General features: G+C 40.1%; 1 long non-coding RNA gene across 1 annotated transcript; it reads left to right on the forward strand.

Moving 5' to 3' along the window:
* The first annotated feature begins 7,294 nt into the window (after positions 1–7,294).
* LOC141994427 (uncharacterized) lies at positions 7,295–82,584 on the forward strand. Its single transcript, XR_012641128.1, has 3 exons — positions 7,295–7,464; positions 80,509–80,694; positions 80,831–82,584. It is a non-coding gene; the product is annotated as an uncharacterized LOC141994427 (long non-coding RNA).
* The last annotated feature ends 61,595 nt before the right edge of the window (positions 82,585–144,179 follow it).

Raw genomic sequence — 144,179 nt, forward strand, 5'->3', positions numbered from 1 at the left:
AACATGACCTTAAATGTTGTCCACATTGTAAAGATTAATAGCTAAAAAAAGGTAACTCTGAAGTATATTTTGGGGGTCAGATTATACCACAGCTGTCTACTTTGAGGTTCTTGCATTTTCCTGTGAGGCATGTGGCACTGGCCCGTTGGAAACAGAATACTAGATTAAGTAGACCGTTGGTCTAATCCAGTATGGAAATTCCTAGGCTCATTTTCCATTATCCTCAAGCGAAAGAGAAGATTCCCAACTTTATGCTTTGGAATCTTTCATCCAATTAGGAGAACTGAAAGGAAAAAAAATGAAATGGGTAAACTTATTTATTCCTTTGATGGATGGTCAGAGAACCTAGAATGAAAACTCCCTAGAAGATCCCATATGTGGTACTTCACTGCCCTGGCACAGCTGGATTATTCTTTACTGTTGTATCCAGGTTCTAAATGTGCAAACTGATAGGGCTTCCACTACTCCTGTAGGAAAATTATTCCATATGATAACAGATCCTACTATCCATAACTTTTCCTGATGACCAGTTTAAGGGCAAAACTGGCTTTGAGCATTTGCACATTAAGGATCAGATGGTAACGAGATACAATAACAGTCACTCAGAAAAGCATTACGCCCCACACAGGCACAATGCCTCCAAGAGTCCACAATGAGTGTACCAGTCCATCTCAGCTTGCTAGAAGTGGAAGGACCAAACCTGCATTGCAGTTTCACGCAAATACAGGTAAGTAAAATGGTTTCTCTCCACCAGCTCATTTAGCCAGGTGGAATGCTGCCCACTCCTCCACGGTTGAATGTATCTGATCAGAAAGTAGCAATCATGTACCAGGACTTTAGGGAAGGCATTATTTTTCCATTTTGCTCCAATAAAGCATGCTTAAATAACTCTTCCATATCTTGGAAACCCTGGTGCCTCTTCCATACTTGCGGTCCTATTCTGATCACCACTGAAGTAGTCAGGGCTGAAAAAGGATCCTCAAATCATATTTTTTTCCATTCATCTATCTGTTAAGGGTAGAGGGAAACAGGGCAAAGTGAGCAGAACCATAGTGCCAGATCCTGTAGTGTAAATCAATATAGTTCCATTTATTTCATGGGTATATGCCAGTTAACATGAGCTTAGGCTGTAGCCCATACATCTCAGCCAGGACCCGATTTACACCTGAAATAAATTACAATTTACTCCTCACCGTCTCTACTCCTAGAAGTGGTTTTTTGATGGAAATATGGTGAGCTTAATTCAACTTAAAAAAAATTCACATCACCATCCAAAAAACTAACACTCTAATGACTTTGCTCCAAGGAACTCAAAGCATTTTACAGACATTATTAATTAAGCTTCACATTGACCCAGCCCGGTAGATATAATTCCCATTTTACAAATGGGAAAACTCAGGCACCAAAATGGGAAGTGATTTATCTAAGATCACACAGTGAGTCAGTGATAGGGGCGGGATATTGAAATAGCTGCTTTCCATCTGATCATTAAACAACATCAAAGAAACTTCTAAACTGCCACCTTTCTGAGGTCTGCCTATCCTTAATTTTGTACATTTAAAATTTTATCTCAGATACACAGGATAACTATTGAGCCCAGGTTTACTCTAGTACAGTGCCTAATTGGTAAAGGCGGTCGTGCTGGGGGAATCAAGCAAAACAAAATGGTGTCTTCTACACAGCATGGCCTCATATACACTATAGGGGTGAGGTCATCTCTTGCATTTAAGCATAGAAGTGCATGCCTTACTAAATACCCCTGACAGGTACCTGGTCTGAGACGCTGCAAAAATTAAAACCTGCCCTGGTATAGCTCTTTATACTTTTCAGCACACTTGGGTTTTTGGTTAATTGAAAAACATTTGTATTAAACTACAAAGTTCACAGAATTCTTGGGTATATTTATTCTTGCTTTTTTTTAAAAAAAAAAGGCCCAGAGTAACACAGTTATGTTTATGGAAAGACATGTAAATCTATACTAATTATTATGCTGGAAAGACTATATAAATGGTCTTTGGCAAAAGAGAAGCCAACTCCACAATACTCCCCATAACAAAGACTAATTTTAAGCATAGCATATCATTAACTGCTGGCTCCTGAAAGTATATTACAATTTTCAAAATACACCATTTTCTTCTCACAGTGTAGACATAACAAATGGCGTCCAATTTATTTTAGACGACATTCTTGCACACAAAGTTGGTGACATAATTAAGAAATGTATTCAACCTATTACTAATTTAACACAGCTCATCAATGTTTTCATCAGAAAGCTGTTTATGGCCCACAGTGTCACAACTGAATTTACGCATTGTAAGTACAAATATATTTTATTCATAGAAATTTCTTGCAATTTAAATTATGAAATAAGTATTTATTTGGAATTCATTATTTTTTGTTTGATATCTATCATTTATTCATATTCAACTGATTAAGCCAGCTGTAAAGCTTTAGCGAACATTACACAAGACAAAATATAGATTTGTAGAGCTCTGTATTTCCCCTACAGTTTCTAATTTCAAATCTGCTGAAGATTCTATTAAGTTCTCTTACATGACCACTGAGTTTTATGATGTTGTGGCATGGGGGAATCATAGAAATATGCATCTGCTACATTTTCCAGAGCCAGCCTATATCTCTGGTCTAAAGGATAATATTGAGAACGTACCATAGCAGTAGCCCATTAAAGCTTTTAAACTGTGCTAAATAACAGTTCTACTTCACCACCCTCTTTTTTTGTCCCAGGAAAATTAAACTACGTTTTTGATTAGGGTTTATTTTTGCCAATAATTCAATGCTTGCTCACCATATAAATCTCAACACAAATGTTTCAGTGAAAAAAGGGTGTTATGTTTTATAAAATACCCAATAAACCTTCCTCTAAATTTTCTCACTAGGGAAGTGAAAACGTTAAAAGCTCTCTTGGGAGTGAGTTCTCTATACTCTGGTTTTTGGTCAGAGTTTCCTGAATCTCACTAGCAGAACAGAACAAATTAAAAACAGGTATATTGATATAGACAGACAAAAGACAATACCACTGCAGATACTGTTGTCTCCTTGGTCGTCACACCTCAGAAGCAAACACCAGACTTAACCTTCCCAATGCAACCTTCTCCATGTTAGAGACACACCTGGAGCCTGCTAGGTTCTTGATGTACAATGCCATTAGGGTCTATAGCTGAATATTTAAATATTTGATCCTCACCCTCTAAATCTACTGGTGTACTCAATGAACGTTGTTCTTTCCCAAAGAAGGGTTACAAACTATTAAATTTTTTGGAATGGGGGTTATGTATTTATCTCATGTAGGTCAAAAGAGAGGACTGTAGAGATGAGACTGCCCAAAGTTGCAGCCTTATTCAAGGTGACCACTTGTCATAAATATAAAGGGAAGGGTAAACCCCTTTAAAATCCCTCCTGGCCAGAGGAAAAATCCTCTCACCTGTAAAGGGTTAAGAAGCTAAAGGTAACCTCGCTGGCACCTGACCAAAATGACCAATGAGGAGACAAGATACTTTCAAAAGCTGGGAGGAGGGAGAGAAACAAAGGGTCTGTGTCTGTCTATATGCTGCTTTTGCCGGGGATAGACCAGGAATGGAGTCTTAGAACTTTAGTAAGTAATCTAGCGAGGTATGTGTTAGATTATGATTTCTTTAAATGGCTGAGAAAAGAACTGTGCTGAATAGAATGACAATTTCTGTCTGTGTGTCTTTTTTGTAACTTAAGGTTTTGCCTAGAGGGATTCTCTCTGTTTTGAATCTAATTACCCTGTAAGATATCTACCATCCTGATTTTACAGAGGTGATTTCTTTACTTCTATTTACTTCTATTTCTATTAAAAGTCTTCTTGTAAGAAAACTGAATGCTTTTTCATTGTTCTCAGATCCAAGGGTTTGGGTCTGTGGTCACCTATGCAAATTGGTGAGGATTTATACCAAACCTTTCCCAGGAAGTGGGGTGCAAGGGTTGGGAGGATTTTGGGGGGAAAGATGCTTCCAAACAACGTTTTCTCAGGAACCCAGATAAAGTTTGGTGGTGGCAGTGGAAGTCCAAGGGCAAAGGGTAAAATAGCTTGTACCTTGAGGAATTTTTAACCTAAGCTGGTAAAAGTAAGCTTAGGAGGTTTTCATGCAGGTCCCCACATCTGTACCCTAGAGTTCAGAGTGGGGGAGGAACCTTGACACTACTATACTTCCACAAGCACAGGATAGTCCTTTTAGCAGTATCTGATCAACATGTAAGGCCTTTAAGAGAAATAATGAGATGGTTTGGGTTACAATAGTACACTGATCCTCAACTCTAGGTCTCTGTATCATGAAGCTTTCAGCATGAAACCAACATTCGGCCTTGGGCTGCTTCGGGCATTGGTTTCCTTTGTTTCATATAAAATTAACCCTCGCATCCATCTTGTAAAGACTACTCTGAATACGAGAAATCTGATAGCATTCTGGCATGTTTCTCACACTGACTTTTCTCTGAAATTGAAAGGGATCATATTATAAGCATTCTTGAAGTCAGGTGCCGTTTCATCAATATACACATTTGTAAGTCAATTTTTATTGCTGTAACATTTGGGGAAACTAACATCAGACTATGGGCTAAATTCAGACATGGTAAATGCAGGCACAAACTCTCAATGAGCTCAATTCAGGTTTCACTTCCACTAAAACAGGAGTCATCCACTGAAGTCAGTGAGGTTATACTAGTGAAATAAGTGAAATCAGAATCATAAACTTTAGTAGGAACTGGGCCTATTTATGCCAGGGATAAATCAGCTTCTTTTATTTCATTTGCTTCGAACATCTGATTCAATCTTTTCATAAACTTTTCAGATAATCTATTTTCCTATGTACTGTCATTTTCACGTGTGAACAATATCACAAAATATTTCATTTTTTTTCTTTTCAGTTGCATTGTACAAACTCTTCGAGACTCTAAACTTGGATTATTTCTTTCTATGGAAATAGCAATCAGTCACTGACTTTTGAACTCACAGGTTTTGCAAATCTATTTGCACTTCGCTTTCTGAACTTCCATCTGCATGGGCAGTAACTACATGCCACCATTTCTCTATCTTCCTCCTGTTTTTAATTTAAATTTGTCATCACAACCACATGGACACTTTTTTTTATTTCAAGTCTCCCAGGCTCATCGCTATTTTGTTGTGTGATGTTATTTAGGCCAAAGGATATAGAAACACAGAAGGTAAACTGTTTATGGCTGCCATTTATTTTAATATGGCCACTGCAATTCCACAAGCAGTGAGAAGCCCCAATGCCAGCATACCAAAATACAACAGTGCTAGTGTTCGCTTTCAGGACTAGGCATATAGTATTATTCATAACACTCACCTCAGAAGTTGATCCAATAAAAGATATTACCTTACCTACCTCGTCTACCTCTGACATGAGTCAGTCATACCCCAAAACAATTTACAGTGGGGACAGAGATCAGAAATGCTAGTAGAGGCTGATAGAATGATCGTCTCTTAAAGATCCTGCTAGTTTTGATTAAAATTGTTCAATGGGATGCACATATGAAAGAGTGACCTGTTTTCTTACCCTTTAATGATGGCACTGGATTCTGAAACGAACCACAGCAGGTAGGAAGATCCTGAATGGATTTCAAAAGCTAGCATAATCACCACATCATGCATGAATACCAAATCACATTTTTTGTAAATGCAATACAGCTACCTCCTCCTCAACTTTGTTTGCTATTTCTGCCTGAAATAATCCCTATCAGAAATTTAATGTATTTGCACCAAGGCCCACACTCATCTGAAGGAAGTATTGCCTGTTCAGAAACAACAATTACTCCAACATTCATTATTTTTTCATCTGACTGCTATGAACTACACATACTTTTCTCTCCTAAAATGCCAGTAAGGAGACCACCTATAGATTTCTCCAGAAATCTATGTTAGACTGAGGTAGCAAAACAGCAAGCACTGGGATCATCGTTGCTCTGACAGTTAGAAGTGGTAAAAAGCTCATTTCCACTGGCTTAAAAATGTAGCATCTAACAAACAGTGCTACTGGCATTGCTCTTTAGTTTGCTTGCACTACTTCCTCACGAGTTACTTCTAGCTTGGGAGAGACTGGCTTTGTGGTGGGAACCAGAATAGCCAGATAGACATAAGAAGGCCTGATTTTTATTTACAGTAAGGCCTTTTACATGACTCTGCCAAGGTAAAGACAACAATTGTAAATGTAATGTACACCCATTTTTAGGACCCCTTTTCACCAGAAAAGTCGAGTTAAATGGGCTTTAGTGTACATGAAAATAAGTCCCAATGAAGTTGTAGGACAAATGATGTCCTAATGTGCTAAAACAAGACACAAATGTTATGCGCTCCAAGTCCAGAGCTACTAACTAAAACGTCATACCAACCTGAGGGCTATTCGGCTATTGCTAGCTGAATTGGTAGTTTCTGCCTAGTTCCTAGCCGTCCACATCACAAAAGACACCAACACAGTCAGCCCTAATTGCCACCCTTGGTGTATGTGTGTAAATAAGACAAGTTACAATAAGCATATACCCAGACACTGTGTCACTGATTTCTCTTCCACTAGAAAGCTGACCTGCAAGTCCCAGGAACATGGGGTTTTGCAGGTCAGCAGAACAGGAACAGAGCACTTTATAAAAAATCTCCCTCGATGTATTTCACGATAATAAGATTTAGCAGATGATTTCAAAGCATCACATAATTAGACCTACTTAATGGGGCAGATTTGGAAATGATATAAAATAGTAGTGTACTGCTGAAGTTAGTAAACCGAGTGTGTTTAACTTGCACTGTGAAAGGGGCTGAAAGGCAAGATTATAGCAGGAAAGGCAATCAACAGGGAGGTGTAAGATTAAGTATCCATGTAGAAAAACCACAGTGTGTTTGGTATAAGCACCTCCACCTTTGCTGTTTTTCCTGCTACAACTTCACTCTTCTGCCCTTCTAATTGTGTGAGCTAAATTCACTTACATTCACAGTCACTTGCACCAGCTTTTCAACATGGAACTTACACCATCCTTTCAATCATCTCAGATTCTGGTTCCTGTGATGCACACGTACACAGGATTTACAATGAGAACCCGAGACGAAATGTGCCACAAATGAGCCCTGGAACCTTATAATGCAAATAACCTCATTATCTTTCTTTTTATGTTGTGTACATCACCTATAAATACAGCAACTTAAAGAGTTTAATGTACTCATTTATCCTCCATTTCATGCAACCAATATTTCCACTTCTCTCTATGGTATATAACGCCACACTATTCAAAATGTAGTAGAGTTTCAATCTGCTACAACTGATCTAAATTCCAAAAGCTCTTTTTTTTTTAAGGCATATGCATCATTAAGTCAGCACAAATTTTTTTGCATTGCATTTTTAACAGGATACTCAAACTGTTCACAGTGAAACATTCTTAATTACCAGCATGAATCCACACTGCTATCACTGCACTGTAAGTATGTGACATCTAATTTTATTTAATTCTTTCACATATTCTCTATGAAAAGGTAGCTGAATGTGAGCAATTACAGGCTAAGAAAGGGTGATGAGCCAGTGGTAGCATAATAGGTAATCAAAGAAAGTGATTTTAATGGTAGGGGACTGAGTTTCTGTGTGTGTAAGACAAAATTCTGCTGTTCAAACAATCAACTGGTTTAGGTTTCTACATGTGTCCTACTACAGTATTTTATAAATAAATCCTCAAAAGCTCAAATAGTCTTTGAGCTTTTATCTTAACCTGTTTTTTAGTTTTTATCCAGAACTCTAAGGCCACCTAGTCTCCGTTCTTCTTGGTTGATTTCTTTCTCCACTAATATTCAGCAGCTATTGTTTTATTGCAATATATTTACGAGAAAGGGGCCATTTTTAAGGTGCCAAGAGCTTCAAGCTTTGTTTGTTTATTGCTCCTCTGTGCACTAGTTACATGTCTCTTGGATTCAGCTGCCAATGTAAGGGATTAAGGGGCTAAGTGAGTCTGACTGGGGCAGGAATCTTTCAAATATGTTCCTCTAGTTCAGCTCTTTCATGGGCAATTTTTATTTAAACAAACAAACAAAAAATCCCTTGATCCCACAACAGTGACAAAACAATTACACATCTGAGGCACAATTCAGTGTCTATTTACACCTCTGAAAAAATATATAGTGGCTGATTTTTGTTTTTTAAAATGTGGCCAAATTGCTAAAATAAACTGAGTATGAAAACAAGTGGTTAGTTAGGATTAGCACAAATATGTACTGATCTGCCAAGCATGCCATAAGCATTCAAAAATCCCTCCTAACTAAGCCCTGGTCTACACTAGGACTTTAGGTTGAATTTAGCGGCGTTAAATCGATGTAAACCTGCACCCGTCCACACGATGAAGCCCTTTATTTCGAATTAAAGGGCTCTTAAAATCGATTTCCTTACTCCACCCCTGAAAAGTGGATTAGCGCTTAAATCGGCCTTGCCGGGTCGAATTTGGGGTACTGTGGACACAATTCGACGGTATTGGCCTCCGGGAGCTATCCCAGAGTGCTCCATTGTGACCGCTCTGGACAGCACTCTCATCTCAGATGCACGATTGTTTGCCGTTGCTCTGACGCAGGGAGGGGTGACTGACGACATGGCTTACAGGGTTGGCTTACAGGGAGTTAAAATCAACAAAGGGGGTGCTTTACATCAAGGACCATTTCAAGCAGGACTTCACGGAGGGTTCCAATAAGAAATGGTGCACCTAAGTTATTGTTCTTATTGGAACAAGGAGGTTAGTCTGGCCTCTGATTGATACATGGCTAGATTTACCTCGCTGCACCTTCTCTGTGAGTGACTGCAGTGTGACCTAGAGGAATGAGTCCCCTAGACGGGGGGTGGGGGGGGGTTTGTAAATGAGTACAAAACAAATCTGGTCTACTTCTTGTTTTGATACACTCCATCTATCTTTTACATCTTTGGCTGGCAGCAGACGGTGCAGAAGGACTGCATGCTATCCACATCTCATGGCTGCTCGGCAGAAGATGGTAAAATAGGACCGCTAGCCATCCTCATCTCTTGCCTGCCCGGCAGAAGATGATGCAATAGGACTGCTAGCAATCCGTATCACCTGCCTGCTCACCATAAAATGGTTCAATAGGACTGACTGCAGGACTAAAGAGAATGACCTGATCAAGTCAATCCAAATTTAGTCCCTGCACCTATGTCTGCCCAAGCACTCCTGATCGACCTCACACAGGCAACCAGGAGCACCTCGGACATGACGATGACGGCTACCAGTCCTATTGCACCATCTGCTGCCACAAGGCAATGGGTTGCTGCTGCTGTGTAGCAATGCAGTACCACGTCTGCCAGCACCCAGGAGACATACGGTGACAGTGAGCTGAGCGGGCTCCATGCTTGCCGTGGTATGGCGTCTGCACAGGTAACTCAGGAAAAAAGGCGCGAAATGATTGTCTGCCCTTGCTTTCATGGAGGGAGGGAGGGAACGGGGGCCTGATGATATGTACCCAGAACCACCTGTGACAATGTTTTAGCCCCATCAGGCATTGGGATCTCAACCCAGAATTCCAATGGGCAGCGGAGACTGCGGGAACTGTGGGATAGCTACCCACAGTGCAACGCTCCGGAAGTCGACTCTAACCTCGGTACTGTGGAAGCACTCCTCCGAGTTAATGCACTTAATGCACTTACAGCATTTTCTGTGGGGACACACACATTCCAATATATAAAACCGATTTCTAAAAAACCGACTTCTATAAATTCGACCTAATTTCGTAGTGTAGACATACCCTGAAATAACTTTCTTACAGTTATATCAGAGAAATCCATTTGATTGTCTGCTGTTCTCTTTGCCTTGGAGTACCCAGAGGCTCTGCTTGGCTCCTATCTTCAATATGTCTGTGCTGCCTATGGTCTTTCAATCACTAGTAACATGGATATCATTGTTTAAACAGATCATAACCAGATTTACATTTCTAACTCCACAGGAGGGGTGAATTTTCAATGCTGATCAAAATAAGGATTGAATAGTGCTGGCAGCTTGCTTAAGTGCTAACATCCCCATGCAGCTCTGTCAATGCAACTCATTCCTGGCCAGTCACAGTCCCGCTATTCCATTCCTGGGTGGCGTGTACACAAAAAGGGATATAGCCATTTCTTGCCATAGGAGTTGTACACCTTTTCCTTTGTGAAGCCCTGGCAGGCTGAACTTGATATTTTCTGACAGTCCCATTGGTATGTTTTAAAAAAATTTCTTTGATTTTGCTTGTTAGATTTAATTTAGTACCATGAAGGTTTTTTGTTTTTTTTTAAATTGTGCACACCTCTTCACTTCTTGCTTTTCAATAGTTTAAGCCATAGTTTCAGCCTCACCAAAGACAGCATATGAAGGAAATCTATTAAGGAAGCCTTTGTCATGAGATTTCAGAACCACAGTGCTCAGATACCATAGTAATTAAACACGGTATACAAACTTTAGACAAACAGATACATGGATAGTTGTTTCAATAAGCATCAATATTTAATTACTCTAAAAAGGCAACTGAATTTGAGGTTCTTTCACTACTTTTGATCTCCTGCACTAGACACTTCTTATCTATAAAAGATATATGAAATGAACATAAGAACATAGGAATGGCCATACTGGGTCAGACCAAAGGTCCATCCAGACCAGTATCCTGTCTACTGACAGTGGTCAATGCCAGGTGCCCCAGAGGGAGCGAACCTAATAGGTAATGATCAAGTGATCTCTCTCCTGCCATCCATTTCCATCCTCTGACAAACTGAGGCTAGGGACACCATTTCTTAGCCATTAATTGACTTAACCTCCCATGAATTTATCCAGATCTCTTTTAAACCCTGTTATAGTCCTAGCCTTCACAACCTCCTCAGGCAAGGAGTTCCACAGGTTGACTGTGCGCTGTCTGAAGAAGAACTTCCTTTTATTTGTTTTAAACCTGCTACCCATTATTTCATTTGGTGGCCCCTGGTTCTTATATTATGGGAACAAGTAAATAACTTTTCCTTATTCACTTTCTCCACATCACTCACAATTTTATATACCTCTATCATATCCCCCCTTAGTCTCCTCTTTTCCAAGCTGAAAAGTCCTAGCCTCTAATGTCTCCTCATATGGGACCCATTCCAAACCCCTAATCATTTTAGTTGCCCTCTCTGAACCTTTTCTAATGCCAGTATATCCTTTTTGAGATGACGAGACCACATCTGTACGCAGTATTCAAGATGTGGGCGGACCATGGATTTATATAAGGGCAATAAGTTATTCTCAGTCTTATTTTCTATCCCTTTTTTAATGATTCCTAACAGCCCGTTTGGTTTTTGGACTGTCACTGCACACTGCGTGGACATCTTCAGAGAACTATCCACGATGACTCCAAGATCTCTTTCCTGATTAGTTGTAGCTAAAATTAGCCCCCCCCCCATCATATTCGATGTATAGTGGGGGTTATTTTTTCCAATGTGCATTACTTTACATTTATCCACATTACATTTCATTTGCCATTTTGTTGCCCAATCACTTAGTTTTGTGGGATCTTTTTGAAGTGCTTCACAGTCTGCTTTGGTCTTAACTATCTTGAGCAGTTTTGTATCATCTGCAAACTTTGCCACCTCTCTGTTTACCCCTTTCTCCAGATCATTTATGAATAAGTTGAATAGGATTGGTCCTCAGACTGACCCTTGGGGAACACCACTAGTTACCCCTCTCCATTCTGAAAATTTACCATTTATTCCTATCCATTGTTCCCTGTCCTTTAACTAGTTCTCAATTCATGAAAGGATCTTCCCTCTTATCCCATGACAACTTAATTTACGAAAGAGCCTTTGGTGAGGGACCTTGTCAAAGGCTTTCTGGAAATCTAAGTACACTCTGTCCACTGGATCCCCCTTGTCCACATGTTTGTTGACCCCTTCAAAGAACTCTAATAGATTAGTAAGACATGATCTCTCTTTACAAACACCATGTTGACTTTTGCCCAACAATTTCTGTTCTTCTTCTATGTGTCTGACAATTTTATTCTTCACCATTGTTTCAACTCATTTGCCCGATATGGATGTTAAACTTACTGGTCTGTAATTGCCGGGATCACCTCTAGAACCCTTTTTAAATATTGGTGTTACATTAGCTATCTTCCAGTCATTGGGTACAGAAGCTGATTTAAAGGACCGGTTACAAACCATAGTCAATAGTTCCGCAATTTCACATTTGAGTTTTCAGAATTCTTGGGTGAATGCCATCTGGTCCCGGTGACTTGTTACTGTTAAATTTATCAATTAATTCCAAAACCTCCTCTAGTGACACTTCAATCTGTGATAATTCCTCAGATCCGTCACCAACAAAACACGGCTCAGGTTTGGGAATCTCCCTAACATCCTCAGCCGTGAAGACTGAAGCAAAGAATTCATTTAGTTTCTCCGCAATGACTTTATCGTCTTTAAGTTCTCCCTTTGTATCTCGATCATCCAGGGGCCCCACTGATTGTTTAGCAGGCTTCCAGCTTCCAATGTACTTAAAAACATTTTGTTATTACCTTTTGAGTTTTTGGCTAGCTGTTCTTCAAACTCCTTTTTGGCTTTTCTTATTACATTTTTACATTTAATTTGGCAGTGTTTATGCTCCTTTCTATTTACCTCACTAGAATCTGACTTCCACTTTTTAAAAGATGCCTTTTTATCTCTCACTGTTTCTTTTACATGGTTGTTAAGCCATGGTGGCTCTTTTTTAGTTCTTTTACTGTGTTTTTTAATTTGGGGTATACATTTAAGTTGAGCCTCTATTATGGTGTCTTTGAAAAGACAGCTTGCAGGGATTTCACTCTAGTCACTGTACCTTTTAATTTCTGTTTAACTAACCTCCTCATTTTGCATAGTTCCCCTTTCTGAAATTAAACGCCAGAGTGTTGGACTGTTGAAAGGTGTTCTTCCCACCACAGGAATGTTAAATGTTATTATATTATGGTCACTATTTCCAAGCGGTCCTGTTATAGTTACCTCTTGGACCAGATCCTGCTCTGCTTCTGGATTAACAACTGCTAAACTGATTGATTACAAAAAGTAGTTGTCCATGGGGAATCATCAAATGCGGTGGACACGTCTAGAATGGTTCTGCAGGGATCAGTACTAGGGTTGATGCTCTTCGACATTTTCATCAATGGTCCAGAAGCAAATAGGAAGTCACAGTGCTGATAAAATTTGCATGTGACACAAAGATTGGTAGATAATGAGGAGGACAGGGCAGTCACAGAGTGATCTGGATCACTTATTAAGCAGCCCCATTCAACCAAATTATGTTTTAATACAGCCAAATGCAAAGTTACACATATAGGAACAAGGAATGTAGGCCATAATTACAGACTAGGGGGAATTGTACCCTGGAAAGCAGGGATTCTGAAAAGGATTTAGGGGTCAAAGTGGACACGTAACTCAAAGAGCTCCCAGTGCATGGTGGGTGAAAAGGTTCAAATGTGATCCTTGGATATACAAACCAGGAAGTAATGAGTAAGAGGATTTTATAAAGCACTGGGGGGGGGGGGGGACCAGTACTAGAATACTGCGTTTTTAAAAAAAGATATTGAAAAATAGGGGAAGGTACAGAAAAGTCACAAAATGATTCAAGCAGTGGAGAAAATGCCTTACAGTGAGAGACTTAAAGAGCTCAACTTGTTTATCTTATCAGAAAGAAGGCAGAGAAGTGACTTGATTACAGTGTACAAGTACTTGGGGGTGAGGGGAAGAGGGTTATTAGGTACTAAAGGGCTCTTTTGTCTAGCAGGGAAAGACACAGAAAGAACCAATGGCTGGAAGCTAAAGCCAGACAAATTCAAATTAGAAATCCAGCACAGATGTTTGACAGCGAGTGTGATTAACCCCTTGGAATTACCAGGGGATGTAGTGGATTCTCATGTCTTCAGATTGAGACTGGATGTCTTTCTGGTAAAGATGCTGTAGCCAACCACAAGTTATTGCAGCTAGTACAGGGCTACTACTTGAAATTTAATGGCCTGTGATATACAGGAGGTCAGATGATCCAATTGTCCTGCCTGGCCTTAAGCTCTAGGAATCTAAACCTCCTTTATGCTGGACCTGTTGTTTGCTGGAGCTATAGAGCACAAAGAAATTACTATTTTCTGATAAATTATTTATCTTTTTCAGTTTTAACACTGTCCTTATGGTTTTCCTGATTTATTTTTTAAATTATTCACAATAAAAGCTCTTGGTTGTAGCTACTATGTGATTAATGTGCTGTTGGTGGTCAACAGTCTTACTTTGAGATGAGTTGGTTCATTTTCATGGGACACACAGATCTCATGTTCAGAGAGCTCTTTGAATCAGATTTTCAGTTTGAGCACATATGAGGACAAAATTCCCTTTTCCCACTCTCCAATATTTGATGAAAATTCACCATCTTCATAAACACTCCTTCCACTAAAATTGTTCACTGCAATATTCAAGGAAAACATGATAATAGTAATATCCAGCTATCACAAAGTGGTTTTCATCAGTAGACCTCAAAGCACTTTACAAAGTAAGTCAGTATCATTACCCCCATTTTAGAGATGGGAAAACTGAGGCACAGAAGCAAAGTGACTTGCCCAATTCATCCAGCAAGCTACTAGCAGAGGCAAGAATAGAACCCAGGTTTTCTGAGTCCTAGTCCAGTTCTCTATCCAGAAGAGCATGAACACAACTGAGGCAAGTTTATTTAAAAAAATTCCAACCAATATTTATGGAAATGCCTTTGCAGGGTTCATCCAGCTCACGTTCAGTAGCTGATGTTTCATTTCAACCAATTATTTCATCCTTTGAACTAAGTGAAGTTATTTTCATTTTGCACATTGTATGAATGATCTAAGAGGGTGGTAAGAGATACTTAACATTAACTACTTAGGCCTGGTCTACACTTAAAATGTATGCTGGCATAACTATATCAGTCAGGAGTGTGAAAAAAAATCTCACCCTCTAGCAACATAGCTATGCCAACAAAGCACCTAGAGCAGATGCACCTATGTCGACGGAACAGGACACTTCACAGCTAACATTGTTCAGGGAGATGGTGTTCTTACTCCTCTTTCTGCTTCTACACTCAGGGGATATGCCAGCATAGCAGTGCTGTTATATGCTCTGCAGTGTAAATATAGCCTTAGTAGGAGATGGTCCTATGGAGTTCTAATTATATTATATTATTGTGGATTCCTTTTTATGCCAAGAGCCACATAACAGGAAGCATAAACTCTCACACACATATAAAAGAGGCCTAAAATGTATTTGTTAGGTTTTTTTTTTTTATTAGTGACTGTCCATTATCTAAATTCTGCCCTCATTTTACACACATGCAGCTCCTGTTGGCTTTAATCAAAGTTGCCTTTGTATTAACTGAATTTAAAGCTCACAACCTGTTCCCACCTGAGATAAGTAGAAGCTTTATCATTAACTTTCACCAGAAAAGAATCAGGACCAAAATTTTGCCATTTAGGCAGACATTTTCCAGTTACACACACTTGGTCCCTTATTAAATCTGATAAGTTTAAATTAATAGCTCCTACAAGTTAATTTCAATGCATCTTTTAAAACTGCCTATGCCAACGTAAACACAATACAAAATAATTATACATCACAAAAATATTTACTAATTTGCTTCCCCCATGGAGAGAGAAAAAACGTCTCTATGCACTGTACATTGATTTTAAAAATTGAAATTGCAAGTGAACTCTTCAGCATAGTGTCAGTATGATACATTGAGGCACATGTGTGGGTGTCAAATAATTACAGACAATTTAGTGACTGCATTCCTTTAGGTTTCTAAGGCCTAATGTATTTGCTTGAATACCTCTTTTCTAGGTCATTAATAGTAAGTTGTCAAAAGAATACACTAAAAATCTCTTTACTGCTGAATAATGTTATGGAGGAGTTATTCTACCTCACTATTCAGGGTCATTTGCTCAAAACCAGTATTATACCTCACCTTTTTCCAGAAGTAGTATGATAAGGGCTAGATTCATTAAGAAAAAACACTAGAGTATTGTTTGAATGTTATGTGTAGCCATTTAGCTCATGTAATCATTTAACTGGGTTATTGTTGTGGTTAATTCACGTCTTTTTCATACGTAATCAATGTGTGATGAATAGATTGAAATTGTAGGTATAAATATAGATAAATCATAGGATTATAGGAGTATCAGATTGACAATTATTTAGGAGTACTGAGTGTATATTAGGGATATAAAGAAAAAAGGCTGTAATTTAAGGCCTACAGGCTAAGGACTGCAAGATTTCAGCTTAGGCACACTAAGCCTAAGGTTTAAGGAGACTTGACATGAATGGATGACCCCATGCCAGGAAGGTTACTGGATTACTGTAAAGGATGTTCCAATATGTGATATTCCAGAAAACTAGACCTCAAAGTACCTGATTGTAACATCATGGAAAGTTCTGCTTTGACCACAGGTCACCATGGAAGCATGTTTAAGTAAATTTTAATGAGAATAAGGAGAATTAAGAACAACCTGTGAAAAGTGGGGCACCCCCCAGATTTATGAGGTGTGGAAATACAGACAAGGAAAAGAAGATTGGAAACCTCATGCATATGCATAAAGAATTAGGTGTGGTGAGAACAACAAGATAAAAGGGGCTCCAGGTACGAAGATGTTGGGAAGACCCCCAGCAAAGATGTTGTCATAAATATAAAGGGAAGGGTAATCACCTTTAAAATCCCTCCTGGCCATATTAAAAATCCTTTCACCTGTAAAGGGTTAAGAAGCTAAAGGTAACCTCGCTGGCACCTGACCAAAATGACCAATGAGGAGACAAGATACTTTCAAAAGCTGGGAGGAGGGAGAAAAACAAAGGGTCTGTGTCTGTCTGTGTGATGCTTTTGCCGGGGACAGAACAGGAATGGAGACTTAGAACTTAGTAAGTAATCTAGCGAGGTATGTGTTAGATTATGATTTCTTTAAATGGCTGAGAAAATAGCTGTGCTGAATAGAATGAATATTCCTGTCTGTGTGTCTTTTTTGTAACTTAAGGTTTTGCCTAGAGGAATTCTCTATGTTTTGAATCTAATTACCCTGTAAGGTATTTACCATCCTGATTTTACAGAGGTGATTCTTTTTTTAATTCTATTGAAAGTCTTCTTGTAAGGAAACTGAATGCTTTTTCATTGTTCTAAGATCCAAGGGTTTGGGTCTGTGGTCACCTATGCAAATTGGTGAGGATTTTTACCAAACCTTCCCCAGGAAGTGGGGTGCAAGGGTTGGGAGGATTTTGGGGGGAAAGATGCTTCCAAACAACGTTTTCTCAGGAACCCAGATAAAGTTTGGTGGTGGCAGTGGAAGTCCAAGGGCAAAGGGTAAAATAGCTTGTACCTTGAGGAATTTTTAACCTAAGCTGGTAAAAGTAAGCTTAGGAAGTTTTCATGCAGGTCCCCACATCTGTACCCCATCTGTTCAGAGTGGGGAAGGAACCTTGACAGACGTCTTTGAGAAGACCCTAACAGGAACCTCCTTATATCAATCACCACCTGTTGAGAGACCCACCAGTCTCTATATCATCTTTGGGTATGAGAGTATGAATACAGCATTAATTAGTGCATGGGCTCTCTTAGGTTTTATACATTTGCTGGTGTTTGTAACCTTAATCATCTGCTTAGTAAAAACATATAATACAGACAAGATTTCCTACTTGTGACTCTGTGTGTGTGTGTGTGTGTGTGTGTGTGTGTGTGTGTGTGGTCACTGCCTTTATTCTTCATGTTCCTAGAGACTCCAAATCTAAGGATGATTTTCACTCTATTGATCTTAAAACCATGGAACTATCAACCAATTCAATTTAAAATAAAGGCTACAGATCACAGGTCTCATATTAGTGTATTAGCTACCTAACTACACTCAATGCATAGAGTGGTCCTGTTCTCTCCCCTCTACGTACACACAATCACATGAGCCTCTTATTACCTATGCTGATAGATTTGGGGATTATCTAACTACAAATATTGGGGCACATTATGTTGTGTTATTCTTCCCAACTATACTGTCTAAAGGACAAATCTTCTCGGTCTGTGTAAAGCACAAAGAAATTGGCTTTCCAAAGAGAGTTCCATAGGCATCTTCTGGAGGAATCAATCAACTCCATGAATGCTATTTTAAGCTTTGGTAACAGTATCCACAACTGCCAAGCCTCCCCTGTGTAAAATTCAGAACAACTATTAATGTGTTTAAGGTGAAAAATATTAGTTCCTCTGTGTGGGTGTGTATGTCAGACAGCTGTACAACAGTCCATAGTGTGCAAGTAAACAAAGTCTTGCTTTTACCATACTTCAGACTCGTTGATGTCACAAAAGAAAGATATTATCTGAAGATAGGACTATCTTCAGATAATGTATTTGTTAGCTCCATTAAAATTCATCTTGTCCCCTTTACTCTTCCCCATAAGTAAATCTAATTAAATGTATATCTTAAACTAACAGCTGTTTTTCTCTACTCTAGTATTATTATTACCATTAATATCTAAGAGAAAAGAGTCTGTCATAGCACTAGGTGAATAGCTTTTCCAGCCAAAACTCTATACCAACCCCCTTCCCCACCCCCGAGTTTTGGGGGATAGATTCACAAGGGGAGTTAGGCCCCATTCACAAACTCAAGAAGGTGGTGGCAGTGTTGCCATTGCTCCCTTATGGCCAGTAGCCCGGTGGTTAGGGCTCTCACCTGGGATATGAAACACCCAAATTCAAATCCCTGCTCCAGAGGAGGACCGGAGATAGAGAAGGACTCTATAGCCTGCTGGTTAGGGCACATGTGGGGAGAGGGAAACACTCTGGCATTTCATTCCACCTGAAACAAATTGTTTAACTTTTCAATTTGCTAAACATTCTGAAATATTTTGAGTTTGGGGTTCACCAGAAACCATTCTTTTCCCCAGTGATGTGGAAAATCAGTCGTTTACACTGCTCTAGTCTCTCAGTGTTTTGACTCTGTGTGTTCTGCATATTAGTACGTCAAAGGTCAGGTGAAAAGATTCTGGCATTCACTTAAGTTCACTATTTGCTCTGCCTCAATACAATTATATCCATCATGAGGTGTCTGTGTGTAACTCCAACAGACCCCGCTTATCGGCAAGTGGAATCAAACCTGGGACCTCTGGAGCTTAGTGCATGAGCCTCTACCATAGAATCACAGAATATCAGGGTTGGAAGGGACCTCAGGAAGTCATCTTGTTCAACCCCCTGCCCAAAGCAGGACCAATCCCCAACTAAATCATCCCAGCCAGGGCTTTGTCAAGCCTGACCTTAAAAACCTCAAAAGGAAGAAGATTCCACCACCTCCCTGGGTAACCCATTCCAGTGCTTCACCACCCTCCTAGTGAAAAAGTTTTTCCTAATATCCAACCTAAACCTCCCCCACTGCAACTTGAGACCATTACTCCTTGTTCTGTCATCTGCTACCACTGAGAACAGTCTAGATCCATCCTCTCTGGAATCCCCTTTCAGGTAGTTGAAAGCAGCTATCAAATCCCCCCTCATTCTTCTCTTCTGCAGACAAAATAATCCCAGTTCCCTCAGCCTCTCCTCATAAGTCATGTGTTCCAGACCCCTAATCCTTTTTTGTTGCCCTCCGCTGGATGCTTTCCAATTTTTCCACATCCTTCTTGTACTGTGGGGCCCAAAACTGGACACAGTACTCCAGAGGAGGCCTCACCAATGCCAAATAGAGGGGAACGATCACGTCCCTCGATCTGCTGGCAATGCCCCTACTTATAAAGCCCAAAATGCCACTAGCCTTCTTGGCAACAAGGGCACACTGTTGACTCATATCCAGCTTCTCATCCACTGTAACCCTCAGGTCCTTTTCTTCAGAACTGCTGCCTAGCCATTCGGTCCCTAGTCTGTAGCAGTGCATGGGATTCTTCCGTCCTAAGTGCAAGACTCTCAACTTGTCCTTGTTGAACCTCATCAGATTTCTTTTGGCCCAATCCTCTCATTTGTCTAGGTCCCTCTATATCCTATCCCTACCCTCCAGCATATCTACCACGCCTCCCAGTTTAGTGTCATCTGCAAACTTGCTGAGGGTGCAGTCCACGCCATCCTCCAGATCATTCATGAAAATACTGAACAAAACCGGCCCCAGGACTGACCCCGGGGCACTCCGCTTGATACCGGCTGCCAACTAGATGTGGAGCCATTGATCACTACCCGCTGAGCCCGACGATTTAGCCAGCTTTCTATCCACCTTATAGTCCATTCATCCAGCCCATACTTCTTTAACTTGCTGGCAAGAATACTGTGGGAGACCGTAACAAAAGCTTTGCTAAAGTCAAGGAATAACACATTCACTGCTTTCCCCTCATCCACAGAGCCAGTTATCTCGTCATGGAAGGCAATTAGATTAGTCAGGCATGACTTGCCCTTGGTGAATCCATGCTGACTGTTCCTGATCACTTTCCTCTCCTCTAAGTGCCTTCAGAATTGATTCCTTGAGGACCTGCTCCATGATTTTTCCAGGGACTGAGGTGAGGCTGACTGGCCTGTAGTTCCCCACATCCTCCTTCTTCCCTTTTTTAAAGATGGACACTACATTAGCCTTTTTCCAGTCATCTGGGACCTCCCCGATCACCATGAGTTTTCAAAGATAATGGCTAATGGCTCTGCAATCACATCCACCAACTCTTTTAGCACTCTCGGATGCAGCGCATCCGGCCCCATGGACTTGTGCTCATCCCGCTTTTCTAAATAGTCCCGAACCACTTCTTTTTCCACAGAAAACCTCCTCCTCATGCTGTGCTGCCCAGTGCAGTAGTCTGTGAGCTGACCTTGTTCTGGCTGTTAGCTAAGGTTTTAGAGCAAACTCATTAATCTCTCTCTCTCTCTAAGTTGTCTCAGTGCCACTAGATGGGACAGAAAACCACATGCAGGAGGTGTGCAGGTTACATGTCCAGCTATCAATTTCTGAAGTTCAAGCTACTCGGTCCTTCCTGTTTTGGGCAGGGTCAAAGAAATCTTTAGCAAAATTAAATCATGGATTCTAAAGCTGATTAAAATTGGTTATGCAAACCAAAACTAGCACCTTTTACAAAGCCCTAGTAACGGTAAAACACTGTGTCTCACCTGGGGGGTGGGGTGGGGGGTGAAGGGACTACCCAGTAATTTTCAAAAAACAAATCTATTACAGAACAGTTTTAGGGGGAAATAGCCAAAATATAGATACACAATGGTCAAGAACAATCTGGAAGGCAGTAACACTGGAAGTGATGTACTGGTGGTACTTGTCAGAAAACTGGACATGAAAGTTTGCTATATGGTCATGATGCAAATTAAGGCCAGTGGAATCTCGGGCAACACATGCAGAGAAGACAAGTCATGGAGTAGAGATGAGAGATTGTGCCTCTCTGTACAACTCCTGAAATAATGTGTTCATTTGTTTCACAACTTGGTACCGGGAAGAGAGACTTATCTGGAAGGATTTCTGAGAACTGCAGTAAAAATGATTCAGAGAGAAGGACATATTTCTTTTTTTATCCAAAGAGAATAGAGGAGTAAAATTTGACCAGTTTGACACAGTGCTGTCTAACAGCAGGGCCGGCTCCAGGCACCAACTTTCAAAGTAGGTGCTTGGCACAGCAATTAGAATGGGGCAGCAGTCCATGTCCCGCGGCAGCAATTCGGCGACAGCTCTGCCACTTTTCCAGCCACGGTGGCTTTTGGGCAGCAGCTCTGCCACTGTTGTGGCGGCGGCAATTTGGCAGCGAGTGCTTGGGGAGGCAAAATTGCTAGAGCTGACCCTGTCTAACAGAGGACATGATAAACACACACAAGTATTTGAAAGGTGCATACACAAACTGTGCAATTTGGAGTGAAATAGGGGAATGTATTTAGAAACCAGAACCAGTCATTTGACAATAACATATGCATTGAATAATGGCTAAAATTGTTGAACATATTGTTCACCAAAAATATATTCCTCGAACCATAACACAAATCTCATCTAGTAGATGTTTTTTTTCTGCATCATGTGGAACTATCTAGATTTGATACCTGTTTGGCTGGCAGGGCCTCTTTCCCCTCAGTCAGCGTTCAGTCTTCACAAGAACAAGCCTTCATTGGTAGAGAAGTAAAGTAGATACTCTAATAGGAATTTTCCATCTCTAATGTAGTAAGGAAACCAGATTCTCCAAATGAAAGAACAAGACACCTGTCCCTGTTGGTGGCGGCAGGAGGGATGATTTCTGTCACATGATCAGTATCTGGGCAGCAACAGCACTAAGTTACTGGGTCAGAAGAGGTGGCATTTTGAGGAAAGGATGATGTTTTGCTGAGCCTTCTTCACCTTGTGCATGCTGACTGGACTTGCAGCAGTTGCATATGATACACATACCCCTTGTGTACAAATATCTAATTTGAGAGCTACAAGTTCTCAACCTGCCTCCTCTTCTATGAGATGTTGCTATAGTTATTACCCTACTGGGTAGTGAAATGGAGTAATTCACGTAGCAATTCCTTTCTTCCACAATACTGTACAGTAGGCTTGAGTTCACTAAATGTGTTGGGGGGGGGGGCGAAACCAGTCTTTCACACAAGTGTCTTCTCTGAACAATGTTTTGTCACAACACTTACATGAAAAGTATTTTGAGTTAGGGACAGAAACCCTTAGCAATAAGTAGATTTCTATTCATTAATAGTGAAAATCAAAAATACTTCCCTTTCCCCGCACTCCAAAAAGTTTGGTTCTGCATTTGTTTGGAATTAGACTATCCAATGGACTATAGGATATATTCATGCACTTATGGTTTATTATTATTTATATAGCATGTACGTCAAAAGCATGTAAAGACACCACACTTCACAGAGTGTGCAATGTAGGTTAAATTGAGGCCAAGAGATTAACTTTGTCGCAGGGGGTGTTGGAGGTTTGTTTTCCATCAGAGGGGGGACCTCTTTCCAATCCTCCTACAGCAGGGAGCTCAGTGATTGTCCCACTTCCTGCTCCAGAAGCATGTCCATTCCCTGAGCTGAAAAATGGTTCCCCAAAATAATGGGAATGAAGTGAAAGTCTATTTATGTATATTGTAAGGTTAAAGGTGTCGTGACATTACCCAGCGTACAATCGGGACCAATGAACAGCTATCCCCTCTGTTCTCCAATCTGGGGGACCTTTTACACTGCTTTGGTGTGAGAGCTACCACTCCTGGTCTGCTTTTACACAGCCTACAGCATGTAAGTTACTCCCAGTTATATTGTATGACTGCTATAGCCTGCCACTCTTGAATTACTGCCCAGCTCTCTCCTGGACAATACAAGCTCATATGAAGTCCATCATTTTATCAACAGAAAATGATATGCACAAATCCTGTTACCCCAAATGAAGTTTCTCAAACACTTCAATCCAAACACTGATTTAGAAAAAATAATAAAACAAGTTTATTAACTACAAAAGATAGATTTTAAATGATTACAAGTAATTAGGCATAAAAGTCAGAATTGGTTACAAGAAAATAAAAGTAATATGCAACTAATGCCTAACTTAACAAGCTAAGTTAATTCAAAGCAAAGGTCCTCTCAGCACATTTCAGCAGTCCTACTGGCTGAATTTCATTCAGTCAGGATCCCTCCCCCAGTCCAAAGCTAATATATTTTCCCCCTTTGTCCTTCCCCTTGACCACTGCTCATGTTAATCTTTTGAAATCAATTTAGCCTACGTTGAGCACACTGTGAAGCATGGTATCTTTACATGCTTTTGATGTACGATGCTATATAAATAATAATGAACCATAAGTACATGAATATATCATATAGTACATTGGATACCCTAATTCCAAACAAATGGAGAACCAAACTTTTTGGAGTGAGGGGAAAGGGAAGTGTGTGTGTGTGTGTGTGTGTGTGAGGCAGAGATTTTCACTGTTCATGAATAGAAATCTACTTATTGCTGAGGATTTCTGTTCCTAACTCAAAATATTTTTCATGTAAGTGTTGTGACAAAACATTGCTCAGAGAAGACGGTTGTGTGAAAGACTCCTCCCCACACACACACACTTAGTGAACTCAAGCGTACTGTATAGGTTTACAGAATTGTGGAAGAAAGGAATTGCTACATGAATTACTCCATTTCACTACCTAGTAGAGTAATAACCATAGCAACATCTCACAGAAGAGGAGGCAGGTTGAGAACTGGTAGCTCTCAAATTAGATATTTGTATACACCAGTTTGAGGAGAAAAGCATTTTATTTCATTAAATGTTTAATTTCAGAAGAAAAAAGAGTGAAATATAATATGCCTATTGTAGAATAGGAACTTAAAATAGAAATGTATAATCTCACATAAATTATACAATGTAAAAGGCAAATACTGAATCTTTTTTATAAAACCTTGTAAAATAATTAACAAAATTTAAGATAGCTCTTTTCGGGTCATTACTCATAGTGTAGTTATTAATCAAACTTATCAAAAGATAAAATGACCACGTAACATTCAACTTGGACAATCCTCCATTATATAAGCAGTCCTTTCTATGATTCTTCATTTAACATATATGAGTTTTCTAATTTAGTTGCCAACACAATCCATTTCACTTATTTCCTGCCTCTTGACTTGGAGTTCAGCTGTGCCCAGTGAGGAGCATTTGGTAAATCATTTAACAGTCATTGCAAATTCTAAACAGTGATGAGTGAATTGCGAAAGTTTGATGGTAAAGGCCAGGCTGGGTTTGGATAAGTACCCAAAAGTCTATCAAAGTTTGAGTTTCTTTACTAAAAATAAAAAACACACTAAAAAAAAATCTCATGAGAAAGCCCTTTTGAGGTATTTCAGCCTTTCCAGCCCACTTTTGGCTGCAAAAGCAAGGCTGCAGAAATTAGATAGGGAGCCAAAGTGACAGGTTTGGATCCTGATCTGAACATTCCCAAAGTTCAGGGATGTCCAGACATAGGGTTTTGGGTTTGATACATTATAGAGACTGTACCAGCCACTAAGGCCTTGAATCCTGCAAAACCTTACAGGGATAACTTTCCACATTGGAGTAGTTCCTATTCTCAGATGTGTAAATAGTTACAGGATTGGGACCAAAGTTTGAATCCACAACCAATTCCATAAGGTTAAAAGTTACTTGAAAGCATGGTTTTCACTTAGGTCTGACTCAAATGAAAATAAAAACATAAGATCGCGTGATTTTTTCAGAACCTAAAGAAAAGGTTTGGTTCAAGTTAGATTCTAGACATGGGATTCTAGACAAAGTTCAGCTTATGTGCAAGAAGACAGAAGGTCCCATTTTCCCAAGTTCAATTAATTCCAAATGTAAATTAAAGTAAAGTTGGAATAAGTTAATTCAAAGTTAAATGAAGAGACAGGAAATACAGTTATGAAATGAGTTCCAAATATACAAACTTCTCATAAGTAAAAAAAAAAAAAAGTGACACTAAGTTTAACAAAAGGATGAAAAAAAATTATTTTCCTCAATTCCTACTGAAAGTGATCTCAGTCATTCAGTGCAAGATGTCTTAAAAAAAAACATTTAAATTCAGGTGGTTTCAACTAGTTTGGGTTATCGTTCAGCAGTGAGTTGCTGGTAGACAGCAAGATTCAGTATCAAAGTATAAGGAGATATCCACATTCTTCTGAACATATTTGATTAACCTTTCCATCCAGATTTCCACTCCACCCTCGCTGAAAAAAACTTTTTTGTATAAAAGGGATTTTATGAGCAATCTTTGGCACCCTAACTCTGTTCAGTTAATTATCCCTTTTGATACATCTTCATGTAATGAGGTAGAGTATTCCTATTTTTTCACATATTAAGAACATAAGAACGACCATACTGGCTCAGACCAAAAGGTCCATCTAGCCCACTATCCTGTCTTCCGACAGCAGCCAATGCCATGTGCTTCAGAGGGAATGAACAGAACAGGTAATCATCAAGTGATCCATCTCCGGTGGCCCATTTCCAGCTTCTGGCAACCAGACGCATGGGTTACAAGAGGGTACCACATTAGTGTTCTATCCTGCTCCACTGAAGGCTATAGCAAATTCCCATTGAGTTCATGGGGAGCAGGATCAGAACCTTATAGACAATCATTGTTCCTCCTGTCTGCAGCTTCCTTCAGAAAGTCATAGCCACCCAGCACAGGCCTTTCCGTAAAGCTGAGTATGTGACATCCACTCAAGCAAAATACCACCCTACAGGGATGAAAGAGATTCTCCCCCACCTACCAGCCCCAGTTCAGCAGAATAACACTTATAAAGTTAAGTTGTTTAAGCACAATGTGTAAACCTTTGTAGCAGTGACAACATAAATCTCCATCCCATGGGCCTGGCTAAATAGAACTATGAAATACAGCTGAAATGTCCCCAAAACATGCTAAAAATCCTTTTCTATTCATTTTAATAACTGTAATCTTTGTCATCGTTTATTAGTAGGGGTAGGTGACGTGGTTTACACAAAATATTATAGCTTCATGAAAGGTATCCAAATGAATGAATGAAATCACTTTAAAAAAAATCTAACGAACAGAGGAGTACTCAAACAGCAGTGCCTGTTTCCTTACAGCAGGCTACAGGCCACACACTTTTCTTTTCATTTTCCAGCCTCTGTCAAAGCACACCCACCTGCAACACAGCCAGTGGGAGAGGGGATGAGAAGACCCATTGTAATATGAACTGCTTCAAGTCCTCACTACTAACATGTGAGCACTTTACGTGTTCAAAAATGTTCAAATAATTTTTTAGCAATTGCTTTACACTTCCATACATCTGTTTCAATTCCTAGTTCCATCCAGAAATACCACAATATTATGAAGTTTTGGGCTGTTGTTTTTTTCTGATGGTGTTTCCTATTTCTGTTGATGCTTGTTGTGCGAGTTCTGTTATTTCCAGCCTGTTTGTTGATAAGGTTTCCAGACCAATTTTGCATACCTAAAAGACTTGGATAGATCAGAGGAGCCGCAAACCACACCGCAAATAAGTCATCTATGTGCATGCTCCTGTCAAAGGTAGACTTTTATGGCATCACAGGAGAATAAAAACCAAACACACAACCACAAGCCCCCCCCCCTCTCTCTCACACACACACACACACACACACACACACACAGAGAGTACAATGTGGATCTATTCAAGGCTGTCATTCTCTCCCTATAAACTTAAAACTTCCCTTGTGTTATAGTTTGAACAGGTGGCATACAGTGCAGTATTAAATCTATCCATAGAAGTGCTCACATGGCCCTCATCTCTGAATGCCTCAAACATTAGTCAGTTTATCCTAACACACACACACACACACGATAGGGAAGTGTTATTATCCCCATTTTAAGAATGTGAACTAAGTCAGACTGCATCTGAGTGAGGCACTCTAGGTCATGATGCATATCAAGTTTGTGGTAGAGCTGAGAATTAATCCAAGAACTATCTTTGTCTCATGGTTTTAAGCACCTACCTTTTCTCAATCAGTGGCAAAAACCTTCATAAACTCAGAGTTAAGGTTCTTTGGTGGTATGTCATCCCCTTGCAGAACGTTGAATTGAGCAAAATTCCTGAAAAACCAGGAGAAGCACAGTTCAAATTGCCCATGCAAATTTTACTCTGCCCTCTTTCAGCAATGCACGAGCAAGCCTGTTAACCTTCACTCTGCCAACCCCACAACTGCTGAAATGTACAAGCGCTTCACCTCCTTTTACAACCCATTCACTCTCACAGGATTCCATCTAACACTATTAAAGGACAAAAAGCGGGGGAATGGTTGCAGAGCTGTAGAGTTTGGATTTTAGAGCATTTCCAAGAATCAACCTTTAAGGCATATAAAACAGAGGGAATGGAAACTCTCTTACCATTCTTCTGTATTGGTTCATGGTCAGTGTAAAAATGTACATTTTCTTAAATGCCATTCTCACTTTGGGTCCCCCAAAGATTTAGTGAGTGCCATGCATTACATTGGGTAAAACTTGACAGATTGAGACCATTTTTACCCATAGCTGATCAATAGTTTGATCTCTAGCTGTAAGGGGAAAAAACCCTCCTAGAAACGGTTATTAAGATGACTATTTTTGTGGTGGTGAATGGCGGGGCTAATATCTCTGGAACCCTTGGCTCCAATGAGTCCAAATTTGGGTCACCAACCCTCCTGTACACTCTCCTGAGCCAAATTTCAAAGAAATCCTACTAATCATGTCAATTTTAAATAATTTAGAAAGGTCAACCTTTAAACAGATGTCATGACACAATCTTATCTATAATGGTGCTCCCACGCCAAACTATAATATGCAGGTTTCAAAGCACTGACATCTGTAATGAAACCTATGTATACGGCACTAACCGATTCAGCTGAGACAGACAAAGTATCAAAACACTGACAAAAAAGTGAATGTTTATTAACTTACATTTCTGACACAGCTGGTCTCCTAATATTTTATGCTTCTAAAGCTACCCTAAACAGTTCATTTCCATGACGGCTGATCTTCCTGGTTATGCTCAATGATCATTTTCAGATGCTCACATCTTGTTTACTATGAAAGGTAAAGCATGCATCTAAAATATGCATAAAATCCATTTTTGCCACATTTTTGATGGACACAGCACTTCAATGAAAAACTGAAAATTCACTGATCTTAAAATTATACAGTACATTTTGTGCTGTATAATTTTAAGTGCAGAAACACATTACATGCTAGATATCATTTGTGGAATTAAAAATGAGAGATTTCTTTGAATTCCGAGTGTAGAGAGGATGGAAAAAAATCTTACACCCTTTCACGCCATTACAAACAAAAAATGATGCAACCCATGAAGTACATCCTGTGTATAAGCTATAACACGAAATGAACGTTGCTAATTGTGTTCTTTAATCACATACACATGATTTAGAAATTAGTATATGGCTTGATCTTTCATATATTTTCCATACACAAAAAGCAACTAGTAGTTTCACTATGAGAGTTATATTATTGTTTACCTACATCTAGAGTAAAACAAGAAAGAACAAATGTAAGATTTCCGCATACGCATCAAGGTTGCACAAGTGACAAAGGCAAAAACCAGCCCATTGTTTGCAATCACCTTTTGGCATTTCAGTAGTGAAGGTGACAGTTCACTTATCCAACAATTGTAACATCCACTTATGAAAAATGGAGTGGGGGGCAAAAGGGGGAATGAATCAGGAAAACATTTGGAATAATTTTAAACAATTCTCTTCTTTTGGGGGGAGAGGGAAGAGACTTTGTGTACCTTGCATTATCATGGCCTGATTTTTTTTAAAACACCTTCTGTGGAACCTTAAACATGACAACACAGCTCTTACAGAGTGCAGTTGTAGCAGTGTTAGTCCCAGGATATGAGAGACACAAAGTGGGTGAGGTGGTATCTTTTATTGGACCAACTTCTGAGGGTAAGAGATGCTTTCAAGCCATACAGCATAACCCACTAACCTCTTCTTTTTGTCCTAAGACTGCAGAGGTGTTAATAGGCCACTCTACCTTGAATGTTACTGTAACAGCATATCACCCACTTCTCATGAGTGCCCCCGATCAGGTGTGCAACTGCACCTCTCAGTCTGTAGCGAGTGCTCTTGGCGGTTTCTCCAGCAGTTTTGGTGACTCAGCGCTCTGACAGAGTCACACACAGTCCATGTGAAACACAAACAAAAGCAGTCTCACAGTCTTTGCACAGTCCTGGCCCTGGTATTGAGCAGTGCCCCCAGGGCATCCTCCCTGGATACAATGATTTTGCCCGGTCTGGGCGCTTTGGGCCCCAGCTCTCCAGCTGGGCCACTAAGCAGTTCAGTTCCCCTTCTGGGGGTGTATCAAAGTACAATATTCAGGCCACTTCTCCAGTTGTCAATGCCGGGGGGTGGGGAGCCTGGGCCCACCCACTACTCCAGGTCCCAGCCCAGGGACCCTATGAAAAGTAGCCATGTGTTGCTACATCCCTTTAACTGCTCACTATGTTGCTACAATTCCCTGGGCCACTTCCGTGTAGCCCCAGCCTTCACCAACGCTTCACCTTTACCTCAGGGCTCTTCTATCTTCAGTCTCAGCAGCCAACCAAGAGCCCATCTTGCTCCCTCAGTCCCTGCCTGCACTGCTCTGTCTCAAGTTTTACATGGCCATTCGTCACCATGGTTTCTGAGCACCTTCCACATAAAATAGACTGGCAACAGCAAAATCCCTTAATGGACTTTATGTGGTCCCTTGGTTCTTCTCACTTTTCAAAGGTACAAAAACTGCTTGAGGTAGGGGTTTTTTTTTGGGGGGGGGGGGGCAGTGTAGATCTGTAGATATATCAGTTAAAAATCTTTATTGTTCACTTTTCTTTTATGAAGTTTAGTGAAGATTGGCTAGGGAAGACAAATAGAAAGGGGTTCCTATGTTGTAAATGTCACTCTCCTTAAAAGGCAAAGACTTTGTCAAAGAGGAAAATTTTGCAGCATTTCCAGAATATTTTCAGACTCTAGATGCACAACACTCCGTCCCACACACTAACATACTTCATTCTAGGCTTTATGATTTGCATTGTTCCAGAGAAGTGCAACTGTTGGATTCTTAGGTTAAAATTTGGTCTTGAATCCATCTTGAGTTTGATCCATGAATAACCTTAAATGTAATGATATTACAGCTAGTATAATCTTCTGTCAGAAGTTCCTGTGGCACATGCTAGCTGTACTGACTGAACTTAAAATGGCTAACAGCAGAGTCAGTTGTGTGGTTCAGAGTAAAAACCCAATCTGCAGCTTCATGCAAAAGAGGGATGCAAACACAAGCTGAATATTTTTTGATGGTAGAAAATGCTCTGACACCATGGAAAATCGATTTTGACAACTGTAAGAGTTAAACTAATTTTAGATGTGTGAACTCTCAAAGAAGAAGACTGCTTCTCTGTCTACAGAGGTTAGAACCTAGCATATGATCTAAAGCCTAGCTAAATGGTCTCTTTTAGGATGGCCAAATCCTGGTTGTGTCATTCACCTACATTGTCCAATTGAATTCATCTGAGCTAGCCTTGTGAGTAAAGGTGAGCAGGATTTGGCCCACTTTTCTGTTCAACAACACACTAGGCAATATGATCTGTACAAAATGTCACATTAAACTAAGGGACACCCACATGACACATACTAGTTATTAGACAAAGTGGGTGTAGTAATATCTTTTATTGGACCAACTTCAGTTGATGAGAGAGACAAGCTTTCGAGCCCTGATTTCCTGAAGAGCTGAACACTAGCTGTCCTAACTGAAGCTCGGCACCTCTGAAAATCAGGCCATTTACTTTGATTAATCATGGACTACAGATCAAGGTTTTCTTAAGCAAATAGTGATCATGACACCTTAGAGACACCAACTAGAGACACCTTAAAGTGGTTTGATTACTAGAGGATGGGGGCTCAGTATTTTCTCAAAAATCAAACCTTTTTAAAAGGCATTTACAGTTGGGAACTCAAAAACTAAGGCACCTAGACTCACTTGTTCATATTTAAAATCTTGGCCTTTGTGCCAAACATTATGCATGCAAAGATGAAAAATGTTGCCCTAACCCGTTAGTATGTTCATTCAACTCCTAGAGAGAGGTCAACTGTCAAAAAGTAAAAATTAAAAGAGATGTGACATCAGAAACTGACAGTGAAAGAGATTTATCATATTTGCCATTCATGCTAATAGCAAACTTTGCCAAGGAGCATCAAATGTATACAGTAAGTCTTCTAATTTATCTAACTGACTTAGACAATTAAGTTATTCATGCTGAGGAATGTGTTATCCTCCTAGGTCTGCATCACAACCGGGAATCAGCAGGCATGGGATTCTGCCTAAGAATGGTCTAATCCCCTTACATTTGTACGAAGTCATTGTGATGTTTCTCATTAAAATATCCGTTCTAGCCAAATAAGTTTTCAGACATAAATATTTTTAAGGCAGACCTTAAAAGAAACCCCAAATACTGTTTTATCTTCTATATGGAACTTCTGATTTTTTCATCTTTTTTCTGATTTCTTCTGACCCATGTGGTGGTGATAAATAGCTGGTTTGCGGCTGTTTAACATGATAGCTCCTGTTGTCATTCAATTATTCCAACTTTCATTAGACCCTCTTGACAACTGTCAAAGTACATTTCCTATAATTCTTCTCCCAGGTTCTTTATAAGAAACTTAAAACTTACCTTAAGAGTTTTAATAAGATAGTATCAGTTTCTATTTCATATAAGTCACATTTCTTTCAGTAAGCAGCGTGCTTCCAGAATCTTGATGGCCTGTGATGTATACCCCAAAGTCTGACCAGCTTCCCACAATAGCTCTATGGTTCTCAAACCCTTTCCTAGCAGGATCATCCCTGGCTAATAGTGGTTGGGGTTAGGATCTTAGTCTGGAGGTAAATTTAAAACAAAATTTATCTTGTCTCATTCACACAAAGTAACAGTATATGTGGGATGTGCCAGTCTCAAAGAGTTCCGTGACTGGCTCACTGAATTACCTCTTGGCCAGGGATTTTGCAGTCACAGCTGGGAGGGATGTGGTCTCATATCCTTCCTTATTCACCTCATTTAACCGTATTAGTGCCCAGGCACCAGGCTGAGGCCGAGAATACAGCCCCCTCCACCGCTGGAGTGCTGTGTTATTGTAATGCTTGGTAGAGTAGTATTTCATGTATCTAGAAAGTACCAGCATTCGGGTCTCCTATCCCTATTCACCAGGAGCAATGTCATATATTAATAATTCTGTTGTGGGTATGCGTGTACAGTTCTCACTAAACAGAATACAGTAGGACCTTGTAAAGGCGTTTGTGTCAGTACTCTGGCCAGGGTTCTTAGAACAACAAGTCTGTTCCTCCTTTGCCTTAATTCAGAATGGTTTTATCTGTAACTGTATTCACTGATCTTTAGAACACAAAGAGCAAGAACAGCAAGCCATTGAGAAGAATGTATATGCCAAAGAGACATATTTAAGGCTGCATGCAGATGCTCCAGCAAAGTACTAACATGTGCACAGAGAGCACAGAGTAGTCATCACAACCCAGTAATCCTGTGATGGTAGAATGTGGAGACTTGCAGTGTACTCACAAAGTTTGTGTTACATGAATGTTTCCCAAATCCAAATATGAAATGGAGGGAAACTTACCAATGCTTTGCTGTATTGTTAGCTAATCAGTTTTCCCCTCTTTGTCCACCTCTGATTGAAAATATACATATGAAAGTGGCTCAAACAACAAGCTGTTTACTGAGTTCTAAACATGATTAACTAACTCAGAGACAAAGCAACTTCCTGAACCCTCTCTGTCCTGTCTCTTAAAGGGCTTCAGACTAATTGGAAATAAATGGGAGTCACATGCAAGGGCAGACCTTGGTCATTAGTAAACAGAAACCTCTTCACCCTTAAAGAAGCAAATCAACTTTTTTTCCTTTACCCTCTCTTCCTTCTCAAAGCTGCAGATGTCAATTTGACACTCAGAGGTTTCTTTCCTTCATGTGTCAGCAACTCTCAGCACCCGCAGCTTAGCTGAGTAAGGTATCAGGAGTAAGAAAAGCAAGGATGAAAGCCCCGTCTCTCTTCTCCACCCTGCTGCTGCCACCTTGCCTCACCTCAGGTTTACACAAAGTATTGCTGCCAGCTGACACAAAGCACACGGCCAGCATCTGCACATTTCAATCCAATTTTATTCTTATTTTTCTCTCTCTCTCCCCCATCCTTTTAAGGCAGCTGTGTTTCTGGAGCTTCTCTTGGGAAAATCTTCAACTTGAAAGGCCCTCTTAATAACCTTGCTCAGACCTACACACAGGAAATTAAACTGTTCTGCACATTCAGCATTTACCACTCTTCTGCAATCCAAAGTTCTCGGACACAAAAGCGGTTTGCAGACGTTTGGGGATTAACCCTTTCACCTCTGAAGAGGGCAGGTGAATTTTCATTTCTGTGCCTGAACTCCGTGCTGGGAGCTGCAGGTAATAGTTCATATATTGAATACAAATAGCTCTAAATATAGCAGAGCTGCTTTGCAACATTGCCAGAGAGATCTGCCAGACGAACCAAACACACACAGAGTGAAAAGCTAATTAGGGGCTTTTGACTTTCATATTATTCTCAATTTGACTAAATGTAATGAATGTCCCCTCCCCTCTCCATATAAAATTCCGTTTATTTGTGGGGGGAGGGGTGTTAGAAACTGCTTCCAAGAAATAGTCAAATAGAAGCAGAAGTGCTTATTTTATTTCCAGCATGCCACTCCTTCAGGGATTCATTCTTATTAACCCCTCTTCAGTTGTTTTCCTTTCAGTCGAAGGGGCAAATAGGTGAGTCATAACCCTCTTTTATTAACATATGGAGATTGAGAAACTGGCTGCTTAATTTGGCTATATCCCAGACGGCCAGCCTGCAAAGAGCTCAGTCAAATTGGTCAGCTGCTCTGTGAGTTTATGAAGCCCAGTGCCTCATAACCACAACACAGTCCTCTTAATAATCCTTGACCAGTCTGTCCATACAGCTGTGGAAGTTCTGCTATACCTCATTTTTGCATATTTTCCTCAAGGATCTTCTATCTACAAGACATGGAAGCTCAGTATATAAATACAAACTTATTTACTGTGTAATATATCTGAGCTAAATTCTGGTTTCCCTCCAGAAATTCAGTAAGAACTGAAAGAAGATACCTCTTTCCTCGGTGCAATCATGACCTAGCACTCCCTGGGTGTGGGGCCAGGTACTTGGTCTCAAAGGACTATGGCCACCCACAATGGGACAGTGCCAGGCCGCATCACTCTTGCAAGCATCAGGAGTTATGGCATGAGGTTCCTTTTTGGACCAGTCATAAAGAGTTCTTCTGAACATGCGGTCCCCAGTTCTGTCTGGAACATTTAGTGTCATCTGCCCCATGCAGGGAGCATCATTCATTCCCTTAGCTGCTAGAACTCTACTTCTTCACACTGCTTCCCACTCCCACCAATCTATTCTTGATCCCCAACATATATAAAGAAAAAGCATACCTCTGCCTTTTTTTAAAAAAAAGTACAGCAAGCTATTCCTCTATGCTCACTCCTCTTATCCTCCTCACCTCATCCTGTTAGTACAGGTTTTGCTGAATTGTTGATCTCCATTTCAAAGAGCAATGCTGCAAAAATTACAAGTTGTGGGGAGGGATAGCTCAGTGGTTTGAGTATTGGCCTGCTAAACCAGGTTGTGAGCTCAATCCTTGAGGGGGCCATTTAGGGATCTGGGGCAAAAATCAGGGATTGGTCCTGCTTTGAGCAGGGGGTTGGACTAGATGTCCTCCTGAGGTCCCTTCCAACCCTGATATTCTATGATATTCTATGGTTTTATTTGGCCACTACAGATGGGATTTCAAAAGTGTCCTGGGCTGGCCTAGTTCTGGTCCCACTGAAATCAATAAGACTTAACAGAGACTTCAGTGGAAACTATATTAGGCCAATGACGAGCACTCAAAGATCCCACCCTAAATCTTTAGATGGCTGAAGAACCAATTCCAAACCCAACCATGTGACTGCCTTTTATCTCTAAACCCATCAGTCATGCTGGAACAAAGCTTGCAGAGACAAGCTGCAGTCAGTGCCATCAATGCAGACTGGCTTGAGATAGGCTCCTTCCAAACATTTATTTGGCAAAGGAAAATGTTCAGAGATTCCAAGAGAAGAGCAGAGGTAGATCATTGAGACCCAGAAAGGAGGAGAGACCATGCCTTTCTTTCTTGCTCCCGTGGGAGACATAGGTAGTTGCCACCACCAATGCATAGATGGAATTATGACACACAAGAGAATTAAGCTCCAGTCTGCCATGAAGGAAGCTATGTTTGTTTTTTTTCGTTTCTATACTTCTTGCCATATAACTAGGATTATTTTTCTTCCCCAGTTAATTATTTGAATTGCCTTTATTACGATCATGAGAAGTCGATGAGAAGGATGTTCACAGAGTAACATCCCGAAAGTAACTGCTTTTCATGTTTGTATCTGTAACAGTGTCTTGTCCCATGATCTGGGGAGCCTGAGGCTAAGTCAGCCCTGAGTTCAGGACAAGCCACACCTGGGTTGAAATAGGTGATCCCAGAATAAACAGGGGGCAGAAAGCCCAGGAGACTGCAGCTATGTCTGCAGACATTGCAGGATGCAAGAAGGCTCCTGCAGGGCACTCAGTCAGCTGGGGAAAAGCTGAGGAAGTAGGAGAGAGTGGGGAAAAAGCTCTCCAGGTAGGGAGGCCTGGGAGAGACCCTGTCCAAGCTGGGGAGAGACTGTAAAGGTTGACTGGCACTTGACCACAAAGACAAACTGACCCCAACACCTTTTTCAGGCTAGGAAAAGAGTTTAGTCAAAGTTTATCTTCATTTTGATGCAAATTTTTTTAAAAAATGTCTAGCAAGCTGGGCTTTGTAAGGAGAAGAGCACTCTGAACACCCTGTTAAAGAGGTGCACCTGTTGGCATCAAGAGTCTTCCCTTAATGCTCCCAGAGTCACTGCACCTGCCTAAGCACAGTGCATACAGAACTGCCATCAGCATGTAGCAAAACAAAGCTGTGTCTTGGAATCAAAGTCCAGCCCCTGGTCTCCATAATAGCGGAGGCTTAAATGATCACAGAAACTCCCTACGATGCAGCCAGATTCAGCATCAGACTTTCACAGCAATAATCTGGCTTCCTTCCCTCTCACTTCATCATCTTGTTTTGTTACATGTAATATGTATCCTGTATATGTAAACATCAAGGTATCTCAATAGCAGGAGATCTGCCCTATGTTTTTACAAAAACAAAAAACACATCACATCTGTTGGAAAAAAAGGGAGTGAAAAAAGTATTCTTAGCTGCACTACTCAAGATCTGTTCGCTTTTTTTTTTTTTAAGAGTAACCTTGAAATATTCTTAAAAAGAAAGCAAAATTAGATATTGCAGCCCTTGGGTGCATTCCATAAGCTTACACAGGTGTTACATACTTATTTACTTAAGAGATATACAAGAAACGTACAGTAATAGATTTAAAATGTTTAGTTACCATGGTTACCTTCACATCACATGGTGCAAAACCTGACTGCAAGATAAGAAGAAACTCCTCAAAGAAAGAAATACGCCACCACTAATAGATACTTTTAAAGTGTTTTTACAGGAAAAAATGTGTTGCAAGAAACAAATATGTATTAATCCCAGACAGCGTGTGTGTGTATATATTTCCTTTTTCTCTCTTTGTTCTGTATTTTCATCGCATAACAAACTAAACTCTTTTGCATTTATATAATAATGCATAAGTAACTCATTCCTATCCACTAGTTAGGTTGGCTAAGGAGCATAAGTTATTCCTCCTCTGACATTTTCATGTTTAAGATTAAGTAGTACGATTCATAACACCTTAGTATAATAATTAAGCATATAAACTGTGCATATATTTTGCACTTTTAAACCTGATTTATTTTAGATTATGGTTAAAACAAAACAAGGAAAAAGTAAAGTTCTCTGGAACAGAGCTCTATGTGTATCTCTTGAACCTGAGGTGAACCCAAAAATGGTAGCTGCTTTTAAAAATGTAAAGTTACAATATAGAGAAAATAGACATGTACTAATAGACATGTTATTCAGAAGGATCCAAAAGCGTTTTATTTACTACATATTACTTCATTCATGACTGACATGAAGTCATCTCTGGCATGGAAACCTGGCAGAATTATGTTTTTCTGTGTACTGCAACTTTAAATTTCTAGAATTGTACTCTCTGCTGGAAACTACTGCCATATCATATTCGGTTCAGATAGAGCCTGTTGCTGAGGTTCTCCACACACACCAGTCTCTCTTGAAGACTTTACTTCCTCCTTCCTTGTTTTATTTTTTATTTTTCAGATGAAAAATCTGAAAAGCAAATTATTATTTGGAGGGGCGGTAGGGGGAGGTTTGACAAAACATTCAACATGGGGGTGGAATCTGATTAGCTGTCTTAAGGACTATTGGCAAAGATAAACAAGTTGCCTACATATAAGACACAGCTGCATAATGCCTGGCTGACACTGGTTCAAGTTATCCCACTTCTTAAAGCAGGAAAAAAAAAGTCTGATAGTTTGTTACATCAGGGAGGAATCTGACCCATCTCATTTAAAATCCCTGGGTACTTACATTTAACACAAGTCAGTGGTTGCTGATTCTAGATGCCCTGAGATGTAGATGGAATCCTTCAGGATTTCACCTACATTGCTTTCAGACTTCAGGTTTTATCAAAATTATAAATGAAGTTTCTAGTATTAGACATCCATTAGAACTGGTTGAATTATCTGAATTTCACAAACACTTCCCTATGACTATTTATTTATGGTGTGGGATTGGTCAGATACATCATGTTATTGTTTTTATTCCCCCATTCCATGACCAAAGCATTTCAAATTTTATACTTTTGTTCACACTTGAATATAGGCCTTTGTACAAAGTCATTCTCCAAACTTTCATGCCAGCAAAAACCTCTTTGCACTAATGCTTGCAAATAGTGAATAATAAGATCTACATATATAATTAAACTGAAAAATTGTTTGGCATTCAGACAAATGTTTGTGAATGATGATTTTGCTGAATTGGCCAGTTAAAACAAAAATATTATATAATATTTTCTTCAAAAAACTTTCCTGTTTATAATTAACTTTTACTATTTACAAAGAATCATGAAACACAGTTGTGTTGTAAAAATTATGGAAACAGAAGGCCAAATTCTGACCTCATTTAAACCTATGGAACTCATTGACTTGACTAGAATTTTACAGAGTTAATCAAGGCTAGAACTTGGTTCACTAGATCTACAGGATTTGTGAAGCCTTTTATTTATTTTTGTGTGTCAAATTGAATTTCCAGCTCAAAATGAATCACATAATAGATTAAATAGCTATGAATCCCTCAAATTATTATATCTGTGCTGGAACTAGATAACAGAACATTAATTTTTTAATACAGTCACTAATTTTCCTTACACAAAATGAGATCACATTAAGATAACCATCACTTATGTCAACAGAAAAGTGAACAGGTTTGTGCTTTTAATTATAGAAACTCCTATAAACCTGATGCTCAACAAAGAACATACCCAGAGATCTATGTAATTATCCTTTAGCTTCTAGTCATGAAGCTATACATTGTTACTCTATCTCATGATGTTAGATATCCCATTATCAGAATATTCAATATTTAAATGAACTGTTGGAGTGACAAAAGGAAGGTTTCAAACTCTTGTCTCCCTCTATCCCCCACTCAAAAATATCCAAAGAGAGCGTTCTATATATCCTGAAATGGGAGAACAGCCAGAGAGTATGAAGTGAAACAGGAACTTCATTATTGCCCATCAATTCAACATGGAGGACACTCAAATACTATAGTGATGGATGGCAGTACAAAATACTAAAATGGATAGTTAGGACAGATTTCAGACCTAAGTCTGATTCAAGATCCAAATGAAGGGAAGGTCAAATTGGCACCAGGCATTAGGAGCCAGGGCTAAGCAAGAAACAGAATTAGCCTGGGTGATCACTCTACTGTTTTTGATTATATAGATCAAATTTAAAACTGTTTTGTGAGGAACTGATGTGTGATTTAAATCCTAACATGTGCAAATATACAGTGTACAAAGTCTGACTAAAAGGACTTTTTCCATTTTCCTTGATGCTTTAAAATGAGGGAATAATGGCCTTCAAATAAATGAAGGAAACACATTTACTTGGGATTACAACTGGAAAGACGACATGTTATGATTGATGGCCAATTCTTTCAAAAGCTGAGAGGGTGGGGGAAGGACATCCATCATTGCATAGCCCATTCACCAGTGATGAAGAAACACAAAAATACACACTGTATGCAGTGCAGCAGCAGCAGCTAACTGACTTCTAATCAGAATGAGGTATGAAAAAGTATGGTCATTTTAATAACTTTATTAAATGGCTTTTAGGGAGTATTTCTCAAACCACCAATAAACCATCAAGAATGTACTTTTTAAAGATAATAATTAAAGGGCCACTGTCAAGATAAAAATCATATATTAAAAATCAATTTCCTCACCTTAGGCACTAACACAGAAGTTTATTAGAAAAAGGATGGGTGGGAGGGATATAATTTACTTTTCACCATTTACACACTGTTTATTTTCTGCATTACATTCAGTTTAGGCAGCAAAAGCTTGATGTTTCACACACACACACAAAGTTGTTTTACAGTAGACACTGCAGGCTTCATTAAAGACTGGGATCTCATTTCTTCTGATGTGCTTAAACATACTGTATATTAGTGGAAGCAGGAAGACTAACAATTCCAGTTTACTGAAAGAAATTCAGTACCTGAGAATTATGGAAAGCAATTTTGAGTTTCAATTCGTTTGAATACTTCTTAAGCATGGAGAAACAGTTTGGGGAAGCTATAGTTGGGAAGAAACCCCCAATTTCCTAATTTATGGAAGGGTACTTTAAACTACACATACATTTCCAGATCATCAAGTACATGATGGGAGGGGTTGCAGAATTTTGAAATCTGAATCCTTTCCCATACTGTAGTCTCTCTCACATACTGAGAATTAATACACTTACGTGCATCCAGAATAAAAATTGCCATAGTAACTGGATTTACTCAAGTTTCCAGTTTCCAATATCAGTTAACTAAATTCAACTTAAAGTTATGTTAAGAGGTAGTATTTGGATAAAAACAAGCCCAGGTGGTTTGGACTTAATTCAAACTAGCTTCCAAGCCACCACCACCAAACTTGAAGCACTTCGCACAACAGCTGTGAGAGAATGTATTATATTTCCTTCCAAAACTTGGGAAATCTGTTGCAGCTCATAAGCACACATTCTCTTGGGGAACTGTGAACTCAAAAAGCTCAGAAGCCAGAGATTTCTTGACTTATTAAACAAGACACTGAAAAGAAATGAGACACAAAGGATTTTTCGAAGAAAAGTTGAAAAAGTGTCCAAAAACATGAAATATGTATATATAATGTGTTTAAATTGCTCTTCCACAAAAGCCTCCAGTATAATTTTGATACAGACATGATCTAAATGTTTTACATTTTGTAAATAACTAAATATTTTCTGTGCACTAATACTGTCATCCAGCAATGTCATAAATTATTGTTTGGCATTAGTCCCATTTGTCAACCTTCCCACAACTGGCTAGATAGCAAGAAACCTTTACTGTATGTCATTCAGAGCCAGATTCTAATATTCTTACTTGTACCAAATAGTATTTTACTCCACAAGTTGTCCCATTGGAATAATCCATTGGAGTACTTCTAGAACAAGTTGTCACCCAATCTGACCCTAATTTAATACTTCAAACCCTAGGGTTAGAGCTTGCCTCTTGCACAGACACCTTGTGGGAAAGAGAGCATTTAAAACTCTCTTTCCATTGTGAAGCTGCTATATTATCAGTTGTTTTACAACATGCATGTCCCTGTCAATAGAAATATCCCATGCTAGTTCTACTGTCATTAACATGAACAAAGTGTGGGTTAAATCCACAAAAGCAAACAATTTCAGAGATCTGCCAATTCACCTCACTATTTTAATTATGCATTTCCTCCCCCCCCCCACACACACACACACTTACGGAAGGTCCGGGCATTTGGTTCAGCTAACTGCGGAAGGTAAAGGTGGTTCAGATCTGGACCCAGATACAAATTTCCTCAAAGGTCCAGGGCAATTCAGGTCCAAAACATTTGTCTGGGACCATCTCCTACTACAGCTAATCTTAATTGTCTTTACTTCATAAAAGGTCTGTTGATCTGCCTGTTTGGAAACAGACCAAGCATATATCAAAATAATTCTCTCCCTCCATATATCTTACAGTAAAACTGATAACTTCTAAAAATAAATATTTTTCAACCTCAAATTCTATATCCTCCTCAGTCTACCTTTAATACCACCTTTCATGTGGGGGAAAGAAGGTGAGGTTATGGATGAATTAATAACTATAACATAATCATTGTGATTGGGTGTTACGTACTCACATTCATTTTGGTGGGGTTTAGTTTGCTTAATACTCATTCCCTGCTCTATTCACTCTTTGGTAACTTTTTCAGCTGGCCTCAACCCATTCTCCACATTTGACTCATCCACCTTGTGCGCACAACCCTTAGTTCATGCAAAAGCTGCAAGTCAGATGCATGCACACTTTTACAAGTGGTCAACTAGAGGTCTTGATTAAAATGTTGGGCATTGATGTGCTGCTGGATAAAGAAAAGAAGCCATAGTAAGACTCTCTCAATCCAGATGTTTATAGACTGAGCATGTCTCCCTGATACTACTGCTGTTGTTTTCTTCATATCTACAGCATGAAGGAGGCCTTTTTCTCAGTATCTCTCCTTCGTAAGTGTTCTGCATCATGCGCTAAATCCTAGCCCCTGAAACACAATGGCAAAACTCCTATTGGCTTCAATAAGGCCAAGATTTTACCCAGCATCTTTAAGATGCCAAAACATTAAGTTAAACTGAAACAATGTACTAATGGCACCATAATTTGATGGATGTTCTAGACAAGATTCAAATTCTGAACACAGCATCTTCTTTTATTAGAGGTGCGTTAATCCCTTCTCTTGAGGAATATTACAACCAGAAATCAAATATCATGCCTTTCAAGACTGATATATTTGGCAACAGAACAGAAAAACTGGATCCTCAGGATGAGCCAGAGCAGAATCAAATTGACTTATCATTAAACATTTTTCTAAGAGTAAGCATTCTTAGTAAGATGGTTCTCTGTTTAAAAACCAATAGACCAGATTAAACTGTTGAAAACACTTTACAGGAATATCAGAATTCTCACTTTTACAGTAATTCAAGAGGTCATCCACAGAGGTTTTTATGAGAAATTGGTGTGTCATATGTGTGTGTGTATAATTCAACCCAGATGTCAATATCAATGCCTAAAATTATGTTACTTATAGGTAGCCCCCCATTTTATTTCACAAGTAAAAGTGCTAGCTCTTAATCCTTTTACCCATTGCCATACTAGTGTTTCACTACTTTGGCAGCTCTACATACATAGGGGGAATAAGCAAAGAGAAATATATGTAATGTTATAATTAGGACAGTATCCCAGCATTCTCAAACTATCAGCTGTAATTTCTGTGACCAACCCAAATTACCTATCATCTCCTCTTGATTATTTGAAGACTTGTCCGAATATCCTCCATCACAGCAACTTTTCGTATCACACTGTTCACATTATTGCTCTGATTTTTTTCTACGTAATATTTTAATTACCGTAGGAAAAAAAAGGAAAATTCACTATCCTTGAGGTACATTTTTTGCTCATCATTAAAAGCACATTATTTAACACACACACACAAAGCGTGGTTTGACTCTTGGAGAGTTAACTTTTCCAGAAAAGGAATAAAAACTGAAATTTTAAAATAAATTCCCTGCTTTTTGATTAGCGAGTGTTTCCACCACACATGTTTTTAATCAAGGTGTTGTCACTGGTGTTCACACTCTTTTGTCGGTTCTTATGTATTTTACCATGTAAAGAAGGACTTAGAAGGCAATAAGTTATGTTCCAATCTCTCTTGCTTCATGTTCCTCCAAAACCTCTTTGGAAGAAGATCATGATCTGATTATCTTGTCCTTAATTAGACAATTACTTGTCATTTCAGGAGCTCTTTGAATCCCTCAAAATTGTAAGACTTGCAGCTTAGAGAATCAAATGTGAATGTTTTCTAGAGACTCTTTATGGCAAATCTAATGGATGATATTTATTCATGTCCCCCAGGATATAGGTGCACCTACAAGGTGAACAACAGAAAACTTTAAAACTGGGGGCCATAATCAAAAGTTCTTGAGCTTGCAAGAGGTATGAACAAGTTCAGTGTGGCTCTAATAAGAATATTTTCGAAACACTGGGTGTAAAAAGGGGAGGGAGGGTTTTTTTTTTTTTTTTTAAATATAACATTGACCATAGTTTTAGTCAGCAGCTCTGACCTTCAGGGAAGAAATCAATTTTCAGCAGGAGTGGACAGCTAATGAGAACCTGCTGTTCCATATGATACAGAATTATGGAGAAAAGACTCACTAGCCATTTGTTATTCATATTGCAGTTGTGGTGGATGACTTCTGAATATGATTATTATTACTATTATTATTAGTGGCACAACTTTTCATACAGAACAGCAGGGGAAAATTTAAAAGGCAAATTTACCATAAACAATCACATCTCATAGGTAGAGACCATATGTGCAGTCTGGTTCACAGCAAAAAAAAAAAAAATGCACCTCCTATCATACAGGAGGCCATTACAATTCAATCAGCACGAATTTTAAGGAAACATACATTCTGCTGTTCTCAGGTCATTTTCTCCCCAAATAAAATCAGTGTTTTCAATAACTTATAAAGTGGTCACACCATTAAGAAGGTTTGACAGCCACTTGGTGGAAAATTAATTTTGACACTGACATCAGTGGAAGCAGGACTGGGCCCATAAAGGATATCGGAGTGTAACAATGTCTGCAATCCATAGTCTCTCAAAACCCCATAAATGGGGCATCCAACTTGGACCAGAAGTTCAAGACTTTGTGACATTTAATCAAGTTCTATAATTACAGGATGACCAAAATCAACTCTCATTTATATTGGTTCAACCCTAAGAATATGTCTTCTCTGCAGCTAGGAAGATGCTTTCCAGCTCAGTAGACAGAAACACATTAACTAAACTTGCAGTGTAGCCAGGGGTAGAACAGGTAGCAGCTTGAGCTACCTGTCTGATTACAAACCTACCTGGAGCCTCTGGATACATGCTTGGTGTGACTAGCCTGAGCAACCAGCTGCCATTTTTAGAGTGCTAACGCAAACAAAGCTAGCACGTCTGTCTAACCAATCTGGGAAGCACACTTCCATCTGCATTGAAGATGTACCCTTATGTGGGAGTAGAGGTGGCAACCTGAGTCCCCAAAAGGTGACAGAAGCTAAATGGATAGGGCACTGACCATTGTATCCAGAAGACTTCAGCTGTAAGATGGTTTAAAGTCTTGATCTGTTGGGGAGAGTTTGGCTTGGTGAGTGGTACTCAAAGGATGAGTTTCAGGAACTCCATTTTTCCTTTCTTAGGACAACAGAAGGGGAAATGGAACTTTACACATGGTTTTCTATTAGGGATAAGCACAGTGGTTTCCAGAGGAGGAAACATACCTCACATATTGTTTCTTTAACAGCTTTACATTTACAAAGTCACAAACCCATCTTGTGAAATACAAAATTTGTGAACAATCATTCATGAGGCTCATCAAAGCTAGAACTCCAAGAGGTTCAATCAATGAAAGCTATTAAGTAAAAGTAGACAAGGTTAATTTGTAGCTTTCATCTCCAAGCAGGAAATAACTCACTTTTAGTGACCTGACCCCTCAGAATTGTTAGAAATCAGATAGGGAACTTGGTCTAGCCTTCTGACAATTCTGGAGAAAGTGCATGAAGTGCAAGTAGTTGACTGTGCTGGAGGAAAAAAATCATGGCTCAAAGGGTCAAAGACAGCTTACTGAAAATAAGAGAAACTGAGCAGAAAGGTTTGGGAAACACCTGTATGCCATGTTCAAGGAAGAATGGAGCTCACCACCAAAGGTTCCAAGAGAGAAAGTCAGAGAGGAGGCCTTGTGGTTTGTAACCACCAGAGGCAAGAGGTCATGGCAGCATTCTTCATAGCTGGAGACAGAAGAGGATAGCCAGGCTATGAGAGAGAGAAGAGTACCAGGAAGAATTCTACACAGCTAGAAATTTCAAATAGACACAGATCCTCAACATGGAAATTTTGGAAGATTCGTCTCAAGATCCAGCAGGTCCAAGGGAATGGAGAGATGAATGGCATGTACATGTGGATGGGAGTTCATCCCAATATGTAAGAAAATCAAGCTTGCCTGCAAGGAGTTCTTCAACTGTCCAAGGAATACAGATAATTGGATGGACTTCTGAAGTTGACAGGCAAGGATCCATTGATGATCATTCATATTGGCACTAATGACATTACATCACAGGTTCTCTCACAAATATTAGAGGACTTCAGGGAACTTGAAAACATGCTGAAGGAGAATGTCCAAGCAATCTTCTCTGAGATCCTTCCTGTTCCACAAGTGAAGGAAGACAAACAGCAGAAGATTGTGGACGTGAACTAATGACTAGATAAGTGTAGGGTTTGGGCTTTGTGCAACATTGGTCCACCTTCTATGGGGAGAGAGGGCGTTGTATAGTTTGGAAGGCCTCTGCCTGACCAGAAGGGGGACCAATCTCCTCAGTGACTGGCTGGCTAGAGTAGTCAGGAGAGACTGAACTGTTAGCAAAATGGGAGGGTAAAAAGATAAGATAAGAGCACTCACTTAGCAACGAATTAAGATGTTGAGAACAAAATTAATCAAAGCACCAAAGGACATGGAGAAGAAATTTTTGAATTGCCTATGCACCAATGCTAGGGGATTGGGTAACAAAGAGGAGGAAATGGAACTGCTCATTTATGAGCATAAATTCCACCTAGCTGATATTACTGAAACCTCATAGGATGATTCCCATGATTGGAATGTTAAAATCAGTGGTTATAACCTATTTTGGAAGGATCAAGGCAGAAGGGGAGAGGGAGTGGCACTCTGTTAAAAATGGCATTACCTGATTCCAAATAACTGAATTCAGAAGAAAATTATTTTGGATGCTTATGGATCAACATGTAACAGATAAAGCACAAGATGTTGTATGTGTGTCTGCTTGAGACCACCAAATCACATTAGAGAACAGAATGAGGGGCTGCTTACGCAGCCATCTATAATGTGCAGGGCCGGGGGGGGGGGGGGGGAACTGCATGATCATGGAAGACTTCTTTCTGAGTGACACATATTGAAAGTCTCATGCTGACAGTACTAAGATCTCCTTGGAATTTCTAAACATTATAAATGACAATTTTCTAACTCAAAAAGCATTGCAGCCAACATAGGAGAATTATTTAGTAGACTTGGCCTAACACATAAAAAGGAACTGATCACAGAACTAAAAATTAACAATAGCTTAGGCACATGTGATCATGATTTGAACACATTTATAACGTGCAAGCAAAATAAAGTCCAAATCAGTAATTATATATATTTTGTCTGTTAATAGGCCAATTTAAAAAGCTGAAAACAATGATGAGTCAAATCAGCTGGAAGGAAGAAATTTATCAGAAATGTGAATAATAATTGGGAATCAATTTAATAACCCCGTACTAGATGCCCAAAAGAGCCGCAATCTCACAGCTGAGGATGAAGGCTGTACTGGCTAAAAAGCAAAGTGGGTTAGAGGGGAAGAGAAGGTAGCTATAACACACACACACACACACACACACACACACACACACACACACACACACAGAGGAAGAAAAGGACATTTGATAGTAATGACTATAAATCAGAAGTTAGGAATTGTAGAAAAATGACCAAGGGAAGCAAAGGGACATAGGGAGAAATCATGGCCTGCAATGTTAAGGACAAAAAGAAGGATTTTTCTTAAATAGATTAGGAACAAAAGAATCCTGACAATGGTATTGGTCCACTACTGGATGGAAATGGTAGAATTATCAATAATAAAGCAGAAAAGGCAGAAGTATTCAATAAAATATTTCTGTTTTGTATCTGGGGAAAAACAGATATAATCTCATCATATGGCAATAACACTCTTTCCATTCCACTAGTATCTCAGAAGAAAGTGAAACAGAAGCTACTAAAGTTAGACATTTTTAAATCAGCCAGTCCAGGTAACTTGCATCCAAGCATTTTAAAAAGAGCTAGATGAGAAGCTCACTGGACCATTACTGTTGATTTCCAATAAGTCTTGGAGCACTGGGAAAGTTCCAGAAGACGGGAAAAAAGCAACGGCTGTACCAATTTTAAAAAAAAGTTAAACAGGGGGACCTGAGTAATTACTCAGGTGTCAATTACTCGATGTCAGCCTGACATCGACCTCAGACAAAATAATGGAGTGGCAGATAAAGGACTCGATTAACAAACAATTAAAGGGGGGAGGTAATGTAACTAAAGCAAATCAACACAGTTTTTGGAAAAACAGAACCTGTCAAACACTGTATTTGGCACTGGTGCAAGCAGTGCTGGAATATTATGTCCAGTTCTGCTGCCCATAGTTCAAGAAGGATGTTGATCAATTTGAGAGGTATCAGCGAAGAGCTATAAGAATGATTAAAGGATTAGATCCCATAGGGACAAATTCAAAGAGCTCAATCTATTTAGCTTAACAAAGAGAAGATTAAGGTGTGGCTTGATTACATGCTATAAGTATCTACTTGGGGCACACATATTTAATAAGAGACTCTTCAATCTAGCAGAGAAAGGTATAACATGGTCCAGTGCCTGAAAGTTGAAGCTAAACGAATTCAAATTGGAAATAATGCACACATTTTTGACAGTGAGGTTAAACAAACATTGGAACATGCTCTAGGAATTATTCTGGGGAAGTTTCATGGCTTGTGTAATACAGGAGGTCAGAGACTAGATGACTACAATGGTCCCTTCTGGCCTTGGAATATATGAATCCATGACTGCTAATCCTTTCTAATACTTTTGGAAGTATAGCTCTTGCAAAGAAACAAATGTATAGGACTTTCTTCCAAAGAAATGTATAGCACTTTAGCCATGGAGTGTTGACTTCAGCAGGAGCTGTGCATTTAAAAGCCTGTGTAATGCTTTGAAAAACATAGCAGAACTGTCTTGGGATATGTAATTAATATTAGAGGTGACTAATGAATGACAACGTATACTATAACCTACCTACTTTATGCAAAAACAGTAGTTTGTGTTTTGTATTCACAAGGGACCATGGTGCTGTGCAATTAGTAGGTAAATACATGCCACTCCAATTACATCTGTAGGAAATCACTGCAGGAAATCACACAGGCACTTTTAAATTTAATGAAGTCGAAGCACTGGAAAACTAGCTTATGACAGTACAAGGGCAATGACCATCTGAGGTCAAATTCTGCCATTCAAAAATGCAGGTATGCACTACATGATTCACAGCTTCGAACTAACTTCAGTAGACATTTCCTTGCTTGTAGGCTAAGTAAGGACTTCGGGATTAGTCCCCGGGTAAACAAATAGCAAATTGTAGTTAAACTTTATGGAAGTGCAACCAGTGTACATAAAAATTCATTTAATAAGAAGCATCACACATAATGGAGAATCTGGAATGATAGCACAACATTTGATTCTTTGTTTTCTGTGATCTAAAATTTTTGACATGAACATCTGTGCAATCAGTTTCAATTTCCTGTCCATCAAAAAAGTATTTTCACAAAACAATAATTAAAATATAGTTACCACCTAATGTTTGATGTGTCCTTGGAGTCACAGCCACTGAGTTAAGTATTACTAAAAATTGTTATGGAATGACTGCTTGACTTTTCACTGTTTTCTGTGATCTCAAGTTTTCATGAGAACATCTCTGTAAACACTTTCACAAAAACAAATTAACTAATGTGATGTTGGACTCTAACAGGAACAATCTACACAGTGTAGTGGATTGTCTCATTACATAAAAATATTACATAGGTAAACTAAGTTTACCTCCTCTCTACAGCGAATACTGCCAATGGATGGAAAGATATAAAAATATACATCAACAGCAAATGGGCACAATTTACACTCATATAGTAATGTGTCTGAAAACATTCTTGTGGACAAAAAGAAGAGTTTTGTGAATCCTTCAGTGTAACACTAGAGATGTCAAAGACTAAAGAGGCAATCTATCTGCCAAATTGGGTTTGGGAATAAACACAAGAAATAGCATAAGCAAAGTAGTCATGGCCAAATCGAAAAGAGCGAAATGATTTGACTACTGCACAGTGAATATATTTGTAATTGCCAAAAGTCATTTCCTCATAAAGACAGCATAATTTAACATGGATCTGATCAAATAATGAAGAAAATCAAATCTGTTAAATAGTAATTAACTTGCTATTAACTCAAATTAGTCAAGAGTCATGTCTGTAATGCGTGTTGGGTCTACAGTGGATTAGAGTTGCAGTAACTGCCACATAAAGCTAAAATTGAGGTGAAGTTCAGGAAGAATAGATGTAGTTAGGAAGAATTTTTCCAAGTTGAACATAAGGATTGAAAATGAAGAGTGAATTCCTTCTGGAGTTGAGAAAATGACTCAACAGATTATGGAGAGAGAAAACAAACAATTACTGGAGAAAGAGAAAGATAAGATATTTAAAGTAGTCCAGAAAGTAAGAAACAGCTGACAACAGAAATCACAAGACACTATATCAGATTACAAGGGCTTTGTGCGGGATAAAAACTCATGGGGGAGACAGACTGATTCATAGATACTAAGGTCAGAAGGGACCATTATGATCATCTAGTCTGACCTCCTGCACAACGCAGGCCACAGAATTTCACCCACCCACTCCTGCGAAAAACCTCTCACCTATGTCTGAGCTATTGAAGTCCTCAAATCGTGGTTTAAAGACTTCAAGGAGCAGAGAATCCTCCAGCAAGTGACCCATGCCCCATGCTACAGAGGAAGACGAAAAACCCCCAGGGCCTCTTCCAATCTGCCCTGGAGGAAAATTCCTTCCCGACCCCAAATATGGCGATCAGCTAAACCCTGAGCATATGGGCAAGGTTCACCAGCCAGATTCTACAGAAAATTCTTTCCTGGGTAACTCAGATCCCACTCCATCTAATATCCCATCACAGGCCATTGGGCCTATTTACCATGAATATTTAATTAGCAAAACCATGTTATCCAATCATACTATCTCCTACATAAACTTATCGAGTTTAATCTTAAAGCCAGATAGATCTTTTGCCCCCACTGCTTCCCTTGGAAGGCTATTCCAAAACTTCACTCCTCTGATGGTTAGAAACCTTCATCTAATTTCAAGTCTAAACTTCCTGGTGGCCAGTTTATATCCATTTGTTCTTGTGTCCACATTGGTACTGAGCTTAAATAATTCCTCTCTGATTAGGACTGATGATGAGAAATATCTAAAATGAAGACAAGAAAACTAAGGGGCTCAAATGAACATTTCTCTTATTCATTAGAAGAAACTCATGAGGACTTTGATGAAATAGGCCTGGAAATCAACAATGAAACTGACATGAAGAGTGAAAACAGCAAAAACTGAATCCGCAGCTGTGGAGTCCACAGTTTCTTACAAGCAGATATCGTGAGTGGAAACAGCATGAAATAGACTGCTGGCATGAGAAGGAACCTAACAGATCAAATTACTGCTGTTCCCAAATAATGGATTTGTATGCAAAAAATGGGGTTATCCAAAAGGAAAGAAGAGTGTTCAACAAGAGGAAACAGCGGTCTCTGGAATAAAGGGAAGAAGCATATGGTACTCCATATGAACCTTGCCTTAACTGGAGACCAGGCACAGAAAAGGGCCACCTTAGGGCTTGCTTCCACAGGCATTTATGCAAGTGCTGCTAAAACACTCCCTAAGTTTAGAGGCCTGAGCTAGAGTCACAAAAATGGGGACGTGGGGGAAACACTGAAATGCGTGTATTTGTACTGTTAAAATTGTACAGCTTGTGAGACTGCACACTTTATTAAAAGATTTCTCATTATAAATTGCACTCTAGAATTGACGTTAAAAATAGCCATTGCTATGGAAGCAGACGAGATATTCAAGAATCAGTCCATGAAAGCTGCTGTTTACTTGCTAGTCTATCATTAGTTATCATCTGCCAAAAGAAAATAAAAAGCGCAGCTTGAAATAATAGCAAAGAGCAAACACAGCATAAACAATTTCTATCTGCGCTACTGCTAAATGGAGAAGTCAGGGCGGCTTGTTTTTAAGAAATAATGCTAATTTAAGCAAGAAAGCCTCGGTAATAAATAAATTGTTGCACATCTTACAGTCAAAAGCCATCACATAACAAGGTCATTGTAGCTGAGGCAATTATTTTAGCAAATTGTTGTAGAAGGATAAGAGCTAATAACATGAGGTATAACTGGCACAAATTTCCTGTATGTGTCTCAGTGCTATTGGATGAGGAAATTTATTGCTTTAAATTAGCAATATGATAACTGGGCAGTCCTGTAACTCTATACAGCGATCACTAGTAAGGAGTCAGCATTTGCCAGCAGCTGCCACACATTGGTATTGTTATTGAGAAACAGATTCTTCCTACACTTAACAGAGTAATTAAACGTAGTATCAATTGACTTATTAATGGTGGACACTGCAGGAGAATGCCGGTTATTCCACAGAGAACTGAATTTGGATAAGAGATAGGAAACTCCACAGTTTTTAGGACACAGTACACATTGTATCTAGAATTATGCCATACCGCTCATTTTTATTGCAAACAAAGCTTGACAATTTTGTCAAGGTCAAAAATTGTGTTTCCATCAGGAAATGCAGTCTGTCATATTTCTGACTAGATCAAAAGCAGGAATACAGGCTCCTGTGGGAGGCCAATATTACAGAGCAGAGCTTCATATAAAGGTTCTAACAAACATTCAAACACAGGGCTAGGAGTCTGGAGACCTGGATTCTATTCCCAGCCCTGCCACTGGCCACCTATGTGAATTTGGACAAGTCATAAAATCTTGCTGTGCCTCATTTACTCCAGCTATAAAATGGGGATATTAATAGTTTCTTACCTTGAGGTCTGTGGATGAAAATCTATTTACAAGAACTAGGTATTTAGTATTACTATTATCTGAAATGAAACTAACCTTCGGAGGTTTACCAGGACTTTGCCTCAATACTGATGCCCCTTTTATCTCAAGCAGTTTGCCAATATTCAAGGCCTTGTTGGGTTGTTTCCACTAGGAGGAGAAACTGGTTAAATGAGTCAGGTATTTCTTCCTTTTGTGGTGATAATCAAGGTGGGCCATTTCCAGCAGTTGACAAGAATGTCTGAGGAACGGGGGGAGGGGGGAATAAACATGGGGAAATAATTTTACTTTGTGTAATGACACATCCACTCCCAGTCTTTATTCAAGCCTAAGTTAATTGTATCCAGTTTGCAAATTAATTCCAATTCAGCAGTCTCTCGTTGAAGTCTGTTTTGGAAGTTTTTTTGTTGAAATATTGCCACTTTTAGGTCTGTAATCGAGTGACCAGAGAGACTGAAGTGTTCTCCAACTGGTTTTTGAATGTTATAATTCTTGACATCTGATTTGTGTCCATTTATTTTTTTACGTAGAGACTGTCCAGTTTGACCAGTGTACATGGCAGATGTACATTGCTGGCACATGATGGCATAGATCACATTGGTAGATGTGCAGGTGAACGAGCCTCTGATAGTGTGGCTGATGTGATTAGGCCCTATGATGGTATCCCCTGAATATATATGTGGACACAGTTGGCAACAGGCTTTGTTGCAAGGATAGGTTCCTGGGTTAGTGGTTCTGTTGTGTGGTGTGTGGTTGCTGGTCAGTATTTGCTTCAGGTTGGGGGGCTGTCTGTAAGCAAGGTCTGGCCTGTCTCCCAAGATCTGTGAGAGTGATGGGCCGTCCTCCAGGATAGGTTGTAGATCCTTGATGATGCGTTGGAGAGGTTTTAGTTAGGGGCTGAAGGTGATGGCTAGTGGCGTTCTGTTATTATCTTTGTTGGGCCTGTCCTGTAGTAGGTGACTTCTGGATACTCTTCTGGCTCTGTCAATCTGTTTCTTCACTTCCGCAGGTGGGCATTGTATTTGTAAGAACGCTTGATAGAGATCCTGTAGGTGTTTGTCTCTGTCTGAGGGGTTGGAGCAAATGCGATTCTATCGTAGAGCTTGGCTGTAGACAATGGATCGTGTGGTGTGGTCTGCATGAAAGCTGGAGGCATGTAGGTAGGAATAGCGGTCAGTAGGTTTCTGGTAATAGGGTGGTGTTTATGTGACCACCGGTTATTAGCGTCGTAGTGTCCAGGAAGTAGATCTCTTGTGTGGACTGGTCCAGGCTGAGGTTGATGGTGGGATGGAAATTGTTGAAATCATGGTGGAATTCCTCAAGGGCTTCTTTCCCATGGGTCCAGATGATGAAGATGTCATCAATGTAGCACAAGTAGAGTAGGGGCATTAGGGGACGAAAGCTGAGAAAGCGTTGTTCTAAGTCAGCCATAAAAATGTTGGCATACTGTGGGGCCATGCGGGTACCCATAGCAGTGCTGCTGATTTGAAGGTATACATTGTCCCCAAATGTGAAATAGTTATGGGTGAGGACAAAGTCACAAAGTTCAGCCACCAGGTTTGCCATGACATTATCGGGGATACTGTTCCTGACGGCTTGTAGTCCATCTTTGTGTGGAATGTTGGTGTAGAGGGCTTCTGACACACAAGCCTGCCTTTTCAGTGATAGTGTGCCCAAAAGAACACTCTCACTGCCTCCTCCCAGGGCCACAGTTATCACTGCTTCTCTCCCTTTCTGCTGCTTTCTCCCTCTTATGCACCCAGACACACACAGCTGCAATAAATCAATCCCAGAGCCCGGAATTTGCAAGCAGTCCCAGGGAAACCCGTCAACCCACACAGCTTAGTTTCTGATATTTTTTTCCATGAAACCCCTTTCTTTGGGTAGTGGCTTCCTACTGTTTTCTGATATTACTACATAAAGTGCATTTGATTACTCCTGCCATTTAGCCTGAAGAAAAGGTGGTTAGCACTCCCTTGACTTTAACAAGGTCTGTGATTGATCTATACATCGCAGACATGCTTGCTGGCAGCCATTAACATCTTCCAGTATAACAACATTAATATGTAGCTAAGATAGGAAGAGAGGGGGGAAAAAAATCAAGAAGTATTTCTGCCAGTGAAAGAGGCCTGTGAACAGGCTTTGGCCATGGGATTCTCAGATGTTCTGGCCTGGGTTCTTTCTGCCATCAAAGACATGCTCAGCATATAGGATTGAAGAGTGGGCAGGGCACAGGCGACTTTGCCACCAATACTGGGGCTGATTAAAGGTCATTTCAGTTCCTGGCAAAATTTAGAGCAGCCTCAAAGCTGCTTTAAGTTGGGCACAACTAGCTGAAGAATCAGAATTCTATTCCAGCAGATGGAGCAGTCTGGCCTTTTCTGTTTGATTGAACTATGCATTACTGAATGGGAGATTATCTATCTGTGGCAATGATAGTACAATATCACTTTCTCAAAGAGTCCAGGAAGATCAGATGCCACTGTAGACTTGGTCTCGGGAAAACATATCTTGTACAGTAAGACAAGCATGATACAACCTGATGATTTCTATGAACCCAATCATCTAAGGAAAGGAAAGGAAAGGGTTTCAAACCCTGTTAAAACTGGCAAAAATCTCAGCTGCTTAAAGACTTCAGAATAAGAGTATAATGTTATAAAGCAGAGAAAAGAGTGAGAGTGAATTACATGCTTGATCCACAGCTCAAGGGCAGACTGGAAACAATACTTCCACCCCATGCAGACATAAAATCGCTAGGAGGACATTCTCATAAACAAAGTGCTGGAGGCCATGCCATCGTCCACCTCCCCCAGTTTCTCTCTACATCTGAGGAAGCCAAGTACATCACATAAAACAGAAGATATGCAGGTTTCTGGAATATCCCAGAGGCAAAAACAGAGAATAGTGAAACAGTAACAGCTTTTCAGAGCTGAAGATACAGCTTCCTCTATTTAGGTTAACAATCCTCTAGGGCTCCCTCCTAGTTCCGATTGCCATGTACTTGTTGGGATTTCCACAGAATTGTTACTCAGTGAAAATGACTAAGCTTTAATGAGTTTGCCAGTGAGGGTGAAATTCACCCTGTGCACAAAGCAAGCACATAAGTATATGCCCCACATAAATCCCAATTAAGCTCTCTGGGGCACCACTTAAGAGCCACTTAACCTCTCTGGTTCAGTGGGAGGTTCAGTGGGATTAAGTGGTTCATAGGCCCTGTACTGGCCATCTACACAGGGATAAATTGCACCCTACAAGAATCTTCCAATTGCTTATGTACTGCAGAAGCTGGTCACACTATCAAACGGGACACAAGAGTAGACCATTTCCTGAGCTGATTGAAATAATTCATAGCCACCCCAGAGGAGTCAAGAGATTCTGACAATGCTCCAAAATGTGCAATAACATGCAATGCTTAATCCTGAAACTAGTTGTGTCTTTGGCATGAAAGTTTCTGCCATTTGTTTCCCGTTTAAGTTTGTGACCTCATCCAGGGAACATACTCCCGTTATACTAATTTACATGGAATATATGGGCCCAAAGACTCAAAGGTGTTAACATGATCCTGAACTGTCCAACATTAAAGCAGTGTTAAACAAGGTTCAGGGTTTGGTACACAGACACCACAGCCTGATTAGTACCATGACAAACACACTATTAATTTTTTTCCCACCCTTTAATAAAGATACAGGAAAGAGAAAAACAGTTAAAGCATTTGACATGCAAAGTAAAGTATTAAGTAATGCTTTCATTTTACCAACATCCCTTGTTCCCTTTTCCTCTAGCTGTAGAATGTTTTCAGAAAAATATCCCCCTCTGACTCTCTCTTCTATGGTAATAACTGACCTTTCGGGGGAGGAAAGAGAAAAAGTTATGGTGAAATGGGCTGGAGCTATTGTTGTTGTTGTTAAAGTCCAAAACCATTTCATTCCAGGTGGTGGTTGGAATTTACCCAGAGCCAGTGGAGGTAGTGATGTCATCTGGCTCCTTTCTTCTAGCCCAGTCTGGTTAGGGCATCTCTCAGGATCAGGATGAAGACGATCTCATGTCCCAGGAGACAGAGCGGGTAGCAACCATGATGGTGAAGTTTGCATCTTCTCCTTCTATTGTCTTTCAGTTAGCCAACAGAGTTATTGCCTCCTTTTTATTTCCCCCACTCCAAGACTCTGCTTTTAAGGACCCCAAAGGGGATTGACAGGTGGAATAGCCCATCCCCTTATTATTTTGTCCATCAATTACACCTAATTTCAGACCAATTTTGGCTTATCAATTTCCAGTCCCACACTTCTCTTGTTTATTAGGCATAGGGTGACCAGGTGTTTGGTTTTCGACCAGAACATCCGGTCAAAAAGGGATCCTGGCAGCTCCGGTCAGCATCACTGACCAGGCCGTTGACTGTCTGGTTGGCAATGCCGCACAGCGGGGCTGGCAGGCTCCCTGCTAGCCTCCGCACTGCACAGCTCCTGGGAAGCAGCCGGCATATCCCCCCTCCAGCTCCCATGCATAGGTGAAGCCAAGGGGCTCCACATGCTGTCCTTGACCCAAGCACCACTCCCACAGCTCCCATTGCCTGGGAACCACAGCCAATGGGAGCTGTGGACAGGGGCATCACGCAGAGCCGCCTGGCTGTGCCTCTGTGTAGGAACCAGATGGGGGACATGCCGCTGCTTTCGCAAGCTTCCTGAGGGAAATGCCTCCTGGAGCCTGCACCCCTCCCCCCTCCAACCCCCTACCCCAGGCCTGATCCCCCCTCCCACTCTCCAAACTCCTCAGTCCCAGCCTGCAACAACCTCCTGCACCCCAAACTCCGCACCCCCAGCCAGAGCCCTCACGCTGCCTCTGTGCCCCAACCCACAGCCCCCTCCCTGAACCCCTCATTTCTGGCCCCCTCCCTGAACCCACATCCCCAGCCCATAGCCCATACCTCCTCCCACACCCCAATTTCCTGCCTCAGCTCAGAGCCCCCTCCCATACGCCAAACCCCTCAGCTCCACTCCCCAGCAGTCCCCTCCTGTACCCCAAACCCCTCATCCCTAGCACCACCCCAGAGGCTGCACGCCGAGCCAGAGCCCTCTCCCCCTCTCGCATCCCAACCCACGGCCTCAGGCTGCAGCCCCCTCCCACATTCTGATCTCCTCATTTCTGGTCCCCTCCCGGAGCCTGCACCCCCAGCCAGAGCCCTCACCCCCTCCCACATCCCAGACTCCTGAGCCAGCCTGGTGAAAATGAGCGAGTGAGTGAGAGTGGAGAGAGCAAGCAACAGAGGGAGGGGAGAATGGAGTGAGCGTGGGCAGGGTCTCAGAGGAGGAGCAGTGCAAGGGTGTTCGGTTTTGTGTGAGTAGAAAGTTGGAAACCCTAACTAGGCACGATCTTAACACACTCCTGGAATTATATTAGTAGGATTTTTTATTTAGACTGAATTAGTCTGTCTCTATCTTGCAACTTTTCCATTCAGCGTTTATTGTTACAGGTTATTGTGACTTTATGAACTTTCACTCACTTTTCACAGTTAAACTCACAATTAGGTTAAATTTGTAGGCCCAATTATCACACCCCACCCCCTCTAAACTTCCAACTTCCTTAATGTGTGGGGGGGCGGGAGGGGCTCTTCTCTCCTCTATAAGCCTCAGATATTAAACATTATTTTGTTTTGATGCCTTTTTTCATCACTTATTTTGGATTGACTCTGTACATTAACTAAAGGCCTAGTTATGATGGTCAAATGACCTTACTCCTGAATTATATAAAAATTACACTGTGGGCATGAGGAAGCAAGAACTGAGACATGCACATTTGTTAGGAACATAGTTCTCCCAAGTATCTCTCTTTCTAGCTGCATCTAATCTTCAGTGCTAGGGTTTTCCTGAGAGGGTAAATTAACTGATTGTGGTGCCAACGAACCTGTAAGAATGTTTATTGATTTTTCAGGGAAGAATGAAGTCCCCCTGAGACTTCTTATTTAGAGTTTGTAAAATACAGTGTAATTTCATGACAGATCACTACTAGTTTAACCACCCCCTTTTTATTTTATTTATTTTACAACCTATTATAATTTTAAAAGTTACCAGTCACAAGGGGAGACGGAAATAAAACTTAAATGTATTAACATTCCACAACAATCAAATGCAAGAGATTAAGAGAAAATACTTATAAAATGAACAGGAACACTATAGATAGTAAAACACGAGGGAAGAGGAAATTAAACATTTAGCAAGATACACTGAATAACTTAATGTCCATGCTCCCGGTGAGCTGTAATCTGCACATTTGGAGAACTTGTTCATTATGTCCCACTCTTCCCAGGAAAACCTCAAGTTTGAGATTTATCTTTATAGAGCTAAAAAAAGGTTATACATTGTTTTACAGGTGGATTTCAACAGTTTCAGTGTCTTTGTGTGTATTGAAGTTAAAATATACAACATTGGAATCAGAATATATCATTTTGAATATAGAAATGGCCAGACTGGATCATCTAGTCCAGTATCCTATCTCCAACAGTAAACAGTTCCAGCTGCTTGATAGGAAGGTGCAAGGAATCCATCTGTAGGCAGTTATGAAATAACTTGTCCATAGGGAAATTCTCTCATCCTCATTAGTCAGAAGTTGACTTATCCCTTGAGGCATGAGTGTTTCTCACTTCTAAAACTCTTGGTTACTTGTTAATGATTACTAACTACAACTCCAAATATTCTTTTTGTCTCTGTGAAATGGCCCAGTCTGTATTGGAATCCTGATAAGTTCTGGACCTTAATAACTTGTGGTAATGACTTCCATAATTTGGATGTTTGGAAAAATATTTCCTTGTATTTGTTTTAATTTTCTTTTCATATACTCACAGGTTTCAGAGTAACAGCCGTGTTAGTCTGTATTCGTAAAAAGAAAAAAGAAAAGGAGTACTTGTGGCACCTTAGAGACTAACCAGTTTATTTGAGCATGAGCTTTCGTGAGCTACAGCTCACTTCATCGGATGCATAGCATATCGTGGAAACTGCAGAAGACATTATATACACACAGAGACCATGAAACAAAACTTCCTCCCACCCCACTCTCCTGCTGGTAACAGCTTATCTAAAGTGATCATCAAGGAGGGCCATTTCCAGCACAAATCCAGGTTTTCTCACCCTTCCCCCCCCACACACACACACAGACACACATACAGACTCACTCTCCTGCTGGCTATTATTACCAGCAGGAGAGTGAGTTTGTATGTGTGTCTGTGTGTGTGGGGGGGGGGGAAGGGTGAGAAAACCTGGATTTGTGCTGGAAATGGCCCTCCTTGATGATCACTTTAGATAAGCTGTTACCAGCAGGAGAGTGGGGTGGGAGGAAGTTTTGTTTCATGGTCTCTGTGTGTATATAATGTCTTCTGCAGTTTCCACGATATGCTATGCATCCGATGAAGTGAGCTGTAGCTCACGAAAGCTCATGCTCAAATAAACTGGTTAGTCTCTAAGGTGCCACAAGTACTCCTTTTCTTTTTTCATATACTGTTGCCCTTGGTGGTATCCCCACCTTTTTGTTGGATTTTAGCCAACAAACTTGCTGAAGACAAGCAAATGCACCACAACCACTGATGCTGATTGCCAGGTCGTAAGTGTAAGTGTCAACTGGATCTTCTATGAACTAAGCTTTTAATAGATGAGAAATAAACTCACTCTTCACTGATAGACACACTAAAAAAAGTTTAGGTGTGGACAAATGGATACCATTGGTTTGGTAGTACCCTGACAGGGGATAGATCTGAGGGTAGGACTTCTCCTGTTGTACCACTCTGAAATCAGAACATCTCTAGAGATGACAGGGCCTGAAAGGATGAGTGATTCAGGATCCTGTAGGATGAGGATGTCTTGCTACTCCGTGTATTTCTCTCTCAGAAAGGAGAAACGATGGCACCTCTCTAGTTGTACCATTGGACAAATGTCCTCTTACTCTGTGCCAGATACTGTTGATATTTTTCATTCAACAGTAACCTGGACAATGCTAGCATATTTCACACTGCTGGTTTTGGATCAGACTTGCTTCTAGCTGGGTTTCAGATCCAGGCTCCAAAGCAGGTGCTGAGATCACAGAATCATAGCATCATAGAATATCAGGATTGGAAGGGACCTCAGGAGGTCATCAGTCCAACCCCCTGCTCAAAGCAGGACCAATCCCCAATTAAATCATCCCAGCCAGAGCTTTGTCAAGCCTGACCTTAAAAACCTCAAAAGGAAGAAGATTCCACCACCTCCCTAGGTAACCCATTCCAGTGTTTCACCACCCTCCTAGTGAAAAAAGTTTTTCCTAATATTCAACCTAAACCTCCCCCACTGCAACTTGAGACCATTACTCCTTGTCCTGTCATCTTCTACCACTGAGAATAGTCTAGAACCATCCTCTTTGGAACCATCTCTCAGGTAGTTGAAAGCAGCTATCAAATCCCCCCTCATTCTTCTCTTCTGCAGACTAAACAATCCCAGTTCCCTCAGCCTCTCCTCATAAGTCATGTGTTCCAGACCCCTAATCATTTTTGTTACCCTTCGCTGGACTCTCTCCAATTTTTCCACATCCTTCTTTTAGTGTGGGGCCCAAAACTGGACACAGTACTCCAGATGAGGCCTCACCAATGTCGAATAGAGGGGAATGATCACGTCCCTCAATCTGCTGGCTATGCCCCTACTTATACATCCCAAAATGCCACTGGCCTTCTTGGCAACAAGGGCACACTGTTGACTCATATCCAGCTTCTCATCCACTGTCACCCCTAAGTCCTTTTCCGCAGAACTGCTGCCTAGCCATTCGGTCCCTAGTCTGTAGCGGTGCATTGGATTCTTCCGTCCTAAGTGCAGGACCCTGCACTTATCCTTGTTGAACCTCATCAGATTTCTTTTGGCCCAATCCTCCAATTTGTCTAGGTCCCTCTGTATCCTATCCCTACCTGCCACCATATCTACCACTCCTCCTAGTTTAGTATCATCCGCAAATTTGCTGAGAGTGCAATCCACACCATCCTCCAGATCATTTATGAAGATATTGAACAAAACCAGCCCCAGGACTGACCCTTGGGGCACTCCACTTGATACCGGCTGCCATCCAGACATGGAGCCATTGATCACTACCTGTTGAGCCCGACAATCTAGCCAACTTTCTAACCACCTTATAGTGCATTCATCCAGCCCATACTTCTTTAATGCCACAAAGATGCCATGCCACAAAGTCTGAGAGGACATATAATTTGTAGAGGAGGTTCTCTTCTTAAAAGAAGAGGAGTCTGAAAGAGATTTATGCCTCTTCTAGTGAGCAGATTTTCTCTCATGTTTTTGCTTAGAACAGGAGGAGGAAGATTCCTGTCTCTCTCAGTAGCAGAACTCGAGGTCACAAAGCCTGGTGGGGCACTCTGTGACTCCTCATCCCATTGTACAGGAGCTTTGCTGTGACCAGAACAGAGTGGGGTCTCACCACTCAGTCCATAAGGAACTGTCTCAGCAGATACTCATATGCCTTGTGCGTTTTTCAGGAAAACAATGAAAAATTGAGCACTTGGAGGGGATGTGGGCTTCTCCAAGGCAGTAGAGGCACAGAATGTGGTCATCACTGAATGGGAAAACTATGAGGCTGTTTTTAAAAACCTTGAATTCTGGGAATAATAAACTCCTTGGGGAGTACAGATGAGGAGAAATCCCCCAATTCCAACTGTACTAAAGAACTAAATATAATACTACTATCCTAAATAACTGAATTATTGGCTATTTACAGATTAACCCGTGACGGAAGCAAGTGTTGAACATGGAAGCAATCTGTCTCATACCATAGGCAGCAAAAAGGAACTGGTCTTTGGTCCAGAGTGAGGCTTATACCCTTGGTCTGAAGCACAAGGAAATGAACAGTGCAGATACAGAACATCAAACACTGGTAGCAAAAAAATTCTGGCCTCAGACGCATGGAGTGCACGTGCAGCCACAGTAGAATATGAATAGGGACCATCATTTTAAGAAAAATCGTTTTCTGCCACTAATTTGTCATATGATGGCACTACATACTTTCTGTATTGGGCCCAAACTTCTACACTTACCAGCTTTAAAGTGAATTTAAAAGGGCATAAGAATTCCATCTCTAGCTCCCCTCCTAACGTAACACCATGACATTATCCCTGAACATTCCCAGGTTCTAGCTGTTACAGTCTATCACAACACTATTTTATTAAAGGAGTGAGTAGAAAACAATTGTGATTGGTGGTGAGCAAGCCTCAATATGTTTAGTATTTGGACACTTATCTTAACCATCCAAACTTCTGGAATCTACTGAACTCAGCTTGCTTTTCTTGTCCGCTTCTTATGCTTCCATTTCCAGAATCAACCAGAACCAAGGACTTCGCTGGTGTATAAAAATTCAAAAGAACTAAAAAAAGTTAACCAAATTTTTTGAAGCCCCAAAACAGAGCTGACTCAAGTTTTGGATCAAGAGATGCAAGAAGCGGAAGGGAAGGAGGGCCGCCCTTACTTCATCCAAAATAGTGCTTTCATCCCTACTACTAATCCTAGCATACAACTCTTAATAAAATAGATGGGAGTGGCACATCTGTATTAACACAAAAATACATCCCTTTAAAATACAGATACGTTTTCATCTTCTGAGGAATACAAAACTTGTGAACACAGAACAAACCAAAGCTCAGTTTAAGTCATTGTTTTGTTCACCGTTGGGCAGAATTTAGCTGACAAAGGCTGCCTAGTAGAACCTGATGTTTTTTTAATATCCATATAAAATGGCAGTCAGACAGATTTAGTGCTTGATTTAAGGGAATCTGATGGCTAAGTTACACATTTAGATTGGGATGCTGGAGTAAGGTCAAACCACTATCATTAACATCCCAAGGCGGAAGGCTGCTTAATGCTTAAAATGCAGCAGCAGTCTACTGACTACATAGATTTTCTCAGACTTTTGTTCAGCCAGTTTCTCAAGTAAAAAAATAGCATTCAAAGACTTTTAACTCGTACAATATAAGCCTCACTCATTAGTAATCCTTGGAGCTTGACTTCATTTGAGCCTGTTCCGGGTCTGGATAGCAATTAGCATTGCCCTCCAGGTAAGGGAGTGTAGATTTATTCCCCAGTGGTGATTTAACTTCCTCAACCTACTTTAAAATTAGATTTACTCTGTTACAAATCGTAAGTGTTAAATGAGTAAAACTATTAAACAAGGAATACTGCTGGGCTAAATGGCTAAGTGTTTAACGGTTTACCACAGTATTTCCATTTTTATGGTCTATTAAGGCAATTGGAAGAATATCAGTAGTATGAAGAATCAGGTAATTTATATACAAGTTTGATAAAGTACAATATGTTTGAGTAAAATGTGGAGCTCTTTACCCTACATTTAAGAAAATTAGAGACAGGGACATTTAAAAGAAAAGATTACCAGCAGAGCTCAAATATATGCACTTTCAACGAAATACACAAATGGATTTGCAACACAATTTTTTTTGTTTGTTTAAGAGAGAGTTCTGAAATGACACCAAGAATCCAAACACTGAAATTACAGGAAATTCAAAATCCGCATCAGATCTATGTCTCAGCTCGGCAGCGCAGGTTCATCTCTGCTGTTTTTCTAAGTTAATACTGACATGAAGAACATCAATATATTGAATTACCCTACAGCATTCTAAGTCTGTGTGTGACTGAAATAGTGGAAATATGGAAATAGTGAAATCCTTGGTGCAATCTAGAGTTGTTCCAAGAAAAGCTGGATCCAGCTTTTTTTTTTTTAAATCAAGAAAATGCATAGTCCGCATTGCTGCCTAGCCTCTTCAGTTTATAACTGAAGCCAGCTACACTTCAGCAAGTAATGATTTAGTCAATTTACCACTTGCCCTTAACCGCACTTTGAAGTGAAACATGTTGCCTTCTGTCTAGTCTCTTTCTATTTTAAAGATCCTCCCAAACAGTGAGAGCTGTATACTAGCCAACACACATGGTTTTTATTGGGATGGTTCCACAGAAAGACTTTTGTAACTGTTTACAAACACTTGACTTTGTTTAGGGAGCTTGAGATTTTGCCCAAGCGGATAGAAAAATCTCAATGGGGTTAGTCTATCACACAAAAAAAAAAAAAGTTGGATAAAAGTCAAATGGAAAGCTACTTGTATTCCATTTCCCAGCAACTCATTGTTTGCTTGGTTGCTTGAGAAAGTTAGTGGAGGCCTAAAAATTATGTAAGGCAGATTTTCAGAAGTCCAATACTATTGTTACAGCTGTAAGCTGACATATTTTAAATAAGAGCAATATGAACTTTTTTAGTGTAAACATTCACGCTAAACTAAGACCTAAAAACCCCCACAACCAAACTAAAACAAAAAACCCAACCAACAAGGTACTCACTTATAAAAGCAACACTTTGAAACGACTCTCAAGCCAGCTAAAGCCTGGGTGTTGAATCATAGAATATCAGGGTTGGAAGGGACCTCAGGAGGTCATCTAGTCCAACCCCCTGCTCAAAGCAGGACCAATCCTCAATTTTTACCCCAGATCCCTAAATGGCCCCCTCAAGGGCTGAACTCACAACCCTGGGTTTAGCAGGCCAACGCTCAAACCACTGAGCTATCCCTCAACCCAAAAAGTGATACCTATAGTAAATTATTATACAAGCTGAAATCTGTAGGCAGGATGCTCCATTATAAACCAAAGGATTTTAAGTCATTACGACTACAGAAGGACTGAAGTAAGAAATGCAGTGAGATACAATTTTGAAATACATGTATCAAATGAAGCTGTCCATGAAATTGAAGGCAACTATGAAGAATTTTCTAACAGAGCTCTTTATATTATAGTTCCACCGTGGACAATTACATTTAAAAAAAACAGGGACTATCTCTTTGGCCCTAGGCCCAATGGGCCAGTACAGGCCTCCCTACATGTCACCATAATACAAATATTAAATTCCAACAACTGGGAAGTATTGATATATCTGTGAACTTTTAACTCATTTTTAAATTTTAAAACCAAAATAAATTGGGCCAAGAGAAAAGTTGGAAACTTGAAGATGTTGCGGAAGAAGAAAAGGCAATATTTAGACATGGGTTTAGACAGAGTGAAAAGGAAGGTGGCATTTCAATAGGGACAGAGAAAGGAGAAAAAGGAGTGAATTCAAACGGGAACTACACAAATATTTCAAAAATCTTCTGCAAGCATTTGCTCCAATTATTTTTTTTAAACTCACTGGGGTGGGGGGGGAGGGAGAGAGAGAAAGAGCTAAATGTCAAATTTGTAATCATGACTATTTGTACCAGAAACTTGATCACTAGAGTAAACACTCATCCAGTCAGGACACAGAAATATACGTGATCTTTACATCCAAATAAAATCAGCTCAATTTTCGCATTTGATTTGAACTCTGAATACTTGCAAACGAGCTTCAGAACAAAATTTATTTACTGAAAAAATTCAGAGAAAGCAGTAGTTTTTGAATAATGAATAAAACAGAACTAAAATCTGTTCATGGACAGTTTGTGACAAGAAAGAGGGAAAGTTCATTTAATAAATTATTCATTACATAGTATTTCACCCACTCTAATTCACATCTTTCTGAAATAAGTTGTGGCTCATTTGTAACAGAAAGATTCTCTAAGAAACTTACATGATCTTGTCCCATTTCTAATAGTATTCTCCACTGTTTTGACACCTGCTATTGTGTGCATATGCTACTGAATGAGCACTTAAAAGTTATAACAAGCCTTCAACAAGCTATAAAGATAATGAAGTCAATTGTTTTAATCACAACAATGTCCTATTGGCAATTAATTCATCAGTTACAAGGTTTTAAATATTGCCCACTGTCGCAGGACAGGGCACGAGTCTTAATAGGCCCGCGGTCGCTTCTGTGCACCCCCGACTCAGGGCTGAAAGGCCTAGCGGCCACAGTCAACTGCCCCCCGGCTCGGGGCTGCGTGGCCTAGCAGCCAGAGTCAGTCACTGTCAGGATGGACCGCCATCCCAGAGTGGGCAGCAGCCAGGATATGGAGACCCAGGCCCTCCCTCTCCACCAGGTCCCAACCTAGGGCCTTGGTGGTGGGGGAGTTGCCTGCCAACAGCTCAGCGGGGATCTGGCCAAAACACGCCAAGCTAATCTCGGGTTGTCCAACCAACTCCCCGCAAAGACTTCCTACCTGCTTCTCCGCATCTTGTGGCTTCCTAGTTCCCCCAGTTCCTTCTCTCTCGGTAGCGTCCAGAGCCTGGGGGTCGAGGGTTGCTGTCAGCTGGCTGGCCTCCGCGTCATGAAGCGCCCACAGCCCTTCAAGAGGAGCCAGTGGCACACCACCTTCCCCTATGGCAGTCAACCCAGACTGAGCCAGGCTGTTCCCTCTTATACTGGTGATGCATTTCAAGCATGCCCAGTAGGGCCGTGGCTTCCTCAGCCCACAGTGAGGAGTTAACCCCTGCAGTCCCAGTGTGGGGTGTGCACGCCCAGTCACACCCACCAAAGGAAAGAAGAAAAAGTACATGTGTATTATTTTTTCCACTGCCATTCATTTCATGTGTGAAACAGGTTTTAATGAATAATTAGCTGAGCATGGTTCAATTTGCACATCTGTAAAATGATGAAATTGCTTTGTTTCTCCAGAGTTTAAATGAAGGTACTGATTAAGGTAATTTAAATTGAAGAAACATTTCCAAATTAGAGTACCAATATGACTTTGCAAGAGTGTGGATGCTAACTTCTGTTAATATCCTATGACCACGGAGAAAACAGGGCACAAATCACAGAGCTTTCATCCACAAGTTACCAATCCCTGTTAGGGGTGACTTACTTCTGATGCTCCTAAATAACTGAGGATCAGCAATGACAATATATGTGAAGGAATTCCTTAATCTTTTGTCTCTGCAAGCGCATGCAGCCCTGATGCATGGATTTGATAAACAGTAACATGAAAAATGTCTGTGGTTAGTCCCTAGTTAAAAATACTAAAGATAGTCATTACAGGTTTCCAGAGAGCTTGCCAGAAGCAGGACTAATCAGTGCTGGAGACGGAGTTTCGACTATCTTTCTCCCTTGTGGAAAGCCAGGTTGAAATGTCACTATTCACCAGAGAAAAACCTTCCAGCAAGGACTCCAGAGAGGATCATCTTAAATGCTTGGATTACAAGGAAGCACTGGCAGTGATTATGAGAAGAAATCCTTCTTAGCCTCTTGTATATTCTGTTTCCCTCCATTGATATAGATACCATGTTAGAAAGTACTTGCAGACATAGTGGAAAGATTCTTTTTTCCTTTGGGTAATTATACAGGCCATAATTTCAACTCATTGCTCTCCTGATACCAGCTTACTAGAGGGTCCTGGGAAAATTAAAGGAGACACAGTGTAACATTAAACCTGGGCATCCTTTCCCCATAGTCAGAAGTAGCAAATTCCATGCTGTTAGAGGACATTCCCTACGGAGAAACCTTTTAAACTTTAGTTTATTATTTCTCCAATGTAGAAAAACATCATACAAATTAATGTAGATCTCTAAGGCTTTATCGGTATTGTTCAATCTCGGGAGACAGATTTCAAGTGTCTTATAAATGATCAGCTTTAGTTATTTTCCATGACAAGTTTAAATCTATTTTATCTTATGCTTCTGGTTTTTTTAAGTCTTCAGTGAAGAACCTGTAGACCGGGGTGGGCAAACTTTTTGGCCCGAGGGCCACATCAGGGTTGTGAAATGGTATGGAGGGCCTGGCTGTGCCTCCCCAAACAGCCTGGCCCCCGCCCCCTATCAGCCCCCTCCCACTTCCTGCCCCCTGACTGCCCCCCTCAGAATTCCCGACCCATCCAACCCCCCCTGCTCCTTGTCCCCTGACCGCCCCCTCCTGGTAGAAAGAAGGACCCTAAGGCCACCATGAAGTCTGATTAGTTGACTCATCAACAACATATGCCCATGACTGATGGAGACCACATTGACAAGGTGGGTTGTCGCTCAGACCCCATGAGTAGAGGTTGGCTGCATACATTCCTTGGCCAGTTGAGAACGAGTCTAAAGGTGATATAGCAAGTCGTATCACTGACAAGTAAACTGTTCCAAACATGAGCCAACTACTCATCACACCAAAGAGTTGCTGCTGACAGATCCTGATCTGGCAGTTGAGACCACAATGGACACCTGGACGTAAGTCATGCTCTGGGGTGACTAAAGATGTCCATTTAAAGTGAGAGACCTGGATTGCCACATAGCTTTTCTACAAGCCTGGCTGTTGACTCTGCAACAAGCTATGTTGCTCAGAACAGGTAGCCATGGAATAGGAGTAGGGCACAGGGTGCCTGTGATGATGCGCATGGTCAAGTTCAATTTGACGTCAACCAATTTAGTGTGAGGTGTCCACCACCACACACAGAGGGGCACAGTATTCTGCTGGGGAATAGCACAGCACCAGAACTGATGTGTGACATATCTGTGCGTCTGCATCCCATCTCAAACCAGCTAATTTGCTGATTAGATTATTCTTGGTCATGACTTTGGCAGCAGACTTTTGTAGATGGTTGTGGTAAGTCAAAGAGTGGTCCAGTGTGACACCAATGTAAACCAGTTTTGCCTCATGTTCAATCATTTTCCATTGAGGAAGAAGTCTAACTCACGTTTAGCGTTTGCATTGTAGAGGTGGAAGATGCTTGAAACTGTCTTGGTCACACTTGGTTGGAAGCACCGACTGCTATAGTGGTCAGCCATCTTGGCCAGGTGGGTGCTTGAGATGTTCTCCTGTTCAGTGAGGGGTATCACAGCAGATGTCATATCCATAGATAAATTTGGGTGACTGCGGCTATATCTACACTACCGTAGTAAACTGACCTAAGTTACACTACTCCAGCTATGTGAATAGCACAGCTGGAGTCAATGTAGCTAAGTTTCAGAGTAGGTTGACTTACTGAGGTGTCTACACCATGGTGGATCAATGGAAGATGTTCTCCAGCCAACTTACCTTACTCCTCTTGTTCCCATTGCAGTACCGGAGTTGACTGCAGAGCGCTCTGCTGTTGATTTAGCAGCTCTTCACCAGACCCATGAAATCGACCCCGGTGCATCAATCGCAGCAGCGTCAATCCCGTGGTAGCGTAGACATAGCCTGAGTCAGCGGCAGATCATTTCTGTACAGATTGAACAGGGTGGGCACAAGAACGGAGCCCAGGATGTCTTGTTTGTCAAACAGTTCATTTCATGGTCCACTCTGTCTCTCCAGGAATACTACCAGCAAGCTTGAGGTTGTCTTCATCTCTCTTACGAGAATATCCATCCTTATACAACTAATCAAACCACCAAGCTCCCGTGCTTCCAAGCTCACAGCTACAATTGTCTAAAGAATTGCTTGAGTGGGACCCTATCCCTTTCTGTGGTAAGCTCCCTGCCTTCAAAAACACACAAACAAACGTCCAGCATAAGCTCTTAGCACATCTATTCTATACAGGTTTTTATATCACACAAAATACTGTAGTATCAGAGCATCTTCCCATAGTGCATTAAGCAACTTAACTAGTATCTATCATATGTGGTTCTCATCCTCTCTCCAGAAGGAGAATTGTGTATTTAGTGGAGTTTTTTTTTCTTGGTAGGTTTTGTTTTGTATGTTTCTATTAGAAGGCAAGGTCAAAGCAGCATGACTTACTGTTGCAGAGATTTGTGATGGTCCTTCATTCCTGTGGGATCACGACATCCAGTACGAATATTAGCAGAATCTCCAGAATAGAACAAAGAATTATTTACATGCCTCATTGGAGTAATGCAAGTAATTACAAAGTCTGAAATGCAACCATGAACTCACTGTGTTCTACCTACAGATAGTAACTGCTGATGTTTTCAAATACAAAGTGACCTTCAAAGCCACATACTTCCTTGAAGCAACAAGTAAAGGTAGATTTTCAGCCTTAGCTTTGTATTGCTTTGTTTTTATGGTTTTAAGTCAGGCCCATGATGTTATTTGAACATAGATTTTGGTGGTTTAATACAGAAAAGGGTTAGTTTGATCATATTTTCTCACTTACAAAGGAAATCTTTAAGTCACATTCATAAAACAGCACACAAGATGCCTACTACTGTCCTTATACATTCTTAGCACCAATGACACCTACTCTCCTTATACATTCCTATCATAATCTCTTTGCTTCTCATTGGAGAAACTCTTCTTTTTTAGCAAAGCCTATCAAATAACATCAGTATCATCATTAATACCACCATTAAAGAGTTGCTGGTAGCACACCAACTGTTAGTTAACCCTAGCACTGTCATACCTGATTAGTTTGAATAGTATTTCACAACTGTTGAATTAGGATGAAGATAGATAAGGAAGAAAAAACTTTCCAATCAGTGCCCAATAGGAAGTCTATTTCGTATTACAGAAAGAAAAGGAAAACTTCCTAGCAGTGAAGCGTAAATATTTTTTTCAGTTAAAATAAAAGTAATTTGAACTTTCACGCCATCTTTTAAACAAAATTCAATCTATTTTTTTCCTGGAGATCTGGGAAAATTTAAAACAAAAACAGACAGCATGACAGTGCAGGACAAAAGTGCAAGAAGCCACGTATGGCAAACACGACCCCTCCTGCACCAATATCAGCTACCTTCATAATGGGTAGTAGTGCAAAAGGGAAAGCAGGCTCCACAGAACAGCTACATACCCGAATAAACACAGGTGAGTGGGTGGAGGCACAATGAGACAGGAACTGGGTCGTGCTTGGGCTCTATCAGAATACCAGGGAACGTGTGCTTCCTTGTGTATGGACTCAGCAGAGTTTACTCCCTCCTATGATTAGCTGGGGAACTTTCTGAGCCACAGTCTCCCTCCCAGGCTTTTATCTCTAGAAGGTGGTCTCTCCAAGGCAAGATTGGGAGATGGAAGGGAAAGCATGTACTAATACTTGTTCCATGCATTATGCTGGAGTGGGGCAGTGGACATTCTCTCTTCATTTTGGAGAGCAACAAGTCAGTATCAGATCTCTACAGGGAATTGTGAACAGGCTCCTTTCCCACCGGATTTCAACACAATTCATAGACCTTGTGTAGGGTCAAATCTTTTCCCTTTTCTGGAGTTTGACTTTATCCATAAACAAATGCACAGTAAGACTATATAGAGTACAGCCCATTCTTTCTTCCCAGGCTTGGGAGCTCAGTGCACCTGGCTAGGTCCTCTGTGTCTCGAACTCAAGATCTCTCCTGGATAGTCTTGTATTGAAGCTTCCTTCTTGTCTTTAACTGCGACCAGTTGAAGGGCACGTCCAGCTCCAGACTGACGGGTATTGCAAAGTAGGACTGGCTTCAGTCAGTCTCCAGAACAGGCCTTTTAACCTTCTTCTGCCCTATTCTAGCATAGCTTTTGTCCAACTTATCCCAGGAGTAATGTGATGGCTTGCTCAATACACTCTCACAATCTAATTAGATCTAATATTTTTCATGTAGCATTTTCACTTGCTCTTGCGTTGAGGGACTCATGAAATTCTCTGTGTTGTGTCCTGCTGCTCCGCCACTTCAAAATGTAAAAAGCATTCTAGAATTTACACAAAGTGTTCTGTGCAGTTATGGAATCAGAACTGGAAGGGACCTTGAGGGGTCATATAGTCCAGTTCCCTGCACTCATGGCAGGATTAAGTTTTATCTAGACCATTCATGACAGGTGTTTGTCTAATCTGCTCTTAAAAATCTCCAGTGATGGAGACTCAACAACCTCCTTAGGCAGTTTATTCCAGTGCTCAACCTTCCTGGCAGTTAGAAAGCTTTTCCTAATACCCACCCTAAACTGTCTTTGCTGCAATTTAAGCCCATTGCTTCTTGTCCCATCCTTAGTGGTTAAGGAGAGCAATTTTTCTCCCTCCTCCTTGCAACAACCTTTTATGTACTTGAAAACTTATGTCCTCTTTCAGTCTTCTCTTCTCCAGACTAAACAAACCCATTTTTCCCAGTCTTCCCTCACCGGACATGTTTTCTAGATCTTTACTCATTTTAGCTCTTCTCTGGACTTTGTCCACATCTTTTTTGAAATATGATGCCCAGAACTGGACACAATACTCCAGTTGATACCTAATCAGCATGGAGTAGAGGGGAAGAATTACTTCTCGTGTCTTGCTTACAACACTCCTGCTAATACATCCCAGAATAATGTTTGCTTCCCCTTCCTCCCTCCCACCACGTGTTACACTGTTGACTCATATTTAGCATGTGATCCACTATGACCCCCAGATCCCTTTCTGCAGTACTGCTTCCTAGCCAATCATTTCCCATTTTGTATGTGTGCAACCGATTGTTCCTTCGTAAGTGGAGTACTTTGCATTTGTCTTTATTAATTTCATCCTGTTTAAGTCAAACCATTTCTCCAGTTTGTCTAGATCATTTTGAAGTTTAATCCTATCCTCCCCTCCAAAGTAGTTGCAACCCCTCCCAGCTTGGTTACTCTCTGTCATTATCTAAATCAAGAATGAAGATATTGAACAGAACTGGACCCAAAACTGATCCCTATGGATCAGTATATGACCCATATGACTCAATATGACCTTCCAGCCTGACTGTGAACCACAAATAACTACTCTCTGGGAACAGTTTTCCAACTAGTTATGCACCTTATAGTAGCTCCATCTAGGCTGTATTTCCCTAGTTTGTTTATGAGAAGGTCACGTGAGACGGTATCAAAAGCTTTATTAAAGTCAAGATATACCATGTCTACCACTTCCCCCCCATCCACAAGGCTTGTTACCCTATCAAAGAAAGCTATCAGGTTGGTTTGACATGATATGTTCTTATAGATTCATAGATATTAAGGTCAGAACGGACCATTATGATCATCTAGTCTGACCTGCTGCACAATGCAGACCACAGAATCTCACCCACCCACTCCTGCAATAAACCTCACACTTATGTCTGAGATACTGAAGTCCTCAAATCATGGTTTAAAGACTTCAAGGTGCAGAGAATCCTCCAGCAAGTGACCCATGCACCATGCTACAGAGGAAGGCGAAAAACCCCAGGGCCTCTTCAAATCTGCCCTGGAGGAAAATTCCTTCCTGACCCCAAATATGGCAATCAGCTGAACCCTGAGAATATGGGCAAGATTCACAAGCCAGATATCCAAGAAAGAATTCTCTGTAGTAACTCAGATCCCACCCAATCTAACATCCCATCACAGGCCATTGGGCCTATTTACCATGAATAGTCCAAGATCAATTAATTGCCAAAACCATGTTATCCCATCATACCATCTCCTCCATAAACTTATCGAGTTTAATCTTGAAGCCAGATAGGTCTTTTGCCCCCACTGCTTCCCTTGAAAGGCTATTCCAGAACTTCACTCCTCTGGTGGTTAGAAACCTTCATCTAATTTCAAGTCTAAACTTCCCGATGGCCAGTTTATATCCATTTGTTCTTGTGTCCACACTGGTACTGAGATTAAATAATTCCTCTCCCTCTCTGGTATTTATCCCTCTGATATACTTAGAGAGAGCAATCATATCTCCCCTCAGCCTTCTTTTGGTTAGGCTAAACAAGCCAAACTCCTTGAGTCTCCTTTCATAAGACAGATTTTCCATTCCTCGGATCATCCTAGTAGCCCTTCTCTGTACCTGTTCCAGTTTGAATTCATCCTTCTTAAACATGGGAGACCAGAACTGCACACAGAATTCCAGATGAGCTCTCACCAGTGCCTTGTATAATGGTACTAACACCTCCTTATCTCTACTGGAAATACCTCGCCTGATGCATCCCAAGACCACATTAGCTTTTTTCACGGCCATATCACATTGGCAGCTCATAGTCATCCTGTGGTCAACCAATACTCCAAGGTCCTTCTCCTCCTCCATTACTTCTAATTGATACGTCCCCAGCTTATAACTCAAATTCTTGTTATTAATCCCTAAATGCATGACCTTACACTTCTCACTATTAAATTTCATCCTATTACTATTACTCCAGTTTACAAGGTCATCCAGATCCTCCTGTAGGATATCCCTGTCCTTCTCTAAATTGGCAATACCTCCCAGCTTTGTATCATCCGCGAACTTTATTAGTACACTCCCACTTTTTGGGCCGAGGTCAGTAATAAAAAGATTAAATAAGATTGGTCCCAAAACCGATCCCTGAGGAACTCCACTGGTCACCTCCCCTCCAGCATGACAGTTCACCTTTCCGTACGACCCACTGTAGTCTCCCTTATAACCAATTCCTTATCCACCTTTCAATTTTCATACTGATCCCCATCTTTTCCAATTTAACTAATAATTCCCCATGTGGCACCGTATCAAACGCCTTACTGAAAACGAGGTAAATTAGATATACTGCGTTTCCTTTGTCTAAAAAAATCTGTTACTTTCTCAAAGAAGGAGATCAGGTTGGTTTGGCACGATCTACCTTTTGTAAAACCATGTTGTATTTTGTCCCATTTACCATTGACCTCAATGTCCTTAACTACTTTCTCCTTCAAAAATTTTTCCCAGACCTTGCATACTACAGATGTCAAACTAACAGGCCTGTAGTTACCTGGATCACTTTTTTTTTCCTTTCTTAAAAATAGGAACTATATTAGCAATTCTCCAGCCATACGGTACAACCCCTGAGTTTACAGATTCATTAAAAATTCTTGCTAATGGGCTTGCAATTTCATGTGCCAATTCCTTTAATATTCTTGGGTGAATATTATCTGGGCCCCCCGATTTAGTCCCATTAAGCTGTTCGAGTTTCGCTTCTACCTCAGATATGGTAATATCTACCTCCATATCCTCATTCCTATTTGTCATGCTTCCATTATCCTGAAGATCCTTATTAAAGACTGAGGCAAAGTATTTGTTTAGATATTGGGCCATGCCTAGATTATCCTTAACCTCCACTCCATCCTCAGTGTTTAGCGGTCCCACTTCTTCTTTCTTTGTTTTCTTCTTATTTATATGGCTATAGAACCTTTTACTATTGGTTTTAATTACCTTTGCAAGGTCCAACTCTACTTGACTTTTAGCCTCTCACTTTATCCCTACATGTTCTGACCTCAATAAGGTAGCTTTCCTTGCTGATCCCTCCCATCTTCCACTCCCTTTATGCTTTCTGCTTTTTCTTAATCACCTCTCTGAGTTGCTTGCTCATCCAGTTTGGTCTACAACTCCTGCCTATGAATTTTTTCCTCTTTCTTGGGATGCAAGCTTCCAATAGCTTCTGCAGCTTTGACTTGAAGTAATCCCAGGCCTCCTCTGCCTTTAGATCCATAAATTCTTCAATCCAATCCACTTCCCTAACTAATTTCCTTAATTTTTGAAAGTCAGTCCTTTTGAAATCAAAATCTCCAGTTGCAGATTTATTTTTGTTTATCCTTCCATTCAGTTTGAACTGAATTAGCTCATGATCACCTGAACCAAGGTCGTCCCCTACCATCATTTCTTCTATGAAGTCCTCACAGCTCACCAAAACCAAATCTAAAATGGCATCACCTCTTGTTGGTTCAGCAATTACTTGATGAAGGAATCCATCAGCTACCACATATAGGAAATTCTGAGCCCTATTATTATTACTAGCACTTGTCCTCCAGTCTATATATGGGAAGTTAAAGTCGCCCATGATCACACAGTTTCCATTAATATTTACTTCATTAAAAACATTAAAGAGGGCTCTATCCATATCCAAATTACATCCCGGGGGTCTATAGCACACCTCAACCACTATCACAGGAGAAGCTCTAGTAGTTTTCTTCCCCAATGTGATTTTTGCCCAGATGGACTGTCTTATCCATTCCGTCGCTTCTTATTTCTTTACATTCTACCTCATCATTGATATACAATGCTACTCCACCACCTTTACCTTTATTTCTGTCTTTCCTAAAGAACACATACCCTTCAATACCTGTAGTCCAGTCATGACTATTATTCCACCATGTTTCTGTTATCCCTGTAATATCTGGTTTCACTTCCTGCACCAGTAGCTCGAGTTCCTCCATTTTGTTACCTAGGTTCCTCGCATTGGTGTACAAACATCTTAATTTTTGCTGTTTGGCCTCGCTCACATCTTTACCCAATTAGGCACGGACATTCTACAGCCAGTATGACCTATTAGACTGGTATCCACACTGCCCTTCCTCCTTATGTCCATTCTCCTACCCACGGCTGTATCTTTTCTTACTTTGTTTTCTTCCCTCTCAATGCTAAAATCTGGCGTGGAGATTACCTGGACATCTCCCAACCATCTCCCCCAGATTCCTAGTTTAAAGCTCTCTTATTCAGTTGTGCCAGCCTCCATCCTAGAAGTCTATTTCCTTCCCTACTCAGATGAAGTCCATCCCGAAAGAACTGTCCTCTGTCTATGAATGCCTCCCAGTGGCCATACATCCCAAAGCCCTCTTTATAGCACCACTGCCTGAGCCATCTGTTGATCGTCATAATCTTGTCATGCCTTTGTTGCCCTTCTCTAGGAACAGGCAGAATCCCACTGAAGATCACCTGAGCCTCGATTTCCTTAAGCGTCTTCCCCAGCCTGGCATAGTCTCCCTTGATACCTTCTAGCGAGAATCTACCGGTATCGTTTGTTCCCACATGAAGGACGATCAGTGGATTCTTTCCTGTTCCCTTTAGGATCCTTTTCCATCTCAGGTTCACATCCCATATCCTAGCACCTGAAAGATAGCACACCCTTCTATTCTCTGGATCAGCTCCGGTTACAGACCTGTCCATTTTTCTCAGTAAGGAGTCCCCGATCACGTAGACCTGCCTTTTCCTGGTGACGGTGCGATTCTCCAGTCTATCCCCTGTTCCCTCTCTCTGCAAGTTCTTTCCATTCCTCTTCTCCCTTGTAATCCTCTGTAACTCATTCTGTATCCTCCTGGGGCTCATATTTGGGGTAGTCTCCACTGACTCTTCCCCTTTTCCTATAGGGCTAGCTGCTCTTCTCTTCTTCCTTGCCCTTCCACCTTCAGTGATCACCTGCTGAGCCCCCTTCTTCATTTTCCAACTCTGCAAACCTGTTCTTGAGCTCTATTTCTCCTTCACTAGCTTGTCTTTTCCTCTGCCTGGTTCTCTTAGTCACATGCTTCCACTGTCCATTTTCTTCACCCAGCAGTTTCCCCTCAGAATTCTTCAGTCCTGCTTCCATCTGCAAGTCTGAACTTTTCCCTTCAGCTGCCTTATGTCCTTGCTCCATAATCCGCTCGAACCCCCTTCTAAACTCAGCCAGACTTTCCACCTGCATCTCCAGTCCTCGGATCTTTTCTTCCATCAGCTCTATCAGACGGCACTTCATGCAGACGAAACGCTTTCCAGGTACTCCCTCCAGGATCATGTACATACCGCAGCTTCCACATCCAGTCATCTTCATTGTGTCTTCCACTACATGGGTCACTCCCACTGCTGCCTCTGTATCTGTCATAGCCTTCCCACCTAAATCCTGGTAATCTGGGAAACCCAAACCACACCAAAACAAACCCCAAACAAGCACCGCAATACAATCTCCCCTTTCAAACTCCTCTGTTTACAGCTCTGTTTGCTGGCTCCTGTGCCACTGCCTGACTGGCTGGCTACCTTTATAGGACCCGTACTCAGAAAGGCCCCACCCCCTAATCAGGGCTCAGCTTCTCTCCCAGCACAAAGCCCCTACAAGCCTCTACACATACAAATCCATGCTAACTGTTACTTATCACCTTATCTTCTAGGTGTTTGCAAACTAATCGCTTAATCATGTGCTCCATTATCTTTCTGGGTACAGAAGTTAAGACCACTGGTCTGTAATTCCCCAGGTTGTCCTTATTTCCCTTTTTATAGGTGGGCACTATATTTGCCCTTTTCCATTCTTCTGGAATCTCTCCAGTCTTCCATGACTTTTTGAAGATAATTGCTAATGGCTCAGATATCTCATCAGGCCCTGGTGCCTTGAAGTCATCTAACTTGTCTACGTAACGTTTAACTTGTTCTCTCACTATTTTAGCCTCTGATCCTACCTCATTTTCACTGGCATTCACTGTGTTAGACATCCAGTTGTTCCTAACCTTTTTGGGGAAAACAAAAACAAAACACGTCATTTAGCACTTCTGCCATTTCTACAATTTCTGTTATTGCCCCCCCACAATCATTAAGTAATGGGCCTACCCTGTTCCTTGGTCTTCCTCTTGCTTCTAATGTATTTGTAGAAAGTTTTCTTGTTACCCTTTATGTCTCTAGCTTGTTTAATCTCATTTTGTGCCTTGGCCTTTGTAATTTTATCCCTACATACTTATGAAATTTCATAGCATGGGATTCGTTAGCTACACGTGTTATAGTCATAGCAGTTCTGTAACTACTTTAAATCGAACCACAGCAGTATTTTAATCAATGACCTCTTGCAGCCTGAATTCCACAAGGTGTATGCTGCATGCAGTAGTATTTCTTTTTATTGTAAATTTATTGCCCTTCAATTTTATGGAGTGCTCTGTTATTCTTGAGACATGATAAATAGAATGGACTGATTAACAACCACATATTGAAAACCAATGTTAAAAAAAAATAATGGAATGGTTATGTGGCCCTCAAAATTTTCTAAACTTTATTTGATTTTCTTTTTCAAACATTTTTAAATGGTGCCTTTTCTTGTTTTGTTCCCTTAAGTACATGAGCTACAGCACAATACAACAGCCAAGCCAAGCAGTAGTACAACTCTCTGAAATATCTCTCAGTCAGCGGTAGATTTAACTCTCAAGTAATTTTGTATCATCTGCAAATTTTTCCACCTCGCTGTTCACCTCCTTTTCCAGATCATTTATGAATATGTTGAACTGAAAAACTCCCAGTACAGATCTTTGGGGAACCCCATTATCTACCTCACTCCATTGTGAAAACTGACCATTTATTCCTACCCTTCATTTCCTATCGTTTAATCAGTAACTGATTATCCTTTACAAAAGCCAAGTTGACTCTTCCCCAACATATCCTTTTTATATAGGTGTCTGATAATTTTGTTCTTTTAAATTCTCGTTCTGTTTTAACAAGCAATTTGCCTGGTACTGAAGTTAGGCTTACTGCCCTGTAATTGCCAGGATCACCCCTGAAGCCTTTTAATAAAAAAAAAAATCACCATTACACTAGCTAGCCTCCAGTCATTTGGTACAGAGGCGGATATAAGCAATAGGTTGCATACCTCTGTTAATAGCTCTGCACTTTCATATTCAAGTTCCTTCAGAACTCTTGGGTGAACACTATCTGATCCTGGTGACGTCTTACTGTTTATCATTTTGTTCCAAAGCCTCCTCTACAGATACCTCAATCTGGGACAGTTATGCAGATATGTCACGTAAAAGGAATGGTTTCAATGTGGAGATCTCCCACCCATCCTCTGCAGTGAAGATGGATGCAAAGAATTCATTTAGCTTCTCTGCAATGGCCTTGTCTTCCTTGAGTGCTCCTATAGCACCTCAATCATCCTGGGGCCCCACTGGTTGTTTGTCAGGTTTTCTGTATTTGTGTTAGTTTGTGTCTCTTTAGCTAGGTGCTCTTCAAATTCTTTCTTGGTCTACCTTAATATACTTTTACACTTGACTTGCCAGAGTTTATGCTCCTCTCTATTTTCCTCACTAGGATTCAGCTTCCAATTTTTCAAAGGATGCCATTTTGCTTCTCATTGCCTCTTTTACACTGCTGTTTAGCCATGGTAACTTTTTTTTGGTCCTCTTACAGTTTTTTGGGGGTGGGAGGGGGCGGTGGAAGGAAGGAGGGGAGGAAAGAGAGTATACATATAGTTTGAGCTTCTATTATGGAGTTTTTAAATAGCATCTCTGTAGGTTGCAGTTATTTTACCCTTCTGACTGTTCCTTTAAATTTCCATTTAACTATCTTCCTCATTTTTGAGTAGTTCACCTTTCTGAGGTTACATGCTACTGTGGTGGTTCTCTTTGGCATTATTCCCCCTGCAAGGATGTTACATTTAATTACATTATGGTCTCTATTTGCAAACAAGTCAGCTATATTCACCTCTTGGACCAGATACTGTGCTCCATTTAGGACTAAATCAAGAATTCTCTCTCCCGTTGTTGGTTCCAGGACAAGCTGCTCCAAGAGGTACTCATCAATGGTGTCAAGGAATTATGTCTGCATTCCTTCCTAAGGTGGTATATATCCAGTCAACATGAGGATAGTTGAAGAAATCCCACATTACTGCATTTTCTGCCTTTGTAGCCTCTCCAATCTCCCTGAGCTTCTCATAATCACCATCAGCATCCTAGTCAGGTGATCAGCATTATATTTTTACTGCTACATTCTTGTTCTTCACATGGAATTTCTATCAATAGAGTTTCTATGGTACTGTTTGAGTCAGTCACTCACGATTTTTACTTTATTCAATTCTATGCTTTCTTTCACACAGAAGCCACTCCCCTCACCAGCATGACCTACTCTGTCATTCCTGGAAGTGAATGTGGAAATTGTGAACAAACAGCATCACTTGCCCCATAACCTCAGCCATATACAGAACGCAATGGCATCCACAGCCTCAGAAACAACTCTGACATTATAATCAAAGGGGCTGACAAAGGAGGTGTTGTAGTTATCATGAACAGGAGGCTGCCAGGCAACTCTCCAACACCACATTCTACAGGCCACTATCCTCCAACCCCACTGAGGGGTACCATAAGAAACGACACCATCTGCTCATTAAACTCCCTGCTGTAGCACAGGAACAAATCTGCACAAACACATCCCTAGAGCCCCAACCAGGGGTATTCTATCTGCTACCCAAGATCCATAAACCTGGAAATCTTGGACACCCCATCATCTCTGGCATTGGCACTCTTACAGCAGGATTTTTGGACTCTCTCCTCAGACCTATTCTACCTGCACTCCTAGCTATCTTCAAGACACCACCGAATTCCTGAGGAAACTTCAATGCATTAGTGATCTTCCTGAAAACACCATCCTGGCCACCAGGGATGTAGAAACTCTTTACACCAATATTCCACATGAGGATGGACTGCAAGCTGTCAGAAACAGTATCCCTGATGAGTCCACAGCACCCCTGGCGGCTGAGCTTCGTGACTTTATCCTCACCCACAACCATTTCAGATTTGGGGACAACTTATACCTTCAAGTCAGCGGCACTGCTATGGGTACCCGCTTGGCCCCACAGTATGCCAACATTTTTATGGCTGACTTAGAACAATGCTTCCTCTGCTCTCATCCCCTAGGACCCCTCCTCTACTTGCAGTACATTGATGATATCATCATATGGACCCACGGGAAGGAGGCCCTTGAAGAATTCCACCTGGATTTCAACAATTTCTACCCCACCATCAACCTCAGCCTGGACCAGTCCACACAAGAGATCCACTTCCTGGACACTACAGTGCAAATAAGCAATGGTCATATAACCACCACCCTATACTGGAAACCTACTGACCACTATACTTACCTACATGGCTCCAGCTTCCATCCAGGACACATCACATGATACATTGTCTACAGCCAAGCCCTAAGATACCACCACATTTGCTCCAATCCCTCAGACAGAGACAAACACCTACAACATCTCTATCAAGCATTTATAAAACTACAATACCCACCTGGGGAAGTGAGGAAACAGACTGACAGAGCGAGACAGGTACCCAGAAGTCACCTACTACAGGACAGGCCCAACAAGGAAAATAACAGAACACCACGGGCCATCACGTACAGCCCCCAGCTAAAACCCCTCCAGCACATCATCAACGATCTACAACTATCCTGGAAAATGATCTCCCACTCTCACAGGCCTTGGGAGGCAGGCCAATCCTCGCTTACAGACAGCCCCTCCAACCTGAAGCAAATACTCACCAGCAACTACAAAGCACACCACAGAAAGACTAACCCAACAACCAATTCCTGTAACAAACCCTGTTGCCTTCTCTGTCCCCATATCTACTCTAGCAACACCATCATAGGACCAGATCACATCAGCCACACCATCAGAGGCTCATTCACCTGCACATCTACTAATGCAATATATGCCAGCAATGCCCCTCTGCCATGTACATTGGCCAAACGAGACAGTCTCTACGTAAAAGGATAAATGGACAGAAATCAGGCATCAGGAATGGTAACATACAAAAGCCAGTAGGATAACTCTTCAATCTCCTTGGACCCTCAACAACAGATTTAAAAGTCACCATCCTTAAAAAAAAAAAAAAAAAAAAAAAAAACACCCTTCAAAAACAAACTTCAAAGAGAAACTGTAGAACTACAATTCATTTGCAAACTTAACACCATTAAATTTGGACTTTAATAGGGACTGGAAGTGGCTGGCTCACTACAGAAGAACATTTCCCTCTCTTGGAATTGACACCTCCTTATCAATTATTGGGAGTGGACCACATCCACCCTGACTGAATTGGCCTTGTTAACACTGGTTCTCCACTTGTAAGGTAACTCCCGCCTCTTCATATGCCAGTATATCTATGCCTGTATCTGTAATTTTCACTCCATGCATCTAAAGAAGTGGGTTTTTTACCCACAAAAGCTTATGCCCAAATAAATCTGTTAATCTTTAAGGTGCCATCGGACTCCTCGTTGTTTTTGTGGATACAGACTAACACGGCTACCTGTCTGACACTTGAAAAGGGATAGACTCTGCCTGTATAAAATTCACATTAGGAGGTTTTAAGAACAGGAGAAACTGTTGTATGCATATAGATTTAATGTATCCGTCAATAATTAGCATATTCAAGGTAGCGTGTGTTCTCCCTTGTGCGTGTCATCAGAATCTCTTATGTTTCAGCTCCTCCTCAGCACCACACACATAAGGCGGTCTAGATGTCTCATGTGATCTGCAACCTTCGCATACAGCAGGCAATTTACTATTACAGTTCTTCTGGTCATCACAAACCTAACTACTTATATTTCTAATAATCAAATACCCCACTATTATTACCTGGCTCTTCCTAGTAACTGGGGTGACATCACCTGGAAGAAAGGTCCCAACTATGGGATGGTTTCCTTCCACTCCAACTTGATGTTCTCCTTCCCCAAGACTTTTACCCTCCTTAACAGCACAGAAGCTGTCAGACTAAAGGTAGGACTGCTTTATTGTGTCCCTGAAAGTCTCTTCTATGAACCTCTTTGTTGGATTTGGTGCATGATATATTAACATAAGTCTGTTAAACACCATGAAAAGTCATGGTACAGCATAAAATATCCCCTTCCTCCACCTGCCCCCCATGCATGCCTAAAGTGACAGGACTGCCAAAGAAACAGGAAGAAAAGAAATTAAAAACAGTACACACACAAGGTTACAAAAGGCTTTTTCTGAAAAGACTGTCATCAAGAATGGATTAGATGTGTCTGATCAGATGCCTTGCTCTCATCCCTTCAGATTACCTTATAAATGGCATTGTCATTCATAGAACACATTCAGATGTTCCCAGACATTCATTAATACCCAAATTAAAGAAAGAACCTACTACTGTACAAGATTTAGTATAAGCAAACATTAATATATTTTAGGTTGTATGAAAAAGCCTCAAACCCCATTGTCATTTGGGTAATCCAGGTTTCCAGTGATATCCTGGTGTCATAGAAATTTCTTTCAGAATACCTGAAATGTTCTAGTGTTTCATGTCAAAATTTCACTTTTATCAATTAAAAATTTTTACTTGAGACACAATGTTAATGAATAGAATGCATTCTGCTTACCAGGAACAACAGCCCAATGGAACCATTGTTCAGAGTGATTAACAGTACTTGGAGAGAAGAGAACAGTTAAATTAGTGTAGACAACCTCAAAGCTTTTCTTTTGCTCAAAATGAACATTAATTACACTTGTTTGGTGTTTCATGATAAACTAATTCAGACACCAAGTTTCTGGGAAAAATATCCTCCATTCTGAGAAATAGGTAAGTGTTACAAAAGTTAGTTAGAATCTGGCAGCCGTGATGCCCCCCCATCATATTTTTAATGAAGTGTACATTTGTCTTTTTGTATCAACATTTTGTGATCCTTAAAACGCTGCCACCAAAGTGTCCTGGTTGTCAATTTTGAAAACATGGTCACCCTCAGTTTAGGGACCTTTTGCTAAGTGACATGCTTAGAAAAATCAATTACATTGCTTTCAATTCAGTGGAGGAAGCAAAAGTAGTAACATGTTCAAATGGCCTATTTGGAGAAACTTCAGAATTGATCCTCCATTCTGTTATACCAGTTTTCCATCACGTAGCTCCAATGAAGTCAATGTAGCTACGTTAGCAAAAAAAAAGCTGGTATAATTGAGTGGTGAATCAAGCCCTTCACCAGTAACAATTTCTGTCAAGAGACTAGTCTAAGTCACTTTAATGGAGTTCCTTTCACTGTCATTGTGAAGAAACACAGGAGAAATAAAAAGAGCTGAAAGAGCCCTTATTTGGAACTAACATATTTGTGTTCCTTAGAGAGAAAGGTGAATCTGAGGATACTAAACAGGATAGACTCTGCATGTATAAAATTCACATTAGGAGGTTTAAAGTACAGGAAAAACTTCTGTATGCATATACATTTACTATATCCTTCAATAATTAGTATATTCAAGGCAGTGTGTGTGCACGCATGTCATCAGAATCTCTTATGTTTCACTTCAATCAAGTCTACATTTCATTGATTTTCAATATTGATATTAACCAAGTAAATAATACAGTAACAGAACACCGCATTCTCAGAAAATGTGTTTCCTTAAGTGAATTTTGAGAATGATTCCCCACTGCCTTGCAACTTCTGTAAGTATTTACAGTTGTGCAAAGTGGGTAAAAAGCAGTGCAAAATTAGAATGATAGCAATTTACAATCATTTTGCACAGATGTGTATGACTACACAAAGCACAAGGAAATGGCTTTTGAGCATTAGAGGCATCTGTACAACAGTTCTAATAGTTTCCATCATACCATCATAAAATGGTAGTAAAGTTCCAATATTATTTAACAGTTTAGCAACAATTGCACAGTACTGGTAGTCATTTAGGCCAGGAAAAGTAATCATATGCATGAGCCATAAACAAACATGGCATCTGGGACTCAAACACTAGAGCTAGGATTTTCATGGAGCCGTTACAAAGTTACGGTGCCCAACTCCCATGAAAGTCAAGTCAATGGGATTTGAGTAGTTTACTCCATTAGATTCCTTTCAGTATCCCAGCCTAGACCCTAAAGGTCTCCATTGACTCACACCTGCCATGCTGTCTGGTAATTAAAAACAGCACCCTTGAAAAGACATTGGGAAGATCCATAAAATGATAAATCATGGATATATTAGCAAATATGGGAATACAGAGGAATACAAGTCAGGAAAAGTATATCCTTTCATCTCCAGCCAAGGGCATATTATAATTAATTCTGTTGCCACACCCATCTACTCAGGATGTCAACAGAGATTGGCCAGGTTAACCCAGATGTTGCTTCCTATCTAGTTTTTGTTCCTCTAACAATAAGGAAGACTAAGTTTGAAAGTAAAAAGAAAATTTACTTGAATGCCTGACCTCTTTGCTGTCCAAAGATACTGTATTGAAAGAATGTGTGTTAAATACATAAAAACAACAAGGAGTCTGGTGGCACCTTAAAGACTAACAGATTTATTTGGATATAAGCTTTTGTGGGTAAACCACCACTGCTCCAGATGCATCTTCCAGACAAAGGAATTGCAGTACATCTAATCCACCTGGATTTCAGTAAAGCATACGATATAGTTATGCACCAAAATTACTAGTTAAATTGGAGAAAATGGGGATTAATACGAGAATTGAAAGATGAGTACGGGGAAAGGGAAGATTACAATGGGTCATGCCGAAAGGTGAACTGTCAGGCTAGAGAGAGGTTACTAGTGGAGTTCCTCAAGGGCTAGTCTTTGGACCAGTCTCATTTAACATCTTCATTAATGACTTTGGCACAAAAAGTGGGAGTGTGCTAATAAAACGTGTGGATGATACAGAGTTGGAAGGTATTGCCAATATGGAGGAGGATTGGAATATCATATAAGAAGATTGGGACAACCTTAAAAACTGGAGTAATAAAAATGGGATGAAATTTAGCAGTGCAAAGTGCAAGGTCATGCACTTAAGGACTAACAAGAATTTTTGCTATAAGCTGGGGACTTATCAATTGGAAGCAACAGAGGAGGATTAAAGACTTGGATATATTGGTTGATCACAGGATGACTGAGTCATGAATTGATGTGGCCCATGAAAAAGGCTAATGCAATCCTCAAATGTATCAGGTGAGGTATTTCCAGTCGGGACCAGGAAGTATTGTTCCCATTGTACACAGCACTGGTGAGAAGTCATCTGGAATACTGTGTGCAGTTCTGGTCTCCCATGTTTTAGAAAGATTAATTCAAACTCGAACTGATGCAGAGAAAGGCTACTAGGATAAGAGAAATGGAGAACCTATTTTGCGAGAGGAGGCTTAAGGAGCTTGGCTTGTTTAGCTTAACAAAATGAAGATTGAAGGGAGATATGATTGTTCGCTATATATACATTAGAGGGATAACTCCTCTCTCTCTCCCTGGTGTTTATTTAAGGTAAGGGCCAATGTTGGCACAAGAACAAATGAATATAAACGGGTCATCAATAAATTTAAACTTGAAATTTTATGGAGGTTTCAAACCATCAGAGGAGTGAAGTTCTGGAACAGCCTTCCAAGGCAAATAGTGGGGGCCAAAAAATTAAGTTGTTTCAAGACTGAGCTTGATAAGTTTATGGAAGGGACAGTATGATGAGGTAATCTACAATGGCACATGGTCCATTTGCAACTGCTAGATACTTGCTTAGCAAAATCTCCAGTGGCCGAAGATGGAGCATTAGAAAGGAAGGGCTCTGAGTTACTACAGAGAATTTTTTCCCAGTTATCTGGTGGGTGAGTCTTGCCCACATGCTCAGGGCCTACCTGGCTGACATATTTGGAATTTTTCCCCTGGTCAGATGGGCAGAGAGCCTTGGAGTTTTTTTCACCTTCCTCTGCAGTATGAGGTATGGGTCACTAGCTGGTTTGAACTAGAGAATAAATGGGAGATTCTCTGTTATTTGAAGTCTTAAAATCAAGATTTGAGGACTTTAGTAATTCAGTCACAGATTACAGGCGTACTACAGGCATGGGTGAGTGAGGTGCTGTGACCTGGATTCGCAGAAGGTCAGACTAGATGGTCATGATGGTCCCTTCTGGCCTTAAAGTCTATTAGTCTGTGCAAAAACAGGAGCATGGTAAAGCGTTATATCTGGTAGAAGGGAAGAGTTTTTAATGTTTTGGGGAATGATTCAGCCGCAGTGGATTGGAGCAATAGCATAACTACTATTCGCTAATTCCTTTCTGGTAGCATTTCAGCAGAGCTGTGCTTTTTAAGAATTCTGGCTCCTACGCTAAAAACAATGGGCTGTGTCTTCAATTGCAGCAGAGCTCAGCTCAACACAGCAAAGTGAGGGAGAGGCAACTGCGAACAGCACAGAATCTGGGCCACCAGGTATGCAAAACAAACAGGCACTCACAGAAATGGAAGAAGTGTTTCCACAGGAAAACAACTCAACAGGACTATAGGGTAGTAGTCAAAAGTTAATGTCATCAGAACATGAGGAATGAGTCAGTGGGCCAATTCTCAGCAGACATGCTCATATCACTTGGCACCTTGAGTGGTAGTCATATCAGAGAGGTGCAACAGACTGAACTGCCCTCTGACCTGTAGAGGTCAGTGCTGAGCCAATGCCCTAACATGGTATTCAGGAGCACAAAAATGCCAGAAGTGCTGCGTTCCTACTCTGGCTACCTCCCTTATGTCAACAAAGCAGTTTGAAATTGATACCAAATGAAATTAATGGGTAGCAGGTTTAAAAAAAATAAAAGGAAGTTCTTCTTCACTCAGTGCACAGTCAACCTGTGGAACTCCTTGCCTGAGGAGGTTGTGAAGGCTAGCACTTTAACAGGGTTTAAAAGAGAACTGGATAAATTCATGGAGGTTAAGTCCATTAATGGCTATTAGCCAGGATGGGTAAGGAATGGTGTCCCTAGCCTCTGTTTGTCAGAGGGTGGAGAGGGATGGCAGGAGAGAGATCACTTGATTATTACCTGTTAGGTTCACTCCCTCTGGGGCACCTGGTATTGGCCACTGTCGGCCGACAGGATACTGGTCTGGATGGACCTTTGTTCTGACCCAGTATGGCCATTCTTATGATACAGAATTCTTCTCAGTCTATCCTAAACATTGCTAAGCACTGTTAAATGCATATTCCACCCCAGCAGTGAATAAAGTGATTCCTTCATATTCCAAGCCAGACTGTACCCAGCCGCTCTGCAATCACACAGGGAGAGGAAAGGGCAGGGAGGGCAGCTCAGGAAATAGCTCTCTTTTTAAGCCCCTGCACAGCAGTAGGGGTATGAGGGCTGCTGTCTCCCCATGCCTCAGAAGAGGAACAAGGCACCACACTACTACTCTTTTGGGACAAGGCAGAGCTATAGACCACCCAACTAGCAAGTCAATCAGCTGACAGAGTAGCTACAACACCTGAAGAGGTTTCCCCTGAACGGCAGAGAGCTCTCTGAGACAGAATCCCTGGAATAACAAGGCTCTGTGTCCCCATGGCAGGCATAGTTTAGCCCATATTTTTAATAGAGTCACTAATATGCAGGCTCTTTTAGATTATTCAAAAAGTTATGTCACAAATTCACGTCAGAAGAAAATATCACACTGCATTGTTAAACATTTACAAATGAGGAATCAGAACAAGGGAAGAGGCTTAACATTAGAATTTATTAGAGAAGAGTCATTACTGATATCCGTGTGTGATCAATATTTAAGCTCAGTGATGTTTTAGCAAATATGCTGACAGCGAAAGAGAACAAAAACCACAAATATATGTCATCAGAGTCTGCCAAACACACTCTGCTGTGTAGTTCTTGCACACTGATGTCCTCCATAGACTTGGAGGTTTTGGGTTGGTATTTTTAATATTAAAAAATTTTAAATGCTACAAATGAACAACTTGTCTACCAGATTCTTTCCACCCCGAACTTGGAGAATTGCTTTGCAGTAGCTTTATTGCACTGATTTACCCAATTATCTTCTAAATTATAAAAGGCAGATCTTCACCACCAACTGTTCCTAGAACTGCCAGGATGTGCAATGTTGCAAAACTGTAGCAAAAATGTAAACAAAAGAGCCCTGCTGAACATGGAGACAGGCTGTCCACATATGCCAATCGCAGCAGCTTCAATCAAAGGAAAGATTGCTTCACAAATAAACTAAGCCAGTGCAACTAATAAACTCCTGCTCTAATTACTGGCTGCAGATGTACCAACTGAAGCAAATGAGATGCAGGCAGCCATTAATTATCTAATGAGGCCAACAGTGTTTGTGATGAGGTGGAGCTGATTAAATATTAAACAGTAGCATATGGAGAATGCCAGGAACAAAAGACTATCTATATCTATACACACACACACACACCTCATCTAAAACACAAGAGCCATCTCACTCCAAGAAAGGAAATTGGGGCAGAAATGGAAGCACAAAACTCAAAGCGAGTCTAGTGAGATCTGACTTCTAACGGTATAACTGAGATGAAAAGGTTTCACATTAAAGGGGTGTCAAAAACATTTAGGTGCTGCAGCAATCATCTTTTTGTTTAACCCTTCTTAGTTATGAACACCTGCAATTGTTTTCTTTCTTTCCTCTCCCTTCCTCCTTCACTTGAAATAACTCTCAATGCTGAATCAAACAGTGAGGGAAATATTTCAGCATACAGTAAATCCCTATTTACAGTGAGCTGTGTTTTGAAGTTCTTCAACAAGTACTGCCAGGTAAGAGAGGGGGAAAAGCAATCATTGAAATGTTAAAAGGGCAAAATATGTACTGGTGATTTCAAAGAAGAGCCAATGGGACCAGAATCTGATCTCCATTACACTGAAGTAAAAGTCCAGTGAAGCTAATGCAGAGAGAGAGAAATCCATTTCCTCCACCAGCTGCAGAGTCACTCTGTTGCTGACTCCGAGAGCTCCAGCAGATAAAGTAGCCTCCATGGCCCCTTACATTGCGTTTAAGGACAGAAAGGACCACCAGATCATCTAGGCCGATCTCCTGTATATCGCAGACCACCAACACCACCCAGCACCTGCACACTAAACTCAACAACTAAAATCATCCAGCTATACCGGAAGGACAAGAGACACTGGCTGTGGTTTAATTAGGCCACAACTTTATTAACAACTGTCTGGGAGTACTTGGCAGATAAAAAGTGTACAGTGCAAGTAAATTCATGATCATTTCAATTTCTATTAGGGGGTGGCACCCATCAGCCCTCCCCCTTTTCTACCCTCATCCCTAGCCACCTGCTGCTGAGACTTTACCATCCCCCACATTCAAATGAGGGTTAGAGTGGGTTATAAAGAAGGTAGGGGTTGGCTCCCTGTAGTGCCACTCATGGGAGCTCCATACCCACCCTGTTTCCACTCCATTAACACACACCTCCTTTAAATCCTTTACCAATCTATTTATCTGATCACTGTATCTTTTTCCTATGGGGTACCTGCACTGGACAGCCGCCCTACACTTAGATAATGAGTTGTGACATCATAGCCTAATTCTGGTTCCACACTCATCCCAGTTACAGCCCTCCCTGCCCCACAAACCTTCTGAAAGGAAGGCAAAAAAACAACAACAAAAACCCTCTTTGCTTTGCCCAATCTAGCAGTGAGAGGAAAATTCCTTCCCAGCCCCCTGAGAAAGGAGCAACTAGCACAGTGCCCATAGCAGATCCTGACCAAACCTGGCATTTCACCACTTCCAAGGATAGCAGGGTGTGTACTGCTCCGCTTGGCCCAGGTGAGAGAGGGCTTTTCCTACCCAGCTTACCCTTATTTATTCTCCCCTCCCTTCCAGTTGGCTCACCTGTGGGGATGAGTCATCATCCCCACATTTACCCACTCTGCAGCTGCACCAGCATCCGTGCTTCTCTGGCTCTTAAAAGAGGTAAACTCCTTTTCCTGGCAAGCCAGACAATGCCCCTGCCCTTGCTTAAGGTATAGTGCAATCATTTGATGAAAACTATTACAGGCAACCGGACACTAGACTATTATGTGCCACAAGCAGACTGCACCACTGCCTAAAACCCCTGCAATGGCATGGAAATGATTAATTATTAGATAATCCTGGCAAGTGACCTGCACTCAGACACTTCAGAAGGTGAAAAAAAACTGAGGTCATCACCAATCTGACCTGGGGGAATATTCCTTCCAGATGTCACATATGATGATCAGTTAAACCTCGAGCTTGCTTGGTGCCATCACAGAGACCTGGCCCTCCTGTCTAATGTGCAGTCTCTAGCAATGGCCATCCCTGATGCTTCAGAGAAAGGAGAACCCCCCTCCGAGAATACACTGGGGGGGAAATCTCTTCCTGACCCCTGCAGGTGGCCAGCTGAAACCCTGAAGCATGAGCTTTTGGGAACATAAGACAAAATAAATGACCCTCTCCAGGGCTGATGAGCTCTGACCCTTACCGTCACAAGTTAACCCCATCATGCAATTGCAATATTACATTTGTCTAGCTCTCTCAAAACTAAATTAAGTTGTTTGACCCCTCAACTCCTCTTGGGGGGCTTTTTCAAGACTCTTACCCATCTAATGGTTAGAAACTTTCAGCCTAAACTTACTGATGGCCAGATTATATCCATTTTTTCTTGTGCCAACATTGTCCTTTAGCTTAAACAGCTCTTTACCCTCCCTAGTGTTCATCCCCCGCTCAAAAATACATTTAGAGAGAGCAATTATACCCCTCCAATTTCTTTTTGCTAGACTAAACAAGAAAAGCTCTTCCAGTCTCCTCTTGTAAGATAGGGCCTCCTTTCACCTGATCATACTAGTAGCTCTTTTCTGCACCTGTTCCAGTTTAAATTCATCTTCCTTCAACATGTGTGACCAGAATTGTACACAGTGTTCCAAATGAGGTCTTACCACTGCCTTTGTACAATGGGATTAATACTTCCCTATCTCTACAGGAAATGCCTTGCTTGATACATCCTAGAATTATATTGCGTCACCTCTTGTTGATTCAGTGACAATTTGATGAAGAAAACTGTCATTTATCACATTCATGAATAACTGGGCCCTACCAGTATTATGAGCATTTATTCAGCAATATATATCAGAGGGTAAAGTCCCCCATTATGACAATTCCCAAAAGTATTGCTCTCTCTCTCGCTCTCTCTCTAATAATATAAAAAAAATCTCTATCCATATCTGAGTCTGACCCTGGGGGTCTAGATCAGACCCATAAAACTATTCCAATAGAACCTCTTTTGGTTCCTTCCCCAGAGTGATTTTGACCCAAACATTCTGCTTTGTACATATAATCATTTATTTCTTTACAGTTTCTCTCTTTACTGATGTACAACATTCCCCCACCACCTGTACCTTTATTCCTCTCCCCCCCTCAATATTTACAATCTATTCAGAACTTTTAAAATTTATTTCTTCTAGGTGTTAAACAATTGCTAATTACAGAAAGAATTAGTAATAATGTCCTGTTATGGCAACCATCAGGCGGTTCTGTTAGATAATCTTCCATGTTTTTTAAAGCATAAGAACAAGTTTTGACTCATGGAAAGAGATGCTGTGATATTAACTTGGGGTTATGCAATGTTTTGTGCAGTTTCTGGAGAGAGGTAGATGAGCAAGACAGTTGGGTCTCTGCCTTGTGCTCTGATAAGAGTCAATTCTTGAGGCAGAGATCCCAGGGAACCAGGCATTGGTGTTGGGCTGACACTCCAGGATGAACAGAGTACACTGCATGTTGTTTGACCATCTTATTTCATGACTGGTGTCTAATTTACAAATTTTAAAAGTTCTGAATAGATTGTAAACATTGGACCCAGGCACTCTACATCACCAGATAAACCATCAATTTAACATCTGGCCCAGTGTAATAATGGACCAAATATCAACTGGAAAAATCACTAAACATGTAAGCCAAATCCAGTTTCCTCCTCTATAGCAGTGCAGGATCCCTCTATAGTGGAATGGTTGCATTCTTCTGCACAAAGAGGGATGTGTGTGGACTGTATGCCCATGGTCGCTGCAGAACCCTGTTCTTCATATGCTTCCTGCACACACAGAAGAGATGAGGCATGGGATGGGTTGGAATATCTGTTTTGTTAACTATTCTGTCCTGCGTCCGCATCATGGGGTAGGAAAGGATTATAAAATAGAGGAACTGGTGCAGGAAGCCCAACTAGGTGATATAGGACTTACAGAAACATGGTGGACTACTACATTTATTATTCATCTCATAATGAATGCCACACATATGTAAATAATTTTAACCACACCTGAGGTTTTATATTGTAGTATATTTAGAGTTTGAATTCATTATAATTCATTTAGCAAATATTAATCTAGGAATTTATGTAATGCCAACTACATTAATTTACAGTTAAAAACAGCTTTTAAGTCAGGCTTCCTTATACTCTTAGAAACAATGCAATAGGTTATGATTGACTACCCAAAAAGAGACAGACTTGAAATGCATGTTTCCCCTGCCACTGGATCCCCTACATATAAAAGAATGGTCCTCCCCCAACTGCCATTTTATTTTTTGATAATACCCTTCTTTATTATAATCTTCTTAATATCCATCTGCTGCCCTTAGGCTAAAGCCTCTCTGATAAAAATAGCCTTATATTTGAATTTAAGAAGAATATGTAAAGCAATAGAAAACATTTTAATGGATTTTTGTGCCTGTGGCCCTTTTTAGCTGAATTTCCATAATGAAATCCAGTTACAGACATTGGTGCTGCTACAGTTGGCTGTTCAAACAAATAAGGAAAGAACATTTTTGTCTCATAAGCTAGCCCATTAGAACAGTGTGAAAACGCTACCTACACAAACCACAGGATTTTTTCTTCTGTTGCGTTTGGTACAACTGTATTTTAACTCGAATAGGTCATAAAAATCAAGAAAAAAAAGAGACCAGTGTATATTTATGTAAGCTAGGAGTGGTATAGTCAATTTAAGTTCATAAGCAATAACTAATGAAGCAAGGATATTTTATTTTCTATATAATATTCAGCGAAGGGAAAAATGGCTGCATGTAAACAGCCACATATAGTAACACGGAGCAAATCACTCATTAAAATGTGTATATGAATTGGGCATGTTTTGTATTAAAGATCCAAAAAGGTTTTTTTCTCCTTTCTCTTTTTGCATCTCCAGTTCTTCTCCATCAAGGCATCACTTTAGAGCCACCAAACATTTAAGCCTTAATGCCACTAGCTTAATACTTTTGAAGCAAGCTAAATGTGCCTTTATTACCTCCAGTCAAAGAAACAGCTTGGACCATATACACCATGTCAAATCAGTGTCCACAGTGGGGTGCTGGGGGAGCAGGAAGAAAAAAGAAAAGATCCCTCCGTCTCAAGTGAGTAAGTACAGGCGGTTTAGGGGTCTGGCCATGCTCCTGCATAATTCACAATGCCTTCTAGAGGTAGTAGACACTGCTTCTCTTTTAATATGTTTCAGTTTGGCTTGTCCTGATCTAGTCTGCCCTAGTCTGCTCTGTATAGTCATAGGGCTCAAGAAACCTCTGTGGGTCACTACAGGGCCACATCTCACCTCCACTCAGGTAAGAAGAGCTAGAATCTAGTCCGCAAAGCAATCCAATGAAATATTACACTCTTGCTAACTTGTTTATTCAAAGGTTCCTGATTCTGACCTCACATCAGTTTTACACCAGTGTAATCCTATGTTATTCTGCAGGAGCTCAGGTTGCTCAGCACTTCTTGAAAATCAGGAATAAGGTGGGGCACTCAAACAGCAAAGCCCCAGAAAGGTATTATTAATGGTAATGTTTTCAAAAGTACCTAAGTAGTTTAGGGGCTTAAGTCTCTGGAAATGGGATTTAGGCACTTTTGAATTTTTTCCCCCTTAGTTATTATCCATTTCTTTTCCTGTAGTCTTCCCCATTAATTGCCAAGAGGACTCTACAAAACAGTGGTGATTCCTCACAGAGTGCACTTTCATAAAATTAAATAATTTGTGGGAAAACAGCTAAGCATAATTTCTGCAATTGTTCTATGCATGAAGTTTGTTATCATACACACAATACAGTAAAGTTCCTATTTTCAACCCAGACATCAAAATATTGTTTTATATCCCAAACTTAGAGTAAATCCTCAGAGTCCTTTATGATATTTATATGGTGACAATTGCATATTCTTAATTCTAACCCTGATAATGTATTTTAACCCAGTGAGTGAAGTTTTTTTCTCCCTTGGGTGTACTCTGCTTCTGCATGAAGTAATGTCTCATAATGCAGATTTCCCTTGATTCACTGCTGGGTCCCTCAAATAACTGTTTCCAAGGAATTTCGCTCTGTAGCATCATCTATGCACGTCTGGGAATCTGTGCACTCAGCAGCCACAGAGAACATGCAGCCATGTAAAGATGCATAGGTGAGATTGGTGTACATTAAAAATGACTGGACCCTTTAGACATTGATCAGTATTTAACAATATTTACATTATAATGGTATAATGGCATCAAATAATTATGGGCCCTCTGAAGGAGCAGGGGCAGAATAATTAGGCTCCTTGGCAATGTCGCATGCAAACTCAACTCTGCTAACCCATATGAATGCAGGCAGACCCTGTCCCTTTGGGGAAACTGTCATTAGTACTGGACATAAGGGGCCTCACAAGCACTGCTGAAGGTTCAGTGCAAGGCATGAGACTGTATCTGGCCCCTTTACAGGTGTGAAAAGTATTGGAAGGGAGGCTCCTTGAACCCACTCTGCACACTTGTGCATTCTTACAGGGCCAGACAATCTCGCCTTACTGTCTAGTGTACTTTCACATATAATGGAATGCTAGAAAGAACATTCTGGAAAACGGGAGTAAAATGATCTCTTTCCTGGCTCTTATTTAAAGTTCCTATTGAAAACTTTTGAAGGAAAAGTATCTTTTCATGGTCTGATTTATATTATTTTTCTTTCTTTCCTTTTCATGGCCTCGAAGCTTTTCCCTTCCATCCTTGGTGGAAGAAAAAAAATGTAATGTGCTTTCAGAGAGACTCAACTCCTGTGATCCTCAACTGGCTCATTTAATCTAAATGGGTATTTGAATCTTCACTTAAGATATTAGTTAATTAAGCCACATTAAATCACAAAAAAGCTATGTTCAGATAAATTTAAAGGTCTTATTTAAAACCACTAAGCAAAGACGTGGAGAAAGCCAAGGCTGGAACTCCTTCATTAACTTGGCATACTGTGATATTTATAGTGCTGTTACTTGGGATTGGGGAAAGCAGTGAAAACAGGGGCTTACACAGTTTGACACAACTATATACAGCTGGGTGAATACTGCAAAGAAATGAATCAGTTCGTTCAAATGCAAACCACAACTTTGCTCCAATAATAGTTGTGATAATATTCACTTTCTGCAAACATCTGTACAAGCAGAAAACCCAAGAATGTGTTTATGTGGATGTTCACACTTAAAATTTCCATGTTGCCATTCTGAAACCTCTTTCCTTATTCCTGTTTATAAAAGTTCCAGTCACCCAATCAGTAAGCAGAAACACCACCGCATGATAATGACAAACCCAAAACACATTGTCATAGGGTGTCCCGCCTGCCTTCTATGGCAGGCCATGGCATGACAGATGTGCCTTCCTCAGTTTCCCACTGGAATCCACCCATGCCCAGAAATATTCTAAGCAGCACATTCAAACCTTTTATTCATATAAAGTGCCAGTCCACAGATTCCTCTTTGTAAAAACAGCTATTTTCAAATCTCCAAAGTAAAACAAGGTCATAATGCAGCAGCTCTTCAATCCCATGCAAGGCTCCCAGGTAAAACACCAAGGTGTCATTAACCACTCAGTCATAGTTGCTTTAGCCCCTGTTCCTGGAATCCACCCTCCAGCTTTTGTTCTGGGCTCAACTTCTCCTAACCAGGCTGGTTCTTGCCCTTCTTCACAGAGGCCACTGCACAAATCCTTCTTTAACTTGGCAAAGGTTCCCCAGCCCTGGATAGTCCTCATCATGAACTTTTTCTCTTTCCAATGCCTCTATGTACAAGCTCTCCCCATCACTGCTGCTGCTGCTGCCTGGGTCTTTTTCCTCTTCAGGCAGCTCTCACCTGCCCTTCTCTGTCTCTCTCACTCAGCTCTGTCTCATCAGGTCACTCTCTTTCTAAGGCTCAGGTGTCCTCTTAAGCCCAATTGGAATGAGAAGATAAGTCACAGGTGCACTGGCCTCTTCCCTCTTAAAGGGCCCATGTCGCCCTGTGGCACACTCACAATGAGTAGTGAAAATGAATCATGGGCTGAAATATATAATCACTGGGAAGAGCTTGAACACTTTCAAGTAATGAACAAAAGCCAGTTCAAAATAGTCTGTTTGCAGATAAGCAGTTAAAACAATGTAACAGGGACAGATTCATCAAAACATATTTGCTACTTTGCTGAGGTCCACAGCTGAATGAACTGAAAACATCAGACCAAATTCTGGTCTCAATGTAACCAAGTACAGAATCTGATCCACAATCTGGGTCCTAACCTTCCAATGTTCACTCTTTTCAGACTATTTTAAGTTACCTCCTTACCATTAAGCATTTTTGGCATTCATGTTGGTGGTTTGTTTGTTTAATATAAGAAAACACTTCTCATGGAAATCTATGAGAAATTCACAGTCTGAAATGGTTAGAAAAGTAACACCCTTACTAAAAATGTATAGGTCACAACTAGTCCTTGACTTCATATCTCAAATGTTAACTTCTATTTAGGCACTAGTGTCTCCCCTACCACATCTTAGCATTTCACAAACCTTAACTGCCCTTTTACTACACCCCTTTGAAGCAGGGAAACATTCTTATCCCCCTTTTATGGAGAGGGCCTGAGAGACAGAAAAATCTAGGAACTTGTCCAAGGTCTAACAGAAATCAGTGGCATTCTGGGGCATTTCTTGACTCATGTGGATCCAGGTCTCCTGAGTCCCACATCAATGCATTAAACACAAACCCATCCTTCTCTTTCCGTCAGTCACATGCAAGTATTACCATTTTATACAGCTTATATTATTTTTATTAAAAAGCGAAGTACCCCCTCCACTTACAAAGTTTAGAATAAGATCCATTTTACAAGTTTGGGGTTATTTTTGTTTATTCAGTTGGTTTGATTTGTTTTGGTCACTCCTGAAAATTTAGAATTGATCAACAGAGTTTGTTTATGCAAACAAGGAAGAAAATGATAAGCCTTCCTAGACTGATATGTCCTATAGATAAATTTGTGTCGGGAGCAGATTTAACAAAGGAGATATTTAAATATGCCTAAGGGATTAAGGAACGAACACACATGCCTCTAAAAGAGAATAATGACTTATGTTCCTAAATACATTCAGTGCATTTAAAATTCTCCCCAAAAATAATGCCATATTTTGCACATGTAAAGCACCTTTCATTTGAGTATATAATAGAATTTTGAAAACATTAAGTCTTATACATCCCTTTAAGTACACAAGGCAAGTCTCAGAATAACACATACAGCCCCAGAGAGTTTTGGTGATTTGCCCAAGATTACACAGCAAGGACAGTGTGAGCAGGCAATAGAAATCAATACTTGTGGGCCCCAGTCTCCTACTTTCACCATTAGACCATATTTGTTCCTGCTTGTACCCTCTGAAAATAGTGGTTGAGTATGCCAAGCTGAAATGCCTTTATTAGAACATTACTCTAATTTATCATTTTATTAAATCTTTTTATTATTATCATCATCATCATCATCCAGCAGGTTTAAAGACTCTGCACTGATTTTTGAAAGAAATATATCATTTTATTCAGTAGTGCTAAAAGGAGTAATCTTTAGATTAACTCCCTAGAAGTCACTGAAATCTCTCTTCAAAGACTGAATCAGTCTAGATTTATAACCAAATACAGCAATATGTTCTTGTCTAGTATCAAAGTGGACTAAATCCTGTATGTAAAAACCAGCCACTCTGAAGTGGTAATCTCTGCACTGCCTTAAATTCCCCTGACTTGCTGTTTGATTGGCTATGGGCAAGTAATTAGAAGCGTATTAAAACAGATTTTTGTTTCTGCTTATTTTTGTTTAACATTAAATTGAACAACATTGCAGTAGCCAAGATAATAGAAAAAGGAAAATGAGTCCACAACTACAGTTTGGACATTGAAGTTCCATTGTTTTATGTTACAGGATATCTTATGTTTAAAGCTATATGAAGAAAAGAATAGAAGTCTTTTCGACACTTACCTTCTATATCTGGACTTCCTGGCCAGCTTTTTAAAATATCATTACACTAGTTCATTACCACGTCTACTTTATTTTTTCATAGGGAAAATTTAAAAAAAAAAATCACACACACACAAATACTTTTGAACCTCATTATGAATCACTGTGTGGTAATTTTTATGGTATCATGTGTCAAGCTCCCCTGCTATGCCCCCTCTTGTTTGTAATTGCACTGCTTGACTAGGGATTAGTGATGGAACTATGGTGAATTAACCAGAGTGGAAAATCAGAATTCCTTTGGGTTTATAAGTAAATCCACAAGCTGTATCTATATAGGTACTTATATGGACCTCATTCCTGTTGAATGTGAGTGTCTTGCACTCATTTTATCTGCATGCCACTCCATGAGGTAGGGAAGTACAATTCCTATTCTACAGCAGAACAACTAAGGTATATGGTAAGTTCAGTGACTGGCCCACGGTCCACAAGAAGTTTGTGGCAGAGTCAAGAATTGAATGACTTCCAGGCCAGTGTTCTATCCATTATGCCATCCTTCCTACCTATTAGGATTGCTGAACAACATCATCATAAAACTTAGGGGACGGAACTGACTGAGCAACATTTGGACCTGCCCTGACATGGCATTTCATTCCGATCAGTGAGCATGATTCAGGTTTTAGAGCATCGGAGAAATGGGAGGAAGTTAAATATTTATTACTGGCGTTGAAAAAAAATAACTTTTTATTAGAGTAGTCCAAACTGCGGGAGTAGAGTAGTCCTGTAGGACGAACTGTGGGAGCATGCAGACGTAGCCTCATTTACGCTAGTGCAAAATGGATATAGATTGCTGGTGTTCCAGAACTGTTTCTGGAACATTTAACTTTATATGATGATCTTTGATAAATATACTACTTTATTGTTTTGCAAACAATGCCATCCTAAAATATTAAAACACATTTATTGCAAAAGGTTTCAGATTTGTTTTTAACCCTATCAATACTGTCTGCGGTTTTTCACATAAACAAGCTGGGCTCAATAAAGAATGGAATTAAATTGGACTTCTCAACACAACAGTTACAGAATCCAACTCTTACTATGTATGCACAGAATGTTAGTTACATAATCCAGCATCTCAATATAATGCTGAAGCTATAGGTGAAGGAATGAAGAACTGAACACAAGGCAAGCACTCTGTGGACTGAAATAATAATTCAATTGCAGACTGTTCAGTACTTCTCTCCATCCAGAACATTAAGATGAGGCTCATTTAATCAATTTTAGGTATTTCTAATGTGCCTATCACAGTGGTACATATGCACCTAACATGTGAGAAATATTGAACCCTAGTTGTTATCCATCTTCTGGAAGAGCATTCACACTTACTTTAAACTTCACACATTTAGGGTGGGGGTTTTCCAAAGAGTTTAAAGGAGTTAAGCTCTCAATTCCCCGATAATGTCATGGCAAACCTAGTGGCTGAGCTTCATGCTTTGTCCTCACCCACAACTATTTCACATTTGGGGACAATATATACCTTCAAGTCAGCGACACTGCTATGGGTACCTGCATGGCCCCGCAGTATGCTAACATTTTTATGGCTGACTTAGAACAATGCTTCCTTAGCTCTCGTCCCCTAACACCCCTACTCTACTTGCGCTGCATTGATGACATCTTCACCATCTGGACCCATGGAAAAGAAGCCCTTGAGGATTCCACCATGATTTCAACAATTTCCATCCCACCATCAACTTCAGCCTAGACCAATCCACAGAAGCGTTCCATTTCCTGGACACTACTGTGCTCATAAGCGATGGTCACATAAACACCATCCTATACCGGAAACCTACTCACTGCTATGCCTACCTACATGCCTTCAGCTTTCATCCAGGACACACCACACGATCCATTGTCTACAGCCAAGCTCTAAGATACAACCGCATTTGCTCCAATCCCTCAGACAGAAAAAAACACCGACAAGATCTCTATCATGCATTCTTAAAACTACAATACCCCCCTGCTGAACTGAAGAAACAGACTGACAGAGCTAGAAGAGTACCCAGAAGTCACCTACTACAGGACAGGCCCAACAAAGAAAATAACAGAACGCCACTAGCTGTCACCTTCAGCCCCCAACTAAAACCTCTCCAGCGCATCATCAAAGATTTGCAACCTATCCTGAAAAATGATCCCTCACTCTCACAGTCTTGGGAGACAGACCAGTTCTCGCTTACAGAGAGCCCCCCAACCTGAAGCAAATACTCACCAGAACCACATATCACACAACAAAAACACTAACCCAGGAACCTATCCTTGCAACAAAGCCCAATGCCACCTCTGTCCACATATTTATTCAAGTGACACCATCATAAGACCTAATCACATTAGCCACGCCATCAGGGGCTTGTTCACCTGCACATCTACCAATGTGATGTATGCCATCACGTGCCAGCAATGCCCCTCTGCCATGTACATTGGCCAAACCAGACAGTCTCTACGCAAAAGAATAAATGGACACAAATCTGACATCAGGAATCATAACATTCAAAAACCAGTAGGAGAACACTTCAACCTCTCTGGCTACACAGTAAAAGATTTAAGGGTGGCAATTTTGCAACAGAAAAGCTTCAAAAACAGACTCCAAGGAGAAACTGCTGAGCTTGAATTAATATGCAAACTAGATACCATTAACTTGGGTTTGAATAGAGACTGGGAGTGGCTGGGTCATTACACATATTGAATCTATTTCCTTAAGTTAAGTATCCTCACACCTTCTTGTCAACTGTCTAAATGCGCCATCCTGATTATCACTACAAAAGTTTTTTTCTCCTGCAGATAATAGCTCATCTTAACTAATTAGCCTCTCATAGTTTGTATGGTAACTTCCAACTTATCTGTGTGTGTGTGTGTGTGTGTGTGTGTGTGTGTGTGTGTGTGTGTGTGTGTGTGTGTGTGTGTGTGTGTGTGTGTGTGTGTGTGTGTGTGTGTGTGTGTGTATTTATAATGTGTATCTTATTATATGTTCCATTCTATGCATCCGATGAAGTGGGCTGTCGCCCACGAAAGCTTATACTCTAATAAATTTGTTAGTCTCTAAGGTGCCACAAGTACTGCTTTTCTTTTTGCAGATACAGACTAACACGGCTGCTACGCTGAAAATTCCCACTGAGTTAAACACTCAGTACCTTAGGTTGCCTTTGAAAACCCCAGCATTAGTCTTTTGCTCCCTTTCTTCTGTCCTGGGAAATTACTGAAATAAAAGAAACAGAGTAAACATACTACATCTTGAAATATATTTCTTTGGAAGGAGGGCTCAAAGAGGCTACTATTTCTAATTTGTATAAGTGCTATATGATTAGATGTTTGTACAGTCCTTTGTCGATATAAACCAGTATATATAAGTGCAAAGTATTATTATATGTAAATCAGCATGGGGGGGGGGTGAGGCAACTGCTCTTTATGCCTTAAATGATGCTATTGTTTTCAGAATGAGCCTTGATGCCTCCTAGACACTGCTTCCCAACAGAAGATAATGCCTGCTGCAATGCAGAGTCTGATTCATCTGACAGCCATGGATATGGATGCAATGATGAGGGAGCACAATGAGAGCTGTGGAGTTATAGAACAGTTTGTTCTTTAAGTAAGCCCTTTGCACATCAAGTTTGTGCCATTGTTTTCTCTTTTCTTGCTGAAGGATAGTGCGGAATAATCAGCCCAGACTTAGGGAAAATGGCACCCTGGACAAACTTGTATTTTGGCACCCTTGGCCCCCACTGCTTCCCACAGCCCCCCTCATCTCCTCCATCATCCCGACTCCTGCACTGCCTCCCCATCTAGTCCCACATCGCTCCCAGGCCCTGCTGCCTCCACCCCCACATTGCCCCAAGCTCCCTTCTGTGACATCACAACCCAGGCCTGCCCCGCTCCTTGCCTCTTGATCACGATGCCCTGGTTTGTTGACCATGTTGACCACCCATAATGCTGGTCCTGGGAATAGTCCCTTGATCAATGGGAAATTAACTATCTTTGGTATGTAATAATGATCTCAAAAAGGCAGAGCCTCATCTCTGACACACTCTTTTCCAAACTTTTATTACTGTTCTCTAAACCACAGATTTTGACTTCCTATCAAAGATAATAAAAAGCTTGGATAGAAATCCTGGCTAATGACTAGGACTGCTTCTACCTGCATAGACCCTGGGGAGGCACTCAGAAAAGAAAGCCTGTTGGTGTAGAGAGGGTGTAATATTAAAAACCAGGACTACCCCCTCCCCACCCTCAGGGGTTCTGCATGGAATCTAAGCCCACCAAAAAGTGGGTGATACTGAACTAGGATTGGGTGTGGCCAGGAGATGCATAATTCAGACAATCATTTGTACAGTTGCTGCCAGCCAGGGTTTGTTTGAGCACCTGTTGGAAACCCGAGAGAAGACATAAATCAGTCTGTGCACCTGCTGTCCCTTGGGATCGATACACAAGTTCCAGGCTGCCACAGGGAAGGGTAAATTATACATCCCTGTGTCAGCTTATGCTCGTGTGCCCAATGCTATTTTCATTGTCTGCATATTATAATAGAGGTGAAACAGGTGTATGAAAAATCTGGGCTTCATTCTACACTGAAATATTCACATACAGCTGCCCTTGACTTCCATAGGAATTGCATACCTATACATGAGGCCGAAATGAACTTTCTGTTTTAAGCTTCCTGTTTATCAGTAAACTGGACTGTCAAAATCTTTCATTTTCTTTGGGAACCTGCCTTAAGAATAATTCTAGGTGGGGTAATTGGATATGGCATGAGTTATTCAGGATAAATGTTTATGCTTTTCAGTTGACTTCGCTTTCCCACAATAAGTGCTATGCTCACTCACAACACACCCACAAACACAAAAACATCCCTATAAATTAATCCCGGTTTCTCCTACAGCCTGGAAGGGAAGAAAGAGAGAGGGAGAGATGGTTTTATTCTTATTTTTAAATACGTGGATAGCACTCAAATATAACATTGAATGGGATCATATAAGGTGATAAATTCCATAAAAACTGATAGCGCCGGTGGATTAATTAAGTCCAATGCAGAGACACATCATAGTATACAAACGATAACTATAAAGGTAGAAGACAATTCACTTTGCCTTTAATGCACATTTGCATAGTAGAGGCATTGAAAAAAATGCAATAGGACCGAGGGGTGTATTGTGCCACAGTTAGGAGACAATACTCCCTAGAGCTCCAGATATAACATGTTCTTCCCCAGAGAAGTAGGACTATGTCCATTACCTTCCTTGTCCTTGAGCTCCCTCCTTCCCCAGGTATATCCTACAGGACCCAGGCAAAACCTGATCCTGAATGTTTGTGAAGACTCATGATTCTAAGATATTAACTAAACAGAGTTAGGCGGGCATAGTCTGGGGGGCAATAAGAATCGACATACAGAGTGCGCTATTAATGATTATGAGGAAATCTCTGTTACAATCAAATTCCACTTGCTACTGAAGTCAGTAGGGTAGCATGGATGTAACTAAGAGCAGAATTTGAAAAACTGTGTGTGTGTATATGGTACGATCCTAAAATACATGCATTATAAAGGAAATTTTACTGATAACTATGCAGCAGTATGAAATTTTAATTGTACACTGCTGTGGTCCATGAGCTCAATAAGATCCTGGCTGTTCTGGACTTGCCGATACACCAAGATTTCAATTAACTACCACTTGCCCAACTCAAATCCAGGAAGCTTTTCTGGAACCATGCCTCAGCACTACAGGCCAACAGAAAGGTCACCAGCAATCACTGTGAGAATCATGGGCCACTTGTGATGTCCTAACAAAGACCTGATCGACTATCCAAAAGAGGGAGTCCCAAGATTCTGCCTTCCCTGTAGGCAGTGGATTGCACTCAACCATGTTTGGACAATGCACAGAAGGTGTGGATATTTCCTCCACAAATGGAAAATCTAAGTATTTCCAAATTGTGACTGTGGTGAGGTACAAACCATGCATCACATCATGGACAATTGTCCCATTCACGTTTACAGTGGTGGCCCAAGAGTATCTACCTAGCTGGCCCAGAAGCATTGGAAGGGCTTTTGAATTTTAAGATTCAAATATATTCCCAGCCCATTGTTATATACCAATGAGAAACCTATGAAAATGTGTTTACATTAATGTATATATTTACAAACACATATTTTTGTTTAAACAAGTGAATGTGTATATAAATGATAATGGTTACACCTGAGCTATTTACCAGGAAACCTCAGATGCTTTCTGTTGCTTGCTGGGTAACGAAAACGCTGAAAAGCTAGTTATATACAAGATGGGACCATTATCAGTGATTACATCATTAGCATGTGACCACTGGACAGTTCTTAACACGCTGATTGTTGAGAGCTAAAATTTGAATGGTACTCAAGTCTGCAGCAATGGGGACAGGACCCTAAATTCCTTATTCAGTTAAAACTCCCAATAACTTCAACAAAAGCCTAAGTGCAGATATGTTCATATGAACACATTTTGACATGCCAACCGCTATTTCAATGCACACAAAAGTATTAGTAAGAATAGTGTATTTGCCTATACAGTTTCACTTCCAAAACTGTGCAATTGAAAATTAGGTGTAAAGGTTCTTTGCAAGAAACCTTTGTCGTCACATGTTATAATTCTCAATAGCATGTATTTATTTCACTATTCACTTGAACAAACAAGTTTAGTCATCATTTTGGGGCTCAGTGATTTAAAGCTGCAGGAAGTAAATAAGAGCACTCTGTATAATCGGTAATGCAATTAGAAAAAAACCCAAAACCTTTCCAAGAGGAAGCATTAAAAGTAAATTTGCCTTTGTAAAAAGTTTTGGATATTTGGTAAGAGACTCCAAACCAGCAGTTCTGCTGTCACTAAATTGCTGTGCAATGTGGCTCACTAGAGTCTCTTACTGTCTTGTTTTCCATTGCAGGGAATCCACAACTAGCTGTTCAGGCTTTTGTCTGTTTTGTGAAAGTTAGTGTTCTCTCATCACATTATTCCTGTTCTCTATTGCTGTGAAATTCCCTCTAGTTCATAGGGATCACTAGAGCCCTAAACATGAAGCTTAAGTGGGCATATAAGGACTTCTGCAACTAGAATTAAGTTCACCCGATAGGTAATTTAAACTTTTTTTTGTCATATTTAGAATACCTAGTGGCAAAATTAGCTCTGAACTATACAAGCCACAATTTTTACCAAAAGGCCTGAGTATGTGTTTGAGACAGACATACAGGTGTTGCCTAGTTGTATGAAGTAAATTTAAGTATTTTTCCCTTTTAATATAAAAATCCAATTACTACCAGCAATTGTAAACAGCTCATCTTGAAACTACAAATAAGATACTTTATAAACCAAATTATAAGTCTTTCAGCCAAGATCTGTGTTCAGAGCTCTGTGTTTCCCCTGTAAGAGCTGGAAGCATCATAAACGCATAGACTAAAATGTGCTACTCAGCTCCCAACCTAAGTAATTTGGCTAGATACTGAGGAACTCCCAGCAGGGAGCAGAAGGAAAAGACAAAGACTTGACCACAGAGAAGTAGCAGTGCCACTCCACAAGCACTACTCTAACCTGATGGCCACAGAAATGCTTCTAGCCACTGTGCAGGGGGAAAGCAAGAGCAACGGTCTGTAATATTTGTGCATGGGGTAGGTCCATTTCTCCACAGAAGTTACACACTTAATTCTCAGACATGGCTTATGGTGTGCACAGAAAGTGATACTTCACTGTGAAGCATATAGTCTGCATATTTTACTCATATTCCAGAAGTGATCTTGGTGAATGGGGGCTCTCCAACATAGAGTGACGGGGAGAATAACATCACTCCACATCATTTTAATTTTTAATATTGAGCTGCACTTCAGATCTCAAAGAATAAATGTAGCATATTATACTATTAACTGAATTAACCAGTGCAGTGAAAGATAAATGTGTAGGACTGGGGCGGCAAACCAGACAGCCTATTATTAACACTGACAACTCAGAAGCAACTCCAACTGTACAGTAAGTATCAGTACAGCTGCCAGAAGAAACTGCTAGAGATCAAGACACTGCTGGGAAAAAAAATAGCATCTTCCTCCTGAAGCTGCCATCTAGTAAGTTCACAGGAAACTATGAGTGGGTGGGACATGGAGCAATTCACGACTTGCTTTCTAACATACAAACCAGGCTATTTTTTTCAAAATATGTTTTCTCAGGGCTTGGCTACACTTGCAAGTTACAGCGCATTAAAGCAGCCCCGGGCGCTCCAACTCCCGATGTGTCCACACTGGCAAAGCACGTAGAGCGCCTGAACTCTGCAGCTGGAGCGCTCCTGGTAATCCACCTCCACGAGAGCATAAAGCTTGCTGTGACCTGGCTGAAATGCCAGGGCGTCAGTGTGTAGGAGGTGTTGCATTACTGCGCTGTGATTGACTTCCGGAAACGTCCCATAATCCCCTGAAGTGGCCACTCTTCTCATTGTTTTGGAATGGGCTGGAGGAATGCAGATATGCCCTTTCAAAGCTCTGTTTCTGACAGCCAGCATGCTTATCTGCTCCGGGACAAAGCAACCATTACTGTGGAATGCTGCTTACTGTGAGTGTGTGAGAGAGAGGCAAAGGGAGGGGGGTCTGCTGCTGACTGAACTTACAAGACAGCATGCTGACAAACTCTCAGCCCCCCCAAAACCCACTCTCTCACCCCCACATACACACAACACACTCCCTGTCACACTCCACCCTCCCCTCCCCCCATTTGAAAAGCATGTTGCAGCCACTTGCACGCTGGGATAGCTACCACAATGCACTGCTCTTTGTGGCGTTCCAAGAGCTGCTAATGTGGCCACGCCAGTGCGTTTGCAGCTGACAGTGTAAACACAGGGCAATGTTTTCCCTGCTGCGTTCTCCGAAGGCTGGTTTAACTCCCAGTGCTCTACATCTGCAAGTGTAGCCATGCCCTCAGAAGAGACTATATTAATGCAGTTTAGGAGCATTGCTTTTGCTGTTTCATGTACTGGATTTCACATGTTGTAATAAATATAACATCTTACAATATTTTTGTGACTCTGACTTTTCTCTATGACCCAGAGACAGGAGGCCAGATCCAAAGTGCTACAAAGTTAGTGAAAGTTCAAGATCTGGACCTAGATCAGGATCTGAATTTCACAACTCTGGCCTATTCCCAGTTACGACTCAATGACAATCATACTTTCTGATCAATAGCTTTGTATAACTGAAGTGAATTATAGCCAAAAATCTGCTTTCCTCACTGTTAACTTCTAGTGTGATTCAGGCTGGAACACATTAGACTCAGGAAATTTAAAAAGGTACAATTACCACACTTAATGTTTCATATTATAGAGCATAAGAATGGCCCTACTGGGTCAGACCAAAGGTCCATCCAGACCAGTATCCTGTCTACTGACAGTAGTCAGTGCCAGGTGCCCCAGAGGGAATGAGCCTAACAGGTAATGATCTAGTGATCTCTCTCCTGCCATCCATCTCCACCCTCTGACAAACAGAGGCTAGGGACACCATTCCTTACCCATCCTGGCTAATAGACATTAATGGACTTAACCTCCATGAATTTATCCAGTTCTCTTTTAAACCCTGTTATAGTCCTAGCCTTCACAACCTCCTCAGGCAAGGAGTTCCACAGGTTGACTGTGCGCTGAGTGAAGAAGAACTTCCTTTTATTTGTTTTAAACCTGCTACCCATTAATTTCATTTGGTGGCCGCTAGTTCTTATATTATGGGAACAAGTAAATAACTTTTCCTTATTCACTTTCTCCACACCACTCATGATTTTATATACCTCTATCATATCCCTACTTAGTCTCCTCTTTTCCAAGCTGAAAAGTCCTCACCTCTTTAATCTCTCCTCATATGGGACCCGTTCCAAACCCCTAATCATTTTAGTTGCCCTTCTCTGAACCTTTTCTAATGCCAGTATATCTTTTTTGAGATGAGGGGACCACATCTGTATGCAGTATTCAAGATGTGGGTGTACCATGGATTTACATAATGGCTATAAGATATTCTCTCTCTCTTTTTTAATGATTCCTAATATCCTGTTTGCTTTTTTGACTGCCGCTGCACACTGTGTGGACGTCTTCAGAGAACTACCCACGTTGACTCCAAGATCTTTCTCCTGATTAGTTGTAGCTAAATTAGCCTCCATCAGATTGTATGTATAATTGGGGTTATTTTTTCCAATGTGCATGACTTTACATTTATCCACATTAAATTTCATTTGTCATTTTGTTGCACAATCACTTAGTTTTTTGAGATCTTTTTGAAGTGCTTCACAGTCTGCTTTGGTCTTAACTATCTTGAGCAGTTTAGTATCATCAGCAAACTTTGCCACCTCTCTGTTTACCCCTTTCTCCAGATCATTTATGAATAAGTTGAATAGGATTGGTCCTAGGACTGACCCTTGGGGAACACCACTAGTTACCCCTCTCCATTCTGAATATTTACCATTTACTCCTACCCTTTGTTCCCTGTCTTTTAACCAGTTCTCAATCCATGAAAGGATCTTCCCTTTTATCCCATGACAACTTAATTTACGTAAGAGCCTTTGGTGAGGGACCTTGTCAAAGGCTTTCTGGAAATTTAAGTACTCTCTGTCCACTGGATCCCCCTTGTCCACATGTTTGTTGACCCCCTCAAAGAACTCTAATAGATTAGTAAGACATGATCTCCCTTTACAGAAACCATGTTGATTTTTGTGCAACAATTTAATCTGCCACATGTCTGACAATTTTATTCTTTACTATTGTTTCAACTAATTTTCCTGGTCTGACGTTAGGCTTACCAGTCTGTAATCGCCAGGATCACCTCTGGAGCCTTTCTTAAATGTTGGTGTCACATTAGCTATCTTTCAGTCATTGGGTATAGTAGCCGATTTAAAGGACAGGTTACAAACCATAGTTAATAGTTCCGCAATTTCACATTTGAGTTCTTTCAGAACTCTTGGGTGAATGCCATCTGTGTACCAACATATAAGTGTTGGTATACCATGATCATGATTCGATACAGGTGGAGTGACCCATAAAGCCCCACAAATACAGTTAGTCCCACTACCAGCAAAATATGATTGGTTTTCTGAGATAACAACAACTTAAAAATATTACACAGACATCAATTTTGACCTAATACAGACATATGTTACACCTTGCCCATCAACACAGACACAAAAGCCAACGATAAATATGCAGCTACCCGCACCAACCTTTTTTAGATGAACAACTGAAAGAGCGGATATCATGCTATTGATAAGTTATGGTTTCTTCTTGGACAAAATGAGCACTGTCTCAGGCCAAACAAATCAGAACGGTCCCTTATGAGACTAATTATCCCTCACACAATAGGCATGGAAGTCTCCCACCCTGACAGAAAGATTATGGCCTTGTCTTCATGTACAGAGCTACAGCGGCACAGCTGCAGCTCTTAGTGAAGATGCTCCTACACCAATGAGAGAGCTTCTCCCTATGCTGTAGTTAATCCATCTCCTCGAGAGGTGGTAGCTATGTGAATAGGAGAAGCTCTCCTGTAGACAGAGCTATCGACATGGGAGATTAGGTCAGTATAGCTACATCGCTCCATACCCTGAGCTACATAGTTAAACCAATACAGGTCTACAATGTAGACCTGGCCTATTTCTCCTGTATAACAGAGAGAAAGCCACATACTGGAAACCATACAACAATTGTGCAACCCAACTGTAACCCCATGCTTGGGATGACTCTAAACTTCTGACTGCCAGAAGCCATGAGGGGGAAACAGGGTGGACATCTCTCCAAAATTTCCTTCTTCTGTACACCCCCCTTAACCTCTGGCATTGGTCACTATCAGAGGCAGAATACTGGGCTAGTTGGACCCTGAATCTAACCCAGAATGGCAGTTTTTATGTTCTTAAAGGCAACTTGGAGCCTGTCTCCAGGAGGGATCCTTGCATGGCAGGTGAACACCAGACCATGAGAGGGGCCACAGATAGTAATGATACTTTACAGATAAACCTTCCCTCCTCCTTATGACAGTGGGCTCAAGTGAACCTGCTCTGCTCTCCTGCCATTCCGCTGGAATGGGGATTCATGGAGGGGGCTTCTCTCCCACAAAAGTACATCTGCCCAGTGTTCAGTTCAAGTACTCAGGCTGGACTATATGAATGTTCATTTCTGACTTTTGCTGCTGGTAGTGGTAGTAAAGAAAAAAAATTATATTATATATATATATATGCCTAACCTGAAGAACCCATAGTGGCAATTTTGTTTTGGAATGAGGAGTGGAAGGGCGACAAAAACAACTATGACCTCTTCTTTATGAAATTCCAAAAGTGCTATTTGGTATATTATTTGACAGTTATGGCAATTCCCTGCAATATCCTTCTGGTATTAAATTTACATATTATTGTGGGTTGGGATTATATGTAACCTCTCCAGGGGGGTGGGGGGGGGGAAGATGTGACAGATATTGTAACTCCATGCAGTATCTTTGGGGTCCATTGTTTTGAATAAATGGTTCACGTATGATGGTGTTCTACTCCACAGCTCCGCCAGGAACTAGAAACAGTAGGCAGTAATCAAGACAAATTAACCAGGCTGTAACTCCCCCAGATACCACCATCTGGGGACACTTGCATATACTAGTTCAAACTGGATTCTCCAGAGACCAATGGACAAAGAAAGGACTTTTGGATAGATAGCCTGAGTTTAAACTGACTTAGGGCCTTCTTTCTGATTCAGCGAATGGACAGACTTACCATGAGTATAAGACTGTTCTTTATATGTTTGCTCTGAAATGCTTTCAACCTTAAAAATACATGTACTTGCGTAAAAAGAGCTGTGTAGTAACTTATAACTGCTGGCAGCACACTGGTTGTAGGGTCTAGAGAGAAAGCAAAGCACAGACACTGCCCTTGTAGGCAGTCTAGTTTGCTGGGAATATCACTGTTCAAGGAGGTTTAAAGATTCCCAGTCAGGAGAGAGTGATATACGAGTCTCAACCCAAAGGCGGTGACAGCTGAGAGCCAAAAGCGGGTGCCCTTCATGGACTACGAAGGGGAAATGCAGGCGCAGTTGCCCTGAAACTGAGGCACATTACAGATCAGTGACAGAGATCAGGAAAACTTTAAAAATAAGCCGCAGACTATTGTCAAAGACAGGGCAGAGGGGCTAGATTTTCTATTGCCTATAACTTATTCGATCATTTACACCAGTGGGTGTAAAAATACTACAAAATCTAAATGGAAACATTTTACCCCTAGTTTTCATTTATTTTGTAGCGGTGTAAGTGACTATAAAAGGTGCAGGAATAGAGAATCAGGCACTGGGATTTTTGTTGTCTTGAAAAAAAAAAAATCCAAGGTACACTAATGCAAACAGGAACCTCTGGCTTCTATTTGACACACTGGAAAAGCATTATGATGTGGAAAACACAGCTCAAGGTGTACAGGGGAAATGGTTTGGGGAGATTAATTTTTTTTCATTAGTATCTTGTGTTAACAATATACACACAATTCAAGCCTTGTACTTCAAGAGAACGCAGCAGTTACTTTTTCAGAAACAAAAATATTTCTTTTGGGGAAAAAAACCTATGAACCCCGCCCATTTCCCCTTTCATACATATTCATTATCCAGTAATACTGGCATGGGACTTGGAGGAAAGCCAGATATGTGCTGCACAGACACTCCAGCATTACCTGGGCCCCGGGCAATAGGGGAATGAAATGTGGCTCATTTTTTGCTCCCTGAGTATCATTCCTCATGCCTTTCTGCTGACTGTTGAAGAGGTCTTTAAAGACTCTCCTCCCTGCCTAATATATATATTGCCTCATATTTGAAGAATATACATCAGAGGCAGAGGAAAAGGTGGACCTTCCAAGGTTCCAAGGGATTCAATGCAGCGTCCTTGCTCTTAAGGACTTACGACTGGTCAAGGAAAATCTTCAGCAAATACAGCAACAGTTCAAATTTTATCAAACAAAGGTGTCCAGACATCATTAATTACTCTTACCTCATACCTGTGACATTAGGTGCGGAATGCAATTTACTACAATTAAACATTCACTGAAGGAAGTTGAACCAACTACCAGACATTATTAAAAATGTATTTATCATCTTGTATTTTCACACATTCAGGCTAATCCGTATAAACCAGCTGCAGTTTATATTCTATTCCTGGCTCTGCAACTGAGGTGCAGAGCCTGGAATGGCTGTGACCTTGGGCAAACTACTTCACCTCTTGGTGCTACTGTTCCTCTACCACTCTATCTAGCCTAGTTAGACTGTAAGCTCTTCAGATCAGGGTCTGCCTTTTGGCAGGTGTTTCTACAGTGCCTAATCTCAGTTGAGGCCCATAGGTGCTACCATAGTAATTCAACAAATAGTAATAATGGAATCTTCCTTCAGAGGGTGGCATCTGCACATAAACTTACTTACAGTGGTTTGGTTCCTAGTTTTTGTTTCATCTTAATTAGCCACCAATCTGTTCTGAATGTACCTTAACTACTGGGCAAATGCCAAATTATAATACTGCCGTGGTCACTGTCAAAAGCTGGACAATTACTGCAGTATTTCAGAGCGATCCCATATTTGAAGTAGGCTCTAAGTGCAGGAGTGTTGCAGCAGAGTTAATTTTACCGGCAAATTGTATATCAGTTATTTCATGTCCCCCTCAGTATACTGCATTTATGTACTATGAAAACCCAATCAAAAAGATTTTGGGAAAACAATCCACAAGATGTTACATGGTTTTAAAATTTAATACAGTGTCATTCCTTAGCATGAGAAAAAATTAAAAATTCTACTAAATTATAGGAAGCTTTTTAAATGAAAATGCAAATGTTGTAAGTAAACACTAAGGATAAGTCTTTTTGTTCTACAGAACTATTAGCTAGTGGAAGGAGTACAGCTTACAGAGGAAGTAGAATTAACATTTGTTGACATTTTACTGCATTTAGTGTTTATGTAAACTAGAAGCAATTAAATTATGTTTAAGACATTTTTGCTGTAAGTAGTTTCCATTTACATTCCTAGAAATAGTCACCCAGCTATTTTATTGCATCGTCGGGAGCCCTGTAGCAACAGACCAAATATTAAGCAACTCTCTGCTTGCCATCTCCAAAGCTGGAAACCAAAGGCTTGAATCAATTTAATTACATCAGTGTTTCTCAGCTACCATAGAAGACAGTGTTGTTCTCAAGTTTAAAGGGTCTTTTCCTACCTCCCCCACAACAGTCTCTAAATAAGCCTATAAATTCTTGTTCCGTAGCACATGAATCATCAGTAACTTCAGAATAAATGAAGACAAAAACAGTTGAATATTTAAACGTGTAGCTACTCCGTCCCATGATAGATTGTTTCAGACCAAAATTCATTTTTTTCTTTGATATCTACTACTGCTATAAACTTCCAGTTTATCATATAACATTACAATTTATGGTATAACCAGCTTGTGTACTGACTATAAACCCTTTGTCAATGCCACTGTAAAGACTTTACAGTCCATAAATAATAGAAGAGCGATATATCTATCCTTCTTATTTTGCCCAGCACATCTAGTATATATGACTCTGAGCATGTCAGAAGATTTGTTTGTTTTACATACAATATAGGTTATGCTAAAAATACGCGGTGCATTTCTTTGCCTATAAACAAATCTCATTAAAATAATAGCACATGGGATTATGCATGGGAGGCTCCATTCACATGCTGCAGTCCAGGAAAGCCAGAAATATGAAAAGAATAATCATGCCTTATTTATTATACCATTAAAATATGGCCAGGAGACCACAAAACCTAACTTCTAGATCCTAAATTATCAGAGGGAAAGATGGATTTGACCCTCCTTCATATAATAACCTAAGGAGGCATTTACTTACAATTCTACCACCACCACCCACCCCCTTCCTCTATTTTTCCTCTGAGCCTAAGCTTTCTTAATGGGAGTTTCCCCCCTCCTCCTCCTTAGTGAATCAAGCCCCAATTCGGAAAATCACAAGCACATGCTCACTTTTAAATCCCATTGAAATTGATGGTACTTCATCATGGGTTTAACATGCTTTGCTGAACTTGGTCCCTTGCCATTAAATATACTGTGACTAACCTTATGCAGGTGGCCAAAGAGGGTGGAGTAGATACAAGAATCTACCCTGAATGCCCCTCCATCTCCCCACATAGGTGCTAGTCACGTCAATCTTCTGAGTCAGTGAACACAAGGAGTGCTCAAGGTTTGCCACAACAATGATGCCAACCTCCCGCCCTCCTCCCCTACGCCCCCCAAAAGAGTGTGGGATCTCCATCCCACTTTTCAGATTGCCAGTGCTGGGAAAGAGAGACTTAAAAATATTAACATACAAGCAAGCATCTACACTCTGAAGCCACCCCAGGAGCCAAATACTGCTTTCACTCACCTGAATTACCAGTGCAAATGAGAGCAGAGTTTGGCTCTTAATTCAAACTAAAAAATGTCGGACATCTTCCCGTGGTACAGTAGGTTCCCTCCATCCCCGTACATAACAGACAAGAGAGTCCTCTGTTCATCACATGCACAATCAGTTCTCCCATCTCCTTTTCTCATCATGTTCCCATGCATACTTCATCTTCCTTCCATATCTTAAGATCCCTCATTCACCTTCGCACCCAAGTCTACTTGTTCACTGCCTTCCAGATGAAGCACCACTATGTTGTCCTACTCCCCCCTCCCCCAGAGTCCTGCCTCCCACAGTAGGTACCCCTAAATTGACTCTCTGTAATCTCAACCCTTCCTCACACCCATTGCAGAGTTATTCCTGCATTGATCCTTGACAATATGCAATGTTTATGTTCCTTCATTCTCCTGATGGATCCCAGTTTAATGAAGGGGAAGAAAATCATGTTCCTTTCACACTTCCCTCACCATTAAAGGACATAGAAGGACTAGCATCTTTTCCCACCAAATGGGAGAGTTGACCCCTGTGTGGGATCACGAGACTCCCACATCTTCAGGCTCTAAGAATAGTCCTTTTTTTCCTGAAAGTTTGAATGGGGAAGGCTTGATCATGTTTCTCTAGCTCTGCCTGGTATTTGGGTCCATTCTAGTGCCACTGCATCGACAGTGGGGATGCAAATGTGTGGAGGTAGCCCATATTTAAATACTGAGACATTCAAAAATCTTTGCAGAGCATAAGACTCAATGAAGTCTCAGGTGAACCCTTTGGGAATTCCGGCAAAAAGGCTGCCTAATCTCCAGTTAAACAGGCCTATTATCTCTCACTCCCCATGAGAAAGTGAAGCAGAACTGATTTGATTAAGAGCAGATTAACCTCTCTAACACAGCTACCCAGGGTTTTACACCTGTCACTTTAGTATGACAATTTATATTTATTCAAAAAGCCATGAGACAGTAAATTAAACATTGCCCTAATTAGAAAAATGTCATATGTTACAGTGGGGGAGCAAACTGATCTAATTTTCAAACAGGTCTTGTACAAAGTATGTTTCAGTACAGCATTACCATGTGTATAGTTAATACTTTTACACAATCCTTTCAGAGTTGAATGCCTTGGTCACATAGGCAGACTCCTATCCAACAATAAGGCTGAATTATACTCAAGTTGCATGGTAACTAATTTTTTTCTAGGATATCTAAATAGTCTCTTCATGAAACAGGATACCTCAACTATTCTTGTAGTAAGTATGCATTCTAATCCAACAATACATATTGACCAGTCATTACTGAGATCTGTTAGAACACAGTCCTCATCATGAAGTTTGTTACTGTGAAATAGGCGTAGGCAAAGATATCCAGTAGGTGATGGTACCAGTTGATACATAGTTGTCAAATGACAATTTGAATTAAAATTGTTTGATACAAACAGTGATAGGTGACTTCAAAACATTCACAAAGTGATCTAAAGTGAACTATCCAAACTTCTTAGGTTTACAAGAAAGCTGGAGATCTTATGACAATATCCGGTACTTATATGTCTATTTCAGACAGGAGAAACAGAGAAGAGAGCAAAAACTCCATAATTAAAATAATAGTCTAACCTTTTAGAACATTCAGTTCTGTTCTCTTTAAGTTGTATACTAAGAATTGAATTGTGCTTTATACTCAGCTGGTGGAATTTTTTCAAAACTTGGCCAAAAAAATGGAAAGATGACTTTTTAATAAAATGTTGGCAGCATTTTCTTCCTCGCCTTTAAAAAAAATGTTCTAACTTTTATAATAGCTTTAATTCTCTTGCTATATAAAAGTGTTTTGCATACAATGATATTGACACATAATGTAGTGACACTTCTGGTAAACAAAGCAGATACTATGTATAAAATTCTGTTCTGTTATTCTGGGGCAAAGCCTATTGACTTAAGGTGACTTCACTATAAAGAAAAGAATAATTTAGCCCATTATGCTCAACAATAATTTTGGACATTTAAACTTGTTTTGTTTATTGAGTGTAAGATTATTGGGCAGGGTACTGGCCCTTGTGAAGTACCCAGAAAAGTTTAACTTCAATGTGGGCATCCATTCATAGGCAGCATGAAAATCAGCTTGGATTTGTTGCGATAAATTTACAGATGTCTACTACAGTTACCAAATGGGGCATTATCCTGAGCCCACTGAAATCAAGAGGTCTCTAGGCTCTACTGAAATAAAAATAAAGAGCAATAACAAAGGTAAGGAATGGAGAACACCACACTCTTTTTCATTTCAAAGCTCTGCCATGGCACAAGCTACAAGCAGTCTGTTTAAATTGCTCAGCAGGGAAAAAAAGTTTGTAATCTGCCTTCATCTACTCCCGAACTAGAAGAAAGTCATGGATATTAAATAGTAATTTTTTGGAAAGGCATTTTAGACTTCACAAAAACCCATGTAGAACCATTTTTCCAACAGACTTTCCATTTATGATAGAATTGTGACATTGATTCCAAGATCCCAAAGCAGTAAAGATTAAAATTAAGCCTCCTGCTCTCACAATTCTGTTTCAAGTACACTTTTACTGTATTGCTTTAATCTTTTTTGCTTTTGTGTTCAAAATATTTTGGACCTTTAATATGTAGAAATGATAAACCTCAACGGATAATAAAGGAAAGCAGGTGCCTTTTCCTCCGCTCTGACAACTGAAGTGCATCCTTTTGTAAGGTTTGTACATGCTAAGGTGCCCTGTGACATCATCTTAATGTAAAATAAAGCCTAGCTTATGTCGTCTTCCAGGTTGACATGAGTTTAATTCTCATCCCTCAGAACTAGATAGAATAAGAACAGATGGACATATCTGATATTTTGAGGGCTCATTCAACACAGAGACCTATAATAATACAGGGCAGAGATTTATAAGTCTACAAGTATTTGTAGGACAGTGTTCGAAAGTATGCCTAATACATTGTCTGAATAAAGACAAAGGACTCCAATTCTGGACTCCTGAGCTTGCAGGGAATTACTTGTGGGATTGGGCGCAGGTTTGGCATAACAAAGCAGGTGATAGCTATTAGAGATGGATGAACCAGCTAAGCAAAATAAGAACCAACCTAAACTTTCATAAATACAATCCATATTGAAAATGTGTCTTATTAAATTGCTGAAAGCATCAAAAAGACATGAATACAGAACAGTAAGTGCCAAGTGGACACTGACACAAAGTCACCTTGCAAGTTTACATCGTGTTGATCCCATTCATTGAGAACATAAAAGTGTTGGCCACTTCAAGAGTCTGTTAAACCTCATTTAAACATTTTTAGTGATCACTGTTGCACAAACCTTAAGAGATGCAGAGATGTGGTTAAGCAATCAAAAAATGCTCAGTTAATTTCTGTTGTTTCTTTTAATGTATCTTGTGTCTCCAAACTTCTAGATGCCTAACAAAACCTCTTGAAAAATTTTGATAGTAAAAATTAGTAAATTAGTTAAGAAATATTAAGAGGTTTCTGGCAGCCAACACTAAGAGAAAGGGAACAATCATTCCAATGAAGGAATGGATGCAACAAAGTGCATCTTCTGACCTAATCCGATCAGTAACCTTTATGATGTTTGTTTGTTTTAACAGATAACATCCAGACAACAAAGGATGATCAGTAACAGAGGTAGGAGGGTGTCAAGGTTCCTCCCCCACTCTGAACTCTAGGGTACAGATGTGGGGACCTGCATGAAAAACCTCCTAAGCTTATCTTTACCAGCTTAGGTCAAAACTTCCCCAAGGTACAAAATATTCCACCCTTTTGTCCTTGGATTGGCCGCTACCACCACCAAACAAATACTGGTTACTGGGGAAGAGCTGTTTGGACACGTCTTTCCCCCCAAAATACTTCCCAAAACCTTGCACACCACTTCCTGGACAAGGTTTGGTAAAAAGCCTCACCAATTTGCCTAGGTGACTACAGACCCAAACCCTTGGATCTGAGAACAATGAAAAAGCATTCAGTTTTCTTACAAAAAGACTTAATAGAAATAGAAGTAAATAGAAATAAAAAAAAATCCCCCCTGTAAAGTCAGGATGGTAGATACCTTACAGGGTAATTAGATTCAAAACATAGAGAACCCCTCTAGGCAAAAACCTTAAGTTACAAAAAAGATACACAGACAGAAATAGTTATTCTATTCAGCACAATTCTTTTCTCAGCCATTTAAAGAAATCATAATCTAACACGTACTTAGCTAGATTACTTACTAAAAGTTCTAAGGCTTCATTCCTGGTCTATCCCCGGCAAAGACAGAATATAGACAGACACACATACCCTTTGTTTCTCTCCCTCCTCCCAGCTTTTGAAAGTATCTTGTCTCCTCATTGGTCATTTTGGTCAGGTGCCAGCGAGGTTACCTTTAGCTTCTTAACCCTTTACAGGTGAGAGGAGATTTCCTCTGGCCAGGAGGGATTTTAAAGGGGTTTACCCTTCCCTTTATATTTATGACAGAGGGAAAAAATATTTTAAGTACTTTAAAATGGTTCTTGATTTATAGATGTAAAAGAAGAAAGAATCATAAAAATTCTGTAAATCATCACATCTTGTCATAAAAATAAAAAAAAACTCCAAATAATTTTACACTCTTTTAAAGGTCACTAGATCTAAGCAGGAAAAAAACCCCTGCCAAATATATTAAGCTTCAGAGATACTATATCTTTTTTATTATAATAAAAACTTCCAGGTTTTTATGTACAGAGAACTAACACTATAAATACATGGACACCCACATAACATTTTAAAATGACCTAGCTTTTATACTGTGGCTGATTTGTTACTTAAGTCATAGCTGTCAACTCTAAACAGCTTTTGTTTCCTTCTAATTTCTTGAGAGGGAGTAGACGCATATACAAACTGAGAGATGCACACAAATGAAAGATGCACAGAGCATCAGAAAACAAGGCATTACAATCCATCTGTTTTGCCACCAATCTTCATTTCCAGGTAAGGTTAGGTTTTCAGTAACATAGCCCGTTGCCATATTCACTGAATTCTGTGCAATTCAGGTTCAGTCCTGTACATCTCACTCATCACTAGTCATGTTAATTTTCTCAATATTTCACAAAGGTTTAGTGAGTGAAACCTATGTTAAAAAGTTACCTAACACATCCTGTTCCAACGCTCTGTTCTCAGTTGCTTATAGCTTTGCCAAATTTTAACTGTTCAGGCTGAAGTTTTCCATGCATGATCTCTGATAAGCTAAATTTTCTGGAAAGATTCAACAAAAATAATTCAAAGCTGGTTTTGAGACCCAGCTCAGGAAAATTTAATGTTGGTAAAGCTACCTATTTCTTCCTATATATTTCTTAATAGCTCTAAGGTTCACAAAGTTTGGAGTAAGCACTTGACATTTGACAGAAAGCATAGGACTGTGGTCATGAAGAGGAGTTTTTATTACCCAGTGAATATCCAGCCATCTTTGGCTGGGTTAAAAGCTTCTAAAAATATCACCACTTGCACATGCATATTGGAACTTGTTAAGCACTTCTCTGAATGTTCCATCTGCATTGCACATGCCTCCAGACAGGGGATGGCCAAAATAATTCTGCTCCTGCAATCACTTTGAAATGGGACAAGGGAACTTCACCAGTGGTTTATGTCAACAAAAACAGCAGCAGTTGATCCTAGGAAAGAGGATAGTTTCAAAGAGACTTTAAAAATTGGGGTATTAATTTCAGGTCATGGGTTTGGGGGCTCAATGGGTAAAGGGCGGGAATATAAAAAAAGGCAGCTTACAAATTATCAGTTTAATAAAGGGGAGTTATGGACCATCAGAGGACAGATTTAAAACAAAGTTATGGGGTTCATTTTTAATTAAAATTCAGGGACATGGATCTGTTTGGAAAGGATAAAAGTAAACACAAAAAGGGCATCTACTTTGTATACAACATGCATACAATTGGGAACTTCTCAGAGGTGACAGGATCAGGTTATAAGAGGTACATGTGTGTCAGCTGGTCATAGTGTATTTGATATTCTTTCCTCTAAAGCAGACCTACAGAAAAGAAGAGACCCTATCAGCCTTTACAAAACAGAATGATCAGTCAACAGGGTTGTTTCCTTGTAACTGAGAACATGTTTTGTTCTATGGAAAATGAAAGTTACAGAAAAAAACTGCAGAAAAAGGTAACTAATACTGTGCATTGTAGCAATGCTGAGTAGGTAGAAAAAGGAAACAGCAGAATTGGAAAGTGACACGTGCATTTAAGATTAAAACTTCAAACAATGGGTTCTAGATACACAGGTGAAATATTTACATGTGCAAAACCCAGTTGTACAAAGTGGCATAAACACAAATAAATGCCAACTTAATAAAGTGAACTATCCATTTTGTGATTGCATGATCCAGGCTAGTATTTAGATGGATCTAAAAGGTTAACAGATTGCAGCACAATCTGTGTTTCTGATCTCAAAACAGCATACTAAAGGATCTATATGTACCCAGGATCTGACTCCTCTCAAGGATGACACACAGTACAGATGGATTGAAACTCATTTGAAAGTTTGCCTCTTACTGTCTGATTCTGTAATGCCCATGAGCATTCCAGGCATTCAAAAATCATGAGTCAGCTCCAGGCCCCTGAAAATCAAAACATGAGATTGGCTTAAAAACCATGAGATTTTAAAATAATTATCTTGGGGTTCTTCTGGCTGATGGTCCTTTATGATTCACGTTTTCTAGCTATACCCTACAACCATGAATGTTAGAATAGATATATTTAATTACAACTAGCAATCGTCTGACTGCAGGAGCTTTGCCTTTAAGAAAAACTAATATCATACAATTCATAATTAAATCACAGTAGCAAGTCGAGAGCACCCATACAATCATACTCTAATCCAGAGGCAGTCTGCATGGCAGCTCTGCATAGTCCATAGTGGCCAGTGGGCAACTTTCACGAAAGTTGGTCAAAAACAAGAAGGTTTTAAAGCAAGGTTATATGCACTTGACCCATGACTGGGGTAGCCCTTTGAGACTGAAAGTAAGTATTGTTCTCCTTGATGTGTTTTTAGATCGAAAGTCAGTTATTGTCACCACAAGATTGATACCACAATCTCTATCACTGGGTGAATGAAACAAGAGCCCTTACAAGGGGTGGGGCGGGGAATACAAAAGCCTATCCCTGAGCCAGAAGGAAGAAGTATGTATAGGATGCATGCTTGCTGTCCTTTGAGCCAACATAAGACTGTCAGAAGCTAAGGAAATAAAACTAAGCAAGAAAGGAAAGTGTTGAAATAAGGCTGACCTCTCCCCCCCCACACACCCCTACCTTTTTATGTAGCTCAAATGCTGGTAAAAGGACATGCTGAGATTGCCATTTCAGTATTTTGTGGGATGTAATTGGAATTGAATAATTAGATATGTGAATCCAATACGGTCCTTCACAAGCAGAAGTCAGCAATATGCCACATGTTGAACATTCCAAAAACTAGTCAAATAAGCCTCATTGCAATTTACAGTATGAAGAACTGGCTGGATGTTGCATCACTCTTTAACAGATTGGAAAGACGACTTATCACTGTATTTGTTTCAAGAAGGCAAATCACTTCCAATGCTTATGCTGCAGTCATGAAGGAAGTGTGAGCTCAAGAAAAATACCACTAATAGCGTGCTTTGTTTTATGGGCATTTATTTCCTATGCCTTGTTTTGTTTTGGATGGGTCAGCTGCATATTCCCTTTGGATGCCTGGTATCCAGATATGCTTTTCATGAAGGGGGCAAAACTCTGCATAATATTCCAGGGAAGGGGCATCTAGAAGCCAAAATAAAGATCAGGGTGCATGACCATTGTGCTAGGCACTCCAAAATCCTATAGTAAGGAACAAAAGGAGTACCCCTGCCCACTCCCAAACAGTTTACAATGTATGTAGGAGAGAAAGGAAGAATTATCTTCACAGTTTAGTTTGCTTTCAGAGCAACAGGCCTATTCTGTGATGGTATTAAAAATAGCATTAGCGCATTCTCACTCCAGTAATTTTTTCATAGCTGACAGAGAAGAGAGTCATCTAGAACACATGCTGGATTCCATCACTTTATGAAGTACATGTGATCTTGAAGGAGGTTTGGCTTTTTCTCCACTCACAGTATAAAAGATTAATTCAAAGGCAGCAGGAAAAGCCTCTTTACCACTCCTGGGAAGTTCCTGTTGAGATATGACATTGCTCTGTTATCTTCACTGTTCAAGAAATCTGGTGACATGAATGTATTTGTAGACTCTTTAGTGTTCAGTAACCATAGGGTCCATTCTGGAACTTATTCTCCACCCATGTACTTCAGCCTCTTAGAGAGGAAAGAACTGGTTGCATTTTTCCACAATACCAGAGTTCTATAAACATTTTGAATGCTCACAACAGAAGAAGAAGATCTGTTCAGAATTGCTCTATACAGGAGTCATGCAAGGAGAAGAAGATAGAAAAATACAAGGATTGTTTCAAGGTGAATGATGCACATGTGCTCTACCACACATGAGGTTGCAGCAGTAACTTAAATAAAAAATTAAGCCTTACTGAGGCTCCTGAGGCAAAACCAGCACATTAGAACAGTGAACTCAGAAACAGCTTGGCAGTATGAACTTCAGTCTCCTCTCACTCATCCCTGATTTACACAGGGTAGCTCCAGTGAAAGAAATGAGCGACTAAATCCTTCAAATGTATTTTTTACAATCCTCAGCATAAGGGAAACAAAGGTACTGTGGTTTTTGTGTTCTGTTTGAAGTTGGAGGGGGTAGGGTTTGTAGCAAACTTTGAGATTCTACAAAGAAAATTCTAAACAAAACCTTTTCTCCATCTTGTAAGGACAGAGATAAGCATATTCATGGTTCCGAGGTAGAGCACGACCAGCCCATTCAATGTCAGCTACAATAAGAGCCTTTGCATCTTCTCTCAGCCTACAAGAGAGGAGTCCTAGTAGGCAAATGGGGGAAACAATTTAATGAAGGGAATTGTAAAAGGTGGGCTCCCTTCAGATACAGCCACAATGAAAGTTTCTCCAAATCCACCTCCCTAACATGCCTCCAACTTGACTTGGGAGGACTATCTCAGGATACTTTATTCCTCATGCCCACTGAATATTTTACAACTCTAATTAGGGTTCTAGAAAGGGTTACAATTGTGGTGCAAATACCTGTCCCCGGTAATGAATTTCACTTTACACACCCCTCTGAACAGCCACAACTTGGTTTCACAACCAACCAGACCAACATTTGTTCAGCTGTTACTTTGGCTCCCATCAGATTAACCTGCACTGGATTCAAATTAATGACAGAAGTGTGAAGAGATCAAATAATCCATTAACAATACTTTCAGCTCCACAGTCTAGACATTTCAGATAGTAGATGATTTCACAGATAATAATTTGACCTTACTATTTTAAAACAAATCACTTCACTACTTCTTGTTATTGAATTTAAAGGGCTCTGTCTTTTCTTTCTTTTTTCTTTCAATGGTGAGAAAGAACATGCCCAAAACAGAAGCAACCTGGTTCACAATTTTCCAGTTTATCAATTCAGTCCAGATGCCTGGCACAATTTTACTACTGATATTAGCAAATATTTGTTTCCACACAATTTTCTTAGAAGTACTATTAACATGAAAAAAAAAAAAAGGCAGATGAACACTCCTAATCAGACACTCAGGTTTTAGATCTTGGGCCACAGAGGTTACATTATTGGCTGCTACGTTTAAGAAAGAAGTTTGTTAGAATCAAATGGGTCATCATTAAGAGACTGGAAATAGGCTGAAAAACAGGTGGGGGCAGAAAAACAGTTAAACTGAAATAAATGGACTGTAGGTTTTCATAAGTAATAAAAACAGATTTTCAAAATACCTTGTGGCAGTTCTAGCAAAGTGGCATGGAATGCTATATTAATACCCCTTATGTGAATGATCTGCTAGGTCTGGAGCTGAGGGCAAAACAGACAGACAGTGTTATCTATTGCAGAGTCTTTAATGAGACAATGTGAGGTTCAAGTTGCACACCATGCAATATTTTTCTCCTCTGTTCAATCTATATTAAGTCGATACTCTGCTAAAACCTAACATTTGTTGCATTTTTTCAATTTCGTTTCTGTCAATGTCCCCTAAAAGTGTTGAGCCTATCAAACTGACTTTGCCCACACAAATTTCAATAACAGTGCTGTAGTGAAAAAACGCCATTAAGCAGAAGCTGTGCTTTAAGGAAACAGCTCAGCTTCTTATTCACATTACATCTGTAAAAGCTTGTCTTTTCATCAAGAATAACAAAATTCTATAGAGCTGCATGCTAAAGCAATATCTGGAGGCTTCATTCCCTTTATTGATAATGCAACAAGAAAAAACGAGAAGTGTTAGATTAGGGTTTTGTAATGAACAGGAATCTGTTGGAATTTTGTAACTGATAAAAAGACTGAATATCTCAGAAGATACTTGGGTAGCTGCAGATCTATGTGATCTGGTACATCACACTACATGCAGAAAATATTTGGGAATGGGCTGAGTCTATTCCATCTCCATTTAATTCTAATGCATTAATTTATCATCTTGCCGGCTGATATCTTAAACCTTTCCAGCTGATACATCAGCTAAATATATAATCCAATGTCTTATTTTTCATTATGATCTTACATTTTTATGCTGCTTTTCATCCCTGAGGCTCACAGAATGCTTTAAGAATGAAGGACCAATTTCTAAATGCCTTTCTGTGGTAGAAGGGAAAAAGGCACAGAAAATGTCTCCCCTTCTCCTATTATCCACAAAACAGCAAAGCAGGAACGGATCACTATCTTGACTAAGGGCGTGTAAGGAGCTCCTGCAAATCCACAATCCGTGACAAGGCCAGTCACTTCAGCTGTCCTTGTAAGCTGGGACTGCCTGTTTCATGCCCCATTCAAAGAGAAAATTTCCCAGAGAAGTGGATTGGGAAAACAAAGCCATTGGTCCACTCTCCCTCCACACTGGTCTGCAGAGAAGGATCAACATTCCAGGGAGTGCAGAGCATACCAAAGCTTTCAACGGAAAGACTGTCTTCGGAGTCATGATCTCTCCTGATGATCCCGTAGGGATGGTACAGCTTCACACCAGCCACTGCACAATGCTTTGTGCAAATTACTGTAGGCAGGGAGGTCACTAGCACTCCCCTAGTGTTGAGCTACAGTCACAAGAAGTATGGCAAGTCAGAGCAAGGCTAGGTTTCCATCCCTCTTGTGTACCAAATGGAGTCTTGCAGTAGACTTCAGGATGAAAATTTGCCCGGGAAGCAGGAGACACTAATGCTACCCTTTCCAAAGCTGCAGTAAAAAGCAACTTCATAGCACATCTTCCCAGTACTTCCTTGAGCCATTCTGCCAATGCAGGAGAAATGACCTGTGTAGTATTCATTTAAAGCACTGATGAAATGTCACATGGCAGATTGTTAAATAGCTTACTACAAGTGTGACGAGGAGTGAAGGATATGGTATTTCACCCAATGAAACCAGAGGAGTTAATCTTATGGAGACAGAACAACAACTCAATTTGGCCATTATACCAAGACTAAAATCCTCTAATATTACCAATAAAAAGTGGTTTGGTATTTTTAAGAGCTAAATAGTTAGGAAGATGTGCCTAAACTAGGCACACAAAATAAACTTGAGACTTTTTTTAAAAATGTGTCTCCACTAATTTTCAGTGCCTTCGCATTTTGGTGCCCAGATGGACACAACTAGGGCCTGAGTTTCAGAGGGTTTGAGCACCTGTAACACCAAGTTATCAGAAACACCAGAGGAAAAAAGGAAGTCAGGCCATAGGTGTCAAGTTGGGCATCTAACACTGGGGGATTCTTGAAAATGTAGGTCTGTGTTCAAAGTTAGGAGTACTGGTGCACTCTGACATTTTCATAAGGTGGCACTTGCCTGTAAAGAACCTCATGTATGCTTAAATGAAGGCATAAAGGACCTAAGAACAAATACAAGCAGACAGGTCTAGGGTGTGGCAATTTAGCGGTGCATGACATGAACTTCTAAACTTAGGCAATGGATTTCCAAGTAAGGGGCCAAACTCCGGAGAAAGGTTTGACTCCAGACCTTAGTTTTTAAAAGGAACTATTTTAATAAACCTAAATCTAATGCTCTATTCTGTATTTTATAAAGAAAACTTGCTGGGGGATATAGAAATTATTTTCATTAACATTATTTAAATTTTCCCTGTATTAATGAGTTTTATAAAATTTGAAAATCATCAACCACAAAAACCTCTCTCTCTCTCACACACACACACACAAAATACAAGCAAATTAAATTAAGTGTGGTGGAGGAAACAAAAACACTGTGAATCATACCTAACAAATACAGTTATAATAGCAACACCTTATCTATGTCTGATCCACGAGCGTGGTATGTACCTTTTCAGATAACACATAACTTATTCATTGGGAGAGAAACAAATTTGATTTATATCTTCCAGTCCAAGTAAATAGGGAAAAAGTGCCCAAATATGCCTGTATAAATCACAACAATCTCATGTTGTTACCACTGAAAAACAATGTAAGAGAAAAGATTACTTTGATAATGCAAGTTTTTTTTTAAACTCTTTTTAGAAGGTACAATCACTTTTCAATTTTTTGTGGAAGTCATTGCCAGAGGATGTTGTGAAAGCCAAAAGTATAAGTGAGTTCAAAAAAAAATTAGATAACCATTGATAGACCTATCCTCCATGAATTTATTAGCCAAGATGGTCTGGAATGCAACCCTATGCTCTGGTTTTCCCTAAATCTCTAATTGACAGAAAGTGGAACTGGATGATAGGGGATGGATCCTTTGATAAATTGCCATGCTCTGTTCATTCCCTCTAGAGCATCTGACACCAGCCACTGTTGGAAGATAAGATACTGGACTAGATGGACCATTGGTCTGACCCAGTATGACCATTCATACATTCTTAATTTTATAACCCTTTCGGAGGCGCAATTACTCCCTTAATATGCAGCAAATATTACAAGCGATATACTCAGTCCTGCCAAGTCTTGTTCATGGGCTTAGCTTTACACACTGAGTAGCCCTATTATCTTCACTGGAAGGGCTTACAGCACATAAAGTTAAGTAGATGCCTAAGACTTTCTAAGATCAGGCTCATGTGCCCATTACCGCAATCCTTACTCATGCAAGTAGTCCTGCTGAAGTCAATTGAACTACTCATGTAGGAACTCATGAGTATGGATTTTGAAGAATCAGGGCTTTATTGTTTTAACTTTAACAATTAAGTCTAGGCATAATTAAAAGTAAGTTTTCCCCTGTTTCTAATATTCTTCTTGATTACGAAGAATACATTTTAGGTGCATAGTGAGAGAAACGGTGCTGTTACAAGCTGTGGATAGAGTGTGAATAAGAACACAAATTAGAATGGACATGAGCAAAATGTGGTGGATCAGTGCACAACTGCAAGCACAAAAAATTCTCCTTGAGTTGGAAACTCTGATGCTGCAACCGCTATTCCTAAATGATTTGGCTCTAAACCCTATGTCCTATACATGCCCTGTCATTCTCTACTTAAATTGCAACAATAGTCCTACCAGATACCACATTAGTTATCCTCTGGGTAGCTAGGAGGTAACCAATCATAAGAAGTGTGTATTTGTCATCCACACTTGTCTGCTGATTTATTTCATGTTAATTTACTGGATCATTCATTTAAACATAACTTAAAAGAGAGATAAAAGGCAGAGAGAGCTCATCTCCTCCTCTCCGTTAACAGCAGGTGCTTCTGCTTTTGAAGGATGATTCGAAAGGTCCAGTGATTAGCATGCTAGCCTCAAACTCTTGGTTCAATTCCTTACTCTGCTACAGGATTCCTGTGTGACCTTGGGCAAGTCATCTGGTCTCTCGGTGTGAAAGCTTGGTCCCTTTGAAGCCAATGCCTTTGACCTCCATGAAGCCAGGATTTCACCACGAGCATCTGAGTTCCCAATCTGTAACACTGGGATTATACTTCCCTACCTCACAAGTGTCCATATGAATACTTAAAATAGATGGAGAGAGATTAGAAAGTAACATTTTAAGATGTCTTGCTCTGGACAGGTATGCCAAAAAAATTTAGAACAGCTACCTGGACCCCGAAATAGATCTAAGCAAATAATTTATTTTTCAATTCAGTGACCAAACCAAAAACTCAGGGAAAATAAACTGTTTTGTTCAACCTGAAATATTTTTTCAGGGTTTGCTGTTGTTGTTCTTGAGATTTTTAATTTGTTTTGTTTTTTTACATTTTGTGTTTGTTGGGCGGGGCATGGGGGTGTTTGGATTTTGGGTGTTTATGTTTAAAAAAAAGTGGCAGGGATAAAAATAAACAGCTAAATTTCTAAATGAAACATTATTTCAAAATATAAGTAGTCAGAACATTTCATTTAAAAATGTCAAAATGTAACCAGCCTTTATATATATATTTCCCACCAAAACTATTGGCCAAATTTACAAATAGTTTCAGTCACCCAAAATTTCATTTCTGGGTGAATAAATTATTCACCTGAAAAAATTTGCCCAGCTCTATTCCAAAATTTAGAACAAAATGGAAGTGACTCTGATCTTTGTAGAAATTAAACCATGAAGGAATAATTTTATGTTCACAAATATGATTTACTTTAAGACAGCTAATGACTATCAATTAGATTATCTATATAGATCAGGCATTCTTTCCATTTTAGACAGTATCAGTCCATTTATAACACATTAGTTCTGCAGTGTATTAAGAACCCACATAGGTAGTTGGGTACAACCAGCTTCTTCTCTATCACGCCCATTGTACCAGCAGACAGAAGGAAGATTTACCGTATGTCTACACTGCAATTAAAAAACAAAACAAAACAAAAAAGCCACCCAGAAGCAGCAAGTCTAAGAGCCCGTCAACTGACCCAGGTTTTGTGCTATGGGGATAAAAATAGCCGGGGATAAAAAAATCCTCACTTAGGCTGGAGCCTGGGCTTTGAAACCCAGCATGGGGAGTGGGTCTCAGAGCCGAGGCTACATCCCAAGCAGGAATATTTACACTAAAAGAAAAGAAGGACTTGTGGCACCTTAGAGACTAACCAATTTATTTGAGCATGAGCTTTCGTGAGCTACAGCTCACTTCATCGGATGCATACTGTGGAAATTGCAGAAGCTGGTAATAGGGAGGAGGTATTGTTTCATGGTGTCTGTGTATATAATGGCTTCTGCAATTTCCACAGTATGCATCCGATGAAGTGAGCTGTAGCTCACGAAAGCTCATGCTCAAATAAATTGGTTAGTCTCTAAGGTGCCACACGTCCTTCTTTTCTTTTTGCGAATACAGGCTAACACGGCTGTTACTCTGAAACCAATATTTACACTGTTATTTTTAGCCCCATAGCAGGAGCCCAACCAGTCGAAGTCAGTTGACTTAGATTCTGAGACTTGCTGCTGCAGAGTTTGTTTTTTTCCCCCAATGTAGATATAGCCTTTTTCATCAGATGTACTTGTCCTTGTCCCCTTTTCAGAGGGTGTAGAACTAAGTCATTTCTGTCTGAAGTTACTGGGCATGCACAGGTTAAGAATTGTTATTGAAAAGCCCTACAGAATGTAGCAGGGATTAGAGCAATAAGGATCTGTTTAGAAAGCACTCTAAAATGTGTATGGGAAGAATATCAGTGTCACAGTCTAGAATTTTAAACCAACCTGCTGTGGCCATCATCTGAGTATTTCTCTGAGGTACAACCTAGCTGAAAAAACAGAAGAGAAAGAGGAGCATGCCCTAGACAGCAGGAAAATCCTGGGTGGCGATTGATTGTCATCCTTCCTGTCAAACCAAGTGAGGATGACAACTTTAGTATCTCTCATTTTTATTTTTTCTGAAGGAAAAGGAAACTTCAAGGATGCCCAATCAAAAGAAAAAAAATCATACTGGTGAGGAGTTCAAAAGACAGAGAGAGAAAGAATCAGAAAACAGCAGCAGTTGATTCAACCACAGAGTATTGCTGGAGTGGAAGGGAATCACATGAGATTGGCTTTCCTCATTCCACTCCAATAGGTCCCAGAGGGTCAACAATAGTTTTGCTGAAGTATGGACTTAAAGATTTTACACAATAAGCGGCCACTTTATTTTCTTTCTACTGTAGAAAGATGAGTGAACCATGTGCACAACTTCCAGCATTTGAGAGAGAAGGAAGAGGTGTTCTATAAATTCCTATAATCAATTATTAGAAGGTAGGGTTTTATAACAAGAAGGGATTACAGATCTGGAAAGGAGAGAGGAAAACAGTTCCTTTTTCAGAATAAAGCTCCACACATCACTTGTAGCCAAATAAGAAAGGTACTCAGATTTATAAGGCAAAAGCAATGCAGTTACAGCACTAGATTGAGATAGACTCCTCTGCCTTCAGTCTCAGTTTATCCACTCAGGAACTGAATTGTCTTAAAAGCTGCAGAATTTCCTCTTCATTAAAAGTGCTCACATTAGGGTAAGAACACTGTTTTAAGTTTATTTATAAATTAAGAATAATGTTAATGAATTGACCTCTTAAGACTGTTGGCAGGTGTTAAAATGTTGAGTTTAAATAATGTTCAATGATGTTCAATTTAAATTGCAACCTAATGCTGCAGTTGCCACACGGAACATAAAAAAAATCCACCACTTTATTAATCTTCAATTTAGGATGGAAAGATTTTTACTCACTATGTAGAAGAATTCCAGTTATGATGTGATTTCACTCCGATCAAATATGCTCTAATTGCAATTCTATTAAATTAGAAATAGACATCTTAGCCTGATATGATGCTTGATTCCTTGAGTTTCTATGCTCATAAAAGCATTATTGCTACAGGTATCAGATACACAGAGCATAACAATGATAGCATAAATTAAAGCTGGACATGTTACCCAAATGGTCAGTAATTGTGGGGGAGGGGCATAAGGGGAGAAACATTTGCACTATGGGCCTGTATACTCATTCAAATAAAATTCTTACTCACGTCTGGGACACAAATTCTGGTCTCAAAATTTGTTTCAGACCATTACAAGCCCAGAGTAACTCCACCAAAGTCCATTTTCACAAGTGTAACTACAAAATACAGTTGCCAATTTCCATGCAGTAAGTAAGTACCCCAACTTTCACAATAAGCCAAAAATCAAGCTAATCCCATTTTAAAACAAGGCCGACACAAGCCAATCCCTAAGAACCGCAACACCGTATGTGACTAGGTCCCCCACAGTGTGCAGTCTGGAATTGTGGTGGGCCCGCTGTGCGCCCCTAACTCTCTTCACCCCCTTGCCCCTGCTTGCCAGGAGCCGATCAAAAAAAAGAAGCAACAAGCTACAACAAGCAACAAGCCAAAAACTAGCCAACAAGCAACTCACAAGCCAATTAAGCCAAAACCAAGCCCAATTTCTGTGTTTTTTTCATGGGTTTGGCATGTCTGCTAAGAACTGAATTTGGCTCAGATTTCACTAAGTGTTTTACCTAACCCCATCTAAGTCAATGGGATTTTTGCCATTGACTTTGTTAGGGACACAGTCATCCTGAATAATGACTGCAGGATTTAGCCCCATGTCTGAGCATTTGAATATCCAAACAGTTATATGAAGCACAGAAAACAAAAGTATGAGGGGGAAATTAAATTTTTTATTAAAATGAAAACAAAATAAGTTACTCAAAATGCCACACTCTCAACACATTGCCTGTCCCTGCTGTGCTGAATCAGGCAATAATTCCTTTTTGCAACTGACACCAGAATATGCTGCTACCGCAAATGGTGACTCAGCAAAGAAGCAGGCAGCCAAGTGACAGTAGTGGGAGGCCTTTAAAGAGGAAAGTTGAAATTGTAACAATGTTTGAGAGTGGTTGATGGCTTAGTGCGTTGGTTTAGGGTGCACTTCAGGTTTACATTTACATGATTTCTGACAGAAGAATTGAAATTACAGCAGCCCTGCTGGAGTTCTTGAGATTCTTTGAATCTGGAAAAAAACTAATCTCCCCCACTGAAAGAGTATGATGCACAACTGTTGAATTACTTACACAGTTGCTGTGCCTCAGAGGGCATTCACCCTCAAGACTGTGAAGGCAATATTTGCAGCACCACCCTCCCTCGAGATTTGTATTGAGAGGAAAACTGCAATGTTAGCTGGGACTCCATGGGACCCCCTCCCCTCACCCCAAACACTTTGGTCATGTTCCCTGTATGGTTTTAAATATATTTCTTTTTAAATCTTCTATTTCATCCCATTTCCTCTGCTTTCAAGCGGGTTTAATTTAGGCTCAGATTATTTTGCCCTTCCAACCTCCATTTCATCTTTATGGTATTCTATCTATAAATCTGATCATAAAGAGTTAGAGCCAGAATCTACAAACCTTATTCACATTGAATAGCATTCACTCACACAAGTAGTGTCACTGAGTTACAGTGGTAGAACTATGTCCTAATGCCCCAATTCTGCAATTAGTTAAAAGTATGCACATGAGTAGTATCACCTAGTCCAATAGGACTACTTGATTTTGTGACATTAAACAGAGGAGGCAAGTTTTTTTCAGGATCAGCACCTTCAGTTGCAAGCTGTTCAGAATAGAGACCTGTCTGTGAAATCACTAACATTAACAACAACAACAACAACAACAAAACCCAACAACTACAGTTTGATACACTGGGGAAAAGCTGCAGCAGCCCACAATTTTTGTGGTGGGAAACACAGGGTAACATTGTCAAAAGCACATAAGTGACTTAGAAGCCAAAGTCCCATTGACTTTCAATGAGATTGAGCCTCTTAAATACCCAAGTTACTTCTGAAAATGGATTTAGCCATCTAAATCACTTATGTGCTTTTGAAAATATGACTCCTAGTCACTTGTGCTCTTCCAGTTCACAAACAGGTTTAAACCAATGATTATGTGGTTTCCATTGGATGGATTATGTCTTGTCACACCATGATGCCAAATATTCTGACAAGTTCCAACCATGTTGAAGGAAATGTATCAGAAGCTGTCAAATCAAGTCCTTATACGTCTGCCACCATTATCTCGAACCACATTCTCAGTAGTCAAGGGATGATAAGTGTCACTTTATGTTCACTGCGATTTCAATTATAAACGGAATATTTAGACATTTTTCTAAGCCATATCTCAGACGAGTTATACTACATTTTCATGATAGGAACAAACCACTTATAGAATAATGTCCATCGGTCACCATTTCCTCTATAGCAGTTACACTTACAAACTACCTTAGAGGTGGTTTTTTGTTTTTTTTTTTTTTTTTTAAAGAAAACCCAGTATTTTAACATTTTGTAGCTCATTAACGGTTACGTTACACTGGGTAAAAGGTAACAACAGCTTGAATGGCATTAAATTGGGGGTAAAGTGCAAATAAAATGCAGATTTATTTCAGTTTAATTTCCACTTAACTGCAGGTATTCATAACATTTTAATGCACATTCACTGCAGTTTCTAACTGCAACGTAGTAGTTTTATGCAGTTAAAATGGGTTTTATATACAACAGAAATGCCACAAGCCATTGCAAAACTGCGGCTACTTTCTCTTTTCCACACTTAGTTACATAGTAATAATTCTATTTGTGGTATAGCAGCTTCCCCAAAAATGCAAATTCCAAATTACCATGCAAAGAACTATGCCAGGAAATACAAAAACATTCCATTGCAGAACACTATGAGATAGATATTAATGCACTACATGCATTAAAAAGGAGAGGAAAAGTCAAAACAAATTATTCCTGCTTTGCTTAGAGACATGCTTGCACCATAAGTATAAATCAGCATTCTTAATCCTGATACATTTCTCAATTACTGCACCTTAAAATTTCTAATGCCTCTCTGAGCTCAAATTATTAATCATAATTTGCATGTAATACTCTTCAGCTTGCTTTATGTGCACTTACAAACAAAGACACTGAGATATTAAGATTTTAAAGGACATCCGAGGTATTATTTTCTTAATGGTTAAAATAGCTTTTTATTCAAAATTTATATCATCTGGGGCCCTTTTTCAAATGTACCCCTTTCGGTGAAAACAAAAAACAAAAAACATGGAATGGGGGGAGGGAGTGTAATTCCACAAGATCATCCACACAGGGTTTTTCCTTGTAGCCTTCCGTCCAATGGGAAGAAAAGTAATCTGAAAGCTCTGAGGATCACTACGGTTAAGAGTGCAATAAATAGCATGGGTCCCTACCATCCCGGGGAATAGCTTATCACTTCATGCTAATTGAAGAGCACCATTTCCTTTGGCAGTAGTTCATCGGTAACCTTGTTGGCTAAATTTCCACAGCTGCTCACCAGCTCCCTTTCAGAGTAAGAAAAATACATGAGAGCAGCTGTCCTGATGCAGCAACAGAATCAGAATACAAAGCTGTTATCAAATTAACAATCTTTGCTGGAATTCCACAGTGTGTCAGGATCTTCTAGAGGGCTTCTTAACCGCACCAGTCCTTCTGGTAAGGGGTTTAGAATCAGGCTAACAACCTGTCCACGCAAAAATGCTTTCTGTTACAGACAGAAACAACCGAGAGACAAGATGAATCTCAGAGTTTCCATGTGGCTGATAATATTAGATGCTACAAAATCATGCGAGTTATTGTTCAAGCAGGAGAAACAGCCACTTCTTGTGGCACATTGTCCTGACTCTCCCTATAAACCTCTTATCCAAGTACTGACCTGACGTACATGCAAAATTGGAACCTAACTCATACAATCACTCCAATTATTGCTTCATAAACAGTTCAGTAGGTTTATATTGTTGGCTTTAAAAATATGCATGTACTTACAGAATTATAACTAGCTATTGTTTAAATCTAATTAAATGCTACTGTTCTTCTATGTTATGGTTGAGGAAAGGTCCATTTGACACAGGTTGCTGAGCTCAAAGCCTACTCCTGGCTTTTTTCAACAAAAAAAAAGTGTTTATTTGATTATTAAAAGACATGAACATTTATAGAAGTATTAAGAAATAAAAGACTCATGCATGTTTGGTCAACCTCTTATCCTTATCTGTATATTTATCTTGTTCAGATTCCAAAAACGGTAACCATACATTACAAAATTTACTTTATCGTAATAAGGCTGGCTGTCTTTTTTAACTCAAATTCTTTCACATGCTTTATTTCTTCATGCCACTAATTTTGGGGATTGTTTTTCCCCCCCAGAAATGTGCCACATACATCTGGCTGCTAGTAGTAATTGTGTTATCCATGAGTCCTTATCCCCACATAAATAACTTCCTTTGGACTATAACTTAATAGAAACACAGAGGTTGCTCAAACAGCAAGACCTGTGTTTACAGCACCCCTCCTCGTACTCTTGCCCTTGCTAAAATCTTAAGGTTGTATTTTTAAAAAAATATGGCGCTTACCATCAAAGATGAAAGCACAGTTGTATGTGTCAATTAAATACTAAGAACCTGATCCTGCACCCAGAACTCCCAGTTCCATGAAACTTTTGGGTTCTCAGGGAATGCAGGATGGTGCCTAAACAGGCATTTTTTAAACATTCCCACTACTGCCACAAACTCAACAATACATAAAGTAACCCATCTTGGAGAATGAGCAATGGCTTCCAATCATTATCTGAGCAGAATATTAAAGCAAGACATGCATAATCAAGTAATTTTGATTCATTTTAGGAAAGTGATGGCATTTAGTGAGATTCAGTAAATTGTCCCTTTCAGCACTAATAACATGTTCAAAGCTTTCCCCACCAGACGTTCTATAATGGCAATATAATAGGATTGCAATGGCAATTAAATGATTGCATATTGTAGGGCAATGGAGGGTATCCACTAAGGCATGAACCATTAGCAAAATGGTAACATTGTCATAGGAATTTCCATGCTTTGGCATGGCATCTAATAAGGTAGAGGTACTATCAGTGAGAAGGTATTCATCCATCTATCACCTTCTTGTTCTTATGGTTTAGATTTAGAAAGCAAGAACAGGCAAAATTGAGGTAATAAATCTTAAGGAACTCAATGAAAACTTTGGGTTACAACACTTGGATTAGTTACCCAAAAATGAGGGGCTCAGGTAAGGCTGCCTTATAGCCTTTACTGGCACCCAACTTGGAAAAGAGCAAGGAGTATTTTTTCCCTATATTCATCTGTGAACTCTGAAAGGATGCTCTTCACAATTCACTTTAAGTGAACAACTGGTATGAAGCCTGTATTACAGATGGATTCGCAGCAACACAAGGCTGTACAGCTGTGCATATCTGTCACACACTACTTGAAAGAGACTTATTTTAAATTTAGTGTTGTATAAGATTCTGGATTAACATCCTTGGAAAATAAAGTCCTTGTTCAAAGAATTTGTACAGCACAGGCAGCGTCAAGGTAAGCATCCCCACACTGCTTCATTTACTTGGATCAGCCCTGACCTAGAGGGACCAGCTTTAGAAATCCAAGTGTAACTTAGGCTGTATGCAAATTTACTCCTTTCCCTCTCTGCTGAGGATGCCACGATTATAAGGAGGATTCCTGCACACAAACTGGACAACCAGCTCATTTTCCACACGCTAACAAACACTAATGAATTGGTGGGACAGTGCAGAGAAGATCACACTACTATTTCCCATGCTGTAACTGTTCTGTTGAAAGGAGGACTTAATTCACTAATGTTAACAATCTGGAACATGTCTCAAGCTCTAGATTCACCTACAAAAACAGCAGCAGCAAAAGAATTACTATAAAATATGACTGCAAAAGGAATAAATACAAAAGAAAACAGATGCACTTAGGAAAATGTTACATATTATTTTAAAAGAACTCAGCAAAAATGCAATTTAAAAAATATTTTTTTAAGGTTCAGTTGCATCCACCAACTATTTAATTACCCCAGCATAAGTTCACCAATTGAATAAATGGGAGCAATTCCACTGACTTCCAGGGAGTTGCACTGTTTACGGCAGAGATGAATTTGGCCTACCATGTTAATCTCTCTTCAGCAGTTAGGTAAATGGTTTGCACTTCCAAGGAAAGACTAAGAAGTCGGACTCTGTCTTTAGAAAGACAGAGTGATTCTCTCTCCAAGACTGAGACATTTTAAGGTTATGTCTACATTGTGATTAAAAAAACATGCAGAGTCTGGGTCGACTGATTCAGGCTCATGGGCTCAGGCCAAGTAGCTAAAATAACAATAAAGACATTTGGGCTCGAGCTAGAGACTGGGCTAAGAGACCCACCTCACTCACAGGGTTTCCAGACCTGGGCTTGAGCCTGGGCTCTAACCTCTACATTGCTATTTTATATCCCCACAGCCAAAGCCAACTGACCCAGGCCAATGGGATTTTTATTGCAGGTTGATGAACACTAAGAATAAAAAGGTATTAACTTGTACATGCACAACAAATGAACATCAGAACTTCATGCAAAACCGATTTCAATGACTATATGACAACATGAGTGTTCTGAGAGTAGAAAGTTTTAGCAAAAAAATCATGGCAGGATTTTTCATACCATCCCACATGCAGTGATTAAAAACCACCCACTCCCCAAGCTGTTGGGAAGGTTAAGTGGAGGGGGGGAAATCCATTCTCTTATCCTCTAATGCTGTGATGAAATGAAGTTTGGGGAATTAATGCACAATTATATACAAGTTTCTAGGGGAATTTGGCTAGCAAGAGAATTACCTGTTAAGGATTCTTCTACTAGCAAGCACATTTACATAGGGTACTCTAAAGAGGTTTCAAAGAAATCTAATACAAACTGCATTAGTTGAACAGTCAAAAAGTGTTCAACTTCTTATAAGCAGTCAGTGATAACTGATTTTAAAGTGTCACAATAAGATTCTAATTAATGTTGTTTGCTTTTCAAGAGAGGCTTTTTGAGGTTCAAGAAAGGGCTCATTAGAGTTTTGAATTAATTAGCTTTGAATCATGCTACCCAAATTGTTTTACCTATATTTTTGCCTCATCCTCAGGTTGGAAAGTATCTACATAGTTATTAATATCCCAAAGGTAGAGTATTTTCAATTAAAGGGAAAAAAACAAAGAGTACCCTAAGTCTGGCTAGAGGAGCTCACTTTAGTAATTTTGTCAGGTTCTCAAACGCCATAATGACTGGCATAATGCACAGAGATTTAGAAACCACCACAAAAGTTATCACTAGCCTCAGGAAATTAGTGTGTCTTTATATGCCAGACCTGTCTGTTCTGGTGGTGTCAAAAGCAAATAGGCACCGTTGGTAGAAGCAGCCATAAAAAACACAAAGAGCTGAAGACAAAGCCTGATTATGAAAAGTAGTAAGTGAAGTTTATGGAAGTTCTCTATAAATTTCACTTATATGATGGATAAAAATTCTCAAGCCATCACTTTCTGATCCTCTATTATCTGATTCATCCACATTTTATTCAGGTAGCCAACCTCACCAATGGTACAAGAACATTTTAATGCCGTCTCATGGCCTCATAGGGTATGCAAGCAAAAAGAAACAAGTTAGCCATTCAAGTGAGGAACACAGAGAACATATTTGAAAAAAAAAATGCTTTAGTCTACTCAAACCTGCCCTGTGGCCAATTTACATGGTGATGTTACTATTCAATACAAATTACCATAGCAACCCCTACACTACAATCCTGATACACTGTGCCATGCTCTGCAACAGATTGTTGGAAATCACAGCACAGTATCCAATCTTCCCCATAGTAGTGCTGTATATTTTATGGAAGTCAATAAAAGCTCTTATTTTAAGCAGGTCATTTCAATAAATAGTTCTGAAACAATACAAAAAAGTTTTTCACCCAGAATTGGAAGGTATGTGGGTTGTTTACAACAAAAAAACAAGCAAACAAAAAGTTGTCACATGAAAGATACATATAGGCTCAGCAGCGCTCCCAAGATCCTGCTAAGAGAAACAGTTAGAATGCTCCATGAAACCCACTCTTGTCTTTGTGATTAGATGACAGAACAGTGAGCATCATAGAAAACACTAAAATCTGAAGAGGATGAATTCTATCACACATGAGTTTCAAGGATTTGTACACTTTCTAAATCTTTTGGTTAAAACATGAAATTACAAGCATATAGGAAAAAAGTTAATATGGAATGCAGGGGAATACCTGATATATGTAAAACTTGGTATTTCCTTGTTCTCACCATTTGTTTATTGCTGTGGGCTAACAACGAAAAGGATATTTGTTATTTGCTGTATAATCCTTTTTCAATGATCATTCATACATGCTTAAATAAAAAAGGATGGATTGATGTGTTGGTCATCCATTTATTTTGTGTTGGTCATCCATTTATTTTGTATTTAAAACTGCAGACCAATGTCTACCACCTTCAGTGTTCCACTTAACTCTGGAATGTTGTGTGTGTGTGTGTGTGTGTGTGTGTGTGCGCGCGCGCATAACACATAATTAAGTTACTTCTCCCGAGCCCTCAAACACAATAACAAAAATGGAGAGTCGGGTGTTTGGCGTTAGAGCTCTTTAAACCTTCAAATATTTGCTTAGAGAGATTTTATGCTGGAACAAAAATTGTGCTTAACCAGTGAATTGGGAGGGTGGGGTGGAATCAATAAGGACCTAGCAGCCTCTCTACATTGCATCTCCTGTAGAGTAGCTTCTTTGGGGCTGAGGGAAGGGGAAATGGAAGCATGTCCTAATGGCAGTTCTCCCCCAGTTCTGGGCAGACATAGGCACCACTTTATTTGGGGAAGTAGAAGGTAGCATGCAAATCTGAACTGTGGTCCTGGAAAACTGATTAACAGCCCTGAAAATCAGTAATTATTAAGTCTAGATATAGGGTATATCACCACAGAATTTGGATCTGCATTTAATTACTAGTTTGAAAAAAAAAGTGCATGGATTAGCAAAGGAACAGAAGACCCCATGAGCTTAAAAAGGGATGGAAAACATCAAGAATGATTTTGCAGACACCAAAGAGAAAGAACTGCATAAAAATAATCATATAGTTGAGGACAAAGCTCAGTTTTGATCTCCCTGTATACACACACATCTCTACCACACAATAAGGCTGTTTCATACATATAACTTTCACAAAACCAAACTCTGCCCTCAGGTTACAACCAAGGGCAGCAATTGGGTCCAAGTTTCTGACGGAAAAGAGAGCACAAAAGGCAGAAATACTCACGTGAAGGAAAAAGGAAGTACGATTAGGCTAAGGTGGCCCAAGTAATCCTAATGTTTTCCTGTTCCCAGGAATTCTACTGCCAGTTCTTTATATTGCTAAACAGACAATGTTTTTGAATCATTTTGGGAGGAAAAGAGGTGCAGTTCCAAATGTTATGGAAAGATTGCTTTTGTTTTATACATGAAGACAACAAAATCTCATTTATTTAAGTTGCCGGAGAAAGGATTCTATGCCTACAAAGGCAGGCACCAAATCCTGCTTGCCTCACTTATGCAGTCCATCTATGGAAATGCGTGTGCATAGTGAAAGCTAGATTTAACTCTCTTAGTTTAAGGCAACATCAGACATTCAACAAGTTAAAAGAGAATGAGGCAGAATGTAGTCCAGCAAAATGCAGAAGTTTAGGATGAATAACCCAAGATTTTTCTCTCTTCTGTCCTTACCATCTGTGTGGTTTTGCCACAAGGGTAAGAAAAAAAATCTCCTTGATTGTTTAAACAGGAAAAGACTGCCTCTTGTTATAGAGAGAGATGGTATTTACCTGCAAAAGAAGGGAGTTATATGCAGATGAAAAGAGCAAGAGAAGAGAGAGAAAGGGTTTGTTTCAAAATAAGAGTAGATGAGAAAAAAGAGGAATTGTATTTGTCTTCATGGTGAGTGAGAAAGTGGGAGAATAGTTGTTTAAAGGAGCAAAAGAAATGTTTTCCCCCTATTTCAAGAAATTCCATTCATTTGAAACTGGTGATGGGCAAAACATAATGAACAGATGCCTACTTAACTCGCCATTTTGCGGATTTCACTAAAATCGTGAAATTATGGACTCATTCATAAAATTAACTTTCAAAATAAATATATGTATTATTCATAAAATATATTGCAAAAAACTTCTCTGATTACCACAATGCAAAAACAGTTGACCATAAACATGCAATATCACTCCAGTCATAGGGGGCTTGGATCAGCATTGAATAAAAAACCAAAAAGCTATTCCACAATCCAAAAACTAATCATTAATCTTCTCAGATTTCTGATGCAGCAAAGTACCAAGACATTTGACTCAAGGTTTTTGTTTTAAATCTAAATCTAAAATATTTTTATTAGACACTCTCAGGGGCAAAATTCTCTTTTATGTGTTCACAATGGGGCCCTGAACCCATTTGAGGCTTCCAGGCACTATCATAATACAAGCAATAAAATTGTTTACCATAGGCAAACTATATGGTCATATTCTCCACTAAATCAATGGAGTTGCACATCACCTAATACAATGCAGAGTTTGGTTCAGAGTTCTTCCCACCTTCCTTCCTGTTAAAGTAGCATCTGAATTAACTGGAGTCTAAAGGCTGTGGTTCTGTTCATTATATCCATCAGTCCCCATCCTCCTTCATTATCAGGAAATAGAGATCACACTGTTTCAATCAGTGGATACTGTCACCAAGGAAATCCAGTCAACATCAATGCACAGCTCCCCAAAGAGGATCAAAACAAATTAATGAATTCCATAATAGAGAGGCAACCAGCTTATTAATTACCAGGACTCATCCTCTGGAAGGATAATTGAGGATGAAGCATATACCATTTGTGAAATCTCTCCATGACTTAATCCAAAATACCTTCTTAGCTCTCCTGTTACCCGTCATTTCTTACTGTGCAGAACGTAACTATTTAATGTTCTACTGCAAGATTTTAAATTTGCACCAGTCTTCAATGCTGTTTTTCCTTCCAATTAATTTAAGCAGAAGCAGTTTTCTGAAAACTAAATAAATGGACTAAGTTTATGTCATTACTATTGATTAAAAAAAACAGAGGTCATCAGCAGATTCAGAACAATGAATTAGCCATTGAAGACACACACAAAATATTTTTCACAATGTATGAATGAGAGTTCTTTTTCCAAATCTAAATACAAGAGTAAACAACAAATTATTTTAAATCAAATCAATTGTGCATACATTTAGGGCAGGTTATTATGTGTAGGCCTCCAATTTCATATTTATCTAGAGAAAGACCTTTGCAAA

Source organism: Natator depressus, chromosome 10 (assembly GCF_965152275.1).
Source record: "Natator depressus isolate rNatDep1 chromosome 10, rNatDep2.hap1, whole genome shotgun sequence".
Classification (NCBI taxonomy): Eukaryota; Metazoa; Chordata; order Testudines; family Cheloniidae; genus Natator; species Natator depressus.